Genomic DNA, 144179 nt, shown 5'->3' on the forward strand with positions numbered 1-144179 from the left:
CCTTTGATACGGTTGACCACGAAATTCTATTGGACAGACTGGAAAACTGGGTCGGGCTTGGAAAACCGGCACGGTCCTAGAGTGGTTCAGATCTTATCTGCAAGACAGGAACTACTTTGTCTCCATTGGCAACTACACATCTGAACAAACCAAAATGACATGTGGGGTACCCCAAGGATCAATTTTAGGTCCTGTCCTGTTTAACCTTTATATGCTCTCTCTGGGCCTAATTATGCAAAAAAACAAAATAGCTTATCATAGCTATGCAGATGACACCCAACTCTACATAGCCCTCTCATCGGATGACTATGCCCCCATAGAGACACTGTGTCAGTGCCTTGCGCAAATTAATGATTGGATGTGCCAGAATTTTCTCCAACTTAATAAAGACAAAACAGAGATAATTGTCTTCGGCAAAAAAGAAGATAGGCTCAAAGTTACTGCTCACCTCGAATCCCTATCTTTGAAGCCAAAGGACCAGGTAAAAAATCTTGGCATTATTATTGACTCTGATCTAAAATTTCAACTCCCACATCAAGCTTATAAGAAAATCTGCCTTCTATCATCTAAAAAATATAGCAAGGATTAGAGGCTATATGTCCAAACAAGATCTTGAAAAACTAATTCATGCTTTCATTTCTAGCAGGCTAGACTACTGCAACAGTCTTTTCAATGGTCTTCCCAAAAAAGCTATTAAACAACTACAGCTCATTCAGAATGCGGCTGCTAGAGTTCTAACAAGAACCAAGAAAGCTGAACACATTACACCAGTTCTCAAATCCCTGCATTGGCTGCCAGTAAATCTTAGAATAGACTTTAAAATTCTGCTAATAGTTTACAAATCTCTCAACGGGTCAGGCCCACACTACATCTCTGAAATGCTTCTACACTATGAACCATCCAGATCCCTGAGATCTTCAGGCACTGGTCTACTAATTGTCCCGAGGACCAAATCAAAACATGGTGAAGCCGCGTTCTCCCACTATGCCTCTCATAACTGGAACAAACTCCCTGAACACATTAGATCTGCCCCTACTCTGCCTATTTTTAAATCCAAGCTAAAGACCTTTATGTTTACTCTTGCTTTTAACTGCTACTAAACTACTGCCTCTCTCGGCCTGTAATTTAAAAAAAAAGATTCCTGTACATTTCCAACAAATGGACTGTGCATGTAATAATAATACTGAAGAATGCCTTGTAACTTATTTAAAACAGAAATAATGTTTCATGTTTGTTAATTTGAGTATATATTTTAACTAAAACTGTCGGCTGTGTTTTTTATGTGTTTTTTATATGTGCATTGCTTTGCTGCTTGTTTTTTCGATTATTTTTTTGTAAAGCACCTTGAATTGCCTTTGTGTATGAAAGGTGCTATATAAATAAAATTTGACTTGACTTGACTTGACTCTCTGACATCCGACACCTGTCGTGAACACATGATTAAGGTTAGTTATTCAGTTACAGAAGTCAAAGTTTCACAAGTGCCTTTGGTGTTACCACGGACATAAAGTGATGCGTGTTTGCACGTTATGACTGTTTGTTCCAGATAAAAGCAGCTACATGTACTGGGCAATATAATGTTACAGCGGCAATGACGTTTTGGCAGGACACCGGGTAATGACGTAATCCTGACAATGGAGAAGCTTTTTTTGCTCAATGCAGTTCACTCATGAGTGTAAAAGAAATACACTGCACGGATCGTTAAGGATATTCGTCACCCATACCGCCCCTAGAATTTTTTTTTTTCCCATTTTCCCAAATTTAAATGGGCATTGAGCATTGGAATATGCAGTAAGTGACAATGCCAGTTTTACTTCATTTCGAACTTCCGATTCTCACCCACACCGCTTTCATCACTGTAGCATAGAGAAACACAACCTTTTGAGCTGGGAAAACCTGATCAAACATGCAAACATATGTCTCGTTTACAAAATTATTCATGGCATGGCTCTTCCCCCACTCAGTGTGTTTGTTAGCCAACGACCTAACACTAACCATATCACAAGAGGAGTCACTAAAGGAAACTGCATCATCCCCCTAAGAAAATCCGCCTTCAGTCAGTCAGCCTTCTCAACTATAGCCGCACATGAATGGAATGTTATACCAGCCCATATCAGAGAACTTACCACCTACAGGTCTTTTTCCAGAGCATTAAGGACATGGTTACTAAGTCACCAAATCTGCCCGCATTAATTTAGGAAACCATTCTGTGTGCCCCATTGTGTTATGCTGCACATGTCTGCATGTCCTCATGTGATGCTGCTGTCTCCTGTCGCTTGTCCCTACAGTAACTGGGGTGGGGGTACGGTGGGGGTACGGTGGCTCAGTGGTAGAGCTGTCGCCTCACAGTCAGAAGGTCCTGAGTTCGATTCTCGCCTGGGACACTGTGGGCGCTGTGGTTGTGTTCCCCCCCATATCCTCAGTGCCTACTGCCCAGGTGGGGTATCTCGTCGTAAGGGCCTTTCTCTCTGTGTGGAGTTTGCATGTTCTCCCCGTGCTCCCCCAGGGGGTTCCTCCGTATATTACCCGCCCACCAAAAACATGCAGAAGATCAGATCGTCATCGTCATCCGACCAGTGACGACAACATCCGAAGTTGGTCCCCGGGCGCTGTACGAGAAAGCGACCACTGCTCCTGGCCTGCCCCCCGGAGGAAAGGACATGCCTGGATGGGTTAAATGCAGAGGACACTTTTCACCGGCCACCGTCAGCATGAGTGTGTTGTGGCCGCATGCATGTGTTGTGGTGCTCGTGTGACAATAAAAGACGGGGCTTGTCCCGCTACGAGAGTTTTTAACTATGTCTGCGGTGGTGCTGTAACGTTGTCTTGCTGTTTGTACTGTATCTACCTTACTGCATGTCTATTATTATTATTGTAAACTTGTCTTTTGTTTTTAGGATGCCATCTTTACACCTGGCCAGGGACTACAGATGTAAACTAGCCTCCGGGCTAACTCTGGCATATTTATGGTGTTTGTTAACACACACTGTTTATTAATATGCACTGTCCCTGTGAAATAAATAAATTAATTAAATGAAATGCCAAGCTGCACCTCGCAGCGAACCCACTGCATAAAAATGTAAATTAAAAAAAAAAATTGACCACTATATAACTACCCATTACGCCTGAAGGTGACATGGCTCTGGCTATAACGCGGCCACCCGCTCCGCCCCTGTGACTGGAGTCACGTCTGTGCCAATAGCCAATACGTATCACTCTTCGCCTATCCAGCAACCCCTTTAGTCTGTCCTCCTCTGAGACCACTGCTAGCTTGTTAGCTCTTAGTCAGTAGCTACCCCCGTCTTACTTGTTCCCTCAACGATCACGAGAAGGCGGACGAGACTGCGGGCGACTTTCTTTGACCCGGTTCTCTTCGCCAGGAACGGCCTGACCTGCTGCGAAAGCGAATAGTGTTTTTTCGCATGCTTGTCTGCTAGCCTTTGCAGTTGTGTGCTAGTCAGCCGCACGGCTTAACTAGCTGGGTTGTTACGCTAGCTTAGCTGGCTTGTTTGTGTTCCCCCGGCTGGGGCGTTCACTGCATTTTAGCTAGATTACTAGCTTGGGCGATGTTCACCTTGTGTTAGCCTAGCTTCCCTTGTTAGCAGGGGCTGTGTTACGCTAGCCTTAACGACTGTACGCTAGCTAACGTTAAGCTAGGTTGCTAGCCATTGCCGAACCAACTATAGCCGGCCCGCTTAGTAGCGTGCCACGCTCGCCTCCCTGGCGGGTTAGCGAGCTCTTCCCTGCTGTAAAGGCTGTAATCCTTTTATAGGTGAAATGAGCACCGTACACTCAATTGTCACTAACTTGGGCTATGTATTTATTTAGGTAGGTGTTTCAGACACAGCATGCTCTGTATGTCTGTAAACAGCGAGGCAAGTTGACAAAATGGTGCCCACTTGTGATTTTCCAGGCTGTAGCAATCAAAACCTTAGTGATAACTGTATTCCATCATTTCCCTGTCATGCCCTTAGACAACTCTGGCTTGTTGCAATAGGGTTGAGCTTCGACACAAAGCCAGCGAGGATAAAGCAATTGAGTGTACGGTGCTCATTTCACCTATAAAAGGATTATTTACCTCCACGTCCAGAGCAGAGGAAAACCCATGTACTGAAGAGCACTGCTGTGCCAAAACCCATGGTAAAAGAGACTATGTACCTAAATCTAACAATGTTGTCAGTTAAAAAAATAAAAATAAATACATACACTCTACAACTGGTATGGAGTTCATACAACTTCATGTCCAATAATCCAAACTATCCTGGACTGTCTCGGTATCACTCAACATGTCAATTTCCCAACGCACAACAAAGGTCACATATTAGACTTAATCTGCTGCACTGGTCTCACCCCCTGTAACCTCGCCCATGCAGTTTTCCCCATCTCTGACCATAAAGTTGTATTATTTGACATCCACGCCCCCCTACTAAAAGCAAAAGAACACCGGACCATCTCCTTTAGGAACATAAAACGCATTAACCCCTCTGATTTCACCTCCCTCATCAACTCTTACCCCTGCCCCCCCCCCACTCTCCTCCCCTGCTGACTTGGTGAATCATTACAACGACTGTCTCTCCTCCTCACTTGATGCTCTGGCCCCCCTGAAAACCCGCACAGTCTCCTTCACACACACTGCTCCCTGGTTCACTGCTGACCTCCGCCAGCTCAAAGCCGCCGGCCGCCGACTGGAGCGGCTATGCAAAAAAACCGGACTCTGTTCACATCCAACTATACGGCGATCACCTTCATCATTATAAGAACGCCCTCTCCACTGCCAAATCCTCCTACTACTCCAACCTCATCAACACTGGTAAAGGCAACACCCGGGCCCTTTTCTCAACAGTCAGCCATCTACTTCAGCCCCCCAGGACCCTCCCCCCAAACATCACCTCTGATCACTGCACTGCCTTTCTCCAATTCTTCAACGCTAAAATCAATACCATCCACCAACAGCTGGCCTCATCTAACACTCCCGCCAGTGATCCACCCTGGATGGCTACCTTGGCCAAGCCACTCATCTGTCCCCTCTCCAACTTTACTCCAGTCACAGAACACTCCATCTCTGATCTCATCCGAAAAGCCAAATCCACCACCTGTCAGCTTGACCCCCTCCCCACTACCCTTGTCAAAGCCTGTCTGTCTTCCATTTCCCCCATAATCACAAAAATAATCAACTCCTCCCTCACCTCTGGTACTGTCCCCCCCCCCAGCTCAAAATGGCCGCAATCACACCCACCCTCAAAAAACCCGGTCTCGACCCATCTGACATGAACCACCACCGCCCCATCTCCAACCTTCCCTTCATATCCAAAACACTTGAGAGGGTGGTTGCCGCACAACTACAGTCCCACCTTGACTCAAACCACCTCCATGAACCCTTTCAGTCCGGTTTCCGCGCTAAACATAGCACCGAAACAGCCCTTGTCAAAATCACGAATGACCTCCTCCGTGCAGCTGACTCTGGATTACTCACCATACTCATCCTTCTTGATCTCACCGCCGCCTTCGACACCATCTCCCACCCACTACTCCTGCAACGACTAGCTGACATTGGGATCACCGGCACTGCACTCTTATGGTTTTCTTCATACCTCACAGACAGACATCAGTTTGTACAACTTGGGAATCACAGGTCTGGGTGTTCTGCTGTCTCACTGGGTGTCCCCCAGGGGTCAGTGTTGGGCCCAGTGCTATTCATCACTTACCTCCTTCCCCTGGGCACAATCCTCCGTCACCATGGTGTTCAATTCCACTGTTACGCCGACGATACACAGCTCTACATCTCCACTAAACCCACCTCCACCCTCCCCCCCACCTCCCTCACTGCCTGCCTCCATGACATCAACAGCTGGATGAGCAGGAATTTCTTAAAACTTAATGGCAATAAAACTGAGGCCCTGCTCATCGGCTCCAAAAACACACTCACCAAATCCCAAATCCCCCCCACCCCCCACATCACCATTGACGGTTTCCCTGTTCCCTTTTCTGCACAAGTCAAAAGCCTCGGTGTCATCCTGGACAATACCCTTTCTTTCGCCCCCCACATAAAAAATATCACCCGGACTGCCTTCTTTCACATTCGCAACATCTCTAGACTCCGCCCATCCCTCTCCCAATCCAGCACAGAAGTTTTGGTCCATGCACTTGGAACATCCAGGATTGACTACTGTAACTCTGTTCTCTCCGGCCTCCCCACCAAACTCCTCAACCGACTCCAGCTCATACAGAACTCTGCCGCCCGGATCATTACCCGCACTAAATCCTCTGATCACATCACCCCCATTCTCATCCAACTCCACTGGCTCCCTGTTCCATACAGAATTAATTACAAAATCCTCCTGCTCACTTATAAAGCTCTCAACCACCAAGCACCCATCTACCTCTCTGACCTCCTGCACGACTACACCCCCTCCCGTTCCCTGCGCTCCTCCACTACTGGTCTCCTCACTGTCCCTTCACACCGCCTCACTACCATGGGTGCAAGGGCCTTCAGCTGCACTGCCCCCAAGCTCTGGAATTCCCTACCCCCACACATCCGACAGTCCGACACCATCACAACATTCAAATCCCACCTCAAAACCCACCTGTTCAAACTGGCCTACTCCCTCTAATTAATGTCACTTCTGCTTCTAATGTCACTCCTGCTGTAATTTGCCTTGTTCTTAATATGTATATGTTCTTATTACTTGAAACTATATGTATATGTTCTATGTATATGTTGTATATGTTCTTATTACTTGAAACTGTTTTTATGCACTGTAAGGCGACCTTGGGTGTCATGAAAGGCACCTCGAAATAAAATGTATTATTATTATTATTATTATTATTAATGTGTATGTGGCTGCGATCTCTGCCTGCCACATGGAGATCGAGGGGAAGCCCGTGGCGAGCCTCCTGCTGGTCTCCCGTTTCATGGAGGGCACTTGCAGGTTGCGGCCGCGGGTACGGAACGTCTTTCCTAAGTGGGACTGGGTCACAGTGTTGGAGGGTCTCTCGGGTCCTCCGTCCTTAGAAACTGTGGACTTAAAGTTCCTGTATTTGAAGATTGCGCTGCTGTTAGCCTTGTATTCAGGTAAAAGAGTTGGCCACTTGCCCTGTCGGTCCAACAGCCTTGCATGGTGTTCGCTGATGACGAGTGGGGCCAACTTCGGCCCAACCCTGCGTACCAGCATGAGAATATCAATGCTAGCTTCGGGTCTATGGTTGTAGACCTGGCAGCTTCTGTCCCCCTCCTTTCAGTTCGGAGGAGGAGCGGCGTTTAAACATGCTTTGGCCGGTGTGGGCGATCCTGGCTTATGTGGGCAGGACACGCACGCTACACACCTGTAACCAGTTACTGGTTTGCTTTGGGCCCAAGGAGCGCTTGTCGCACTGGATAGTGGAGGCCATTGCTTGGCCTACTCTGCCGTGGGGAAGGCTCCCCCAGAGGGTATTAAGGCCCACCCTACGCAACGTGTCGCGACATCCTGGACGTTACTGCGTGGTGTGTCAGTGGAGGACATGTGTGTGGCTGCCTCATGGTCTACCCACCACACTTTTGTTAGCCTTGATGTGGCCAGCACGCCCTTTGCGCATGCTGTTTTGTCAGCCGCCAGGCAGTAGTGCCTTAGTCACTTGTTATGCCGTCGGGTTGCCATGGGCGAAAGCCATGTGCCCCGTTGCCAGCCTTAGGTCTCAGGGTCGCATGAGGTGCTTCCTTGCAGCAAGGTTGGTTGTATATCGGTATAGTGTGAGAACCCGAAAAATGAAGTAAAACGTAGGGGTTGTTCTACAACCCAGGTTTTACGAGTGAGAATGAGGACACCCAGCCTTGCTGCCTTCGTTACGGAGCAGCAGAGTTGCTGGATGCTTGTGAGTGATACGTGTTGGCTATTGGCATGGACGTGACTCCAGTCACGGAGGCGGAGCGGGTGGCCGCGTCATAGCCAAAGCCATGACACCTTCAGGCGTAATGGGTGACATTGACATTTTTATCCAGTGGGTTCGCTGCGAGGTGCATCTTGGCATAGTGTGAGAATCCTCATTCTCACTCGTAAAACCTGGGTTGTATAACAACCCCTACATTTTCCCATTTTCCCAGATTTAAGATCTTTATTAGCGTTCGTCCTGCATTTCCTGCATTCCGGATGAGATGAGGTCACCACTGATGACATCACTCACTGATGACATCATTACTGATGACATCGCTCATCATTATTCACGATAAAAGTCCAATACATACACTTCTAATCAGTTCATAATAATAATAATAATGGCTTTAATTTATATAGCACACTTTAAAATGTAAAACAAATCTCAAGGTGCTTTACAGTAGCTAAAATAGTAAAAAAAATAAAAAAAAATAAAAAAAAATAAAAACAAGCTAAAAACAGCTAAAAGCTCCGAGCTAATAAAAAGCAGAGCGGAACAGGTGGGTTTTAAGGCTTGTTTTAAAAACAGCGAGGGATTTAGAGGCCCGAACAGTTCCTGGGAGTTGGTTCCACAGGCGTGGCCCCAGGGTGGAGAAGGCTCGGTCACCCATCGTTGCCAGCTTGGTGCGGGGGACAACAAGTAGGTTGAGGGTGTCGGATCTGAGTGACCGGGAGGGGGGCTTGGGGGGGAGGAGTTCTTGAAGGTAGGTGGGACCAGTGTGGTTTACTGCCTTGTAGACCAGGAGGAGGAGTTTGAAGGTGATGCGTTGATTGATGGGGAGCCAGTGAAGTGAGTGGAGGACAGGGGTGATGTGTTCTGACTTCCGGGTGCACAGTTCTGGACATATTGCAGTCTCTGGGTGGATTTGGTGGGGAGGCCTGCAAGCAGGGAGTTGCAGTAATCGATACGGGAGGAGACGAATGCGTGGACCAGTTTTTATGCGGCGGCTTGGGGTAGGAGGGGTCTGAGCTTTGAGATGTTCCGGAGATGGTAGAATGAGGTTTGGCAGATGGATTTGATGTGGGCGTCAAATGACAGTGTTTGGTCAAGTTTGACACCCAGGCTGGTGACCAGTGAGGAGAGGGGGATGGAGTGTCCATCGATGGTGATGTGGATGATGCCGGCCTGTTTTATTTGGTGAGGTCTACCGATGAGGATGGCTTCAGTTTTACTCCCGTTGAGCTGAAGGGAGCTGTTGCTCATCCAGTGACGGATGTCATTGAGGCATTTGGTGGCCCGGGCTTGAGTCAGATGGATGTCTGGGGAGGTTTGAAAATAGATTTGAGTGTCATCGGCGTAGCAGTGGAAATTGATGTTGTGGCTCTTCAGTATCTTCCCCAGGGGGAGCATGTACACCAGGAAGAGCAGGGGACCCAGGACTGATCCCTGTGCGACACCAGAGGTGACACTCCTGATGCTGGAGATGAAGCTGCGCAGCGCGACATACTCCAGTCTTCCTGAGAGAAAGGAGAGGAAGACGTCGAGGGCAGTGCCTGTGACTCCCACCTCCCTGAGACGCTGAGACAGGATGACATGGTCCACCGTATCAAATGCGGCGCTCAAGTCCAGGAGAATCAGCAGGCTGGGGGAGCCGGAGTCTGCCGCCATGAGCAGGTCATTCACGACTCTCACCAGGGCTGTCTCAGTGCTGTGTGATGGTCTGAAGCCGGACTGGAAGGTCTCATAGAGCTGATGGGATTGGAGGTGGTCATGCAGCTGGACGGCAACAACTTTTTCCAGAACCTTAGCAAGGAAGGGCAGGTTGGAAATTGGTCTATAGTTAGAGAGCACCTCTGGGTCGAGGTTGTGTTTTTTAAGCACCGGTCTGATGGCTGCTAGCTTGAGGGAAGGGGGGACTTCGCCAGTGGCCAGGGACCTGTTTATTATGTAGGTCATGTAGTTCATCCTTGAGTCCAAGTCAATGTTTGAGTCAAATTTGATGAAACTCCGTCAAGGCATTCCTGAGATATCGCGTTAACAAGCTTGAAATTGGCGTTAGAAAGGTCACAGTGACCTTGACCTTTGACCACCAAAATCTAATCAGTTCATGCTTGAGTCCAAGTCGATGTTTGAGGCAAATTTGATTAAATTCCGTTAAGGCATTCCTGAGATATCGCGTTGACAAGCTTGAAAATGGCGTTCGAGAGGTCACAGTGAGCTTGACCTTTGACCACCAAAATCTAATCAGATCATCCTTGAACACTTCACCCAGCCCTTCACAATAAAAGTCCAACACAACACATACTTCACACAGCCCACACATCACACAGCCCCAACGGGTTGGCCAGTCAATCTGAAACTGCACATGGACATTCAGTATTGGTACAGGCAGGGACTGACCAAGCCGATTTGCCATTTGGTCAAATTTAAGCTGTTTATGAGCATTTTTTTTGGTAAGTCTGTGCAGAGTTGTGGCACACGCATCCCCGGGTATACGTAAACTAGTAGACAATGAATGAATGAATTAATGAATGAGTACCTGTCTGCAGTAAATGTGTTCCTAATTGGAAACATTTACAAATATCAAAAGTTCCTATCAAATTCCATAGTGAATACATGAGTTATTTTGACTCATGTGTGTAACATGTATGTTCATGAAGTAAGAAAGAAAAATGAAAAATTATGATTTATGATAATCAAAAACAAGATATTTAATGAATACCTGGGATATTGATAAAAGACATTTATTTTAAAGATATAGCAAAGAAACACTCATACCCCCCCCCCCCCCGTGCTCTCCTCAGGTTCCCAGTTAGTTGGGCTGCATAATTAATTTTAAAATATTAAATTTCAAGGCCCTACATGGCTTGGCCCCTAGATACCTTAGTGATATTCTGAGCCCTTATGAGCCAGAGTGCAGCCTATGAGATCTGTAGATCATTCCTCGGCCCGGCTGGTGACTAAGCCACCTTGGCACCCAAGCTGGAATAACCTGTCAGTTGAGTTTAGGGAAGGACATTCTGTGACGTCTGTTATTGTTGGAACCCGTTTTTGGCTGTGTCACTCAACTGGCATTCATGTATTTGCCATTTGCAGGGACTGACAGCATCACATCGGATAGTTGAACTAATTGTGTGAAACCACACATTTTGTCTGCAGTGTAGAACCTTTTGTTTTACGTCAGGCTTGGTTCACAAAAGTATTTTTGTTGGGATCCAGCAGCACTTGGTGAGCTATTTGTTTGTTACTGAGCTATCTTTCTGTTTTAGTTAAATCTGTGTTTCATTTGAAAGGCTGTGGTACTGTGTAGTGTTCCCAAAGATTATCAAACGTGCATCTCATTGAAATGGCTGTTTTTTTGATATAGGCTATAACATACACATTTAAAAATATTTGTTTCTTTAATAGGGTAGGGATGTGTGAGATTTTAATTCTAGCCTATTTCAATAGTCTATATCAGAATTGTCCACTCGGGTTAAGCTATTGTTGCATGGTGCAATTGCGGGGAAAGAGGTTACTGTATAGCCTCTTGGCCGGCACAACTATCTCAAAACCAATCTACTGTTACCTTACACCTGTATGGTCGGTTATGTAGCCTAATAAAACCATGACAAATGAATTCTCATTTGTAAATCAAGGTGTGTGTTTTCTGCAATGTAGGCTATAGTTGAAAATCAACGTGGCATTCTGAGGAGGGAAGAGTCTGTGCGCGCGCGAGGTGTTGGAGAGAGAGTGACATCCATGCCAAGGTTCAAGGTAGTCTTTATTATCCCCGAGGGGCAATTTGTGAAGCAGCAAGTAGAAGCACAAAAAACCAGTAGAAGCACAAAAAATAACAAGCAACAAATCATCAAACAAACAGACAGCAAACAGACCTCAGCACAACAATTGACAGCAGTTACAGTGGAAATCACATGGGGCTATTTAAGAAGCCGATGGCAGCAGGAACACATTTTTTGTGTTTTTGTGCCTGTTGGTTCTGCACTTTGGCAGACTGAATCTGCGACCGGACGGGAGCAGCTCAAACTCTAGGCTCAGAGGGTAGCTAGGGTCAGCCAAGACTACTGTACTACTGTGTAGTAGTAGCCACAAGGAGGGAGGAGCTGGCTGTGAGCTGTGAGCCACAAGGTGAAGGCTTTTGCCACTGATATGATGTCTGTAATGATTGGTCACTGAGAAGCCAGACTCCTGTATATAATGTTTTCCATTTCCTCCTGTCAGCATATACTTGAAAAAGGTCTTATACCGAAACGTTGTGTATTACATTTTCCAATTTTGAGCAAGTGAAGACAGTGTGCGGGTGTCCATTATTTTTCTAAGAATATAATGAATGAAAAAATGAGCGTCTGCACATCAGGGTAAAACACATTTGATTGATATTTTATTATAAAAAATATGAAAAATGAAAAAAAAAAAAGATAAAAAAAATATTACCGTATATAAAATCTCCAATCTAATAGAGCAGGACCATCCTCCTATGCCTTACTGGAAAAACCTCCTCTCCCGACTCACCCCCAACACCCAGCCTGCCTACCCGGCCCAGCCCCCACCTTCTCCAGGGAGACCCCCCTCCACGACCCGGCACGGGAGCGTACCTATGTTCCCCGGGTTCTATGTTCCCCGGGTTCTATGTTCCCCGCTCATGCTAAAAAGGGTTCTATGTTCCCCGGGTCCTATGTTCCCCGCTCCCGAAAAAGGGTCCTAGTTCCCCGCTCCCGAAAAAGGGTCCTATATATGTTCCCCGCTCGTATGCATAAAGTCGGCGAGTAGCGCACCGCCGGACGCCTCCACAACCATGCTTCACTTCACCCCCAGCACCCAACACCCACTGCCCAGAGACAGCGCACCTTTTTCAGCGTGACTCCATACTACAGTGCACTGCCTCGGGTCGCTGGCGCTCTCTGGCTCATCTTGAAAATATGGGGTTTGGCTTGCAAAAGTTCCAGTTTCAGAGCCGCATTTAAATGAGAAATAAATACACAATTAAACTTTGAAACAACAGTATTTATTGTGTTTATTGCGTATTTTCAGGGGATATGGATGTTTCTGATGCGCTATGGCGCAGTAGGCTATGCCTCATGTTTTCCTGGCACAATGCCATGATAAGAAAGTTTTCCCTAGCAATTTGTAACATTTATACAGAGGCTAGAGAAGCATATGTCGGCCACGTAGTGATATAACACTTATTATTTCGCTTTCTTTTTTCTTCGCCCATTATGCTTGCGCAGTAGCCTGTGGGAAGTAGCCTGTTGCAGAGGAAAGCGAAATTAAACAATTTATTTTAATGGCTTTACAGCACTTGTGCATGTTCGTGGGTTATATAGGCAGAGGCGATTTGTGCTGCGTGAATGGTGCAAATATTGATCTCTCTCTCTCTCTCTCTCTCTCTCTCTCTCTCTCTCTCTCTCTCTCTCTCTCTGAAAAATGTAATATTATGGATAGACAGACTGGCAGAGAAGCTGGGCAGCATGGGTGTGAATCACATCCTCATAAGGTGGATATACAACTTCCTTACTGAGAGGCAACAGTATGTCCACGTCCATGGAGGACAATCATCTCACGGAAGTGACGTTCAGTGACGCGTCAGCGTTTGTGTTTTGCCCGCCAGAAGCTCTGTCCTAATTTGACATTTTATCCAGTTTTAAGCTAGAATTTTACGCTGCACTTTTATTCACTTGTTCTGCTGCATTCGTTCTTCACACCGGACTAAATGTTTTAAGGATCGGCTCCCTGGATTTTATATTATCTTGATCCAATTTCACCGACCCCTGACTCACAGGCTATGCTTAGCCCTGTTCTTAGCATGTAGCCTGTAGCCGGCTAAACAGGCTGCTTTTATCGAGGATTTAAACTGTTTTACAATCGGATTTTACCTGTGTCTACTCCGAGACGTTTTCCCAGAGGAAGCCAATTCAGACAAACTTACCAGCGCTGATCAATCCGCAGCGGGCCCTTTTATGGGCCCTCCGTGGTAAGTTTCTGCTGCACCCCGCTCTGCCTCTCCTCCCTGGGCTGAATTCAACTCTTTCACCGCTGCGGGCTCCTCTTGGAGCCCCTGCGTGTAAGTTTCTCTCCTACTCCTCGCCCGCTTGCTGTGACAGCTAAAAATCCTGTGTGGCTCCCTGGCTCTTCCCCTGTCTGTTGCCTGTGTCTTGTCCATCTGTTGCAGCTGTGATGGTCACATCGGCGGAGATCACCGAGCTGAAAACTGAACTGCAGTCCATTGAGCGGCTCATCGAAGAACTTCTCCAGCGACAGACAGAGCTGAGTTCCCAGCTATGGCACCTCGAGCCAGCGGCCGGTCCGAGTCACGCTCCTGACCGTCCTCCTTCCTGGGCAACGATTGTGAAGGGTCGCAATAAACACAATAATGGGCTCCCACTTCCACTCTACGACCCGTCCAGTATCATCGACGAATCGATCTCACTCTCAAACTTCTTCTCTCCGTTGGCCTCCCAGGACACCGTCTCCTCACCTATCCTTCCTCCTGCCCGCAGATCGATCACTGTCCGACGGACTGTCAATAAGAAGCGTACCGCTGCTAGCCTCTCCTCTCCCACGGGCTCGCTCTCCCCTCCATCAGTCCCCGCCGAGGGCAAACGAGCTCGTCTGTCCCTTCAGCAGCCGGCCAATGTGTATGACCCAGTGTCCACTCCGAAATCGTTCTCTCCTTCATCATCACCGCCTGTTGCTGATATTATCCAGCCCCTGCCCACACCCACGGAGTCGCCAGTCCAGGAGAGCAATCACCCAGCTCACCTGGTCTCAGCTAGCATGTTAGCAACTAGCGTTAGCCAAAACGCTAGCCTTAATGCTAGGCTCGCAGTTTATACATGTAACCCCGAACCTGAGCGACCCGAGATTTTAATTGTTGGAGACTCGATCATCCGATTTGTAAAGCTTCCCGGTGCAATTACATTCTGTCTATCGGGAGGCAAGACTACTGATTTTAATGAGCTAATTCCTGCCCTCCTCGATGTCCACCCCTCTGTCCACACTGTGATAGTGCATACTGGCACTAATGACGCCATGTCCAGGTTATCATTGAAACTTCATGCTGATCTGGAGTCAGTAGTGACCACAGTTCAGAGCCTGGGAAGGAGGTGTGTCCTGTCCGGCCCCATTCCCTCTAGGTCAAAAAGCTCTGAGCATTTTAGTCGTGTTTTTAGTTTACATACATGGATGCAAAATTACAGTTTAGCTACTGGTCTTGATTACATCAGTAACTTTGACTCTTTCTGGACCAAATGGAGCCTGTTAAAAAATGATGGTCTGCATCCTAACAGGAAGGGAATAGGAATGCTGACTTATAACTTTATTAATTTTATTGCTTTTAGCCTTAAGTGACAGTTTTCCCAGCAAGACCCTGCCCAGTATTCTGGCTCTGCATTGTTTAGCCCAGTACCAGAAAATGCGGGTCCTGCTGGCATTAAGCCTCCATCAAGTTGTAATCCCTCCCGTATTTATACTATCATCTCCTCTCGTGGCTCCGTAAGGATCCCTAGAAGAATCTCAGCTGACTCAAATAATCTAGTCTTTATCCCCTGTCAGACAGTTCAGACCTTAGTGCCGTCCTCGGTTAAGCTTGCATTGTTAAATGTAAGATCCCTGTCTAATAAATCATTTGTTTTAAATGATTTTATAATCTCTCAGAATTTAGATTTTTTATTTCTTACAGAGACATGGATCAGGCCCGGTGAAAATTGCACACTTATTGAACTGTGCCCCCCTAGTTATAGCTTTTTTAATTCTCCCAGGCTCACTGGTAGGGGCGGTGGCATTGCGATCGTTTTTAAGAACCACCTAAACTGCAGTCCTGTCACTGTAGAGAAGGAGTTTGAGTTTGAAGTCTCAATGTGCACAATCAACCTTGACAATCCCATATGTTGTATTGTGCTCTATCGCCCTCCTAAATCTAGTTGTAAATTTTTATCTGAATTCTCTGATTTTATATCATCTGTTCTTCTCAAATATGATAGGGTTATTATGGTTGGGGATTTTAATATTCATGTTGATGATCCCTCAAACTCTTTTGCAATATAATTCTTAAACATCTGTGAATCCTTCAATCTTACACAACATGTATCAGCGCCAACACATGACCGAGGCCACACTCTCGATCTTGTTTTCTCCCTCGGTCTGCCTGTAACTGGCCTCTCTATGGTCGACTTTATTTCTGACCATAACATAATTCTTTTTGAGTCTTGTTTTTATGTTGCCCCTTTAAATAGACGCACTATACGCTCTTGCCTTTTTAATAACCAGTCTGCTACAAAATTTTCCTCTATTTTTATTGAACGTTGTAATACCTTTAGTCTTCTCCACCACTCTGATGTAAATGACCTGGTTAGCTGCTTTAATGATGTTTGCGCACAAACCCTTGATGCCATCGCTCCTCTCACCACCAGGTCAGTGCGTGCTGTAAATCCCTCGCCATGGATGAATGACCGTATAAGGCTTTTAAAAAGAAATTGTAGACAGGTGGAGCGACTTTGGAAGAAAACTAAACTTCCGGTACATTATCTCCAAATGAAAGAACTTTTATTCAATCTCAATCGTACTATCAAGGATGCGAGATCAGAATATTTTTCAATGTTAATTGATGCGAATAAGCATAATTCGAGATTCTTATTTAACACTATTAATCACCTTCTTAATCCAGCCCCCCAGGCTGACACAGCTTGCTCCGAAATAAACTGCAATGATTTTCTAGCCTTTTTTGTGGAAAAGATAAATTCCATCCGATTAAATATCACCCCCCCTTCCTCATCTGCAGTTCTAAATGGTACTTGTCCTATTCTCCTGACCCAATTCACCCAGATTTCTCTGCAAGACTTATTTGACGTTGTGGGTCATATGCGTTCATCCTCTTCCCGTTTGGACTGTTTACCTACTAACTTTCTCAAAGAGGTTATTGCCACAATCGCACCATCCTTGCTGAGTATTATAAATACATCACTCTCCTCTGGTTGTGTCCCAGATCACTTTAAGCTTGCTAGTGTCCATCCCCTCCTTAAAAAACCCAACCTAGACCCATCCCAGCTACAGAACTATAGACCCATCTCAAAGTTACCATTTCCATCCAAAATTCTGGAAAAGGTGGTTGCTAATCAACTCCTGCAGGTACTAAATGAAAATGACATTTTTGATAAATTTCAGTCTGGCTTCCGCCAACAGCACAGTACAGAAACTGCCTTGCTCAGAGTAACAAACGACATTCTTATGCATGCGGATGCGGGGGATCACTCAATTCTAGTGCTGCTTGATTTAACACATTAAGTGCCAGAGACGACCTAACTCGTCTTACATAATCCAGCGCTTAAGTGCCAAGGACGAGCTAACTCGTCTTACATAAACATTTTTTTTTTTTGACGGTGGGACATCAATCAACCCCTTTTACATCTTCGAGATAACTATTTGGAGCAAGAGCATGTGTGTAATCTATTTTACCGACCACTAAGTGGCGACAGAGACCGAGAGAAGCCACAGCCACGGGACCCAAAAGCAGCCGCCTCCCGCGGAAATGGCTTGGCGATTTTACAGTCAGAAGCCCGGACACACACACAGAACGGACAGAGATCTCTTCCCCCCAGAGCCGCGGAGCAACGCGCGAACACACACACACACACACACACACACACACACACACACACACACACACACACACACACACCGCGGGAGCAAGCCATTCAAGGAAATGGCTTGGCGATTTTACAGTAATCCATTTCAGACTCGTCCCCGCACGCAGGCAAGCAGGCAGGCAGGCACGCAGACAGACAGGCAGGCAGCACAACGCGCTTCTGACACGCCCGCTGTTAGGAGGAAGGAGGAGAAGACACACGGAGGGAGGAGTTTGAATGAGAGGGGTGTTTCCTGTTGTTATGGAGGAAATTACTGTTCAAAACTATTGTTTAGAATGTCTGACGGTCTTACTGATGCCAAAAATGAATGGTTAAAGTGACTGTTTCACAAAAAGCCATTTATCTCTGAATAAATTTCCAGACGCTGAAACCATGCTGTACTCAACGGCTAATATCTACATAACTACTAACTCTGCAAACTAACTCTTTTAGACAGAGAAAGCACACATTCTATTAGTTATTTTTAGATGATTGGTGTTCATGAATTCTTAACAGAAAAGAATCCTCGGCTGTTCTAAAATGAGCCAGAATCGTCAAAAACACCCCTGGCACAACTTACCTACAGGAATGAAAACATGGCTGGCATTCAATGTGTTAAGTGCAGCTTTTGACACCATCGATCACCCCATCCTGCTGGAGAGGCTAAAGAAATGGGTTGGCATCTCTGGAACTGCATTGGATTGGTTCTCCTCCTACCTCTCTAACAGATCTTTCTCTGTGTGTTTTAATGACTGCATCTCAGCGTATGCTCCTCTGCTGTGCGGGGTCCCTCAGGGATCAATCCGTGGCCCCATCTTATTTGCCTGTTACATGCTCCCCCTTGGCCTGTTAATAAGCAGCTTCCAAAATATGTCATACCACTGTTATGCAGATGATACGCAGCTTTATTTGTCGGTGAAACCAAACGACCAGAGCAACCTATTTATCCTCCAGGATTGCTTGGCTGCCATAAAAAATTGGATGTCGCTAAATTTCCTCCAACTAAATGCTGATAAAACTGAGATTTTGATTTTTGCTCCTGATCACTCTGCCACTGATATAAGTCACTGTATAGGCCCTCTTGGAAACAACATAAAAGATTCATCAAGAAATTTAGGTGTTATTTTTGACCCTCACCTCAATTTTGACTTGCACGTTAAAAAAACTGTTCAATCCTGCTTCTTTCATCTGCGTAATATTGCAAAAATTAAATCAGTTCTCTCTGCAAAAAATATGGAAACACTCATTCACGCCCTAATTTCCTCACGCCTTGATTACTGCAATGCCCTCTTTACATGCCTCAGTGATGCCACCTTGTCCAGGCTTCAACTGGTCCAAAATGCAGCTGCAAGGCTTTTAACCAGGACAAGCCGTAGGTCTCACATCTCCCCCATTCTGGCCTCCTTACACTGGCTGCCAGTGAGACAGAGAATTTATTTTAAAATACTTTTAATCACTTTTAAAGCTTTGCGAGGCCTAGCCCCTCGCTACATCTCTGAACTCCTGAAGCCATATAATTCAGTAAGGCCACTCAGGTCATCGGACCAAGGACTGTTAATTGTCCCCCGAACCAGACTCAGAACAAAAGGTGAGCGGGCTTTCTCGTCCATAGCGCCAACACTGTGGAATCGCCTCCCCCTAGGTATGAGATTGGCAGACTCAGTGTCCACTTTTAAATCACTTCTTAAAACCTATTTATTTAAACAAGCCTTTTATTAATTTTATCCCACTCGCTTCTTTTATTTTTATTTGTGTTGCCTGATTGGTTTTAATTTTTGTTGTTTTATGTGTTGTTCCTTCACATGCTATTGTGTTATGTACCTGTTGCAGTTTGTGCCGGTTGACGTTTTTCTAGCCTGCTTTTTGTGTACTTGTTGGCTAAATTTTGAACGAACGAACCTGCTATAAATCTGTTTTTATTTCCTGTATGTAAAGCACTTTGTGATCCATGGATTTGAAAAGTGCTATATAAATAAAGTATTACTTACTTACTTACTTACTATCTGTCATCCGCACTTACACCGGGGTGCCACAAGGTTGCGTCCTTGCGCCTCTATTGTTCATACTGTACATTAACGACTTAATTAGTCATCAGGACTATTGTACAATGATTAAATTTGCAGATGATGTAGCTCTGATCGGCCTTTTGAATGACGACGAGACCAGTTATAGAGCTGTGATTGACCACTTCTATAACTGGTGCTCAGATAACTCACTGATTTTAAACACAAAAAAGACCAAAGAAATGGTCTTTGATTTTAGACGAAACCCGGTTTCTCTGTCCCCCGTGTCTATAAATAATTTACCAATTGAAATAGTACAGGAGTACAAATACCTGGGCACTATTATTGATAGTAAACTCACATGGAATGCCAACACCAATGCCAGGTCTGCAAAGGCCCAACAACGTCTCTACTTCCTAAGGAAACTTAGAAGTTTTAAAGTGGACAGAACCTTGCAGATACTGTTCTATAAGACCTGCATCCAGAGTGTTCTGACTTTCTGTATTCAGTGATGGGGAGGAGCACTAAGTGTGCAGAACAAGAATAAATTAGACAGGGTCGCTAAACTAGGAGGTAAGATAACTGGTGAACCAATGTGCAATATTACCATCATGTCAGATCAGAACACCAGGAAATTGGCGGAAAAGATCATAGGTGATCCACTGCACCCCCTATGGTCTGAGTATGCACTCTTACCTTCAGGGCGAAGGTACTGTATGCCCAGGATGAAAACTAAACGAGGCATTACATCCTTCGTCCCACGCAGCATTCAGCTGCTTAACAAGCTTTGGCTCATAGCTTGATTTCTTAGCACTTTAAATTTGCACCTTGCACCTTGTGCCTTATTGATCATGCGATTTTATGCTTTTTTATGATGTATGTATTTTATGCTTATATATTTTTATTTTTATATGTTGTGCTTTATGTGTGCCTGTGTTCTTTTTGGGCTCTCCCTGTGCATAACAAATTCCCTGAGGGGCAATAAAGGTTTCATTCATTCATAGCATGTTGCTGCTCCTGCTGCTGAATGTGTGCATACTGTATATCTGAGCCTATAGACTCGAGCTTTCCCTCATGCAGTCTGTCAATGAAGTCTCACAACCTGGAGATATTGTGGTTTGCACTCGCCGACTTTACGCATACGAGCGGGGAACATAGGACCCGGGGAACATAGGACCCTTTTTTGGGAGCGGGGAACATAGGACCCGGGGAACATAGAACCCTTTTTAGCAGGAGCGGGGAACATAGAACCTGGGGAACATAGAACCCGGGGAACATAGGCATGACCCCCCCGGCACACTAGCCGAACCTGCGCACCCCACACTTAAGCACCCCTCCCCAGGCTACACACAGACTCCCGCCCCGCCAGACCCTCATTCCCCCGGTAATCCAATTCAAAACGCAAATCACTTTTTGGCACAGGTGGTCACCTCGGAGAATGTGGGCTCAGGGTGGGTAGAGGCAGCGCTATGCGCGGTCCCACAGAGCGAAATAAGTTTCTGGCAGCAAATAACTTTTTGGCACAAAAGCATGACAAACGAATTCTCATTTTTAAATCAAGGTGTGTTTTTTCTGCAATGTAGGCTAGGCAATGTAGTTGAAATTGTCCACTCGGGTTAAGCTATTGTTCGCAATGTAGTTGAAAATCAACGTGGTATTCTCAGGAGGGAAGAGTGTGTCCGCTCGCGAGGTGTTGGAGAGAGAGTGACATTGTGCCGTGTGTAATGTATCCAAGCAAGTATTTCCTGCACTGCGCGGAGAATAATAATAATAATAATAATAATAATAATAATAATAATAATAATAATAATACATTCAATTTATATAGCGCTTTTCTAAGTACTCAAAGTCGCTTTACACACAGAGTAAAATAATTTAATAAGTACATTTGTAATAGGAAAATAAATAGAAAATAAGTGATGGGGTTAGCAGGTGAAGGTGAGTGTGAGGAGGTGGGTCTTGAGGGCCTGTTTGAAAGATGGTAGGGTGTTTGCTTGACGGATGTGGAGAGTGTTCCAGAGGTAGGGTGCAGCGACTGAGAAGGCCCTGTAGCCCCAGGTCCGGAGCTTGGTCCTGGGGATCTTCAAGCAGTTGGTGTCTCCAGACCTGAGGCTGCGAGTGGGGGCGTGGTGGGGGAGGAGATCGGAGAGGTAGGGGGGGGGGGGGGGGGGGGGGCAGGTTGTTTAGGGCTTTGTAAGTGGTGAGTAGTATTTTGAAGTTGATCCTATATTTGACTGGGAGCCAGTGGAGGTCATGAAGGACAGGGGTGATATGGTCTTGGCGGCGGGTGGAGGTGAGGAGGCGGGCACAATACTGTGTGCGCTTTGGCGTAGTGGAGGTTTTTGAGCTAAGACCTGCTTTTAGGTGGCATTAAAATTGCGTGCACCCAAGGCCATTTTTTATAACACATTGCCCTGGAACGCCTATTTTGGCACGGGCAACGCCCAAACCTGTTTACGCTCGGAACATGGCGATGGTACCTTCGCCAGAGCGCAAAATGACACTTGCGGGAGGCAGATGATAGGCTAAGAGGCGCATGGACACATCTGGGCCACGCCTACACCTGTGTCTGCACTTAGATCCCGGCGCAAAACTGAATGGTGGAGGCAGACGATAGCGTAGGGAGGCAGGGAAGATAGCATAAGAGGCGTACAAATGGCAGCGCAAACGATAGCGCCATATGATGATAGGGCCCCAAGAGCGATGCAAATATACAGCACAAAATTGTGATGCACCAATTGTTGACCCACCTGTCAATCACAGCAACATATGTGTACATGTCGGACGCAAATTTCTGAAAAATCGACCTCCGAAAAAATAAACACAGCAATAACGCTCAGCGAAACTTCGCCATTGGTATGCACGTTGCATTTACTGATATAGGTTCGAAAAATATCCCCCCGTGCAAATTAATCGCACGGGGGGAAAAAACGCTCTTGAGCTGCTGTAGCAAGTGAATGTCCAGGTATGGGATTAATCAAGTTGATTTTATCTGATGATGACGACGGTTGCTCACACCATTACACCTCCTGTATGGACAGTAACTAGAGCATGGTCAGAACACATACTGTAGCTAGGTGGGCATAAAGTTTGACCGGAGTGGCATGATTTCTCAATGTACTGCCCCCCATCCCCCTCTCTCTCTCCACACACACACACATATGCACCATGAAATGCAGGGGAAATAATAATCAATTCCATCAGAATTAGTCTACCTACGGAACAAGGTTTTTGGCCTCATCCGGCTATGGGTGGAACCAGACAATTGTCCAACTCCCTCTGATCCGAGTCCCAAGCGAGTCTCAAGTCAATTGGTCCCGAGTCTCAAGCAAGTCCCAAGTCTTTCCTTTTGTCGGCAAGTCAAGTCAAGTCAAGTCACAATGTTATTTCAAGTCAAGTCTCGAGTCGAGTCACAGGTTATGTCAAGTCGAGTCACAGGTTAGAAAAAATGACAAGGCAGCTTATTTAGGCTGCAGACGTGCGCGTTCACATTAATACGTGCTTGTTGCCAAGCAACACACTTCTCTCAGACGAGCTCGAGACAGCTGACAGACAGCTCCAACTCAGCTCAAACTTATAGAGTTGTATTCAAAGCATAGAAACGTTCTCACAGCTCAATTTAACAGCGCCAACACAAGCAGTTTGATCACAAGTGCAATCAGTACTGAATGCGATGGCAGACTGCGCACTGCGGGCAGTTGACGAAGTCAGGAAGAAATTGAAACATCTTCTTGATGAAAGATCAGCTTTTAAAAACCCGCCGACGATTCCGGCCGCATCACGCGCAGATCAAGATGAGACAGCTGTCAGTGAGTAGCTACGCATTTGGGTGTAACTTTTACGCCTGCTCCATACACAGACGCAGCGCATACAGGGTGCACTAGTCATAAAATTAAGTTAGTCGTAACTTTGAGTTCTACATCGGACGTAGCGTGTAAACCTAGGCGTACGCCCAGCTGGTGCACTCGGCTGATCTTGTCACAAGTCCGAGTCGAGTTTCGAGTCATTTTCTTCCAAGTCCGAGTCTAGTTTCAAGTATTTACCTTCCAAGTCCGAGTCGAGTCGGAAGTCGTCAAATTTGCGACTCGAGTCGACTCGAGTCCGAGTCCCTATGACTCGAGTCCAATTGTCTGGGTGGAACACACCACGACATCCGCCGGGAACCAAAGTGCAGCTGTGCTCCCGCTCAATCCTTGCATTCTGTTCAGAAAACATGGGCGACCCGTCCCGAGTACCTAGCTACCCAAAAAGCTAAAAAAACAAACAAACAACTAAAACTAAATAATGGCATCGCTGCCTGACACACTGGTCAAAACTGTAAAATGGGGGAACAAAAACACTGTGGCACACAAAGCAGGAAGACCACCGGGAAAACAGGGCAGGTCTTCCTGCCTGTAGTAATGGGTACCCTGCTCTCTCTCTCCTTTGAGAGAGCCTGGTGACCCGAGGTTACATCGGAATTACTTAGTAAGGTTCACTGGACATACAGTATAGGCCAAGTGCACGCTCAATACACTGCTATAGTATAGACACCGCTGCTACCTAACACCCATACAGAGCAGGACAAGCAACAGTGGCCTAAAAAATACTTAAAAGATGGATTTGTTTTTCACTCACCAATGAAGGAAAGTGTTAGGCTAACGTTAATTACTCCTTGCAGCAGTGGGCTTCCTGATTTAATTATGACATCCAGGTTCCAGTTCAGTACAGACAGTCTTGCTGGCCACATTGCATCATAGATTAAGCAGGTTGTTTAGGCTACAGTCCGTGCGAGTTTCAGTACCATTGTTAGTTTGATGATCTCAAAACTACCGCTTAACAAACGCCTCCCCTGTCCCCCTACTCTCTGCCACTCAAAGCCACGCTATACAAATGCGCTATACATGACAGAGACAGGCTTCACAGCAAATCAGCTGACAATGACTGACACTCGCAAATCTAAACACTACTAAACAGTGCTACTGTATTGAACCGATTGACATCTCTCAACAGTGACACTAAACATAATGAGTGGACTCCGTCTTTCTTTCTTCTTTTTTTTAAATCCATTTAAACTGGCATTGCCACCAAATGACCCACCCGTCCCAACGGCTCTGAGCATGGTTAGTATTCCTCACTGAAACAAATTAATACCAGTAGCAGTAATGAGGAATGCTAACCATGCCAACACATTTTAGCCTTGATCAGAGATGAAATGCAAAATCTTATCCGTGACATACCTGTAGTAGGCTATATTTGAATAATGATGTTTTTGTTTATTTTGTTATGTCGTTCCAGAAGTTACAGTACGACAGGCTGTCTCTGCCAACAACACTTTCAATTCGGCTGAGAGACAGTTGTGCTGATGGGCTGTCTAGACCCCGCCCCTCTGTCAGCCATGTTGATGAAGAGGAAACTATGTGTTGCCATGGTGATTGCTCTCATCCTCATCGCCAGTCAGACCATCTGGAGGAGACACTTCTTGTCCTTAGCCCCAGCCATCATCCAGGCCACGGCCACCAGAGGAGCAGTCAGTGGGGAGACTAGTGAGGGACAATTATATAATTATTATTAAGGGTCCAAGGAGCGCAGGTGCCAGAGCCCTGTTGTATGTGTAAGGATTATTGTTTATATTAGAAAGTGTATGAAACCCATGACCAAAATAGTCATACATTCTACCATTGTGTTACTTATGGATGGTATTATAGTGGCAATAAATTATTCTCCTTATTTGCTGAGGACCCCCTGGAACTCATTCAGTAACCGCTGGGGCTCCCTGGACCCCACTTTGAGAACCAAGCATTTCGATGCTAACAGCTTTAGGAGAGGTCATATGGTCACAGTCTGTTTCTGTTTCCAGGTGTCGAACCCGTGCCCCAGACCAGTGAGGCGGAGCCTGCCAGGCCCCAGGCCAAGAGCCAGGCTGAACCCAGGTAACACAGTGAAGTTCATGGTGTATATGTAAGCCAAACTCCTCTGTGCTAATCTTAATTTACCTCTGACATCAGACTGAGATCATTATTGCTTCAGACAGCATCATGTCCAAGGTTGCTCAGTGTATTGGGTCCCTTTCCTCATCTGTATGGTCTAACCTTATAAATCTTGGGGCCCTATCTTCACAAAAGCGGTAATTTAGCGCTTGCGCATGCTTAACGCCAGGCGCAGTGCAAATTGGAGGTGTGCCAAAGTGCTTCGCTATTTTCCCAACACTGCAAAATGCCATGTGCACTCCCGCAAAATGCCATGTGCGCTCCCGCAAAAGGATTTAATGGATGTGCTTATAATGAGAATTATGCAGGCCACACTGATAGGTCCAGACTCTGGGGGGCGATCGTCATGCCATTTTCTCTTTTTCTAAAGCAGCTACGAGCAATATTTTCGATTGTTATTAACACATTCACTGCCAGCCGTTTTTTTTTTACTGTAGGTAGCTTCTGCCAGAGGGTTTTTTTGAGGATTCTGGCTAATCTTTCAAGACCCGAGGATTATTTTCTGCTAAGATTTTGTGAACACAAAATATCTCAAAAGAACTAATAGAATGTGTGCTTTCTCTGTCTAAAATAGTTAGTTTGTAGAGTTAGTAGTTATGTAGGCATTAGCACTTGAATACAGCATGGTTTCAGCGTCTGAAAATTTAAGCTAAGATAAATAGCTTTTTGTGAAATTCGATAGAACAGTCACTTTAACCATTCATTTTTGGCATCAGTAAGACGTCAGACATCTAAACAATAGTTTTGAACAGTAATTTCCTCCATAACAGCAGGAAACACCCCTCTCCTTCAAACTCCTCCCTCCGTGTGTGTTCTTCTTGGCTGCAGCGGGCGTGTCACAAGCTCGTTTCTGCTGCTGCTTTGCTGCTGCTCCTGTCTGCTGGCGGCCGCTGGGCAAGTCTGGATGGGCTCGCTCGTTTCTTGAGGTTTCGGTTGAGAGCTTTGATGAAGCTTTTGCGACTCTGGTCTTATTTATGCTGCGTGTTTCAAAGTGTGTTGCACCCATAATCTATTATGCAAATTTGCAATCGCCCACCGCCAGCTCCCAAGCGCGAAAGCGAAAGCGTTTTCGCCAATCCATTTTCATGAGAATGGCTTCCTCACACTGCTTTTTGCTTGCCTTCCTCTAGTCTGGAGAGCACTGTCGCCACTTAGTGGGTCGGTGGAATGGGTTGTACACGTTCGGTGGCTCCAATATTTATATAAGAGATGTAAAAGGGTTAGATGCACATCCCACGGTCAAAAAAAAAAAAATCTTTTTTTTGACGTGTTAACACGTTGAGTGCCAAGGACGAGATATCTCGGCTTACATAATCCAACCGTTGAGTGCCAAGGACGAGATATCTCGGCTTACATAAACATTTTTTTTTTTGACGGTGGGACATCGATCAACCCCTTTTACGTCTCCTATACCAATATTGGAGGAAGAGAATGTGTATAATCTATTTTACCGACCAGCTGGTGGCGACAGTGCTCTCCAGACAGAGAGAAAGCCACAGCCGCGGGTCCGCGGGAGAAAGCCATTCTAATTTTCAAGGAAATAGCTCGGCGAAAACGCTTTCGATTTCACACACACACACATACACACACACACACACACACACACACACACGCGCGCGCACACACACACACTCGAGTACCTTTGAGCATAAATAAGACCAGAATCGCAAAAGCTTCTTCAAAGCTCTCAGCCGACACCTCAAGAAACGAACGAGCCCGTTTTACAGTAATCCAGACTGCCCGAGAGCGGCTGCAGAGCCAGCAGCAGCAGCACAGACGGAGGGAGGAGTTTGGAGACACACACACACACACACACACACACACACACACACAATACAGTATACAGACTTGCCCAAGGGCACCCATAATCACAGGCACGTGAGGTGGTTCTAAAAATCCATTTATCTCAAAACTCTCTGAAAATCTCTGAAACCATGCTGTACTCAACGGCTAATATCTACATAACTACTAACTCTACAAACTAACTCTTTTAGACAGAGAAAGCACACATTCTATTAGTTCTTTTTAGATGATTGGTGTTCACGAAGTCTTAACCCTTTTACATCTCTTATATCAATATTGGAGCCACCGAACATGTACAACCCATTCCACCGACCCACTAAGTGGCGACAGTGCTCTCCCAGACTAGAGGAAGGCAAGCAAAAAGCAGTGTGAGGAAGCCATTCTCGTGAAAATGGATTGGCGAAAACGCTTTCGTTTTCGCGCTGATTGCTGGCGGTGCGGGATTGCAAATTTGCATAATAGATTACGGGTGGAACACACTTTGAAACACGCAGCATAAATAAGACCAGAATCGCAAAAGCTTCATCAAAGCTCTCAACACAAACCACAAGAAACGAGCGAGCCGATCCAGACTTGCACAGCGGCCGCCAGCAGACAGGCAGCAGCAGCAGAAGCAGTGAGCCTGGTGACGCGAGGTTACAGCAGCAACAGAAACGAGCTTGTGACATGCCTGCTGCAGCCAAGAAGAACACACACGGAGGGAGGAGTTTGAAGGAGAGGGGTGTTTCCTGCTGTTATGGAGGAAATTACTGTTCAAAACTATTGTTTAGATGTCTGACGTCTTACTGATGCCAAAAATGAATGGTTAAAGTGACTGTTCTATCGAATTTCACCAAAAGCCGTTTATCTCAGAATAATTTTTCAGACGCTGAAACCATGCTGTATTCAACTGCTAATGCTTACATAACTACTAACTCTACAAACTAACTATTTTAGACAGAGAAAGCACACATTCTATTAGTTCTTTTGAGATATTGTGTGTTCACAAAATCTTAGCAGAAAATAATCCTCGGGTCTTGAAAGATGAGCCAGAATCCTCAAAAAAACCCTCTGGCAGAACCTACCTACAGTAAAAAAAAAACGGCTGGCAGTGAATGTGTTAACACGTCATTGGCAGTCAACCGTTGGATTTTTTTTGACGTGTTAACACGTCATTGGCAGTGAACGTGTTAAACAGTCTAAATTTAATATCGATGCCTCACATCTGACCTCTAATAGTAGATGAGACCAACGCCGAGTGAATCGGCGAGTGTTGTATTGATTATAGTCTGTGTGCAGGCCAGGCAGATCAGGAAGTGATTATGGCCACTTCGGCCATAACCACAAAATTACAAAATTACGTTCAAACAAACTGTTAGAATATAACGAGAGATGTTCACAAGAGTATAAAGCCCTTTGAAGTACAGAGGAAAGCCGTCCTTCTTGTTTTGGGTCTGTTGCTAGGCAGCTGTAAACCGTTGCTAGGCAGAGCGAAGCGGTTTACGGCCGTAGCAACAGACCCAAAATATCTTTCCTCGCTACTTTCTGCTCTCGCGAGAATGTCATTCTCAGAAAAATAGTGGAATATTGAGTGCATGTAAACGCAGTCTGTGATTGGAATATCTCTGAATATCACTTACTGTTTTCCTCTGAAAGCTAAGGGCTGCACGGTTAGTAGGATTGCTCCAGTGTGATTGCAGCCCTTTCAGAAGCATTGTAATCCAGCCTTGAACTACAGTGTCCTTTTGGAGACAATGGGCCCTATCTTCGTACAGGCGATATCCCCTATTAGCGCTTGCGCACCTGTTTGCACGTGCCTTAAAGCAGGGAAGATTGCAGTCCGCTGTCCAGGTGTTATGCCGAGTTTTACTTCGTTTCGAACTCAAGCTCTCACTCTAGTGCCTTATCCGCTGCGCACGCAGCCCTATGGAAGACTGTCATTTTGCTCCGAAAAATTACTTTTCATTGAAACCGACCACCCACCAGTAGGTGGCGTGGTGCCCCCCTGGGGCTGACATGGCCACCCACCTCACCCACGTGACTAGGTCACATCCCGTCAGCCCCGGGTACGCCACTCATAGCTCCTTCCAGCCAGCAGAGGACGTGTTATCTAGTAGCTCCGTGTGTTAGCTCAAAGTTAGCGCTCTCAGTAGCTATAGAAATAAGGCTCGTTCCGTCTCACACCTCGAGAGGTTTGCGTGGACGAGATAAAGCAGGCTTCGGGGACCCGATCCTGTTCTCTTCACCAGCGGCGTCGGATCAAGTCATCTGAAGCTAAGAGTGTCTTTCTTGCAGTTAACATCTGTATTAAACGTTTCCCCGGCTGGGGTAGCGTGTATTGGCTTGAGAGCTGACCGAGGTCCGCGCTCAAAACTGTTTAAAGCTAAAGTTGCATACGTGCGATTAAGCATTGGTACTGTGTAGCACAGAACAATAGGCTAAATTATAGCTGCTGCGCAGCAATGGGTCGTGGCTGGGCAAGTCTCAAGGCTTTGAGCTATTATGACATCAAAATTGCTCCAGTGACATCAGTGATGGCATCACAATTGCTTGAGTGACTGATGACATCACAAATACAACCTAATTGCCCTAGGTAATTAAGGCAATTAGGCTATACATGGGGGCAGAATTCAACGTTTTGATGCACTGTTGGCTCAATTTTTGACCAATCGAAAATCTGTTTGATACTTTTATGTAGGACAGTCTAACAATGTAGATGCTGAAGTTTGGTGTCATTTGAAGAAAAAATGTGGGAGGAGTAGGGTTTAATTAGTTTTACAGTTTTTGCAGTTTTGCTGTCTTTAGACTTCATAATTGGCCATAGGTTGCATTGTACAAAAGTTTCTTCTCATTTGGGCCCACATTTCGGTGAAAGTTGCAAAGCTGTAGCACGTATGCCTGATTTTTTATGAATTTTCAAAGTTTGAAACTTTAGACAGTCGCTGTAGTGCCGCTGTTAGGACTATTGGCGCCAAATTTGCGTCAAAGACGTTTGGCATGGGACTGGACCTTTGTGCAAAGTTTGGTTAGTTTTCATGCATGGGAAGTCGAACTTCCCGGGAGAAGAATAATAATACAGGCAAATACAAGTGGCCCTGCCGCTTCGCTGGCCCGGCCACTATAGCCTGGGTAAACCCATCCCCCACGTGACCTGCTCTCAGACCTGTTCTCAGTCACTATGGTCTGGTCCCCCGCCTGTGCTAAACGATTTCCTGCGGTTGTTGGCCCCCCCCCGATAGACCGCTCCATTACGCAACCTTCATCCAACCAGCTTTGTGCACAGAGCACATGCGCAGTGCAGCAGATGGCGTCATCGCTCTGCGACCTTTGTTGTTAGCAAGCGAGCTAACTACACTTTCATTCACTAGGCTACTGCTAGCGACCACAATAGCAGTGCGATGGCTACCACCAATGTGAACGATTTTTGCAGGTTGTGTAAGAGAAACCTTCGTTCTAAAGGCAAGTTGGGCAGCTGCAAACCACTCGAGAAGGGGGTATTTCTACGCCTGGAGAGGGTTGGTGTGAAACTACACCAACAGGATAGCAAATCATGTCGGATTTGCCAGAGTCTGACTGAGGTATGTACTTGTAACCTTATGTATTAGTGCAGCACGATTCATCTACACTTCCCCCGTGCACTCCCGCAAATAAGTAATGTTATGCGCAGCCAGTTTATCAGATAATTTCGCCGTTAAATGTGTCCAGGTGATGAGAAGCCCCAGCTGTACAAGCTGTCCTTTGTATGGTCGCTGCCGTCCGCTCAGACCCGATTTTGATATAGCGTTTGGTGATCTTTTGATCAACAGACCTCATAACTCTCACTTGAAAATGAGATCTTGATCTCAATGTGATTTTACCTGATTAAATAAAGGTTATATAACGGGGACCTATACTGTTACGTGTGTTTACCAACATCATTAAAATATCATAAATGTATCGCTGTTTTAATCAATGGCTACGTTGCTAGCTAGCTAGCTAGCCGTAGACCAGCTATGAACCCGTTTGGATGTTCACTGCCCGTCCACTAAAACGCGATTTCTGATCAACAGACCCCATAACAGTGATCTATACTGTTACATGTGTCTACTAACATCATTAAAAGATCATAAATGTAACGCTGTTCCTGGTACTTTAGTTTTAATCTAAGGCTACGTTGCTAGCTAGCTAGCCTGCCTGCCTTGGCAAAACAACACACACACACTACATCTCTCTCTGTCTAGTCACTATAGCCTGGATGACGTTAGCTAATGCTACCCAGCCTTACATTGGCATAGCTGCATTTAGCTTGTGGTATTATGTAGGCTACACTAATATTGTATAGCTGGCTAGACAGACGAGTTTATCTGGAATCAGTGTGACAAGATCCCTGCTGCTAGCTTGTCTGCCTTTCTGTGTCAGAGTATCTAGCTACAGCGTCAGAGTATCTAGCTCGATAACGCTAGGTGTTATTTTGATCAACAGACCTCAACCTCAACAGCTGTCTCTCCTTCTCTCTCTGGATAGACTCCTGTCATGATCTGTTTATTTTATCACAACTTGCAATGTAAGTACTGACGTCCTCTCTGTTTATTCTTTCAGGTATTAATTCGATACCCCTCCAAACAGACCAGGGTGCCATGCCCCACATCAGCCGCAGGTATTGTGGAGAAGGGCAACTGGTCAGCTGCTGCCAACCTGATGAGGAAACAGGCGTGCTTGTTATGCTGGACACTGAATGCCAGTCTGCAGACTTCATCCTCCGGCGCTCTTCGCCTCAGGACTTGAAGGCCTAACGTTGTACCATGGACTGTATACATTCTGTGCTAATGCTAGCATGCTAACATCCTTTTCACACACACACACTGAATATACCGAAATGCTAGATTTGATCATGGACTTAACGCTAATGTTAATCAAAAACGGCCGCAGTCATAACGGTAAGGTGTGTTTGACCTAATTGAAATATTAACGTTAATGCCCTCACATTTCAGCATGGTTACAGATAAACCTATTTAACGCTAGCTAGCTACAGTAGATTTTTGGAGGCGTTAATGTGAATGTCATGACCTAGTGAGCGTAGTATTATACTGTATATTATACATAATCCAGATGTAACCTAGCTATAGCTAGACGTTAAGAGGTTAGCGTGAATGCGACTGAGACCTGACATTACTGAAGTGAATACAAGTGACCTATATTTTTCAATCCTGTCTTTGAATAAAAGTTGTACATTGTGTTATACTTGAAAACCATGTCTTTGCTCCCTTATGTGTTCACAATTACAACAAATCTGTATGGTTTATCTGTTGGCATTAAACCGTGGTATTTCCTTGGGTGATATTCCATATTTGTCATTAAACCTAGCTGTTCACATCAGCATTTTATCACAAGTAGCCTACTTTTATTAAAAAACAAAATAAAATGCAAAGAGAGGTTTCCTTCTCTAACTATTGGTGCGTTCACAAAATATTTACACAATGAGATTTTTTTTTTTATAAATAATCATCAATAACGTGGATAATGACATCTGCAGCTGCTGGACGAGAGACAGAAGAAACTACGAACGAAGATTGGAGCAGAGGACATGACTACAGAGAAACTTAACCGACCAGCACTCTGCTTCAATCAATGAATGCTTATAAATAAACCATACACATGAGAATTACCGTTAACGTTACAGCATTTAATAACATAAATATGGTGATATCTGGTGGTCTGAAATTACTCTCTAGCTACAGTAGGGTAACGTTTGAATCAGCGTTTCATAACTATAATAGCCTAATGTTACTGTAGCCTGGATGACGTTAGCTAATGCTACCCAGCCTTCCAGCGTTTATCTTCCATAATGCATTAAATCATAATCACAATGCTATGAAGACATTAGCTGATCACCACAGAGCTGCACAGACAAGTTTATCAGATAATTTCGCCGTAAAATGTGTCCAGGTGATCAGCTCTGAAGCCCCGGCTTGTATGGTCCGCTAAAATCCGATTTCGATATAGGTGTTATTTTGATCAACAGACCTAGCATCACATTATTCAGTTTAAGGATCCTTATGTGGAAACATTTTGAGAACCACTGTTTTGAAGTACTATTACTATAGCTGTTTTCATTCTCACATGACAATACAACAGAATAGAGTATCAAACAAAAACATTTTTATTCAGTTCCACCATGATTCCCACATTAACATTAACAGCTGTTTTCATTTCCTCAATGTAGTTGCATAGCCATATAGCTAGTAGCTAGCTCGGGAGCTATGCTTTAGAGAGGCCAAATGCTAACGGCTACCAGTGCTTGAGCCGCAGCAGCTGTTACACGTCATTGACAAAGACGCACTCTCTGATTGGCCGATCACGGCAGGACTGATGTTGGCAGTCACGCCGTCACTCATTGGCTGCGGGGTGGCTGCGGGTCTGCGCGGGTCTTTCAATCGCCCCAGAAATCGTTGTGAATGGCCCGGAGTCTAGACGCTAGTGACTGGGAACTGAGAGAGCAGGTCACGTGGGGGCTGGGTTTACCTAGGCTACGGCCACTAATGGTGGTCTCGGCCTAGTTTCAAGATGAAGACCAGACACGCTGCCTCGCACCACGCGCAATCCTAGTAACCTCACCTCACCTCATGAAGCCACGTCACTGCGAAGGCCCGATGGAGGACCAGGCACCCGTGGACGTGAAAGGACCCGCGAGGAAAGCATCAGCATTTCAGTATTAAATCGGGCGATTTAACGGCCCAGTAAAATCAGTCGTAATCATCTCTTAAATACATAACATAGTGTCATATATTTTAGCAATCAAATCTTAATTTTAAATCATGTGGCGTGTAATTCAAAAACAATCATCTAACCATCCACAGCGGTCTGCACGTCGCGCGCAAAGGAAACGAGCTGGGCACAAGTAGCGATGCATTTATCATAGTGAATGAATGAACTCTTGACAATCTGCGTGTTCCGGTTGTTATATCCTCGCCTATAGCGAAAGAAAGACGGCAGAGCTACCTTAAAGGTCTCTTCGCATCCAAGATCTGGCACATTTTAAAGTAAAATCCGTTAACCTGGTGCATTCGAGAGCAAAATGAAGAGGCTAAATCTATGAAGAACTACACACATCTCTAATGTGTTGCGACTTTACAAATAATTAGGCCTAAACAATTAATATTAAATGTATTTACACATCGTGCACACATTTGGGGGGGGTTTAGGCAAAGGGGGGGTTTTCTTTAGGCAAAGGGGGGGTTTTCTTTCTTAAAGCAAAAAGGGGGGTTGTCTGGCTTAAATGCCAATTCAGCGCGCCGAATTATGCCGGATTGGTCGGTCACCCAGCGCCCGCTGTATCTCTGCGACCACGCGCGGACGGTGATTTTCATAAGCCGCTGCGGGGTTTCTCAAATCTCAATGCTGAGTCAGCGCGCCGAATTATGCCGGATTGGTCGCTGGATGCGGCCAGGCCCGGTCGGTGGTTTTCGTAAGTCGCTGTGCTGCCGAGCCAACCGGTCAGCGACAAGCGTCGCCTTCCGCCCAGCGCCCTCTGTATCGCTGAGGCAAGGAGACCGGTTGGCAGTTTTATGCAAAGGGCTGAAAGCCGGGGTTGTCTTTCTCAATGCTAGGGGGGGTTTGGCTAAAAGGGGGATTTTCTTTCTTAACACTAAATCAGCGCGCCGAATTATGCCGGATTGGTCGATCACCCAGCGCCCGCTGTAGCGCTGTGGCCACGCCCGGTCGGTGATTTCGTAAGCCGCTGTGAGGTTTTCCTAATGCTGAGTCAGCGCGCCGAACTATACCGGATTGGTCGATCACCCAGCGTCTGCCGTAGCGCTGCGGCCACGCCCGGGCGGTGATTTTCGTAAGCCGCCGTGAACCAAGTAAACCAAGTAAAACCGCGGTTTTCCTAAGTCAGCGCGCCGAAGCTCGCTGGATTGGTCGATCACCCAGTGCCTGCTGCAGCGCTGCGGCCACGCCCGGGGGGCTTCGTAAGTCGCGGCCGCCAAGCCAACCGGTCGGCGACAAGCATTGCATTCTGCCCAGCGCCCGCTGTAGCGCTGAGGCAAGCAGACCGGTTGGCAGTTTGGGTTTTCTTTCTTTTGGGGGATTCCCTATTCTAGTCTGAGCAGATGCCCTCTCTCACCGCAAGAAGAGAGGCATCTTAGCGCGGAGTCATTACGCCAAAGAACTAGTCGCCATGCTGCCATGCCATCAGAATTAGTTGCCATACCGTCCCATGCCATAGATCTTATCGCTCTGCCTATACTTGAATAAAGCTTGCTTGTTAAAACTCTACCCTCTGGTCTCTCATGATTGAAATGGTGGTCTCGACCTAATTTCAAGATGAAGACCAGACACGCTGCCTCGCCACGCGCAATCCTAGTGACCTCACCTCACCTCATGTAATCCTAGCGTGACAAGCACAAGTGTAATCCCAGCGTGACGTCCGCGTGACATCACAAATACAACCTAATTGCCATAGGTAATTAAGGCAATTAGGCTATACACGGGGCCAGAATTCAACGTTTTGATGCACTGTGGGCTAAATTTTTGACCGATCGATTTTTTTTTTTTTTTTTTTAACTTATTTTTATTTATTTTCTCAAGTGCAATCATACATTTATTTGTTCATTTACATCACAGGTATGGGTGTATTGAAATGCAGTCCATATAATCTTGTCTTTTCAATGTCCATAGTCTCCATTCCCATATGACCGGGTTTGTTATTGTCTTTTCTTCATATGTAGAGAAAGACATACAGCATGACAATCAGTTCAAAATTATAGAAGATAATAGACAAATTAAAGCAAAAGAAGAAATAAAATTAATAGCCTACTACAGGTGTTGTTCACTACACTCTAGGCAAAACAAAATACAAAAGAATTGGTGACCACCTCATCAAGAATGCATCTGTCCTTAATTGTAACCTTGCAGTTATTTCCTCCATCTGATAAACATCTTTAACCTTCTCCTTCCATTGTATTATCGTGGGGGGCTGCGGTCTCAGCCAAGAGATTGTGATCATTTTCTTAGCGGTTAACAGAAGGACTCTAAGTATTCGTTTCAAGTTATTGTTTCCCATATCTTCTGGTATTATTCCCAATAAATAGTAAGATGGTTCCAAGGGTAGTCGAATCCCTAGACAGTTCTTAATTTCTGTTTGTATGTTCTGCCAATAATCCCCTAATTTTGGGCAGTCCCAGAATATGTGTGAATGCTCTCCTATCAGGCCGCAACCCCTCCAACATCTGTCTGAGGTACCACCAAACTTTGACGTGATGAGAGGAGTCCTGAAAAACCTCATCTTAACCTTCCATTCAAATTCCTTCCAGATGGGACTACTAGTTGTTTTGTGTCCCCCTGCGCATGCTAATTCCCAATCTTCTTCCGAAATTATAGATTCCATCTCCAGTTCCCATTTTCTTTTAATGTCCAGACTATTATCCATTAAATCTCCTTGCAGTATTTTAGGAGGTGATTTTCTTTTTAACAGTCCCATCAATTGTTAGCATAAAAAAACTTTCTAGATGTGATGGTGTATTACATAATTTGTCCCATTCTTTGTGTTTCTGGAGGTAGTGTCTTATTTGTAAATATTAAAAAAAATCATTGTGTGGAAGGTTATACTGTATCTGCGCTGAAGTTGTTCAAAGGTCATCAGGACCCCTCTTTCAAACATTTGACCCAACATGATTAGACCCTTTCTTTCCCATTCTTTAAACCCTGCCCTTATTTTGGATGGGAGAAAATCAATATTTCGTGCAATCTTCATCGCTATAGATATTGATGAGGGGAGTCTTAGCTTCTGTCTCACGGTTGACCATATTTTCAGAGTGGTTTTTACCCATTGATTATTAATTTTATGTATTTTCCAAGAATCCTTGTTCAAAAATGGGATTACATCTAATGGTGCTTTTGGGCAATGATTTTGTTCCATCCCCACCCGTATTGTGTCTTTGTCTTGAGATAGCCATGCTACCATTGATCTGAGCTGAGCTGCCCAATAATATTTTTCCATGTTGGGTAAGACTAGACCCCCCTTTTCTTTTGAGCATAATAGTCTTTTAAAGGAACACTCTGCCCATTTTCAACCAGCTTTGTATCATTAGAACATCAGTAGTATATCAGAAAACTGTAAACGGTTTTGAAGTCTGTCATTTAATTTGACAGTTATTGAGTGTTAAAGTGTGGACCAGTGACATCACTGGTCCACACTAACTCAAATTAATAACTCATTAACTCAAATCAACTATCAATAACTGTCAAACTAGATGAATGATGAATAGTTTGACAGTTATTGAGAGTTGATTTGAGTTAATGAGTTATTAATTTGAGACACAGACGCGTGCAGTTAGCGTCTGTGTGCTAGGTACTTTAGGCGCCAGCTACCTCTGTGTAGAGCGCGCACGTTTACTCCGGCTGGAGTAAACCTTAAGGCAAGAGTAGGGGCTAGAATAGCCGTGCTCTCCAGTTAGATAGATAGCTAGCTTGCTCAGTGCAGCTAGCATCTAGCGTTGTGTAGCACTACAGCTATCTTCACCGTTGCAGGCTACTGCTAGTTAGCTTACACGGTATAACTCCCGTTAATTCCTGGTACAGTCGGCGGGGCTTGTTGCGAGTTAGCTTCGCTGAACTCGCGCAATGAAGTAGTAGTAGTAGAAAACTTTAATGTCCTCCAAGGAGGCAATTTGTTGTACAGCACAGTACTTGAGGACACAGACACATTAACATACACAAGAACATACACAACTCATAAAAATCATAAAATCATCTGTAGTGGTCAAAAAAATACTACAAAACTACGCAATAATGCTGTGTATTAAAGTGCACGTGTTAGTGAACGGATGCGTTGCTGAAGTCTGACTTCTGCCAGACCTGCAATGGCTTCACCCTGGGCGAGCTGCGGGAAAGAGCGTTGCTCTTTGTCCAGGTGGGCCCGCCGCTCAGCGGTGCACCTCCCAAGGGAGGCGCGTCTGCTGGGTCCGACCACTCGGTCGGGGGGGAGATACCCGCTGAACAGGGCTCCCCGGGCCAGCCTGAGCAGCAGAATTTAAATTGGGGGGATGAGCCCATCGATCCTGTATTGGAGCAGGGTGGACTCTTCCCCTATGACCCCATAGTCGATCCCCCCCAGGACACCCCCCAAGGGGAGATGTCAGGTGGAGAGGACTGGGACGGTGCAACCACGTCACCTCTGCGGTAGAGGCCCGCTCGGAGATGAGCATCAACGAGCCCTACCAGAAGCAGTTTCAGGGGGTGATGTCAAGGGCCGCAGCGAAGCTCGGCATCGCTCGGGCCGAACCACCCCCGCCCCCCGAATCAGTACTGTTGGGGTGCTATTTTCAGGCATGCCAGGTGCCACAGGCGCCCCGCCCGAAGCCCCGCATGCCCGTCTGTATAGACGTGGTTCGCGCGGTGCAGACAGGATGGGAGAAGCCTCAGGAGGCCAAGCTGCTCTGCGCGGGCATGGCTCCGTGGTCGGCCTTAGAAGGGGGGGATAAGCTCGCGTTAGCCGCGATGCCTCGCCTCGAGGAGATGGTGGCCAGACACCTGGCCTCCAACGTCGCGAGGCCCACGTTGCCCTCAAAGGCGTGCCAATTGACGGCTAAGCTGGCCGAGAAGGCGTACTTGGCGGCGGGGCAGTCCGCCGCCATGACCAACAACCTGGCGATCCTGCAAGGTTACCAGGCAGTGCTCCTGCAGGAGATGCAGGGTGACCCCGCCCCCGAGCTGTTTACAGAGCTCAGGATGGCCACGGATTATGCCTTGCATATGATTGACTGCCTGGCGCAGAACAGCAGGAAGGTCATGGCCTTCTCCGTTCTGACTCACCGTCACCTGTGGCTGAACCTCACCCTGCTCCCTGAGCAGGAGCAGAGGAGGCTACTGGGGGTCCAGATCTCTCCGGAGGGCCTATTCGGTCCTTCCGTGGAGGATTTGGCCCAGCGGTTGGAGAAGCGGCAGCGGGACTCTGTAGCAGTCAGTACCCTCATGCCTAGGCGGAAAGGGGAGGACCGCCGGTTTCAGGGGGCAGCGCGCGCGCAGAGTCGCCCTCCGGGGCCTCAAGCGCCGCGATCCACCCCACGCCCGCGGATACGAGTCCCACAGCCTAGGGCGCCTGCAATGGAGGCGGCCCACCCGGCCGCAGTGGGCCCGTCCTGGGTCCCACGGCAGGCCAGGGTACGCGGCCCCCGCCCCCAAAAGGGACGAGGGGGTGCGCAGGGAGCGGGTGACCTGACCCATTCTTAGTCCCCTCCCTTGGGGAAGGGGGGGGCTATGAGCCCACCGCCGTTGGAGCTCAGCGCTCAACTTCGGTCCGGGACTCAGCAGGGACAGCAGGTCCGCGTCTTCCTACATGTATATCTCGACGAAGCTCTTATAGTGGCCGACTCGAGGGTCTGTGCCATGAAACATACCAAGATGGTGACCGATCAACTGCAAACCTTAGGGTTTTTGGTGAACTGGCAGAAGAGTTGCCTCGTCCCAGCGCAGGTGGCGACCTTGCTGGGGCTCGAGCTAGACTCCCGGGCCATGCGGGCCCGCCTTTCGCCGGAGTGACAGGCTCGCACGGTGCGGACAGCGAGGGCAATAGGTCTGTACTCCTCGGTGTTAGTGCATCGGTGCACAGTCATGTTGTGCCTGATGGCCTCAGCACTGCATGTGCTCCCTCTGGGGAGGTTACACATGCGTCCGTTCCAAATCTGGTTCCTCAGGCTTCACCTGGACCCGGCCAGGGACCGTCATCGCAGGGTTCCTCTGACAGGTCAGGCCCGGCAGGCGCTGGCCATATGGGCGGACCCCCGCTACCTCTCGAGAGGCACTCAGCTGGGCCCTGTCCCGCTCAGGTTGGTAATTCGCACCGACGCCTCCCTCTGGGGATGGGGCGCGGTGTGCGGGCATTTTTCGGCAAACGGACGGTGGGAGGCTCAGGAGCTTCGCCACATAAACGTGCTATAGCTGGAGGCAATTCGCCTGGCTCTGCTTCACTTCCAGCGGATCATACATGGACACCATGTGCTGATTCGCTCGGACAATACGGCGGCGATCGCCCACCTGAACAAACAGGGCGGTGTGCGGTCGAAGGCGCTGAACCAGTTAGCGGCGGGGATTCACCTGTGGGCGTATCCCTGTCTCCTTTCAGTTTCGGCGGTTTATCTGCCGGGACGGCTGAATTACGGCGCCGACCTGCTGTCTCGAGGCTATCTCCGTCATACGGAGTGGTGCCTCCACCCTCAGGTGGTGGAACAGATTTGGGCCAGGTTTGGTCGTGCCCGCGTCGATCTCTTCGCATCGCGGCGCGCGACGCACTGCCCACTGTGGTTCTCGATCCAGGAGGACAGCCCCCCGTTGGGACACGACTCACTAGCGAACGCGTGGCCACGGGAGGGGCTCTATGCGTTTCCACCGATCCCCCTGATCCGTCAGGTGTTGGACAGGGTGAAGGAACAGCGCCTCCGGCTCGTTCTAGTGGCCCCGTTCTGGCCCAGGCAGACATGGTTTGCGGACCTGGTCTCCCTGGCGCAAGGTCCGCCCTGGGCGTTGCCGGTACGGTCCGGTCTCCTATCCCAGGTGGAGGGGGAGGTGTTCCACCCCTCCCCAGGCAGGTGGAAGCTAGCAGTCTGGCTCCTGAACGGGACCAGTTGCTAGCCCAGGGCTTGCCCGATAATGTGGTATGCACTATTCAGAGTGCTAGGGCTGCTTTCGACCCGCACTCAGTACACGTACAAGTGGCGGGTCTTTTCGCGTTGGTGCACAAGTAAGGACGTGGATCCAGTGAACTGCGGTGTGCGACCAGTTCTCTGTTTCCTTCAGAGCCTCCTTGACGCGGGTCCGTCCCCGCAGTCGCTTAAGGGAGTACGTAGCCGCGATTTCTGCTTGCCACATGGGAATTGAAGGGAGCCCCGTGGGGGCGTGCCCTTTGGTCTCGCACTTCATGAAGGGGGCACGTAAACTGCGCCCGCCGTCGCGGTGCATTTTTCACCAAATGGGACCTGGTTACGGTGCTGGACGGGCTAACGGGTCATCCGTTTGAGCCCTTGGACTCCGCCGATTTAAAAGTTCTGTCTTTAAAGACCGCGCTGCTGCTGGCCTTGTCGTCAGGAAAGAGAGTTGGTGACCTGATTGCCCTCTCGGTGCAGCAGGCTTGTATGGTTTTTGGGAATGATGGGCGCAGGGTTACGTTGCGACCTAACCCGGCTTACCAACCTAAGAATATTAATGCCAGCTTTAGGTCTATGGTCATAGACTTATCAGCATTCTGTCCCCCGCCGTTCAGTTCGGGTGAGGAGAGACGCTTGCACATGCTGTCCCCCGTAAGGGCGCTCTCGGCCTATGTGGCCAGGACGCGTTCATTACGCACTACAAACCAGTTGTTGGTCTGCTTTGGGCAGACCTTTCCAAGGATCGCTTATCACACTGGATAGTGGAGGTGATCGCTTTGGCATACTCTGCCGTGGGTAAGATACCCCCGGAGGGTATCAAGGCGCATTCTACGCGGGGTGTTGCGACATCCTCTGCGTTGTTGCGTGGTGTTTCGGTGGAGGACATGTGTGCCGCGGCCTCATGGTCCTCTCATCACACGTTTGTTAGGTACTACAGTCTCGACGTGTCCGGTTCGCGGTTCGCGCACGCGGTACTGTCAGTGGCAAGAAAGTAGTATCGTTGCCGCTCTAATATGTCAGACGGTCAGGCATGAACGTTGCCATACAGCCGTGGTTCACCGATGCCTTTCGGGTCACCCTGTGGGGTGCTCCCGGCAGCAAGGGCGGTTGAATTTGGCACTAGAGTGAGAGCTTGAGTTCGAAACGAAGTAAAACGTTTTTACGAGTGAGAACGAGAACTCTCACTCCCCAGCCTTGCTGCGTCGATGCGTCGTTGGTTGCGTCGGATCTCAGCTGGCTGGAAGGATGAGTGGCGTACCCGGGGCTGATGGGACGTGACATAGTCACGTGGGTGAGGTGGGTGGCCACGTCAGCCCCAGGGGGGCACCACGCCACCTACTGGTGGGTGGTCGGTTTCAATGAAAAGTAATTTTTCGGAGCAAAATGACCATAGGGCTGCGTGCGCAGTGGATAAGGCACTAGAGTGAGAGCTCTCGTTCTCACTCGTAAAACCCGGGTTGTAGTACAACCCTAACGTTTTGCACACCCGCCAGACAGCAGCAAAATGCATCCACACCTCACGGGAACATATTATAATGATTTATACAGAAACATAACTGTTTAAAAATTATATAATTGTTTGGGTAGACATGACCTCCCTGTTTTTAAGTTAAAACAATCCCAAAATATGGTGGCGATGCATAGTGGTGCGGGGAAGCATAACTCGTCACAACAACGGGCGCAAACGCAGATTAGAGGCGTGCCAAATCATTTATGCATGCCGCAAACGGGATTTGGGCGGTGTTAACCACCAGAATTATTCACAGGTGTGGCCTGGCAATGCCTGGGCGTTAGATCAATCAAACAAGATTCCCGTCTTGCTGTCCATGTAATACAGTTTGCGTGAGGCATGCTGTAATTCTTCCCATGCGTAATTTGGATAGGTGTAGGCCTATTGACTGTATATATTATCCCTATCTCATAACGACACCATCACATCATACCTGTTAAAAACATCTGAGTTTTGATGCAATTTATTTTGTTGACTGGGGTGGGACAATAGAAGCGTGTTTGCAGCGGGTAAACGGCGGAGACAAAAGAAAAGATTTGAGGATTTACAGTGGACTCAATTAAAACTCGACTCGTGCCGAGGCTTGTGCCAGATCGGCTGTGATGCCAACGACCCTCTGTGTTATAGCAGGGGAAGGTGAATAGCCTATTGCAAGTAGGCTACAATGTACACGTTTTCTCAATTAATTTACCATAACTCCTCCTTAAAAGTTTCTCAGTGAATTATAGTTGATTGCCTCACCGAATAATCTGCTGGTTACCCAATTTTAGCAGCAGAATTTGATGTGCTGGGGTGGCACGTCCGTGCATAATGACGTTTCTGCGCTGCACTGCGTGGAGATTATGGTGCGCTCCAGCGCAGCGAGGTATCTAGCGCATAAGAGGTCCTTTTCAAAGCTCTTAACGCAAAGTAATTGCACGCTGCTGATGATAGGATAATGCCATCTATCCCCACATTTTAGTGCTGAAATGCCTGCTTTGGCATGTGGCACGCCTATGCCCAGTACAATTATAACAGGCATGCGCTTGTGCCAATTGCTATATTACCGCTTTTAGGAAGATAGGGCCCTAAGTGATTTGAAAACATTTATGTGAGATTAAATTTCTGCTTTGTCTTTTATTTTGTCTTTATGGGCATATACATCATTTTTTCAAGGACAACCTGGACTATCATAATGTATGATGCAGTGATGTCACATGAATGTATACATTCATGTGACATCACTGCATCATACATTATGATAGTCCAGGTTGTCCTAAAAAAAAAGATGTATATCACTTGATTGTGCATTACAGGGTTGCGGTTATGAAGAAGTGGCTTATGCACCAGAGGGTTCAGTTTAATACCAACATTTTTGCCCTATTATTATTTATCACCAATCATGCATTGCTCCATTTGCTTATATGACCTCTCCTTCTTGTTCTGCTCCTATCAGTCTGACCTCTCCTTGTTGTTCTACTCCTATCAGTCTGACCTCTCGTTGTTCTGCCCCTATCAGTCTGACCTCTCCTTGTTGTTCTGCTCCTATCAGTCTGACCTCTCCTTGTTGTTCTGCTCCTATCAGACTCACCTCTCCATTTTGTTATGCTCCTATCAGACCTCTCCTTGTTGTTCTGCTCCTATCAGACCTCTCCTTGTTGTTCTGCTCCTAGGCCATGTGGCTGTGCTGACTCCTGTATTTCAGAACTGGGGGGGTCAGACTGGTTCCGCCAACGTTACAAGCCTCAACAACAACTCATCCTTAACAACAACAACAACATGGATGATGGCGCGCTCAAATGGTGGCTGGTAAGGACCGTTTTGTTGCCGTTCCTGGTAATATTCGTATCACTAATATTTTATCTAGCATGACTGTAAAGAGAACATGAAACATTTCATCATATGTGACAGGGACTTTATTTTTACCATGTGCGCCAGCACTGAGGCCCATACCACGAATGTAGGATAAGCAGATCCAGGATTTGTCCCTTGATCTGGTTTGGCTTAACCAGAAGATTGCAATCTAGCGAACTCGTACCACGAGTCTGGTTTGCAACTCGGTAAATTGATCCAGGTTTTTGCAACACAGTCTCACAGACAATTGTAAAATATCAACGTTTTGGACCAACGTTGCTATGTTACAATTTCGGCTCTAAAATTGTAAAATGGTAACGTTCTGAGATTTTAGGGTTAGGGTTAGGGTAGGGGGAGGGGTTAGAAACGGAAAATCTCCGTAAACCACGCCCACCCCTGTAGAAACGTATACGTTACCATTTTACAATTTCGGAGACGACATTGTAACATAGCAACGTTGGTCCACAAACGTTGCTATTTTCTGAGAGCGCATGCACATGAAAATGCTCGTGCACAGGAGCTCGTGGACACAAAAGAGGAGTGGTTTTTTAACAACTAGCCAATCACAATGCAATATGGACTGCTCCAGCTTTTACAGTGCCAGACACGCCTATTTCCTCATTCATTCAAAACACAAATAAGTGAAGCTTTACTGTATGTCAGAATCAAAATCTGCATTGGATATTATTAGTCTGTTCCCGAATGACTGTCTAAAGTTACCGCTTTTATTCACATCAGTCATTTCTTTGAAGAGCGGTTTCTGCCTCCACGTATTATCCTACAGCAGCTCAATTCACCCTATCAATAAACCTTATAAAACCTGCATGTCTTTTTTGCGAGTGGAAGTAATGTGTAATCTATCTCAGTCTGAATTTCCATAATCCATAGGCGTAGTTAGACCATTTAGGCTCAATGAATAATAATGATCTCATCATGCATTTGGTCACACTGATGGAATAATTCCTATAATATAATCAAAAAATAATGATAATAAAATGTAAAAAGGCTGCTGAACTTAATCGACAAGGTACGTGCGGGCATAGATTTCATTTATAAAAAAATGCCTATTTTGTGGTCACATATATTGGCAGCAGAGTCACATATCTCCATATTTCATACAAGGACTATGCTGGAAATAATATGAAGTTCAATTACATCATACAGGCCAAAAGCAACACAGTTGCAGCTGCAAAATGCAGGAGTAACCTAGATATGAATAATCTGTGTGCAGGCGATCCCATATTAAATTGCTTATGTAGTAGGCTATTCTTCTGGCATGTATGACCATGTCCAACCCAACGTCAGCTTCAGCTCCGTTGCGCACACGGCACCGTGCAACGTTTATGTAACCTTTTTGCGGCAGCTTAGTGATATTTCTCCACTCACCGTTCATCGATTGGCGGGGTCAAACGTATCTAGCCTCCTTGGGAGCACAAAAATGAATATATAAAAACATATTCCAAAGTGGTAAATAGGGCTTAATTTAAATGTAGCCTGCAACAAGGCAAGGCTTCAGTCCTCGATTAATTCAACAGGAACCATATGTTTTTTTTCTTTTTTCTTTTTTTTCTCTTTCGAATGCAATATATTTTTGATATGGGGATCCTATGGCGACTCGCTGTTTCCAGAGAGCTGATTGGTAAGAAGGTGGGTTTCATGGGTTTTGATCTTATCCTCTGAACTTAAAGTGTAACTAACCCCCAAAACACTTTTTTTCAGCTTTTAACCAATATATATGACTTTTGGGGTGGGGTGTGAAGAATTCTTGTCAAAATTTCCACATTTGAGACCACACTGTTACCATTGTACCATTTGTATCATTTCCAGCTGCATAAGTGCCCTCTATGGGTTCAAACCTGCTTTTTGTTGCCCTCAAAAATGCACAAGACCAGCTCAGTGGCCTTGTGGTCTGAGTGTCCGCCCTGAGACTGGGAGGTTGTGAGTTCGATCCCCGGCCGAGTCATACTAAAGACTATAAAAATGGGACCCATTTGCCTCCCTGCTTGGCACTCAGCATCAAAGGATTGGAATTGGGGGGTTAAATCACCATGTGATTCCCGAGCGCGGCGCACGCTGCCGCTCACCGCTCCCCCAGGGGATGGGTGAAATGCGGAAAACAAATTTCACACATTGTGTGACAATCAGTGGGACTTTACCTTTACTTCACCTTTACAAAATGTGGTACAACCTGACGATGAACCAAAGACTATGGGATTTCAAGATAGTAACTTCCCTACTCCCCCTGTACCCTTTCCCGGCTCCTCACAACTCCAAGCCTATTCCCAGGATGTCACAAGCATTTTCCTACCAATATGGCGCTACAATACACACAGCTCATTGGCTGTTTGTGTCACTTGACCTGTTAATCACCTGTTAATTGATTACAATCACCTGTTATTTTCCTACCAAGATGGCCATGTGGTGATGTAACAGAATACTATCAATAAAAGCCACTATAATCATAAATATAAATAAAAGGAAGGAAATTACACTGTGTTGCTGTAAATCATTCCCAACCTTTTTCATATTAAGGAGCCCAAATTTAGTTCACATTGGGGCACATTGACCCCCATATGATGAGATTTGATCTCTCAGATGCAAATCTGTTTTTTTTTTTTTTTAATGTAGACTAGATATGATTTTGTCCAGAATTCCATATTGTGGCAGCTGAATACCACAGACCGCAGGTTCTGACACCGTTAAGGCACATACAGTATACCATGAAGCAGTTTTATCTAAAAATATAAGTCTTTACTATAGAGAACATAACACACGGGCCACGGCAGGGACTTACCCCAAATACAGCACATGCTGTCGTCAGCCTGTCACAGCCTCGCAAGCTGCTCAATATGCCACTGGTTGTAACTGCTAAATGCAGCTGAGTCCAGCCACAGTAAATCGGGGCAACGTGTACCCCAGCGTGAAGGATCCCAGCCCTTCATGAAGGCGACCAAGCCCAGTCTAACATCTGCAGATTGCCAACAGGTGCCTCTTATTGCCTAATCACAGCTCAGCACTTCGATACACTTCTGGCCGGATCAGCCACTCCGCTACGGCAAGTCCACCGGGCTACAATATATATTAGGTTGAGAGATAACATAGAATCCTGGAATCCTCTCAAGGACCACTGGTGGTCCCTGGACCCCACATTGAGAACCACTCAACCACTTTGATTGATTGTACAGAGAGCAATGGCAGAGAGAGAGAAGAGAGAGAGGAGGAGAGAGAGGAGGAGGGAGAGTGTTGTGTTTGTACTGCGGCCCAGCTCTGGTCGCGCGCTCGAGAGTAAAAAGCAGAGGGTGATTTTGCAGAGGGTGCAGAGGGCGCACTGCACCTTTGGACAAGAATCACGAAACAAATCCCAAACGAAAATGAAAAACTGACTTCATAGCGTTCTAGAGGACAAGTTGGTGAACAATTTAACGTGTTTACCTCAATGCAGAAATCTCCCATTGTGATTACATTAGAGCATGTTCAGAGCAGGGGGTTTGTCCTGCGTGTATCGTGCTCTGCTGCGGCCGGCTCGCGCCACCAGGCTCTTTTAACGTTAGTTACATGGGAGTCAATGGCAGTTAACTAGTTCGCCACTGAATGACCAAATTGATATAACTTTCAACCATTTTGAACAACGCTGTTTCCAGACAGGCCACCAGCGTTGGCTAGTTATGATATTTATAAAGATTTTGTAGATCTCATATAAGGTTTTTCTTGATGCGGTGAGCGAACTGTCATGGCGGCGTTTTCCGGTAAAACCTTTCCAAAGTTTCCTGTCAGAGCCTAGTCTGAGCCGGTCTGAGCACAGCCAAAGAGTATAGTGAGACAAGAGACAATCTTCGCCTTCATTTCTTCAGTTTTTCCCATAGGTTTTTTCAAATCAAGCAGCATGCCGTTTTGTCACATATCTGGGGGGGTAAGTCCCCCTTTAACCTGCTACAGAGCAGGTTAGCCATAGAGCATAAGTTGCTATGGTGATCTATCTCAGTAAGAAGTTAACTAGCGCCGTGGTATGGCAAACCTAGGGTTAAACCTGAAGTTACCTCGCTAAGCCACTAATCTTGCTTCGTGGTATAGGCCTCTGGTCTAGACACCGTTTATTCAGCGTCAGTCATATGGAACGGAAAGGACGCTTTTCACTCTCGGGGACGCTGGATGAGTTTCACTCTCGTTTCCCGAAGGGGTGGTGTGTTTCATACGCCTAACCCCGCCCGCAGAGATGGGCGAAAATACATCAAAAAGTATTTTGATACAAATTACAAATACTTGCTAAAATGTTTTATCACAATACAAATACAAAATACTGTTCTGAAAAATGTATTTCAAATACAAATATGTATTTTGTATTTTGAAAATACATAAAAATACATTTTATAAATACTGATGAAGAGCTGCAACAATTAGTCAATTCATTGTTTCATTGCCAAAAATTACATTAATTGCCTATTTTGATGATCTATTAATCATTTTGAGCCATTTATTTAAGGAAAAACGTCCTAATTCTCTGATTCCAGCTTCTCAAATGTGACATTTTCTGGTTTCTTTAGATGGTAAATCATCTCTTTAGTCCTCTCTGATGGTATTCTCCTTTGTGTACCCTCTAACTAGTCTAACACACTACAGTTCTTCCATTTCAGTTTTAGCTGTTTTCAGCACAGTTCATTTCTCCCTCACTTCAGCTCACCTTCTGTGAGGGCTTTTGACTTATAGGCAGCATTTCTACATGTTAACATCAAGTTTTGGTACTTTCACCATGTTTAGCCATAGATATCTGACATCATAAGATAGGTGGAGACTCTGGAGATGATGATCCACGGGCTCCCAAAATTGTGACTGACAGACAGACACCGCCCACCCACCTAGGCACCATCGTGCAACTGTGCGCCATCGGCTCATACATCAGAGTTGCTTGAGTGACATCACAACTGCCTGATTGACATCACAACTGCCTGAGTGACATCACAGTTGTGCAGTTGCTCGAGTGACATGAGGACATCACAACAATTGCTCTCATCACTGATGACTTATCTGATGACATCACAATCGTGACCCACACTGCCGCCACACCGTGGCCACACACCACTTAGTCAATTTTAATTAAGATATATTAGTTGTGTCTCTCTAATATAATAATAAATATGAGTAAACCGTTTCATTTGCAGATAGGCCAGTGCATGCAATATCTAATCATCATATTTATATTAGTAATTTATCTCTGGGGGAATTTCCACCAACACAAGGCTTCATTGCTAGTTTAGATGAAGAAGTGATGTGAAGTCTGACTCAAGACCCATCCTACTCTGCCTCTGATTTGTGGTTGAGTTTGTTCTGAGGGTAAGCCAATCAGAGGCAGAGTAGAAGTGACATGTCACAGTGTATTTTTTTATTCCACAGTTTGAACATGTGTCAATGTTAAAAATGTATCATTTTGAGAATGTATCAATTCTAAATCTTTAAAGCATTTTTGCTGGATATATTATTATTATCATACTGTATTATTCATTATTACTCATATTTTTCCAAGTACAATGGCAGTAAAGTATTTCATCCATTTAACCCAGTTTGCCTGGAATCTGCTTACCTACAACTTTACTGAAAATGCCAAGGTCATTTAAGACAGTAGTTCTCAAACTTTTTCACGTAAAGGACCCCTAAACTGACAAAAAGTTGACCATAGACCCCCATTTCATAAGATCTTTGCTTTTAGATGTTTTATTACAGAAATGTATGAAACCCATGACCAAAACAGTCCTACATTCTATCATTATGTTACTTATGGATGGAATTATAGTGGAAATAAGTATCCCCCTTTTTGCTGGGGAACTCCTGGAACCCACCCAAAGGACGAGTGGCGGACCCCGGACCCCACTTTGAGAACCGCTGAGCCGCTGGGTTGTGGAGACTGTCTTCCATCTGTCAGTGGAGTGACAGTAATGACAGCTGGAGTGGATGGGGAGTGGTTCATATAAATGAGCAGCTATTGTTCACTCCCCCATTACCTGGCTGTCCCAGGGCTGAAAAGTGTTCTGACCTTTTCTCTGAAAGTTGATTTGAGGTGTACCAACATTCAGATAAGCATATCTTCTTCAATTTTTTTTTTTTTTCAGATTTTTTATCCCCCATTAGTGCTAATTTAATTTATTTATCCTGGTTGCTACTCCACCCTCTGCCGATCTGGGGAGAGCCGAAACTGGCTCCATGCTTCCTCCGAGACATGGGCAGTTACCCAGCCGCTTCTTTTCACCTGACAGGGGAAGCTTCACCGGTAAGACATAGCACGTGGGAGGATCACGCTATTCCAACCAGTTCCGGGGCGGCTTTAGCTCAGGAGGTAGAGCGGGTCGGCCAATGACGCAAGGGTTGGCGGCTTGATCCCCGCTCCCTCCCAGCTGCTGTCGTTGTGTCCTTGGGCAAGACACTTAACCCTCCTTGCCTCGTATGATTGGTATGAATGTAGACATGAATGATGGTGGTCGGAGGGGCCGTTGAGCGCCGATGTGTGGCTGCCACCCTTTCGAACCACCGGTACGAATGGTGTGAACGAATAATGATTCTGTGAAGCGCTTTGAGCACTTGGAAAGGCGCTATATAAATCCAATCATTATTATTATTATTATTATTATTAGTTCCCCTCCCTCTGAACAGGCGCCCTTAACGACCAGAGGAGGAACCACAGGATATTGCATGTTTTTGGTGAAGGGGGTTCCTATATGAAGGAAACCCCCGGGAGGCACGGGGAGAACATGCAAACTCCACACAGAAATGCCCTTTTGACGACCCCTCGACCCCACTCGAGGACATGCGGACGGGCACGCATTCCTTCAGCGCACCACCATACCCCCCTTCAGCGGCAGTCTCTCTTCCTCTCTGTCAGTATGCGCCGAGCAACGAGCGAACAAACACACACACACACACACACACACACACACACACACTCCCTCTCTTTCCTTCTCTCTCTCTCTCTCTCTCTCTCTCCTTCTCTCTCCGTTTCCCTCCCTCTCTCTCTCGCTCTCTCTCTCTCTCTCTCGGAGGAGGAGGATAAGACCTGCACGCACACACACGGGACACGCCCACACAGTCCGCGGGAGAAAAGACAGTCTAAAATCGAATTGATTCTCATGACTTTTGTCATGACTGTCAAACCTAAATTTATATACTTTGCGACGTTCATCATCGTTCAAATTTGGCTGGTGGCTTATTAACATAGGTTCCTGTGATGTGATGAACTCAAAATGCTAAATAATAAACAAAAAAATCTGGTTTCCAGGGACTTTAAAATGCAATGTATTTAGGGCATCTGGGTAGTGTAGAGGTAAAAGCACTTGCCATCGCAGAGACCCGGGTTCAATTCCCACAGCGGTACTGGTGGCTTGGTCAGACATTCCTACAGACACAATTGGCCATGTCTGCGGGTGGGAAACCGGTGAGGTATGAGTCCTGGTCGCTGCACTACCGCCTCCTCTGGTCAGTTGGGGCGCCTGTTCAGGGGAAATGGGAACCGGGGGGAATAGCGTGATCCTCCCACGTGCTACGTCCTGCCAGTGGAACGCCTCGCTGTCAGGTGAAAAGAAGCGGCTGGTGACTGCATGTATCGGAGGGAGTATGTGCTAGTCTACAACTCTCCCCAGATTGACAGAAGGGGTCGAGCAACGACCGGACAGCATGAGGGAATTGGGCCAAGTACAACTGGGGAGAAAATGGGAGAAAAATCTAGAAAAAAAGAAAGAAAAGAAAAATAAATACATTTTGCTTCAGCTTCATAGACCTATTGTACATTTCCAGGGTCTCCAGTCGAACAATGTTCACCTGACTCTGAAGGAAGTGATGTCGAAGATGTTCCAGGTAATTTCCCCTCCCACGCTGGACTTCAGGCCCCTCCCTTCCCATTGCCGTAGTTGCGCGGTCGTCGGCAACTCGGGCAACCTGCTACATTCCGGATATGGCAACCTGATCAACTCCCACGGCTCTGTGATCCGGTACACACACACACACACACACACACACACACACACACACACACACACACACACACACACACACACACACATACACACACTAGTGGGCTAGCTCAGGGTTTGACAGGGGAAGCCGGACAAGAAATGATACTGAAAGCTGTAGTTCTTCGAATCGCCACTTGACGCTAGCTCCAAAAGGGAGTCATTCCCTGTTCACCCCATGTTAAAATGCCCATCTTTACAACAGGATTAAACATGTTTACCGCCTGGTTCAAATTACGGTTTTGGTGGTTACATGCCGACACTCCGACATGCCGCCACTCCGACATTCCGCCACTCTGAAATCTCGCCACTCCGATTTTCACAAGGTCCGTCACTCCGAACTTGAATTGACTTCCAGTTCACGTTCAGGCAGCTGTCCAGGGTGCTGAACCGAGTGTCAGATAAAGTACTCGGGCGGAGCCGCGGCCTGCAGCTTGCACTCTGTGATTTCTTGTGTCTATATAATATATCTGGTGTCTATTATTAATTAATACACAGGACAAGATGTTACTATCCCTTGTGCCAAAATCCGAGGAAAAACACATTTAGAAGCCCAATCCAGAATAAAACAAGCTAACAGGCTAACAAACTAATAAACAAGACACAAATCACCAGTTACCTACCCTAGCCAACAGCAGTATGAAGCATGTCATTGGGGTTTTCAAGTGGGCACCTTCCTTCACCGACGTTTCGTTAAGTTAGGCCCACGACACCTCAAGAAGGCTTAACGGTGTAATCCAGCGTCCTGGAAACACCCCCCTCCATGCTACCACCGCACAACTGCATATTACCTCACTATCTAAGCCTAGCTATCCAGGTCGGTTCAGTATGACATTCCTGACTACACCACCACTGTCAATGATTCAGCCCTGTTGATGCGGACCGTCAATCATGACCAACAACAAACAATCCCTAACTACACCACCACTGTCAATGATTCAGCCCTGTTGATGCGGACCGTTAATCATGACCAACAACAAACAATCAATCTGACCTTAGCGAGCTCCCGAGCTAGCATGTTTCCTCCTTATCCACAGCCATTCACTTGCTCGTTCTGCTGCCTGAGACATGTTGCTAACCGCAAGTTTCAGGCTCCGTCCCCGAATGCCCAACTCAGTTAGTAAGGCAATAACGGACTTTGCCACAAAACCACGGCAGCCCACCTCTACAGGCCGCACTCGAGCCCTCCAACATCGCTGCTCTGCCTCTGCTGCCATTTCAGCATACCTAGCTTTCTTGCGCTCATAAGCCTCCTCAACTCAATCTAAATATTAACCAAACCTGAACTATGAACCAAACAGTGAAAGCTACATCTTTCCCAAAATCTACTTTGAATTATGGAATTTAATCGTTTTTGTCAATAAACATTTTCGTTTGGACTTTTAAACTTCTGTAGGCTGTGTGCACAATTATCTCTCTCTCTCTCTTTCTCTCTCTCTCTCTCTCTTTCTCTCTCAGATGCTGCTAAATGGGTTGCCTCAAATCCTCGAAATGATTGTGGAGCCCAGCAAAATTAAAATAAATTTAATTTAATTTAATTTAATTTTGTTTAATTTTGTTGGTGGTCCCTCTAACTCCACAATGTGCAAGATAGTAATATGTGTCTCAATAGGTGGGTGCACAACGCACACACCCTGCTTAGAGAGCAGCGCACACACATGCAAACGGTTACAAATTAAAAATATATATATATTACAATGTGTCAATTAACATATTTTAAATAATACGTGTCATAATGGTTAATCATGATATTTATCAGAATGAGATGAAAACAATGATTAAACTAAATCAGATATTGGCTGGAAATAGGGAAGTGTCCCACAGGCTGCACCAGGGATTCCGCTATGATTTTTTCTGGCCAGCCAATTGAGCCAGCGACATTCCAGAATTCCGGCCTTATAGAATATTTACCGGCCCAGTCAAAATGTAGCCTATTGAAAAAAGATAGATGTAGCCTAATCATTTCTTAAATACATAACATATTATTGCATCATTTTTAGCAAACGAAATCTTAATTTTAAATAATTTTTTGATTTCAAAATAATTATCTAACTATTCACTGCGGTCTGCACTTGCGAGTGCAAAGGGAGCAAGCTGCACACCACTCCTAATTTAATTAATTAATTCGGTTGGGGTTTGCAGACCCATTAAGATGAATCAATAAAATGCAACAAAAGCTATTATCCAATCGTCCAACAAATGTATTTTATTATAGTGAATGGACTCGTTACAAACTTTGTGAACTGAGCTTGTCATATATTCCCTTTTAATTAAGCCTAAAGGAAGACACTGGCAGGCCTACATTAAATGTCTCTTTGCATCCAAGAACGTGAAATTAAATAACTTGAAAGATAATCTAAATTATGAAGTTGCCTACCTGCAACAAGCCAGAGATGAGACATGCAGTCAGTCAAACTTTATAGCCTATATTTTCTGAAGCGGGTCTATATTGACAACGATGACGAGGGACTGCAGCTGGTTGACACGCGGGCATCCAACTCGCTTTCAGAACAGACTTCTAGCCTACTTCACAACATGAGAATATTTGCTTTACTTTAAACTGAAGGGCAAAGGTAAGAATATTAGCCTTGTGTTACCCATAGCCTACATCTGAGAACGAAATCCCTTGTTGCATGTTGTGAGATTTGAGATGATGCGCGATAAAGTCGTTCAGACAAATAAATGAAAGCTGCCCATTAAATATTCCTCCTTAAATGGCAAATCAACTGAGGTTCTATAGGTTAGGCATATTTATGCTGAAATGATGTTGACAATTAATGGCTGAATTAACGAACATAATAATAAGCTTTACAACCTGCAGAGCACTTCTCTGTCGCTGCGAGAATTCTCACAATACGGCCGCGGCAGTTTCTTCATGATCAATGCTCCGCTACATGTGCAAAGCAAACTTGCTATTCTTATCAATCCAACTTTTCCTCGCTGTGGCGGCTTTTCATGGCTGTTTGGATCTTGTTCTGGACCATAGTTACATAAAAAGAACTGGCCGAGGGATGTCTGTGTTGACATTTCGGTCTGTTGTGTCAAGCCAAAGCGTTGTCGGCTGCGGGATGCACAGCTGCAGTGTGCAGCTTTTGCATGGCAGTTAAAGAGCGTCTGCTGTATTTTTTCCCTTTTTCAACCAACACTCAACATTAACAGTGGGGCGAAAATATATATTATATTTAAGTCTATATTTAAGTTGTAGCTTATGGCAACATCACTGGTCACACAATATTGGGCTATTTTATATAATGAATTTATTTATTTGTCATTTCCAACCGGCTGCTTAAGCCGGCGACCTTTTAATTTGCCGGCCCACGTCAACAAATACCGGCTAAAAGCTGGCAATTACTGGCTAATGGAATCCCTGGGCTGCACCTGTGAGCGGAGGAGATCATCCTGCTGCTATCAGCTCCTCCACCAAGGTGCTGCACACCCGCATCCAGGTGGTTGTCAAACTATAGGCCCATTTGTGAATTTTATTTTCAAGTCCATATTTCTCCGCGTTTCCTGCATCAAATTCCGACTTCCAGTTCACGTTCAGGCAGCTGTCCAGGGTGCCTGACGGCCCGGGTGTCAGATAAAGGGGAACTGCCCATTCTTCTGTTTTCTACTGATTTCCAGCTGATTTTCTGTTCAGCACCAAGGACAGCGCTACACACTCTCGAGTAGAGCCCTGGGGCCAGATGTATAAAACTCTGTGTATATTTAGGTGTAGAAAGCGTAATTTCACTGATTGTGAACTCAAGAGGAGACCCAGCACTCACTCCGCTGGATGAGCGCGTGCCATTTGGCACAAGTGCACAGCCATTGCGCAACACTTTATATATTGACATTTTAACAACTGGTCACACCTGAGTAGGTTAATCTTACTCCCTATAGAATGATAATCTTGTTTTACATAAGAATCATGTAGCCTACTTGTGTATTTTTATATATAGATATTTATCATTTTAATTATCATAATAGTGACAAACATCAAGGTTTCGGAAAGGCAGACAGTTACCGGTTTTGGTCTCTAGTTAGCTACTTTCACCTTTCATGACAACTGTACGAGGATTCATTTTTATATAACTCACCTGTTAGGAGTAAAATAGATGATAGAAAATACTCTTTTGGGGATGATTGACAGGTCGCCTGTCCAGTGATGGTGCAGACAATAGCAGGCGAAGTTACAGCTCTGGGAAACCCCTGGTCTCGTGCCGTCTCACGCGCGCTGCGTAAGAACCCCAAGCTAGGCGACGGCCACACTAGGCTTCAAAACTATAGATCCAACAACTGATTCTGATTCTCATTACCTATGCATTCCTGAACTCCCCCCTGTGTTCAAAGTCAGAACTCCATGTGTATGGTGACCTAGTGTAATAGGTACAGTATCTACCTTACTATGTTCATGAATGGTCACATAATAGATCATCTGTTTAACATCTACAGACAGATGAATTGTTGAATGTCAACTAAAAAGCTGTTGAAATGTTACAAATACTCTGTAGGTGAACTATCCAAATAAAGTGTTACCAAACATTGCTGTCTCCTCCTCAGGATGAACAAGGCGGTGACTGGAGGTTTTGAGCAGGATGTGGGGAATCGTACGACACATCACTTCCTGTATCCGGAGAGTGCGGTGAATGTTGGGCCGGACGTCAGCCTCGTGCTGCTGCCCTTCAAACTGAGAGACCTGCAGTGGCTGACTGCCAAAATGTAGGCCTAATATAATTATAGACTATCTAATATGTGACATCACCCATCATGTTTAAACTGATATTGGAGAAAGAAAAGTATAAATTAATTATTTACATATATTTATTATGTATTCATTGATTTATTTAGGAAAATACACGTGCACTGTTTCCAAGTATGCTGAACATTTGAAAGTTTGAATGGTTTCAACAGCATGGTTCAAAAATAGTTCCAGTCCAAAATTTGGGCAGAAGCACACGTGCATTTTGTGGAGAAAATGCTTGTCGTTGCATTGAACTCATCGCCTGCTTTTGTTCAAACACAGGACTGATAGACCAACCCGATCTCCCAAAAAATTGTAAAATAGCAACGTTTTTGGACCAACGTTGCTATATTATAATTTCGGCTCAGAAATTGTAAAATGGTAACGTACATTTATACATGGGTGGGCGAGGTTTCCGCAGATTTTCCGCTTCTAACCCTTCCCCCTACCCTAACTATAAACCTAAAATCTCAGAATGTTACCATTTTACAATTTTGGAGCCCATAATTGTAACATAGCAACGTCGGTCCAAAACGTTGCTATTTTACAATTGTCTGTGAGACTGTGTTGTTGGATAGACGGAGCACAAATAGCAGAAACATGTTAAAGCAGCTACGAGCAACTTTTTCGATTGTTATTAAACAGTATAAATTTAATATCAATGCATCACATCTTACCTCTAATAGTCGACGAGACCAAAGCCGCGTGTATCTGAGATTGCTCCCTTAGGTGATTATTAAGTCTATAGTCTGTCTAAACTCGCGCCAACAGGGGGCTCTCTAGAGCGACCGGACCGGGTAACCCGGAAGTGAAACGCGGAAGTGAAACCAGGAAGTGAAACGCAGCTGCCTTTTTACGCCGTTTGCGCTGCCTAGCAACATAACATAAACAATGTGAACGCCACGCATACTCGCGGGAACATCTCTCGTTATATTCTAACAGGTTTTTTGGAAGTTATTTTGTGGTTATGGCCGAAGTGGCTGCTGCAAACCGTTTCATTTCAATTCCTGATCTGCCCTGGCTACAGACACACTAACACTGGCCGATTCACTCGGGGTTCAAGCGAGACTACTCTGCGTTGGTATCGTCGACTATTAGAGGTAAGATGTGATGCATTGATATTAAATTTATACTGTTTAATAACAATCGAAAAAGTTGCTCGTAGCTGCTTTAAAGGAGAATTTCGTTTTTTTTTTAACCTGCCCTCTCCTCACATTAATTCTTATCTGACGACTCACCCAGTGTTCTCCGGTGCGATTTGGAGCGTCCTAGGCGTGATCTAAATAGTGTCCAAGCCAGTCCTTGAATGCACTCCGTCGGGGCCACATGGCAGCGTGCTGTTCCTCCATGTAAATAGACAGTTTTCAGAATCAGAATCAGAATCACTTTATTGGCACAATATGCAATATACAATATGCACAATATGCAAGCACAAAAGACTCAATATTCTGTGTGGAGTTTGCATGTTCTCCCCGTGCCTCCCGGGGGTTTCCTTCATATAGGAACCCCCTTCACCAAAACATGCAATATCCTGGTTGCTAATGTGGTTCCTCCTCTGGTCGTTAAGGGCGCCTGTTCAGAGGGAGGGGAACTGGTTGGAATAGCGTGAACCTCCCACTTGCTATGTCCTACCGGTGAAGCTTCCCCTGTCAGGTGAAAAGAAGCGGCTGGCTAACTGCCCATGTCTCGGAGGAAGCATGGAGCCAGTTTCGGCTCTCCCCAGATCGGCAGAGGGTGGAGTAGCAACCAGGATTAATTAATTAATTAGCACTAATGGGGGATAAAAAATCTTGAAAAAAAAAAACAACAACTCAATATTGCTAGTGCAAAAGATCATATATACCATGCACAATGTGCTTAAGTGTGTGTGTATGTACATTAAAATCAATATACATTAAAGACCCACATGAGTTAATATTCCGAAGCAACCTGTGTCTGCACAAAATCTACACGACATTAGCAGTCAGAGTTAGATCGGCATTAAAAAACGATAAACTGATATTAAGTTAGAAGAAGTTAAAACTAGTTTAAAGCTAGTATTAAAGTCCCTGGAAACCAAAATCCACAAAAACGTTCTAACTATGTTATTTAGGGTCTTATGTTAGTAATTTTGTGCCTCCGAAATTATTATACATTACTTTCAACCCAAAGCCTTAAAATCGCCACTTTTCTACAAGATTCTACAAAGTACTTCCTCATTGAAGACAGCAGTGCGTGAGGTGCTAAAACGCAGGAGCTTATGACGTCATAAGCTCTATATAACCTTTGTACACGCGCGCAATCCGCACCCACCTATGGCAAGTCCGTTCTTTGCCCCCAGTGACAGCGCTCCCTTGCTGTCCGTCTCCCTCTGTGTGCATCTGCCAAGCCTATGCTTGTGAGATTAGCAAGGTGTCGGGTTTCAGCCAGGCCATGTGCTTCTCTCTCTCTCTCTCTCTCTCTCTCTCTCTCTCTCTCTCTCTCTCTCTCTCTCTCTCTCTCTCTCTCTCTCTCTCGACTAGTGAGAGAGAGCGAGAGACACACAGGCTGGTGGCTCTCTCACACACACACACACACACACACACACACACACACACACACACACACACACACACACACACACACACACACACTCGCAAGTGCTGTGTAACTTGATCTCTTTCTCCGTTTCCCTCCCCCCCCTCTCTCTCGCGCTCTCTCTCTCGGAGGAGATAAATGTCCCTGCTGCAGACGGACACGCCCACACATTCCGCGGGAGAAAGTACACTCTAAAAAATAATGAAATCTCATGCGTTTTGCCACACCTGTCAAACCTAAATTTATATACTTTGCAACGTTCATCATCGTTCAAATTTGGCTGGTAGCTTATTAACATAGGGTCCTGTGATGTGATGAACTCAAAATGCTAAATAATAAAGAAATATTTCTGGTTTCCAGGGACTTTAAGTTTAAAACGAAGTTTCATTTCATTTTAATTTAAAATAATTATTTAAAAATCTATAAAAAATAAAAAGTCAATGCAATTTATCATCACGGTCCAAGCCAACCAGGCCCGAGTTACAAGAGTCACAGTCTGCTGTGTGAAGGGAGGGGAGGGGGGGGGATTCAGCTGGGGCAGGGGGGGAGACAGTGAGTCTCTAGTGGGAGGGGCTTTCGGGCCATTTTGGTGAGGCCGATGGCAGATGGAAAGAAGCTGCTCTTGTGGCGGGTGGTTTTGGTCTTTGCAGACCTCAGCCTCTTGCCGAGGGGAAGTGCTTGAAAGAGCTTGTAGCCAGGATGGGAGGGGTCGGCCATGATTTGACAGGCGCGTTTCAGTGTCTTGGCTGCATGTAGATCCTGGAGGGATGGCAGGTTGCATTCGATGAGCTTTTCAGCACATGATGCGCTGCAGTCTGTTTATATCCTTCACTGTGGCAGCGGCATACAGACGGTGATGGAGGAGGTGAGGATGGACTCAACGATGGAGGTGTAGAATTGTACCATCGTGGTCTTTGGCACTTTGAATTTTTTCAGCTGCCTCACAAAGTACATCCTCTGTTGTGCCTTTTTGGTGAGGGCCCTGATGTTCAGCTCCCACTTCAAATCGTGTCTTCCCGTGTTCTACCCATATCGTCGTTATATGATCCCTAAAGAAACATCAGACTGCTAATCACCCCGGGCTATTTCCAGTAGTCTTTACCAGGGATTTCATTTCCTCATGCGTGGTCTGTGTCACCAAATCTCGTCAAGTCCTGCGAGACTTTTCCTGCCGGCTGGCCTGTGTGCGGAAGCTCAGCTCCTGCGCTCATATCTCTCGCGCGTCTGTCCTGTCTCCCTGGTAAGGACTACTGGAAATAGCCCGGGGGTGATTAGCAGTCTGATGTTTCTTTAGGGATCATATAATGACGATATGGGTAGAACAGGGGAAGAAAACTGTCTATTTACATTGAGGAACAGCACGCTGCCATGTGGCCCCGACGGAGCACATTCAAGGACTGGCTTGGACACTATTTAGATCACAACGACGCTCCAAATCGCACCGGAGAACACTGGGTGAGTCGTCAGATAATAATTAATGTGAGGAGAGGGCTCCAGGTTAAAAAAAAAAAAAAATTCTCCTTTAAGGTTTATTTTGAGTAGAACAAACAGATGAAGCAATGTCGCAGCACAGCCTGTTATCCCTCCAACGGCATCCTATATCAGCATTCTGTCACACACCTTGTGTGTCGGATGTTAATGAACACGGTACCCTGCTGCGCAATTAATGTACATGCACCGTTAAAAAGCAGTAAGCGTGTGGGGAAGGGAACGGTAAATGCCCCCCACCATATTCAAACCCTAACCCCAACCAACCAAGTGGCTACCAGCAGGGCCGTAACCAGGGTTCCGAAATAGGGGAGGTCCAACAAGGGGAGGCAGATTCGGTGGCGCAAATTTGAGGGTTTTTTCCCCCCTTTTTTAGCCATATTTAGAGTAATATATCATTTTAAATCAACATTAGGATTATACTGTTGTGATGTCATTATTCAGTATATTCTCTTTCATGTCACCACCTGCTCAGCTCTCCTGTCAACATAATTGTAACTAACAAACAAACTGTTTTAGCCAAATTCATATCAAAATGACACCTACAAACACAGGTACACAACCCAAGCCGTACACAACACACAAAGTCATCATCGATAATAAAAAAAACATACAGAGGGACATTTATTTATTCCTGATAGGAACGATTGAAAAATAAAATAAAATATATTATGTTGTTTTTAACTTTACACCACCTCTTTTTGTTACTTATTGAGTCATGAAACTGAAACCATGCATATAGCCACCTGCATACCTGACTTCGGGAGCTTGGCAATTGGCATCATGCATGATTAGCCAGTAGCATCCCAACGTGTCACACAGGTAACATTACTTAAGAGACAGACTAGACACTTACTTTCTTGGTTGTTGCTAAAAAATCTGTCAGTGTCACTCACTGTCTGTCGTTCACTCGCTCACTGTCTCGCAGCTCGCTCACCTTCAATTATCTCGCCAGGCAGACAGACAGTCATCACTCACCACCATGCTGCTGCTCTCTCGGAATCAAGTTACCGCGGACGCGGCGTCAGATGACTTCCTGCCTGACCTGCCTTTCGTTTCAAAATAAAAGCGATCCCGTGTTTTTCATGCTTTTCCATGCAGATTGTTTTATAAAAAAAAAAAAAAAAAAAATTCTCTCTGAAATATTAGGGGAGGTCCGGACCTCCCCGTCCTCATAGCTAGTTACGGCCATGGCTACCAGTGCCTCATCCTAACCCCCCCCCCCCCCCCCCCCCCAATGCCTAACCTTAAGAGCCCCAAGGAGACAAGCCCACAGTGCTTGTCTAACTGTGCACCCGTGTATGCACAAGGTGCATGACAGAGCGGAGATATAGAAGGTGCGTGACAGTGTGGAGATATAGAAGGTGCGCGACAGAGCGAAGATATAGAAGGGGCCTGACAGAGTGGAGATATAGAAGATGCGTGACAGAGCGAAGATAGAAGGTGCATGACAGAGTGGAGATATATAAGGTGCATGACAGTGTGGAGATATAGAAGGTGTGTGACAGAGTGAATATATAGAAGGTGAATGACAGAGTGGAGATATAGAAGGTGGGTGACAGAGCGGAGATATAGAAGGGGAATGACAGAGTGGAGATATAGAAGGTGGGTGACAGAGCGGAGATATAGAAGGTGTGTGACAGAGTGGAGATATAGAAGGTGAATGACAGAGTGGAGATATAGAAGGTGGGTGACAGAGCGAAGATATAGAAGGGGCATGACAGAGCGGAGATATAGAAGGTGCATGACAGTGTGGAGATATAGAAGGTGTGTGACAGAGTGAATATATAGAAGGTGAATGACAGAGCAGAGATATAGGAGGTGCGTGACAGAGCGGAGATATAGAAGGTGGGTGACAGAGCGGAGATATAGAAGGTGACAGAGCGGAGATATAGAAGGTGGGTGACAGAGTGGAGATATAGAAGGTACATGACAGAGCAGAGATATAGGAGGTGTGTGACTCGCGCGCTACGCATGCTCGATGCCTAGGCTCGGCCGCTGTGCTGCCTCACCTGCCCTATTGGCACCAGTGGGCAAGGCCACCCCCTTCCCTCTGATGATGCGGAAGTGAATTGAAAAGTTGTAGTTCCTCTAATGGCCACTAGGCGTCAGGGGCATTCCCGACTCCATGCCAGACTTTGTAACAGGATTAAACATATTTCCAGTGAGGGGCAAAACACAGTTTTGGTCTATATAGCTAGTTTAACTTAACTGTAGGGGGGTCATTTTTATATAACTGTTTGGAGTAAAATAGATGATAGAAAAGGGGGTGCCTTTCCCCACCGAGCTCCCTGCTGCGGGGGCGCTTTTTCCAGCCCGCCATGGCCAGCCTCAACTTCACATGCTCCTGTGCCCAGACGTACGGGACTCCGTGCGGGCATCCTGGGAGAGCCCCTACGAGGCCAGAACCCCTTCTCAGGGGTTCGCGCGTGGTCAGTGTTGTACGCAAGCCCGACCTGGGCTACGCTGCCATGCCACTGGTGGACACGGTGATGGCCCACCTGTCCCCCTCTTCCACCAGGCCTAAGCTCCTCTCCAGGGCATGCCAGACGAAGGCCAAGCTGACTGAGAAGTCGTATCTGGCATCCGGCCAGGTGGCAGTGATGGCCAACAACTTGGCCATCCTCCAGGGCTACCAGGCAGCCCTCCTTGCAGACCTGCAGGGTGTCGCCCCTCGGGAGACCTATACGGAGCTACGTATGGTCATGGACTATGCCCTGCATATGGTGGAATGCGTGGCGTTGAACGCCGGGAAGGTTATGGCCTTCTTGGTCCTCAGAATCAGAATCAGAATCAGCTTTATTGGCCAAGTATGCAAACACATACAAGGAATTGGGCTCCGGTTAGCTTTGCTCTCAAGTACACACATATAGAGAAAAAAAAAGAAAAGGAGAAAGAAGGTTACACATAGTCAAGGTGATCAAGGCAAGAATACTTTGTTGGACATAAGCAATGTACAGTGACTGTACAATGTGGTGACTGTGCTATATACAATGTAGTAAAGTGGCTATTTTTAAATATGAATATATTAGGGAGTGTACAGTCAAAGTGTACGGTAAGTGTGCAACAACGCTACATAGGTTTGTGAACAAGACTTATACAGATATTGCATTTTTAAATATGAATATATAAGATGATGTACAGTAGTGCAACAACACTACATACAGTAGGTTTGTAAACAAGGCTTATACAGGGATTGCATTTTAAATATGAGTATATAAGGGAATGTACAATAAATGTGTACAGTAAAATGTGCAACAACGCCACATAGTTTAGTAAACAAGGATTATGCAGATATTACACGGTACACAGTACAGTTGTATGCCGTTCAATGTGAACGAGGCTTGAGTTGATAGTGAACACAGTGAACATAAATTAAGTGAGTGGCTGGTTTAAGTGGTTTAGGTGTTCAACAGAGTAATGGCCTGTGGGTAGAAACTGTTTTTGCGTCTATTGGTTTTGGCGTGCAGAGCTCTGAAGCGTCTGCCCGAGGGGAGGAGTTCAAACAGGTCGTGGCCAGGGGAGATGGGTCCGTGATGATCTTTCCTGCCCTTTTTTGACTCTGGATGAATACAAGTCTTGGATGGAGGGCAGGTTGCGGTCCTGACTATCCGTTGAAGTCTGCGCTTGTCCTGTTTGGTGGCCGACCCAAACCAGACAGAGATGGAGATGACCCACCGCCACCTCTGGCTAAACCTCACGCAGCTCACTGAGCCTGAGAAGAGGAGGCTGCTGAACGCGCCTGTCTCCCCGTCTGGCCTCTTCAGGCCCTCAGTTGAGAACATTGGCCAGCAGCTGGAGAGACAGCGGCAAGACTCGACGGGCGTGAGGTCCATCATGCCACGTGGGCAGCGGTCAGCAAGCTGTCCGCCATTCGGACCGGAACGGGCTTGGGCCGCCCTCCAGGGCCCGTCCGCCCCCTCTCTCCGGTGCTGCGCTCTCGGAGAAGGGCCCCCAGCCAAGGCGTGAGCCGCCCCCAGGCGGAAAGCCAGGCCGCCACAGCGGAGCCCTCCTATACCTTGTCAGCGGCACACTTGCCGGGCCGGCTGAACTTCGGAGCGGACTTGTTCCGGGGCAATCCCCAGCAGATAGAGTGGTGGTTACACCCCCAAGTGGTGGAGCAGATTTGGGCCAGATTCGGCCGCGCCTGCGTCGATCTCTTTGCATTGCTGGTCACAACGCATTGCCCCCTGTGGTTCTCCCCCATTCCCCTGATCCAGACTGTCCTGGACAGGGTGAGGGAGCAGGGCCTGCGGCTTACCCTGGTCGAAGCAGATCTGGTTCGCGGACCTCATCCTGCTGTCACAAGGGCCGCTGTGGCCGCTTCCGCGCCGGGAGGACCTCCTGTCGCTGGCGAAGGGCGAAATACTCCATCCCACCGCTTCCAGATGGAAGCTGGCAGCCTGGTCCCTGAACGGGAGCGCCTGTTAGCTCAGGGCCTACCTATGTGGGTGGTACACGCTATACAGAGTGCTAGGGCTACCGCCACACGCTCTCAGTATGCTTACAAGTGGCAAGCCTTCTTGCACTGGTGCGCGGAGCGGGGCGTGGACCCAGTGTGTTGTAGTGTTCAGCCCATCCTCAGGTTCCTCCAGAGCCTGTATGATGCGGGCCAGTCCCCTCAGTCCCTCAAGGTGTATGTGGCCACAATATATGCCTGTCACATGGAGATAGAGGGCAAACCGGTAGGGAGTCTCCTGCTGGTCTCCTGGTTCATGAAGGGAGTGCGTAGACTATGACCGTGGGTGCGGAACGTTTGTGGGACTTGGTCACGGTTTTGGAGGGTCTCTCGGGTCCCCTGTTGGAGCCCTTGGAAACTGTGGACCTGAAGTTCCTGTTCTTGAAGACTGCGCTGCTGTTAGCCTTGTCTTCAGGCAAAAGGGTTGGCGACTTGATTGCCCTGTCGGTCCAGCAGTCTTGCTTGGTATTTGCTGATGACGAGCGGAGGGTTACGCTTCGGCCCAACCCCACCTACCAGCCTAAGAATATCAATGCCAGCTTCCGGTCTATGGTTGTAGACCTGGCAGCTTCCTGTCTCCCTCCTTTCAGTTTGGAGGAGGAGCAGTGGCTAAACACACTATGCCCAGTGCGGGCTGTCCTGGCCTACGTAGGCAGGACATGCATGCTTGCGCGCCTGTAACCAGTTGTTGGTGTGCTTTTGGCCGAGAGCCCTGGGCAAGGCACTGTCCAAGGAGCGCTTGTCGCACTGGATAGTGGAGGCCATTGCTTTGGCCTCCTCTGCCGCGGGGAAGGTTCCCCCGGAGGGTATTAAGGCCCACTCTTCGCGAGGTGTCGCAACATCCTGGACGTTATTGAGTGGTGTGTCAGTGGAAGACGTGTGCGGCTGCCTCATCGTCTACCCACCACACTTTTGTCAGGTTCTATAGCCTTGATGTGGCCAGTGCGCCCTTTGCGCACACTGTTTTGCCGGCCGCCAGGCAGTAGTGCCCGAGTCACTCGTTGCCTTCAGGTTGCCATGGGCTACGGCCATGTGCCCTGTTGCGAGCCTTAGGTCTCAGGGTCAGACGAGGTGCTTCCTGGCAGCAAGGTTGGTTGGATATAGTGTGAGAATCTGAAGTTTCAAACGAAGTAAAACGTTGGGGTTGTCCTACAACTGAGGTTTTACGAGTGAGAACAAGGATTCACATCTAGCCTTGCTGTTTTCGTTATGGAACAGCAGGTCGCTGGATGCTTGAGTGAGGTCTCTGGCTGCTGGCACAGACGTGACGTGGTGGTCACGGGGGCGGAATCTCTACGAGTTACGGTTGCGGAGATACGTCTGCCCTGCATGCAGGGCTACAGGAGACAGATAGGGTACAGGGGGGTTGGGAGTTCCAAGTTACTGACCAAATACTCTATTTCAGTGATTGCTGTCAGAATATAAAGCCATTTAACTTATTTTAACACAAAAACAACGCTGAATGCAGCTATAATGTCGCCCGTGCGTCCCCCGCGCGTGAGAAGTCGGTTGTGTTGTGAAAACTTTAAACAAACAAGAAACTTCATGTTTTTTTTCTGTTTTCAACCCAAAGTGAGTACAAGTCTTCAACTGTGAATTTAACTTGCCTGTTTCTAAAGTGAAAGTTGAAATCGCTCCATTACATACAGCAGCTGCTGCTGCTGTGTTTCTGTCTCTCCTCAACTCTCTCTCTCATTAGGTTCAAAAGCCCACGCGGATCTAACATTATATCCACCAGTAATTCTGTCAGTTTTATGCCAGCTAGTTAAATCCAACACACACATGTTGTTGGTCAGGATCATAATGTGAACGTTTGTTTTGCGGCATTCAATATTGCTGGTATAGTGTCAGCCACTGCGCCAGCCGCCTGGCTCTGTGCTGTTAGTAGCTTGCTTGCTGGTCTCATGTAGAGCTCAGCTGTCCTGTTGTTAATATGAATGGCCGCATTGCAGCAGCAGAGCCAAACGGCATTACGGCACCATATCGACTTCATAAATCATTAATTAACCTAGCACCCCCCCACCCCCATCAACGACGATGTCATCATCCATCACGATGTTTCACTGTGGAACCATCACAATGGCTATTTGGTTGACATCGCACAACCCTATACTATATTAGGAGTTTGTAACTGAAAAGTTATCTATGAGTTAGGGTTAGGGTTAGAAATGCTTTTTTAAAACAAGTTATGATTTACTACCACTGGTGCCTCATCCCTCCCTCGGGCCTGTGATGCTCGTGGCCCTGAGGAGCGGGGGGCGTCCCTTAGTTTTCTGCATGAAAGGTGGCAACCCTAGCGGCTGGTAAGCTAGCAGCAGGCGTTATCATCTGTTTCTCCTCACAAAAAGCGCTCCAGGCAGCGCTTTCTCCACTCCAATAAGACGCAGGTGCTATGTGGACACGCAACCTAAAGCCCAGTTTATACCAAAGATAGACAATGAGACTGGCTGCAACTTGCAACTACTTGCAACTACTTGCCACCAGCCTCTGCGACTTGACAAGCTGAATTGCTGGCAATGCCATCAGCTGGCTGGAGTCGAGATGGGCAGCTTACACCGATGCAACTTTTCCTGCAACGGTTTCGTCTCTTTGGTGTAAACTGGGCTGTAGAGTGTAGCTCAGGGACGTAGGAAGGGGGGGGGGGGGGGGGGGGGGGGGGGATGGGGACACGTCCCCCCTACTTTTTAAGAAGGCAACATTGGACCCCTGCACTTTTTGAAGTCCCAAAACTAAAGTTATGTTAAAAAACTGAGAACGGCAGGCCGCCCCATCTTCCAGCGACCGGCCCAGTATAGTATACTGAGTGACAATGGGCCGGCCCAATTACATCTCTTACTGGGCCCAGCTCTCCCCCTCTGTGTCTGGGCTGCCCCAATCACATCCCTGTATGTAATTTTTTAAATGCAGCCCTTACTTGAAATGAGAAAATGTGATATTACTCTGAATCTGGCTTTAAACGGCCAAAATTGTCGATTTTTTTCTTTTTTTTTTGTGGCGACCCTAGGTCGCCGCCTTGGGCCTGAGAATGTGGACCTGTACAAAATGTGTCCGCTCCACCTTCGAAATCAAAGCTACATCCATGGTGTAGCGTAACTGCTAATGTAGCCACACTGGCATCAGCTCCTCCAGCCCGTTCTCGGTGTCCATTTGATACTTCATTTATAGACGCACAACACTTGGACAACACTCAACAAAGTCCATCAGGGAATTGGAAAAATACACAATCCATTTGTCCACATCATGGCTCAGCAGATCGCCATTATCCACACATGTCTCGGGCATCTGAGACTGATGGTGCTTAACCACGTCTGCGTATTTTCATGCTAGTCAAGTCAAGTCAAGTCAAGTTTATTTGTATAGCACATTTCATACACAGAGGCAATTCAAAGTGCTTCACATAAAATGGTTGACAGGAAAATAAAAGAAAAGAAGAGAGTAAAACGGACATTTAAAAGCATCACAACAAAACTTAAAAAAAAAGAGTATAAAAAGTGCATTAAGCAACTTCATTAAGCACACAGGAAAATAAACGAAAAGAAGAAATAAAATGGAAATTTAAAAGCATCACAACAAAACTTAAAAAAAAGAGTATAAAAAGTGCAATAAGCAACAGGCGCGGCAGTTGCAGAAAGAGCTAAAACTTATAGAGGACTCATTGGGTTTGCATAGTAGCTGTCAGCAGTTAAAAGCGACGGTAAACATAAAAGTCTTTAGTCTATTTTTAAAAGTAAGTAAGGTTGGGGCAGATCTGAGGTCTTCAGGCAATTTGTTCCAGCTAGCAGAAGCATAGTGGGTAAATGCAGCCTTCCCGTGATTTGATTTGCCCCATTCAGTAACTTTCCAACTGCGCCCTCTGCGTGCATTAGTATCGATAACGATATCGCCGTTCAAAGTCAACAAAACACAGCGCCAGAAAGCTCTATGTACATGTTGTGACATCGGGTACTCACCACGTGATGAAATAATAATCCATAGTTCCGTGAAACATCATTTTCGTAGCAAATCCGAATCGAGTTACTTCCTTGTTTTCCTGAAGACAGCGCTTCCGCTGTACAGCGCATGCGCGCATGCTTTTTTTTGTCTTTTTTCTTGCTACGGGACGTGGCAGACAAACTGCTTAGTCCCAGTGCTGGCCAATGGAGGGCGGTGTGGGATAAATAAAGACGAGGGTCTCCCTGTTACAAGTCAATCTACCATGTCCTGTGACTAAAAAGCGGTTATATTACACTAAAAAATGTCAAAAATCTTACTGATTGGGGCTTTAATAAGCTGGACCCTGTTGACCTAAGAGTTCTAGACGGTTCGTAGCGTGGGAGCAATTCAGCTATGTATTTTGGGCCTAGGCCATTAAGTGATTTATAGACAAATAACAGTATTTTAAAATCTATTCTCTGACACACTGGCAACCAGTGTAAGGACTTAAGAACTGGAGTGATATGATCAGCTTTCTTAGTCTTCGTTAGAACTCTAGCAGCAGCATTCTGAATGAGTTGAAGTTGCCTAAGTTCTTTTTTGGAGAGACCAGAAAAAAGGCTATTGCAGTAGTCTAATCTACTATAAATGAAGGCGTGAATTAGTTTTTCTAGATCCTGTCTGGACATGTATCCGCTAATTCTTGCTATATTTTTAAGATGATAAAAAGCAGATTTTCTAATTGACTTAATGTGGGAGTTAAAGTTGAGATCGGAATCAATAATAACTCCAAGATTTTTGACTTGATCCTTAGGCTTCAGGGATCGAGACTCAAGGCGTGCAGTGATTTTAAGCCTTTGTTCTTTGGGGCCAAACACGATCACCTCAGTTTTGTCTTTGTTTAGCTGTAGGAAATTCTGGCACATCCAGTTATTTATTTGATCAATGCACTGGCACAATGATTCTATGGGGGCATAGTCAGCTGAGGAAAGAGTTATATACAACTGAGTGTCGTCTGCATAGTCATGATAGGCTACTTTGTTTTTTTGCATAATTAGGCCTAGAGGGAGCATATGAAGGTTGAAGAGAACGGGCCCCATAATGGATCCTTGAGGCACCCAACAGGTCATCCTAGTTAGGTCAGATGTGTAATTGCCAATGGAGACGAAGTACTTCCTGTCTTGAAGATAGGACTTGAACCACTGGAGGACCGTACCCGATAGCCCAACCCAGTTTTCCAGTCTGTCCAATAAAATTGAGTGGTCAACAGTGTCAAATGCAGCGCTAAGATCCAGTAGCACTAGAATCGAATTTTTGCCTGAGTCTGTATTCATTCTGATGTCATTTATGACTTTAGTAAGCACGGTTTCAGTGCTGTGATGGGGGCGAAAGCCTGATTGGAGTTTATCTAGGAGATCATTTGAGGTTAGGAATCTATTGAGTTGTAGGTAAACAACCTTTTCAATTATTTTGGCTATAAAGGGGAGATTAGATATTGGTCTGTAGTTACTGATTACCGATGCATCAAGGCTACGCTTTTTTAGTAGGGGTTTAATAACTGCAGTTTTCAGGGACTCAGGAAAAGTGCCGGTCACAAGGGATCTATTAACTATTTGCAATAGGTCCGACGACAGACAGTTATAAACGCTTTTAAAAAAGCTTGTTGGAAGGGTATCGAGACAGCACGAAGATGATTTAAGGCCTTGCACAGTTTCCTCTAAGATGTCGTGGTCGATAACGCTGAACTGGGACAAATTTATCGAACTAGGGATCTGCGGGTAGGATGATGTCACAGCATTTCTTGGTGTGGAGCCACTAATAGCCTGCCTGATATTAATAATTTTATCCGTAAAAAAGGCAGCAAACTCATTACATTTGACAGTAGAGAGGAATTCAGGTGCTACACAGAGAGGCGGATTAGTCAGTCTATCAACTGTGGCAAATAGAGTGCGTTCGAGGTTGTAGGAGTGAAGGCTTTCTTTGTAAATATCATAGTGAATGTGAAGATTAGTTTTCCGCCATTTACGCTCAGCTTTCCTGCAATCTCTCTTTTTGCATCTAACGGATGCAGAATTTCGCCAGGGTGCTTTAATTTTGCCAGACAGCAATTTTAATCTAACAGGCGCCACACTATCAATAGTATTCAGAATTGTTGAATTGAAGTTATCAAGAATCTCATTGACAGAAGCTGATGTGGGAGGAGATAAAGAAAATGTCTCCATAAACAGCGCGCTGGTGCCTGCATTAATGTCTCGTCTTTTAACGGTTTGTGACCTATTAATGATCTCAGGGGAGATTTCCATTTCAAAAAAGACGCAAAGATGGTCAGACAATGCAACATCAATAGTCGACACAGAAGAGGACTTGAAGCCCCTAGTAATAACTAAATCCAGGGTATGGCCTCGGTTGTGAGTAGGCCCTGAAACATGTTGAGACAGATCAAAAGTATCAAGTAAGATATTCAGTTCTTTGGCAAAATTATCCGTCTGGTTATCAATATGAATATTGAAATCCCCAGCAATAGATATACAGTCATGTTCAATGAAAATTAAGGACAGAAGATCAGCAAATTCAACGAGAAAGCTGGCTGAGTATTTTGGTGGTCTATAGATATTCAGCAGTAACACAGTGGTTGAGCATTTCAGAATAGCAGCAAGGTATTCAAACGATGGAAAGTCTCCAAATGTTACCTGCTTACATTGAAACATATCAGAAAAGACAATCGCTACTCCCCCCCCCACCCTCTTATCAGCTCTGGGAGTGTCAATGAAGCTATAATTGGGCAGAACAGCCACTCTGTTGTTCATATCGAGCCAGGTTTCGGTGAGGAAAATTAAATCCAGATTATGACTGGTAATCAGATCACTGATGAGGAGAGATTTATTTGACAGCGACCTAACATTAAGGAGTGCGGCTTTAATATTTTTAGAGCCTGGCACTTGTATCGTTTGCTTCACAAGGGGAATGGCGATTAAGTCTGATTTAGAAACAGATCGTGTTGGGGAAAGTATTACGTCTGTATGAAATCAAGACTGGTATCGAAGCATTGTATCGATAGACCAATAGTGGTTTATCGCAGCCAGTTCCACTTCTAGTGTGTGCTGGCGCAGTTCCTTTATAAGGCTGTGGGACCTTGTTTCTATGGGGACAGGCCGGGATGGAGGGGTCTGGCGTCGGGCTGGTCGATGGCAGTATGGGAGAGGGCTGGAGGGCATGTGAGGGAGGGGACGGTCGAGGGGCCAGGTTCAGGGTCGGGAGGGTAGAACGAGGGGGCTTAGATGGACAGGGGGACTGGGGGATCATAGACAGTCCAAAGCTTATCAGTTCGTTCATCCTGCTGGAGAATGGAATGGGGGAGGGGGGTGGGGAGAGGTGGAGGAGCAAAGAGGTAGAGGAAAGGGCAGCGTCCTCCGCTTCATCCTGGAAGGAAGATGTAACTGGGAGTTCGCGGAGGGGTGTAGAGGCCCGGAAGGGGGGGGGGGGGGAGAGAAGAGGTGAGGGGGAGGGGGGGGGCAGTGCCCTCCTCTTCATCCTGGAAGCAGAGAGGAGGAGAGGAGGGGGAGGAGGCAGCTTCCTCCGCTTCCTGTAAGGAAGACGTAACTGGGGGGTCGCGGAGGGGTGTAGGGGCCGCGAAGGGGGGGGGGGGGAATGGGATAAGATAGAGCAGAGGGCAGGAGAGGAGGAGGGGGGGGCAGCGTCCTCCACTTCATCCCGGAAGGACGTCATGGTTGGTTGTTGATGAGCTGGGAGTTGGCGGGGGGGACTAGAGGCCCCGAAGGGGGGGGGGGGGGGGGGGGGGGGTGGGCTGATATCACCTGCATGGCAGAGGATATTTCGTCTAGTCGGCTGGCCTCGAGTTGTGGCAACAGGGATTGTTGTTGATGAGACGTGTCGACTGGCAATGTGACCTCGCGGCGAGGGTTGGAGATAGTGGAGAGGATGGGGGGCTCATTCCTGGCCGTGGAGTAATCAGATGTTGGGTGATTGATGTTGAAGATAAGATTGGCAGTGAACAGCCTTGTGCCATCTCTGTTGAGTCGACCATTACGATTGTAGAGATGGCTTCGATCCCAGAAGAGATTGAAGTTGTCAATATAATTCACATTATACTGAGGGCAGACATTTGAAAGCCACGTGCTTAGGCTTAGGGACCTGGTGAACTTATTGACTTTGTATCCATTGGGGGGCAGGGGACCACTGATAAATGCCTCAATATTGAGTGAGGCTAGGAGCTTCAGTAGGTCCAGGAAGTCACGTTTTAGTGTTTCTGATTGCTGTTTCAGAATGTCGTTGGCTCCGATATGCAGGGTAATCTTGTTTAGGGAGCTGTGAGTAGACAGGATTTCAGGAATTTTCTCTGTTATGTCACAGATCATCTCATCAGGGAAACAGAGTGTAGCGGTATTGTTTTTAATCCCAATGTGTTTAATATCCGAGTCTCCGATGAGCAAGGATGTTATAGGGGGCTGCGGCCTGCTAGCTCTTGATAGCCTTTGAGGCTGTGGCCTGCTTGCTCTTGATAGCCTCCTAGCTTTGGGGCTACCTAGGTTGTCGGATAGCCGATGGGCCAGTCCAATATCCATATCGGCAGTCGATACAGGGCTACCCAATAGCGGTTGAAATCTGTTTACCAGCTGTAGGGACATCAGTGGTGGAGGAGCAAAACTCTTCTTTCCACTTCTCACAACAATCCATGGTTGATCAGTGCTAGTGCTAACAGGGGCTATAGTAGCTAATGCAGGCCAGCCCGTGGCTGAGCTAATTTCCGGGTGATAAGAGGCAGTCTCTGAGGGACCAGGGATCACTAATCTTTTCGGCTTCGCTCCCTGGACATTCCAGAGGACAGTATCAGTTTGTTTCCCCGAGATAGCACAGGCTTGGGAGGCAATGTTTTCGGGAACATGAGTGGGCAGTTTACCCAAGGATGTGGGAGCTAGCAGACTGTTAGCATTCGTGGTATCTGTGATGGAAGATACATTACCCGATGAGGGAGTAGCTAACGCTAAGTTAGCATTCGGCATCGTAGCTTCTGTGAATCCATTGGAAACGGAGCTCTGAGGCTGTGTAGAGGTAATCCCAGTGTCTTTCAAACAATATATGGTAGTTTCCAGTATTGCAATTTTTTGAGGGTGGCCAGTACATCCTTTACAGGGCGACATGCCCTTAGCGGGGACAGGGTCCCAAATCCACACCAGGCAGGCTGGTAGATAGAGGCCGCAGGAGATAGCAAAAGCAGGCAAGCGATAGATAGCAGCGGAGCACAGCTTGTGGTAGAGGGCGCCCTTCCTCCCCAGAATTGCACGCTTGTAGGAGGCCTTCGATATGTGTACCTTGCTGCACCTGATTGGACCAACAACAGTGTTCCTATACAGTATATGCAGAAGTGGATAAGTAGCTTGAGACGAGAGGTCACCCCAACCCGGAAAGGCTTCCTTTAAGCCTTCCCCACTGGTGTAAGCTCCAGCCGACAGTACTTCACCATGGCAACCCATTAAAAAACGATATGGCGGACCTTATGGCAACAGTAAGAAAGTGAACAAAGGAAAGAAGTTATTGGGGGAATAGCGTGATCGTTTCTTACATCCGAAACTCCTCACTTTCAGGTGAAAAGAAGCGGCTGGCGGCTGCACATGTATCGGAGGAAGCATAATGCTACAGTAGTCTAAAGGTCCTTACACATCAAGAGCGATGCGAATATACGGCATGAAATTGCGATGCGAGTTTTGACCCACCTGTCAATCACAGCCACATATGTGTACACGTCGGAAGCGAATTTCTGAAAAATCGACCGTGGTTCGAAAAAATAAACACCGCAATAACGTTCGGCGAAACTTCGCCGTTGGTATGCATGGTTGCATTAACTGATATAGGTTCGGAAAATATTATTGACGTGCGAATCAATCGCACGAAAAAAAACGCTCCCGATGTGTAAGGACCTTAAAACTCTCCCCAGGTCAGCAGACGGGGGAATTGGCCAAGTACAATAGAGTGTATTTTGTTGTTGTTGTTATTGTCAAATGTTCTGATTTGTCTCATAGCTGAATCGCTTCGTCAAAGTAAAACTCTTTTCATAAGTATTTTACAAAATGTCAATGGAAAAAAATGGATGGGGAAATATATAATCCTATAGATCCCATGCAGAACCCGGAAGAGGGTGGGATTTAAGCACTATTGTACTTTGCCAATTCCCCCTGAAAGAAAAATGAAAGTACCGAAATGTAACGTTGAGTAAGTAGCTAATAAGTGACATGTTAAGTTACCAAAGTAATCCGATTACTCTGTGTTATGCAACGTGTTACCCCCAACCGTGACAAGGTGTGAGTGTGTGAAAATAAGTAAATCAGCTGGTGTATCAGTGTGACTTGCCGAAACAAACACATTAATGAGTTGTGCGTGTGTGTGTGTGTGTGTGTGTGTGTGTGTGTGTGTGTGCGAGTGTGTGTGTGTGTGTGTGCGTGTGTGTGTGTGTGTGTGTGTGTGTGTGTGTGTGTGTGTGTGTGTGTGTGTGTGTGTGTGTGTGTGCGCGCACGTGTGCGTGGATGTGTGTGTCTGTGTGCTTAGGACTCTGAAGAAAGTTAAAGACGGAGGTGTGGCTGCTAAAGACAAGGTAGGCTTCAGTTTTCCTGCAGAATATTCCGTGGGTTTTTATAGTTTGGGATTTTACATGTTTTTATTTTTATATTAAAAAGATTATCCATTTTTTTATACAAATGTTACAAATCTGTTTTAAACTCGATTGGATGAACGGTTCTCGAGATTAGAGCCCGAGGAATATGGATTTTTTTATCCGATACTGATTTGCCAAATGAGGGCGCCATCGGTCCCGATATATCGGTATGCTGATACATCGGTCGGCCTCTACTTGAGATAACCACTTTTTGTGTTGCCAGTAGGTGGCGCTATGCCAAATTGCACGAAATTCGGCACTACACTCTGTCGAGTTCCCAGCAGCACACTCCCCAAGTTTGAAGTCGATCGGACGAATGTTCCGTGATAAACCACTTTTTGTGTTGGAAGTAGGTGGCGCTATACCAAATTGCCCAAAATTCGGCATTGAACTCTGGCAGGTCCTCTAAGCACATTCCCCGAGTTTGAAGTCGATTCAACCAATGGTTCTCGAGGTAAACCACTTTTTGTGTTTGCCAGTAGGTGGCGCTATGCCGAATAGCACAAAATTCGGCACTGAACTCCGTCAGTTCCCCCTAAACGCAATCCCCCTGTTTGAATTCGATGAGACAAATGGTTCTCGAGATAAACCACTTTTTGTCTTTGCCAGTAGGTGGTGCTATTCGTGCTATTCGACATTGCACTCTGATGCCATCACTGATGACATCGGGGTCATCCCTATGTTCCCCGGGTCCTATGTTCCCTGGGTCCTATGTTCCCCGTTTTTCCCAAATGGTGTCCACCCGCTATGCCGACCACCCGCAATGCCGACCTTAGGTTTAGGCGTGGAGGTGGGAGAGGTTAGGTTTTGGGTTAGGGTCTGGGGGAGGTTAGGTTTAGGCATGGGGGGAGGTTAGGTTTGGCGTGGGGGCTGGGAGAGGTTAGTGAAAAACGGGGAATATTGAACCCGGGGAACATAGACATGATCCCATGACATCAACACTGATGACACCACCCATGTAGCCAATTTTAACTAAGAAGATAGGATGTACTGATGAACAGGATAGTATGTACTGATGGCTGTTCTTTGTTGGATTGTTTTGTCTGTCTGAAATAAGTACATGAATGTATTGTGTCTATCCCACTGACGTCTATCCTTGATATTTTTATGCCTCCGTCGGCGATAGCTAGGCCAGAGGCATTATGGATCCGGGTTGTCCATACGTCCGTACGTCCGTCCGTCCGTCCGTCCGTCCGTCCGTACGTACGTACGTACGTACGTATGTACGTCCGTCCGTCCGATGTTCGTTAATGCAATATCTGAAGAACGCCTTGACGGAATTACATCAAATTTGCCTCAAACATCGACTTAAACTTAAGGATGATCTGATTAGATTTTGGTGATCAAAGGTCAAAGGTCAAGGTCACTGTGACCTTTCGAACGCCATTTTCAAGCTTGTTAATGCGATATCTCAGGAATGCCTTCACAGAATTTCATCAAATTTGCCTCAAACATCGACTTGGACTCAAGGATGAACTGATTTGATTTTTGTCAAAGGTCAAGGTCACTGTGACCTCACGAATGCCCTTCCCAAGTTCATTAAAGCGATATCTCAAGAACGGCTTGATGGAATTTCTTCCAATTTGGCTCAAACGTCGACTTGGGCACAAGGATGAGCGGATTACATTCTGGTGATCAAAGGCCAATGTCACTGTGACCTCTCTTAACGCCATTTTCAAGCTTGTTAACGCCATATCTCAGGAATGCCTTGACGGAATTTCATCAAATTTGTCTCAAACATTAACTTGGCCTCAAGGATGAACTGATTACATTTTGGTGGTCAAAGTTCAAGGTCACTGTGACCTCACAAACACCATTCCCAAGTTAACGCGATATCTCAAGAACGGCTTGATGGAATTTCTTCTGATTTGGCTCAAACATTGACTTGGACGCAATGATGAACAGATTCCATTTTGGTTATCAAAGGTCAAAGGTCAAGGTCACTGTGACCTCTCAAATGCCATTTTCAAGCTGGTTAACGCAATATCTCAGGAATGTCTTCATGAAATTTCTTCCAATTTGCCTCAAATTGTGATTTGGACTCAAGAATGAACTAATGGCGGAGGCATAAATATGCGGTGCGGTCGTTCTAGTTTGTATTGAGATGTGCATGTCTTTTATTTCATGTGTTTTTAACCTAACATCAAATCAACCAACAAATCAATCAATCAATGGAGATATTGAGTAGTGAGCGGAGCCATGGGGTGTGTGTGTGCAGAGCCAGATTAACACCCCCAGGGGCCCCTAGGCACTGAAGCTCCCAGGGGCCCCCCACCCATTGTCCGGATGTTTGGATGTTTTTTCGCCATATTTAGAGGAATATCTCATTTTAAATTAACATTAGTATTATACTGTTATGTCATTATTCAGTTTCTGAGATTCAGTTTCTCACTCACTCATAGGCGATTCTAGGCTTTGCAAACCGGTAGCACCAGCAGGATAAAAATATTAGTCTGACTGGGGGGTTTCAAAGAAATTTTGTACATTTTAAAGTAAAATGCATGAATCTGATGCACTCTGAGAGAAAAAGGAAGAGGCTAATCTTCACATTAATATCCTCTTCACTGTGCTGTGGCTTTACAATGATGAAAAAATAATTTACATTACATTTCCAATACAAAACAGCAGAGGGTGCCGCAGCACCACAAGCACCCCCACTTCCCGCGCCCCTGGTCACCACTTGCCCACAGGCATCCACTGAGACTAAATCATCAGACTTAATCTTCTTGGAAACACATTTTATTTTGTCCTGATTGGTCTTAGATTTGTGTCATAGTTCTGTTGAGCCCAACATGAGCCGGACCAATTTTTTTTTTTTTTTTTTTTGGAGGGCCCCTTCACCCCGAGGGCCCCGGGGCACCTGCCCCAGTTGCTCTATGGTTAATCCGGCCTTGTGTGTGTGTGTGTGTGTGTGTGTGTGTGTGTTTGTGCATGTGTGTGTGTGTGTGTGTGTGTGTGTGTGTGTGTGTGTGTGTGTGTGTGTGTGTGTGTGTGTAGATTCTCGTGGTGAACCCGGTGTTCCATAACTATGTTCACGAGCGCTGGACCGAGCGTCATGGACGCTACCCTTCCACCGGCATGCTGACCTTGGTGTTCGCCCTGCACATGTGTGACCAGGTGTGTGTGTATGTGTGTGTGTGTGTGCGTGTGTGTGTGTGTGTGGTCCTATGTTCTGATGACTAATCTCAAGAAGTTTTATCCTTCACTAAAGAGTCAACCTGTTAATCACAAAAAGGCGCCCAACTTAAGTTCCAAACGGATTCACGTAACACCACGCCGTGGCAGAGGCACTCTGCCGAGTGCCCTCTAGTTTTGTTGTTGCTTTCTTATTATATTGTTGTTTGTTTATGGACCCTCTTGAAAACAACATGATTAATCTCAGGGGGTTTTAAGTGTCAACCTGTGTGCAGGTGTCGGTGTTTGGCTTCGGGCCCAACCAGCAGGGAAACTGGCATCACTACTTTGAGAAGAACGGCGGCGGTGGAGCTGTCAGGAAGCCTGACCCTCACAGCCCGGGCTTTGAGATCCAGATCATCCACCGCCTGGCCACGGAGAAGAAGATCAGCCTGCACCTCTGACAGGACAAGATCATTACCATCCCGTCAGCTTCTCATGCAAGAGAAACGTTGTTTGCTGTTCCAGTAAATAGGGTGAACCTTGGACACGAGTATGGTGCAGGAAATCTAGTCCGCTCAGCTCATAGAAGCTGAGGTAACAAGTTGAATAATAGTTAGCTGTGCTGTTTTATTCAACAGCTGTGCAGGTTGCGGAGCGGGTGAATTTGCAACATGTGCGTTTCACCGTTTGACCCTTCATTATGTAAGGGATAATCAACGACTAGATGTGCGTTATACGATTTTAATGCATGACTGGCAACAGAGGCAAAGTGCATTAAAATCATATAATGCACACATACGAGTTGATTATCCCGTCTATACCATGGTCATTTGCCAACACTAGCGTTTGTTAGTTTAGAAATCAAAATCTTAAGTTTTTCACAAGCCAACAGCAACTATAGCAGCAGTTGGGAAACTGTGGGCGGCTGTGGCTCAGGAGGTCGTCCACTAATCAGAAGGTCGGTGGTTCGATCCCCCGCTCCTCCAGTCCGCATGTCGAAGTGTCCTTGGGCAAGACACTGAACCCCTAATTGCTCCGGATGACTGTGCCAGGACCCTGCGTGGCAGCTTGCCGCCTTCGGTGTGTGAATGGGTGAATGTAGGCACATTGTAAAGCGATTTGGATAAAAGCGCTATATAAATGCAGTCCATTTACCATTTACCAAACCGACTAATACCTGGAACAAGCAAGTTTGCTGTTCCAGTAAATAGGACAAACCTTGGATCCAAGCCAGTATGGTGCAGGGAAGCTAGTCCGCTCAGCTCATAGAAGCTGAGATAGTGAGTTGAATAATGTTAGCTGTGCTGTTTTATTCAACAGCTGTGCAGGTTAGGGAGCGGATGAATTTACAACATGTGTTTAGACTTGAGCCGGACTACGTGGGCACTCCTCATCCTCCTCTGATCTGTGCTTGTTGATGTTTATATCTCAAGAAGTCATGTGACTTCATGCCTTGGCATGTGACTTTTCTTGTTTGGATTTATTTGCCAGTTACTTCCTGCTGCATTTACAACTGATGATGGTGTTTGGATGAACACCTAAATGTCTCGTTTTCTACCGTTTTTTAGTCCAGTGCTTTTAAAAATAAATTATTTTTAAAATGTTGATAATGGGTTTATTTTTTATATTGTCTGTCGAAACCAAGGACCCCACTGGAAACAAGTCTTTGAGTTTTTGTGATATCCTTAATGTTTTTTTAAAGATGCATGTCTTGTGTAGCGTGTATTTTTAAATGAGTGTCAAATAAAGTAAACTAAATCTCTGCGATAGATTTGTGGTCTTCTTTCAGCACAAGATCAACGAAATCTTTGAGATGATCACTTCAACTAAAGGCTTATACATGAATTATGACAGAAACATTATTATAAAGTGTTACCCAAGTGGGCAAGCATGCTGTTAATACAATAAGTAATAATTATAGACCTGTCTTCTTTTTTTTTTTTATGCGATCTAAACGCAGTTATGGATCTGTCCACCAGAGAGAGCTTTTCAGAGGTCCAAAAGCTGAAGACACGATCCCAAACCCAAGATCCAACATCTTGTGTTGACCGTGACATTAGGCTACGTTCACACACAGCACCCAAGCCTTGCCTACGCCTTGCCTTTACCCACGCTTTTAAATAGGCGTCCTTTTTAGTCAATGAGGCTGTGTACACAGGGCGCCTCAACGTGAAAATTGCGTGTACCCACGCCTTGCCTGAGCTGCGCCAATTTGATCGTTTAGGCGTGAGTTCTATTTTCAAGCCGACTAGGCGCGTGAAGGCAGACTTTTTCTGTCAAGCCATGAAGTAAAAACGCGACAATATCCGTGGGAAATGGCAAAGTCAACTGAATTTCAAAATAAAATGGTGTTACTACAACAGTGTTGAGCAGAGAGAGAGAGAGTGATTGACGGGTGGCTATCACGTGGGGCTTTCTCCCCATCGGTAAACACATCTTCAGGAGAGAATAGTGACTGAAGTGACATGCACGCAGAGGCAGGGCCTAGCGGCACTGGAAGGGGTCACAGGAGCGGAGCTGGCCGTGGTGCTGAAAGGGCTGGAGGACGAGCGACCCGGGCACGCGGAAGTTGTCCCGTCCCTGTCCGAGGTGCTGATCTGCCTTCCCGCCTCAGGAACGATGGCGGGAGACAGAGCAGCGCCAGAGCCAATAGGAAGGCAAAGACAATAATTCAATAACCCCACTGATTCTGTGATTTTCTGCACCTGGTCAACTGTCTATTTAAACACGTGTCATTTCAGACCCAGTCGCTGATTATTATCTTGTGCTGCTGTGGTCCTGACCTGTTCTGAGATTCTCCTGTGCCTGTTGGATTATTCGACTCCTTGTGACTTTTCCTGTTGGACTATCCTGACCTATTCTTTGGACAATTCTTCCTGTGTTAGTTTAGTTTATTTGGCTCCGCAGCCCCGTTTAAGTCAGTTTTAGTCTGCAGCAATTACTTGCAAAACCTTTGTTGTTATTTTACGTTTGGTCAAGTCAAGTAAAGACATTGAACCTGCTTTTGTCTCCGTGTCTCTGCATTTGGGTCCACACACACGCACAGCCTTACATGAAGAAGCAAGATGGACATTAAATACATCAGATTTATTTTACCTACCCATGATAATTCGGGACCACACGTGACAAAAAAAAACACTCGGGAGAGAGGAGAGGCGCTTGTGACTCGGCTCAGGTTCAGCGTGGAATAGGCATCCAGTGTGATCGCAAAAGCGTGTGATAGGTTCAAACCCAGCTCAAGGTATGTAGGCGTAGGCGTGGGTTGAGGCAAGGTAAGGCGTATTGTGTGAACGTAGCATTAGGCTGTATGTCCGCTGCAGGTGTAGCCACCAGAACGAAGCAGGTCTACGACCAGTCCACTTACGTTACGTACATCGCTCGTCTGCTCTACAGAAAAGGGGTGCACACAGACGTAGTCCGAGTTTGACTGACTATTTACCTTTTTTCCCGCAAACAAGACACACAAACTTTATTCAAAATATTCAACTAAACAACAAAATTGCATGTTCAGTCAGGCAGATTAAGTCAAAGGTGGGCCCATTTGTAACTGGAGTGAACTGGAGGACTGAGATTTATGGGATTGGTGAAGGCAGAAATGATCTGTAAAGAAGCTCTATTGGATATTTAAAGGATGGCTTTACCGGTAATCAACCACTTTGCATCATATATAATCTCGGTAATATAAGCACATGGGCAGTGTTTTATCTTCTCTCTCTGTTTACCTCACAGAAAAAAATTCTCCTTGGAATGTCCAAGGCAGGAGCTGAGATGTCTGAAACTATGACATTGTGTTGTAGAAATAGAAAAAAAAATCTTGAGTGCAGGTCATAGTGAACTTTACTGGGATGGCTTGTGCCCATGAAATGAGAAAATCTGCAAATACAGTATTGCATTTTCCACTGAGAATAAAGGGAATGTCCATTTGTTGTTGTTGTTTCTTTTTCCCATATAGGTGACGTGATCACGGTAACATGTCGCTGGTCCGACCTCCCCTTAGTCCGACCTCCCCTCAGTTCGACTACTCAATGTTCCGACCTATTATGGTTTAAAAGTAAACAAGACAACTTACACAAATAATCACATCCCACACATTGGCGTTGCCCCGGATATTAAAATATTATGCACATGCTTTGCCGCAACACGGTCTCCAAAGTTCCCAGTCATCCTTATAACTCGTTCTACTTTCGGGATCTATATATACCCCCTTCGAAAAATGTGCTTTAGACTTAGGGTGTTAATTCATATAGTAATTTTTTATTTTTTATTTTGGCCAACATTGAAATATTCCAGAATTGCATGGTGTGCTAAAAATAAAAAATCATTACTATTTACCACTTATTTACCTTGATTTGGTTGCTTCCTTGTCAAGTTATGAATGCCACAATGCATGTTGGGACATATAATATGCAAATGTATGTGTGTCTGTGTAACCGGCGCCAGACCTAGAGGTTATCTGGCTCCGGCCCATGAGATACACAGGCTAAGAAAGAGCACCGTGGATCCTTGGACCACTGGCTGATGACTGTGAATGAATTAGTAGAGAGAGACGAAGAGTGAACGTTTTCACCAAGCCAGCGCCATTTATTTCTGACATCAACATATTTATGTTAATTCACTTATTCACTTTCTTTATGTTCACTTTACTTTCAAAAATAATAGAAAAACACATCTTTCCATATTGGTCTATAGACTTCATTATATTCACCGACAGTGGCGCTGGAAGTACTTTTGGGTAGAGGGTGCTGTAAGTAAGGACTCTCGGTAGTGCCCGCAAGGGCAGCGGCGAAGAAAACAAAGACGTTTTTTGGACTTTCATCCATATTTAGAAGAATATTTAATTTTAAATTAACATTAGGATTATACTGTTGTGATGTCATTATTCAGTATCTTCTCCTTTTCTCACTCACTTTCATGTAAGCACCTGCTCTCCCTTTAGTCGTTTTACACTACAACAGACAGCAACACAGGCATAAACACTGAACTTATTATTATTATTATGGAAAACCAGATTATGATGAAAATCAAACACTTTTGAAGAGAGAGCGTATGAAACAAGATTAGAGCTGGGAAGCACAAACTGTTTTTTAATGCATTTTGTTGGTGGTATAAACACAAGACAGCCAAATCCAACAATTTCAAAAATCCCATCTCTTGCCACCAGGGGCTGCTGCAGCACCCTCAGCACCCACCTTCCAGCTTCCTTGTCCGATGCATACTGTATTAATAAAATAAAAATAGATTATGTACCAAATAAAATATAAACCATTTGAAAATAATAATTGCATTGGTCCCATTACTGAAACATATGCTTATTGATATCAAAATCCCAAATTCTCAAACCAAAACAATAATTCGGCCATTACTGTATCAAAACTGTTTTAATATTATGTTGTATCTATTCACTAGTACTCTGTTGATAAGGTGCATAATATGGCTGTGGCAACTCAACAAGCATAAAGTTACTCTAGAAATAATACATCTAATTTGTAAACACTGATAAAGTACTAACACATTTTAACATGACACATACACAACATAAACCCACATCTCTAAATGATCAAACATTACTGCGGGATGCACGGCATTAGACTACATTTGGTTACATGCCGCCATTCCGACGTGCTGTCACTCCGACGTTCCGCCACTCAGTAATATCGGCACTCAGAAATATTGCCACTCAGAAATCCCGCCACTCCGATTTTCATAAGGTCCGCCACTCTGAACTTGATTTGACTTCCAGTTCACGTTCAGGGCAGCTGTCCAGGGTGCTGAACCGGCCGGGTGTCAGATAAAGTAGGCTACTCGGGCATTGCCGCGGCCTGCAACTTGCATTCTGTGATTTCTTATGTCTATATTGTAACGAATCAGGTATTCGTCCAAGGAACCGGAGACTTGAAGTTGGTACAGGGCTTTTATTCTTGGCTTCACACACAGCTCCTAGCGGTAGCTTCGCTGCTAGCTATACACACACCCAGCTAGCTCGCTCACATATCCAGACTGACTCCTGCCATGAGACAGGATGGCAACCTACACCCCCTTCCCCCCAGGAACACACCCACACACATCAGTTCCTAGCTAAACACGGAAACACCACATTACATGTAAAACCCCGGATCGCTACATATTCCCCGCCCAACAATAAGTCAATGCCCACGTTGACACCCACAACCCACACATATCCCCCTGTACCAAAACACACCAACACTTTTTACCCCCACCATCTTTTTTCCCGTTACCGCATCAAATTCTAATTCTCAACAACAGTCTTTTCTTTTTTTTCCACACACCACTTAATTTCCGTTCCACCACCACCAACATTTAGCTACTTCACATCACCCACATTTCAATCCAACACAAGCCCCAACATTTACATTATTCCCTTTCCCTTATTTATTTTCCCCTTTTACCTTCATTCAACCACCACCATTTCCCTCCCCCCTTTCAAAGCTTCGGTCCCACCTGAAGCACCTTAGTCCCTCTCAGCCCCCAGTGGGGTTAGTCCCCCGCAGGGTGACTCTTCTCGGTCCCTTTTCTGCGCTCCACAGCCACCGCATGCACTGCAGTAGCTCCGCACATCCTCCTTGTGTTTGCCCCAGTAGAATCCCAGACGAACCCGGCGCAGCGTCTCCTCAACCCCCCGATGATCGGGTCCGAGGCCCCTGTGTGCCCACCGTAGCGCCAACTCCCGTAGGCAGCCGGGTACCACCCACCATCTTTTATTGCGCTCCTTTCTCTCCAAACGGCCATTTTTACACAGCTGCAGGTCCGAAAACATGTTCCACAGTCCCTTCGTGGCACTGGAGCATGTGTGAATCTCCTCCACAGGGGGCCGGCGTCCGGCCGCTACCCATGCGTACACCGGACCGATATCCGCATCCTCCGCCTGCCTGCGTCTCCACTCACCCACATCGACATCCCAGATGGCCATGTCGTCATCTGTCAGGTCCACTTCTACACAGTCCTCCTCGTCTTCCTCCACCTCTTGCACTCGGTCGTCCTCCCGTCCCCCTCCCCCAGGGGGCGGCGTGCTCAGGGCAGCAGGGCGAACACCACCGGCATCCATCTCCACCTCGGCTTTCTGCACAGCAACCGTGGGGGGTGTGTAGCGGCTAGATTGGGCCGGCTCCTCCGGCAGTAACCCCTCTCGCTCACCCGGAGACACGAGCCTCGCTCTCCCGACTGTAACAGCGCTGCAGATGATGTCTCTCACTTCCCTCTGGCTGTGAGCACGATCCCCGCTCTCCTGATTGTCTCGTCACTGATGATGATTTCCCCCTCTACCGGCTGGTATGCAGAGCAGCTAGCCTGGGCCGGCTCAAGTGTCACTCTCCTGCCCTGAATAACCGGCTCTGCACTGCTCCGCTGCTCCGCTGCCTGTTGCTCCGGCTGCATGTCTCCTCCATTCCCCAAAGTCTCAGTGCACTCTCTGGCTAAGTGCTCCGGCGAACGGCACGTCCAACAGAGCCTCACCTGCCCGCCGCCTGCACGTCTCTCTTCTCCCGCTGTCCTCCGGTCTCCGACAGCCTCTTGACACTCCCTGGCCAGGTGTCCAATCGCTCCACATAACCAGTAGGCTCCCGGCCTTTCCCAGTACCGTTGCGCTGCGTACCTGGTCTTTCCCCCGGGACCGCTGCGACACCACCTTGCTAGATGGCCCGGTTCCCCGCATGTCCAACACAGTCTCTTTTGCGGCTCCTCCGGCCATTCTCCCCGCTGCATTACCTCTGTGCTCATCAAGTCCACACGCTGCATGACTTCCCGCAGCGCCCGCATCAGCTCCACTGCCCAGGCAGGAGTCGCTTCCACCAGCCGTCTGACTTCTTTCAACAAACGGGCTTCCATGCCCGCCAGCACCGAGCTGATCCCCGCCGTCAGCTCCTCTTTCCTCCCGTTCACCGACGGCCATTCTCCGCCGCGCACCATCGCACGTGGTGCTCGTAACAGCTAGTAGTTAGCACCCCTGGTAGCTAACCTACTACCGCTAGGTCGCTCGAGCCCAAAAGCCGTCCCACACACAGTCTCTTTTGCCGTTCCTTCTCACCCTCTCCCCTCTCGGCCGACGCAGAGGCGATACCGCTTTACTTCTTGACACCAATGTAACAAATCAGGTATTCGTCCAAGGAACCGGAGACTTGAAGTTGGTACAGGGCTTTTATTCTTGGCTTCACACACAGCTCCTAGCGGTAGCTTCGCTGCTAGCTATACACACACCCAGCTAGCTCGCTCACATATCCAGACTGACTCCTGCCACGAGACAGGATGGCAACCTACACCCCCTTCCCCCCAGGAACACACCCACACACATCAGTTCCTAGCTAAACACGGAAACACCACATTACATGTAAATTCGCTACAATATTAATTAATACACAGGACAAGATGTTACTATCCCTTGTGCCAAAATCCGAGGAAAAACACATTTAGAAGCCCAATCCAGAATAAAACAAGCTAACAGGCTAACAAACTAATAAACAAGACACAAATCACCAGTTACCTACCCTAGCCAACAGCAGTATGAAGCATGTCATTGGGGTTTTCAAGTGGGCACCTTCCTTCACCGATGTTTCGTTAAGTTAGGCCCACGACACCTCAAGAAGGCTTAACGGTGTAATCCAGCGTCCTGGAAACACCCCCCTCCATGCTACCACCGCACAACTGCATATTACCTCACTATCTAAGCCTAGCTATCCAGGTCGGTTCAGTATGACATTCCTGACTACACCACCACTGTCAATGATTCAGCCCTGTTGATGCGGACCGTCAATCATGACCAACAACAAACCATCCCTAACTACACCACCACTGTCAATGATTCAGCCCTGTTGATGCGGACCGTTAATCATGACCAACAACAAACAATCAATCTGACCTTAGCGAGCTCCCCAGCTAGCATGTTTCCTCCCTATCCACAGCCATTCACTTGCTCGTTCTGCTGCCTGAGACATGTTGCTAACCGCAAGTTTCAGGCTCCGTCCCCGAATGCCCAACTCAGTTAGTGATTGATTGATTGATTGATTGATTGATTTTGGTGAAAAAGTCAACACAGAAACAGGGAAACAGACAGTTCACCGAGGATAAAAACACAATAAAGCCTTGCGGCTTATTTCCATTGCGGTCCTCAACGTACAACATTTAGAGACATAAACACACACGAATGGGAATCACCATTCAATACTCGAATTAAGACTATTTACATTATTTCTAGATTGAAAGGAATAATGGCACGCTTGAATATTATACAATACATATACATTTGTTGTTACATGTAAGGAATTAACATCCGTTGCAAACAAACTAGGGGGGGGGGGAGGGAGTAGGGGTTGCAGGGAATGGGGGTATAGCAGAGGGAGGGGGGTGGAGAAGCTCGCTCACGCATGATTGAAGGCTATGCATATCTGGCATAACATCATCCACTAGGGCTCCAATGTGTGTGACCGAGAGAAAGGGGGCGGGGGGGGTGTGGCGTCCAGGAAGAGTTTTGCAAGAGCGACAGGCCGGACTGGGCGGCATGGGGGGGGGGGGGGATGGGGGGAGGATATGTGTGTGAGTCAGTTTGCTTGTTGGCAGGAATGTCCGTAGATTGTCCATGTGAGCTATAAGCCTAAACAACCAGATAATGGAGGCCTCCTCGGTTGTTGAACGGCCTCGACCAATGTCTTTATCTTGCAGCTGTCTAGGTGAGGGGTGACCTGTGAGGGGGGGGTTGGCTCCTCGTCTCCACAGCCCTTCAAACGGGGATAATTTATCATGCACCATCCGGCAGTCTGGGGGTCCAAATGAAAAACAATGATGGATAATTTGGTTATCCGAGTGAAAGTATAATCCAAATCTTTCTCTCGGAGCTTGTCTCTTCAGCTTCAGACACTTCAGTCCCGTTATTGCATCATCACCAAGATCTCGTCCAGTTTCTTGACCACTTCTGCAAGCATAGCATCCACCTTTGAAATGCGTTCAGTGATCGCATTAGTCTGAAAGTTCATGCGTTCTATGATCGCATTAGACTGAGAGTTCACAACACGGGCCAACTCGTTTATCATGTTGACAAGAGTGGCTATCTGTGGGCTTTCCTTCTTCCCCATCAACATGCAAATTTTCCGATAGACGACTCCAATGCCAACACCAATTAGCAAATGTCCAGCTATCATGAATCCGAATTGGTAGACATCTTCTACATCTTCTACTGTCAAAATGGCAAGGCAAAGGGTCTGCCATTTCATCCAACCATCCATCACGTACCCCGCTGAAAACGTTCCGTCCGGGCATTTTGGCTCACCCGACCCAGCATTCTTTGTTGAGATAATTTTATCAATCGTGTTGAGAGACCAGCTTATTAATTCCATAATTCCTCAGGTTTTGGTTTATGAATAGACAGCGGAGAGGAGAAGGTTTTTTGCAGGGAGCAGGCTGGGTAAGTCAGGAAAGCTGGAGAGGAGGAGGAGGCGTCCGCTCAGTCCAAGGGCGAGAACAGAAGAGGCAATAACGGACTTTGCCACAAAACCACGGCAGCCCACCTCTACAAGCCGCACTCGAGCCCTCCAATATATAATATATCTGGTGTCTAAATATTAACCAAACCTGAACTATGAACCAAACCGTGAAAGCTACATCTTTCCCAAAATCTACTTTGTCAATAAACATTTTCGATTGGACTTTTAAACTTCTGTAGGCTGTGTGCGCAATTATCTCTCTCTCTCTCTCTCTCTCTCTCTCGCTCTCTTCTCTCTCTCTCTCTCTCTCTCTCTCTCTCTCTCGCTTTCTCTCTCTCTCTCTCTCTCTTCCTCTCTGAGATGCTGCTAAATGGGTTGCCTCGAATCCTCGAAATGATTGTGGAGCCCAGCAAAATTAAAATAAAGACGTGTTGTTCAAAGATGTTGTTGGTGCTCCCTCTAACTCCACAATGTGCAAGATAGTAATAGGCTATGTGTCTCTATAGGCGGGTGCACAACGCACACACCCTGCTTAGAGAGCAGCGCACACACATGCTGACACGCCCGCAGGAACATATAGGCTAATTCTGTTGTCCCTCCTGGCTGCGTGGAGAAACCTGTCCAGCCGCTCAGAGAGCACGGAGGCTGCCCCGTTGCTGTCCATGGTGCTGAAAAGCTTTCCCGCAAGTGAACCAGGGATTAAATAGTGCATCTTCTCACTCAAAATCGTTTTAATTAGCTTGAATGTCACTGAGAAACGTATGAATGAATGTCAGTGGGCCATGTGCCATGTGTGCTGCATGTAATTCTTATACATTTATGATTATTTCAGGCTTCCATCACAGATGGAATGCAGCGATGGACAGGCGCCACCCCTCGCTGTGGGTTTTCATCCGCCGCCTTAAAGATGAACAGCAGAAGGTGGAGAGGGTTTGTGTGACCGCCGAACGGGGGGATCCTCCACCCCCCCAACATCGAAAGTGGCGAAGGGTGGAGGAAAGGCTGCAGAGGCTGCGGCGGCAGTACCAGCGAGGAGTACCACCCTTGAACAATATTGGAACGCTGTCCAGTACTGTATTGTCCACTTCTGAGGAAGTAGGAAGGAAGGGAGGAAGGGAGGAACGAGGAAATAAAGGAGGGAGGGAGGGAGGAAGGAAGGAAGAAAGGAGGGAGGAAAGAAAGAAAGAAAGAAAGAAAGGAGGATGAAGGAGAGAAGGAGGGGGGAGGAGGAAGGAAGGAAGGAAGGAAGGAGGAAAGAAAGGAGGGAAGGGAGGGAGGGAGGAGGAAAGAGGGATGGAGGGGAAGAAGGAGGATGAAGGAAGGAGGATGGAGGATGGAAATAAGGAGAGAGGAAGGGAGGAAGGAACAGTCAAAAGAGATTGGGTCAATTTAATTTAATATGGCTGAGAGAATATTGCTTTGTTTTACACCTTTTCTTATTTTGACAGGTTTAATGACTCCAATATCTGTTTTGATTACAACTTTTGTTGTAACTTTTGCTTCCTCGATTGGTTATTTGTCGTCAAATAAACATGTTGAATGACTTGAATGTATTTCCTGCACAATAATTCCTTTTCAAAAAGTCATTTTTCAGATGTTTTGTGAACAATACCACCTCAAAAAAAAATTCAATTCCATATTTCTCCGCCTTTCCTGCATGAAATTCCGACTTCCAGTTCACATTCAGGCAGCTGCAGCAGTGACATCATTACAGCTCAGTGCCATCATTAACCCTTTATTATCAAGCCCAGTCCAGCAGGAGAGAGCAGACTCCCCTGTGCCCAGCTGTGTGTCCATGAAGAGTGATGCTTTGAGGATTTCTTTTTTGATTTTAAAATAGAGCATTTATCTGACAAAAGGTAAGTTGTTATTTGCATTAAACATGAATATTTTTTCTTAAAGAAAATTTAAATACAGATGTCGGTGGCCCGTATGCATGGCGCTAAAGTAGAAAATTTCACGTCATGGAATTCTTCATGTCTCCATGATAGCTAGGGGGTGACTGTCTTTTCTTTTTCTTTCCTTTTTGTAATATTGTATGTATAATCTATCTATAACATACACAACTATGTATAATCTATCTATAACATACACAACGACAGCTGATAGGCTAGTGTGCTGACACACACACACACACACACACACACACACATGTTCTAGCTCTGAGCCCATGTCCTCCTGACTACAGTGTGCATGCAGCGCTTCCCCAGGTGATCTCAAAAACACTGCAACGGACATACTGTAGCGTTACATCTAGCCTATCCATTTTATAATTCTGTCCATTTTCTGACAGAACAGTGTGGCCGGCCACAGCCTAACACTAGCAACCAGCAGGCTAGCTAGATCAAGCTAGCTATCAAAGAGTATTGAAGGCAAGAGTCAACAACTGTATGCTTTAATTTAGACAATAGCGCTACCACCATTTTGGCGCAAAAACGTCTCCTTGGCCAACAAGACAACAACGACGGGCCAAAAAAGCAGATTCTCTGCCCTTACATTAACTGTCACTTCTTATTTGTGACCTGTTCCATCATTTTGAGTCACATTGACCCCAAAACACATTTAGAGTGTAATACACTGTTGGAAAGAGGAGACCATAAACTTTATGGGGATATAAATATTATCTTTGTACTTATAATAATAAGTAATATTGAGTGAGATACACCCGTTTATGTTTTGACTGTTTCCAAACTATGTTTTTGAGAAAAACTGCCTCAACGTTTGACATAAATTGTGAAACATTTATTAGATAAATCATTCAAACATACAAAAAAAAGTCTGAGTTGTCACTACCACCACTACTACTCCTACTATTACTACTACTGCTACTACTACTATTGCTGGTGATTGGTGATGTCACCAGTGATTTCACTCAAGCACTCAATGATGATGTCATCAGTGATGTCACTCAAGCAATTGTGATGTCATCGGTGAGTGATGTAATCAGTTCTCCTGCTACTACTACTACGCCCACACCTCAGGTAGGATTGGGCTGAAAATTTGTATGACCGTGTGTTATGATCCGGGGAAGGTCATGGGAGAAGGTCCAGTTGGTTTCCAGGACTTTCCAGGTAGTTACTGGAAAGTCCTGGAACCCACCTGGAAAGTCCTGGAAACCACCTCCCAAGGTTGGATTGGGTTGATTTTTTTTATAGCGGTGTATGATCCAGGGAATGTCATGGGACGATCCAGTTGGTTTCCAGGACATTCCAGGTGGTTTCCTGGAAGATCCTGGAACCCACCTTGAAAGTCTTTGAAACCACCTCCCCAGGTCGGATTGGGCTAAAAATCTGTATGGCGGTGTTATGAGGGGGAGGGTCAGGTTCATATGGGAGCTGATCTTCTCAACTGGGTAAGTCCCGCTAGCATCGATGCAAAGTTAGCAAAGTACAGGGAGAGTGCATCTGAAGCACATGGCTAATTAATATGGATGTTAACATACATATTAATTAGCCATGTGCTTGCGTGATGACATGTCAAAGGGTGGCGATTGACGATCTGACTGAGGTCAAGATCGCGCAACTCTAGTAGTAGGCTATCATCTCTTTGTTGCATTTTTAAACTGGCAGATGGGGGACAAAGAAACAATTCAACTTTTACTTGTGTACTCACCTAATTTGGCTCTCTTCCAAATAATCCAGCCACATAACTAGCTAGTCCATTCATGAAAATAATGATCACTGCAACATTAATGGTTTGTAAAGTGCCACCACCCGCCCGCCCACTCAGACATAACAGCTACATGATCCGGATCATGAGCTGCCAGTGTTAAACAACAGCCGCTTTTCCTATAATGCGGATCCTATACTAGGGTCATGATCCGCACTCGCGGGAGTGCGCATAAGCTGGCTAATTGTTTCTAAACATGCAGGCCAACCGGCTAGGAGCTGGTTATAATCCGGATTCCACTGCATGTTTAGAAGGGGCTCATGTTTACTTTTACTTTATTGGCATTTAGCAGATGCTTTTATCCAAAGCGACGTACAGAGATTATGTACAGCACAGCAATAAAAACAGATAGAAAAACAGTACAAACCAGCAGCAGACAATTTGAATAGACAGCAATAATAATTAATTCAATGATTCATACTACAATCAGGTGAAACCAAATATCAAGTCTATAGTTCAGTGTTTTAAAAACAGTGTATAGGTGGTGCATGAGGAAATCAGTCAGGGGGGAATCAGATGGGATCTAAAAAGATGTGTCTTTAGTTTTTTGCGGAAAGAGGGTAATGTTTCTCTGGTTCTGATTGCGGCGGGGAGTTCGTTCCACCATTTTGGTGCAAGGTGTGGGAACAGTCGTGAGGTGCAGCGATATGATCCATGAAGTGGCGGAGGGGCGAGACGGCCTGCACTGGTGGAGGGGCGGAGGGAACGGTGGGAGGTTTGGAATTTGATCATGGATTGTAGGTATGGAGGAGCTGTGGAGTGAACTGCCTTGAAGGTCAGTACTAAAGTCTTGAATTTGATGCGTGCTGAGATGGGTAGCCAATGAAGGTCACGGAAAAGGGGAGTGACATGGGAGAATTTTGGTTGAGTAAAGATCAGGCGGGCTGCAGCGTTCTGGATGAGCTGAAGGGGATGAGTAGTGGAGGCAGGGAGGCCGGCGAGGTGCTTGGACGAGAAGTTGAGTTGTGGCTATGGTTAAAAATGGGCGAATTTTGCGAATATTATAGAGGGAGAACCTACAGGAACGTGCCGTTGCTGCAATAAAATAGGAGAAGGAAAGATGGTTGTGAATGATAACTCCAAGGTTCTTGGCAGACGGGGAGGGGACTACAGTGGTGTTGTTGATGGAGATGGAAAGGTCGGTCAGAGGGCAGTCTTTACTGGGGATGAGGAGTTCAGTTTTAGAGAGGTTGAGTTTTAGATGGTGAGCAGACATCCACTCACATATGTCTCTGAGGCAGGAGGAGATGCGTGATTTGATATGTGTGTCAGAGGGGGGGAATGAAATGTAAAGCTGGGTGTCGTCGGCGTAGGAGTGATAGGTGAAACCGTGGGATGATATTATATGGCCAAGGGAGGGAGTGCATGTAAAGAAGGAAGAGAAATGGACCTAAGACTGAACCTTGGGGGACACCGGTGGTGAGAGTGCAGGGCTGTGAAAGAGTTTCTCGCCAGAGGACTTGGAATGTGCGGTCAGACAGGTAGGAGGAAAACCAGGATAGTGCGGTGCCAGTGATTCCCAGGTCAGAGAGGGTGGAGAGAAGGATTTGATGGTTGACAGTATCGAAGGCTGCGGAGACATCGAGAAGTATAAGTACTGAAGAAAGTGATGAAGATTTGGCAGAGTGGAGGGCTTCGGTGACAGAGAGGAGAGCGGTTTCAGTGGAGTCTGCAGGTTTGAAGCCAGATTGAAGGGGGTCAGAGAGATTATTTCGGGAGAGGTGGGAAGAGAGTTGACCAGATACTGCTCTTTCGAGAGTTTTTGAAATGAAAGACAGGAGGGAGACGGGACGGTAGTTATTAATGACGGTGGGATTGAGGGATGGTTTCTTGAGGAGTGGTTTTACCCTAGCCGTTTTTAGGGCAGCCGGAAAAACACCAGAGGACAGGGAGGAGTTGATAAGGGAAGTGAGGAACAGAGAAATGTCAGGGGAGATGGACTGGAGGAGAGGGGAAGGGATGGGATCTAGGGGGCAGGAGGTGGCACGATTTGATATTATAATTTTAAGGACTTCTTCCGATGAGAGAGAAGAGAAGGAAGAAATGACGGAAGTAGGAGGCAGTGGGTTTGGGTCAGAGCAAGGAGTGGTATGAATGACTGGAGGGGGGAAGGAAGAACTGGTCAGCAATTTTTTATTTTTTTTTACTCATGTGGTACCCTACAAACTTTCATTACGCTATTATTTTGTTTAGCTAAGAAATAATTTCTCGAAAGCTTAGCTTGGTGCTAGAGTAAAAGCAGCTAACGAATATAATCAATAAGCGCCAGCCTGCCTGCCTGCAGTTACTCTAACGGCCACCGGTGTCAGTAATAGTTAGATTCTGCACGGTTTCTGAAACCTTATGGATACGGATGGAAGGGAGGAGTACCACACACAGACTCACACATTTGACTCTCTACTGCCCACTAGTGTATGTATTGCGTAAAGCCCCAATCAGTAACTTTTTTACCTTAATATAACAGCTTTTTAGTCATTGAGGATGGTAGAGTGACTTGTAACAGGGAGAATGTCACCTCTATTGGTCACACACTGCCCTCCAAAGGCCTCTCCTGAAACTAAGCAATTTGGTGCCTGCGTCCCAGAGGCAAGATGCGCGCATGCGCTCTACAGCGGGAGCGTTGTGTTCCTGGAAACAAGGAAGTAAGTCGATGCGGATTTGCTACGAAAATGACGTTTCACGTAACTATTGATTATTATTTCATCACGTGGTGAGTACCCGATGTCACAACATGTACATAGAGCTTTCTGGCGCTGTGTTTTGAGGACATTGAACGGCGATATCGATATCGATACTGTTGCACGCAGAGGGCGCAGTTTCTCCAATAGCAAAACTTGGAAAAGTTGTTGAATGGGGCTTTAACATATTTTTTTTCCATTATTTTATTTATATATATTTAAATTTTTCAACTTTTAGAACATGAAAAACAAAACAATAAACAAAAAACATAAAGAAGCAAAACAAACTCAAACACAAAGAGAGAGAGAGAAAAAAACATACCAACATTGCGACATGGTGCTACCAGCTACCTAACATGCCTATGTGCCCATATATAAAATCTCATGCGGAGTCCATGTGAAATCAACTGGGCAAGTCATTTCTAACCTCGTCCAAGTAGGCCAGAAACGGGTCCCATATAGTTGAGAACTTCCCGAGTGAGTTGGTCCTCAAGAACCTGAGTCTTTCCATACGTAAACCATGTCTGCCAGCCACAATTGAAAAGTAGGCGGGGAGGGGGACTTCCAATGTTTCAGAATGAGTTTTTTGGCGACAGTCATACCCTGCGTGTCAGAGACTGCTGCACAGCCGTGGGGAGCAGCAGAGAGGATTCCGAGCAGCCGAAGATGGCGAGTTCTGCCTCCAGCTGGAGGGTTATTTTATAGGCCTTAGAGTACCAGTCAAATATCTTGGCCCAGAATCCGGATAGTGAAGGGCAAAACCAAAAAGCATGTGAGAGTGTACCCTCTTAACAGCTGACATCTATCACATAATGGAGAGGCAGAAGGGTAGATCTTGTGCAACCTTGACTTGGAATAGTGAAGACGGTGAGTGACTTTAAATGGGATCAGCTGGTGTCTACTGTTAATCGAGCAGACTTGGACCACAGACAAACTCCTGTCCCATATAATTTCAGACAAATCAACACCACGTTCCTCCTGCCATGCCTCTCTAATCCTCTCAGTAGAGGCCCTGACACAGCCATCAAACAGATATAGAGATAAGGTGCCTGGAGTGGGGTGGGGGGGGGGGGGGGGGGGCTCAAGAAGACATCAAAAAAGCATGTTCATCTGGGAGAATTATTTCAAAGTCACGAATCTTGGACCGAACATAATCTCTGACTTGTAGGTATCTGAACCAATGTGTGTTGGCCAACTCAAATTTCCTCCTCAGAAGATCAAAGGATGCGAAATGACCATCTATGTATCTGATGGAAAACAGCCCTTTCTCACTCCAGGCACGATAGGTTCTGTCTGACCATGCGGGCAGAAAGGAGTGATTAAAACAAATTGGTGTATGAACAGAAAGATCTGGTATACTCAGAACTCTCCTGATCTGGTTCAGGATTCACAACAAAACTTAAATCCTTTAGAGCCCCTGGCATCTCTAGCCTAGAGAATAACATGGCCGACAGGGAGGAGTTTACAATAGGGCTGACCTCCATTTTTAGCCATAAGGGGGCCCCGAGAACCAAATTGTCATGAGTCCAACATTAAAGCTCTAACATTAGCAGCCCAATAGTAGTGTCTAAACACCGGTAAGGCCAACCCTTCCTCAGACTTGGGTTTTTGCAGGTGAATTTTCAAAATTCTATGGTTCTTATAATTCCAGATGTAATTCCAGATGTAAGACACATTTGAGTTTCTGCTCTAAGCTGTCTAGTGTGCTGTACTGATCTGTTTTACTCTACTCTACTCTGCTGGTATAATTGGTAAGTTTAGTTTGAGTTTTAGTAGCTTTACTGTATTTTAAAAGAAAAGTGTCTTGTGGGCTCTGATAATCAGCTGACTGGTATCAGGTGACCTCTTTCAACGACCCTCTGATTGCTGTGAGGGGAGGAGTCACTGTAGTTTAAAAGTGCTCCACCTGGCTTGCTTATCAGAACACATTTGAGTTTCTGCTCTAAGCTGTCTAGTGTGCTGTACTGATCTGTTTTACTCTACTCTACTCTGCTGGTATAATTGGTAAGTTTAGTTTGAGTTTTAGTAGCTTTACTGTATTTTAAAAGAAAAGTGTCTTGTGGGCTCTGATAATCAGCTGACTGGTATCAGGTGACCTCTTTCAACGACCCTCTGATTGCTGTGAGGGGAGGAGTCACTGTAGTTTAAAAGTGCTCCACCTGGCTTGCTTATCAGAACACATTTTTTCAACGACCCTCTGATTGCTCTGATTGCTACACCTGGCGTGCTGTATCGATTGATAGCGTAGGCGGAGCTCTGAGCCCCTGCTGAACGAGTATTTCTTAGCATAGTCAGTCTAAAGCGGCAGCTGTAAAGCGGCACGAAGATAATAGGGTTTTTACTACCTCTCTTATTCTAACTACTCATCTACCTAACTATGTGTTTTCTCCCCATCCCTGTTGTAACATCAGCCCACAGATGCCGTTGACATGGCAGCTTCAGGTGTAGTAACCCCGGTAATCTTTCCTACCCTAAGCGCGCAAATAGTCCTTTTACTATTGCCGGAGGTCTCTGGAACTGTCAGTCGGCTGTTAAAAAAACTGAGACCATCTCGGCTCATGCTCTATCTCAAACCCTCCACTTCTCCTGGTCTCCTTATCTCTCCCAAATGGACCTACACTGGCACCTCTCTCTCTCATCTGTCTATCTCATCTTTTGAGTCCCATGCAGTTGCCGTATCCCTACCCATCAAGCTCAACATTGTGGTAATCTACCGCCCGCCTGGTCTGCTTGGTGACTTTCTGGACGAGCTGGACACCCTTCTCTCCATCTTTCCTGAGGATGGTATTCCACTCATCCTTCTGGGAGACTTCAACATCCAGCCAGTAACCTTACAATCTCTGCCTTTCCTTAACTTCTTCTCATCCTTCGACCTCTACCTCTCTCAATCTCCTCCCACTCACAAAGCAGGGAATGTGCTTGACCTGGTCTTCACCAGATCCTGCTCCACCTCTAACCTCACTGTGACTCCTCTTCCTGTATCCGACCACCACTTTATCACCTTCTCTCTTCCCATCCCCCTCCCCTCCTCCCACCCATCTCCCCCTCACTCTACCACCACCCGACGCAACCTTAAAACTCTCTCACCCAACTCCCTCTCTTCTACCGTCCTCTCCTTGCTTCCCCCAGCCGAGCAATTTGCTCTCCTGTCCACTGACGAGGCTTCCACCGCTCTTCTATCCTCTCTCTCCTCTGCTCTTGATTCTCTTTGCCCACTCACCACTAAGCCTGCCTGATCTTCACCGCCTTCTCCTTGGCTGACTGAATCTCTGCGAACTTATCGAACTGAGCTTCGGGCAGCTGAGAGAAAATGGAGAAAATCACATCACCCTGAAGATCTCTCTTCCTACCACCTTATCCACTCCAACTTCACCTCTGCTGTCTCCAAAGCAAAAACCTCCTTCTTCATCTCTGAAATCCAGTCCTCTGCATCCAACCCCAGTAAACTGTTCTCCACCTTCTCCATGCTCCTCAACCCTCCCTCCCCTCCCCCTCCCTCCTCCCTCTCTGCTGATGATTGTGTAACTTTCTTTACTAAAAAGGTGGATGACATCAGCTCCTCCTTCCATCCTCCAGGCACCCTCACTAACACTCCCGACTCCAATCCTGCTTCCCGGCCCCCTGTTCCTGGATTTCCTTCCTTCTCTCCCCTCTCTCCCGATGAAGTGCTTAAACTCATCAGCTCGAACCGAGCCACCTACTGCCCCCTCGATCCTATCCCTTCCTCTCTCCTCCAAACCATCTCACCTAACATATCTCCCTTCCTCACTACCTTCATTAACTCCTCTCTGTCCTCTGGTCTTGTTCCGCCTGCTCTAAAGACTGCAAGAGTCAAGCCTCTGCTTAAGAAACCCTCCCTTGACCCTACTGCTATTCAGAACTACAGACCTGTCTCTCTTCTCTCATTCCTTTCCAAAACCCTCGAACGAGCAGCGTCCGAACAACTTTCTCTCTATCTCTCCCAAAATGACCTCCTGGACCCTCTGCAGTCCGGTTTCAAGGCTTCTCACTCCACTGAGACAGCGCTTCTTGCTGTCACAGAGGCCCTTCACAGTGCTAAGGCCTCATCCCTCTCCTCTGTTCTTGTCCTCATTGACCTGTCTGCTGCCTTCGATACAGTCAACCACCAAATCCTTCTTTCCACTCTGTCTGACCTCGGCATTTCAGGTTCTGCACTCTCCTGGTTTGCTTCCTACCTCTCGAACCGCTCATACCAGGTCTCATGGAGAGGGTCCCTCTCCAGATCCTGTCCTCTTACCACCGGTGTCCCCCAGGGCTCAATCCTGGGCCCCTTACTTTTCCTTCTCTATATCAGATCTCTTGCCTATGTGATCTCTTCTCATGGCTTTTCTTATCACTGCTACGCTGATGACACCCAGCTTTTCCTTTCCTTCCCCCCCTCCGACACTCAAATCGAGGCTCGCATCTCTGCATGCCTCAAAGACATTGGCGACTGGATGTCTGCCCACCACCTCAAGCTCAACCTTGGTAAGACAGAGCTACTCTTCCTCCCAGGGAAAGACTGCCCTCTCGCAGATCTCTCCATCTCCATTGACAACACCACTGTACTTCCCTCCCAAACAGCTAAGAACCTTGGGGTGATCCTTGACAACCAGCTGTCTAGCTCAGCCAACATCGCTGCAACAGCACGCTCCTGTAGGTTCTCTCTCTACAACATCCGCAAAATCCGTCCCTTTCTCACAAGAGAAGCGACTCAACTCCTGGTCCAGTCTCTTGTCATCTCCCGCCTGGACTACTGCAACGTGCTCCTGGCCGGCCTACCTGCCACTGACATCCGACCGCTTCAGCTCATTCAGAACGCTGCAGCCCGTCTGGTATTCAACCAACCCAAATTCTCTCACGTCACTCCCCTCTTCCAGGACCTCCACTGGCTTCCCATCTCGGCCCGCATCAAATTCAAGACACTGGTACTGGCCTACAGGGCTGTACACCAGTCAGCTCCCCTGTACCTGCAATCTATGGTCAGGTTCCAAACCTCTCAGCGCTCCCTTCGCTCCTCCACCACTGCAGGTCGCCTCACCCCTCCTTCGCTACGGGGGCTCAAAAGTCGCTCATCCCGATCTCGACTCTTCTCGTCCCTGGCACCTCAATGGTGGAACGAGCTTCCACCTTCGGTCAGGACAGCTGAATCACTGCCGATCTTTCGGAAAAGACTAAAGACACACCTGTTCAGGCTCCATCTGGGCCCTTCTTGATCTAACTTCGTTCTCTCTCTTTCTAAAAAAAAAAAAAAAAAAAAAAAAAACTAACCCAAACTTGTACCACTAACCTAAACTTGTACCACTGTTCCTTCAGAAGTTGTAGTTATCATAGACTGTGCTCCATAGTAGATTGCTCTATTGCTGACAAAAATGTGTTATTGTAAGTCGCTTTGGATAAAAGCGTCTGCCAAATGACGTAATGTAATGTAATGTAATGTAAAGACAGGATTATAGAGTCCAGCTCCTTGAAAAAAGCAGATGTAAGAAAAATGGGAAGGTTTTGACACAAATATAGGAACCTGGGAAGTGAAACCATCTTAACTGAATTTATGCGGCAATCATAGACAAAGGGATAATTTTCCAGTTTACTATACATTGTTTAAGTCTTGAACCAGTTCAACTTAAATATTAATTTTGGATCTTTGGGTATGGTCAGGCCAAAATAGGTGAGGTGGTCCTTTGCCAATTTGAATGGGAGATTTCCCAAGAAACCGGGAGTGAAAACATCGGATAGAGGCATACAGTCACTCTTTGTCCAGTTAATTGTGTATCCGGACAGCTTGCCGAAGGAGGTGATTAGTTCTAGGAGAGGGGGAATCGATTTCTCTGAGTCATGTAGATATAATATTACGTTGTCAGCGTACAAACTAATACGCATCTCAATACCTCCGATCTTCAGGCCCGCATAACTTGGGTGACCACGTATTTTTAAGGCAAGGGGCTCGAGCACAACGGCGAAGAGGGCCAGCGAGAGAGGGCAGCCCTGCTGGACCGAACGAAGTAGTGGAAACCTGGTCAACTTATCACCATTGGTTATAACTGAAACAGCGCTGGTAGTGGAGGGCGACTTCAACAGGGTTAACATGAAAAGGAGAATGCCCACCCTTCATCAGCACATCCACTTCAACACACGAGGCAAAAACATACTGGATCAATGCTATACAAACATCCCCCATTCTTACAAGGCGACACCCCAACCCCCCTTCTGCAAATTGGACCACGCTCTTCCTCGTTCCCAGGCCCAAACAAAAACTCAAGCGACACCCCCCGGCCCTCCGAACCGCCCACTGCTGGTGAGACCAATCAGACGACATCCTGAGAGACTGCTTTGGCCAAGTGGCATGGGAGGAGTTCAACACAGGAGGCTTGGAAGAATATGCAGAAACGGTGGCATGCTTCATAAAAAAAATGCACCGAGGACATAGTCCCAACAAAAATAGTAAAAATAATGCCAAATCAGAAACCCTGGATCAACAGCGATGTTCGGGCTGCCCTTCACGCCAGGACCACTGCCTTCAAGTCCGGAACGCCTAAAGAATACAAGCAGACACGATACGCCCTCCGAGTCTCAATCAAAAAAGCACGGAGAGAATACGGAAAGCAGCTGGAGTCCAAACTGGACACTAACAACCCCAGACATCTGTGGAGTGGACTCCATGCTGCTACAGACTTCAAAGGGGAAAAACAACAAAATGCAAACATATCACCCACCTTGCCGGACAAACTCAACGCGTTCTACGCAAGGTTTGACCCCTCTGCCAGAGCGCCCCCCCCTCCTCTCCTACCCCTCTCCGCCACCTCTCCCCCCCACCACCCCTCCTCCTCTCCTCTCCTCTCCTCCCCCTCACCCCTCACCTCTCCCCAACCCACCCCCCCCCCCCCCCCTCTCCGCCACCTCTCCTTCCTCTCCCCGCCACCTCTGCCCCCACCCCTCATCCCACCTAAAAGTTTGCAGATGACACAGCGGTCGTGGGGCTGATCTCCGGAGCGACGAGATGGCCTACAGAAAGGAGGTGGAGGCCCTGGAACAATGGTGCCAGGACAACCACCTCTCTCTAAACGTCTCCAAGAGCAAGGAGATCATTGTAGACTACAGGAGGGGGGGGGAGGGGGGGGGGGGGGGGGGGGGGGGCGCACCCCCCCCAATCACCATCAATGGCACAGTGGTGGAAAAGGTGGACAGCTTCAAGTACCTGGGAGTCAACATCCACCATGACCTGACATGGGCCAGCCACACCGCCACTGTTGTCTAAAAGGCCCAACAGCGACTACACAGACTCAGACGCCTGAAGAAATTTGGGCTAAGGCCACAAATCCTCAGGGACTTCTACAGAGGCGCCATTGAAAGCCTGGTGACTGGCTGCTTCACCACCTGGTACGGGAACTGTACCACCATGGACCGCAGGGCGCTAAGAAGAGTGAGGCGCGCGGCCCAGCACGTAACAGGATGTGAGCTACCAGAACTGCAGGAACTGTACAATCAGCGGTGCCTCAGGAGGTACCTGAAGATCATCAAGGACACATACCAGCCCCACAACAGCCTGTTCTCCCTGTTACCCTCAGGGAGGAGATACAGGGTCCCAAAAGCACGAACAAATCACCTGAGGGACAGTTTCTTCCCGCAGGCCACGAGACTCCTTAACACATACAAATAAACAATCATGTAGCAGCTGCTACCATATGATAATTATGCCTATGTTATTTGCACCTGTGCAAACAGAATGTTTAATCATGTTTTAACGTGTCTACACTAGAAAAGAAAAGGAAACATTTACTGTTATTGCTTGTTGTTCTCTTGTTTTACTGCATATGCCCTGTTTTTGCACTGTTATACTGTTATTTGCACTATGTTGTAACGGGGCCTACAGCACAAGAATTCCACACGTGATACTTGTACTACGGAGTGACAATAAAAAATCTTGAATCTTGAATCTTGAACTGAACATGTTGGACTATAGCATATATGAGCTTTATCCAAGATAAAATCTGAACCTGTGCACTGACTCCAACATATAAGGCCACTCAACCTGATCGAACGCCTTCTGTGCGTCAAGTGACAAAATCGCTTCACCACGGGTCTTAATGTGGTCTGCGTATATGGTGTTAAGAAGGCGCCTGACATTAAAGAAAGAGAACCTATTCGGAATAAACCCTGTCTGGTCAGTGTGAATGATGGATGACAAATGCGTATTCAAACGGGTAGCCACCATTTTAGTGATTACCTTTCTGTCAAAGTTCTGGAGCGCTATGGGTCTATAGCTGGCCGGGTCATCTTCCTCCTTCCCCTTTTTTAAGATGAGTGAGATGTTGGCTTCATACAGTGTCTTAGGCAAAATTTTGTCCCAGGATGTCACAGAATTTCTTGTAAAATTCAGCACCGAATCCATCCGGCCCAGCTGCTTTGCCAGATGGGAATTTTTTAACGGCAGAAGTTATTTCTTCCAATGTAAAATCAGAGTCTAAGTCCTCTCTGGCGGCGTCACTAAGCTTGGGTGTCTCAAGAGGGTCAAAAAAGTAGCTCAAGTCAGACCGAGTGCAACCACATTTAGACGAGTAGAGTTCACTGTAAAGCTCCCTAAAATGATAATTTATCTCTTTGGGGTTGGTCAGCAGGGTGCCCCCCCTCGATTTGATGGAAAGGATTGATCTGGAAGCCTGGGCGCCCTTGAGCTGCCGTGCCAGGAGCGCCTCAGGCTTATCTCCCAATTCAAATTGCTTTTGTCTCGTTTTTGTTTTAAAAGAAGAGTTTATTTGACCACCCAGGATGTAATTATATTCATATTTCAGCTTCAATATCTTATTATAATCTTCCAAGGATTTTGAGATCTGATATGCCGCTTCAAGGGAAGGAAGATCATTTTCAATCTCCAATAACCGCCTCTCTCTCTTTCCTGGCCGTGGACTCGTATGAAATTATATCCCCACGAATAACAACTTTTAATGTTTCCCATAATGTGAGTCTGATACTTCACCGTTATCATTAAACTCCATAAAGTGTTTTAATTTGGTGGTTGTATTGCTTAACATAATACCAACGTGAAAGACGCATGGAAGTATGTGGGCAGTGACGGTTACACCGTTTGAAACAGACATTTATTTTCATAATAAAAATGGAGCATAAATGGGCGCTTAGTTTCTTCTCTCAAAACATCACATCAAATAATCACAGCAAGTGTGTGTGTGTGTGTGTGTGTGTGTGTGTGTGTGTGTGTGTGTGTGTGTGTGTGTGTGTGTGCGTGCGTGCGTGCGTGCGTGCGTGTGTGAGTGACATTATATGACCCACTGTAATACGTCATGTTTTCTCCAGAGTCCATCAGGAGAGGCAGAGGTTTCCAGTGGTCAGTCTGTCCAGGAGCTTCAACCTGACCTGGACTCCATATTTATGGTGTGTAAATGTACAACACCACATTTTACTTTTTACTACAAATAAAGACAAAACAACCAGTCTGGTCACAGTCTTCAAGCTGCAGTCTTTAGACCTTTCAGTCTATATGCCAGATGGATCTGATGTTGTTATTTTTGTAAGAAAGTTTAATTCAAATATTATTCTTTTGCAGCTGCTTGAGGAGAACATTGTCACTTTTGTGAAGAAGGAGCTGAAGAGATTCCAGAGGGTTCTGAGTCCAGATTACCCAGAATGCTTAGAGAGCCCAAGGGAGAATGAGGTGCACGGTGAGGAGGAAGAGCAGAGGAGGAGAAGCACAGAGGGTCTTCTAAACATCACACTGCTCTTCCTAAGGAGAATGAAGCAGGAGGAGCTGGCTGACTCTACATAGCAGTAAGAGCTTTAACAGCTTTAACATGATGGAGAGGGGAAGTGGTGGGAAAATGGGAGAGATATGATGTAGGTAAATATAGACATTTCTCAAGAAACATTGATTAAATCCTAGATTGGAAAGTAAGTATTAATGAAGGTGTATAATGCTGAACACAGTATTGTCTATTTAAAGCCACCTATTTCTGAAGAAAATGGTGAAAACGACATACCCAAACTAAAATGCTTACTGTGGCTGAACCGCTAGGGTTACAGACAAGTGCCTGACCTTTTCTGAAAGGTAAGACTTTGAAGTTTCTGTTCCAAGTGTCAGAATGACTCTATGTGTTACTCACCCCGAGTAACACCAGCTCAAACACAGTGGTTGATTCTCGCCTAGAATAAAAAAACACTTTTAGAGTGTAAACAGTTACCTGTGGTTGTTGTATTTATGGCTAGAAACCCAATGGAGACATAGCCAGAGGCCTTACCACATCCCAACTCAAAGAAGATGAAAAAATACCAAAACATGAGTATTTGGTAGTGGTTTTTGTAGGGAGATACCTAGGCGGATTTCCAAAAAGCCATTATAAAAAGCCATTTGAAAAAGCCAAAATGTTGTCTTTGTCTTTGTACAAAGACAGCTATAACTTCTGCTGTGTTGATCTGATCTGAAAAAGGAAGACATGGTTCGATGCGCAAGATTCAGCCGGTTAATTTGGTATGTAGCATGAATAGCATTGTTCAGAATTAACTACCTAATTAATCACATAAATGACAGATGAACAGCAAAAAATCTGAAACGTAACGCCGGGGTTACGGTGCCATGCAAGAGGTTAAAAACAAAGAAATGCCACCACGATTGCCTTTCACAATGGGCAGCACACAAAGTCAGGACTAGTTTGTCCACCAGTGATGAGCAGAATAAATGCCATGGGATTAGGAAAAGAATGCATTAACTGAGAATTATTTACACTTCTCATATTTACAGTACCACCCACTGACTGATGTAATGTGTTCTTTCAGAAACTCTTGCTGCAGTGTGCCAACGTAATCACAAATCCACTCTGAAGGAGAAGTTTCAGTGTCTGTTTGAGGGGATTGCTAAATCAGGAAACCCAACACTTCTGAATCAGATCTACACAGAGCATTACCTCACAGAGGGAGCAAGTGGAGAGGTCAATGATGAACATGAGGTCAGACTGATTGAAGCAGCATCCCGGAAACCAGTGAGACCAGAAACAACAATCAAATGTGAAGACATCTTTAAACCTTTACCTGGAAGAGATGAACCAACCAGAACAATGATGACAACGGGAGTGGCTGGCATTGGGAAAACAGTCTTAACACAGAAGAACACTCTGGACTGGGCTGAAGACAAAGCCAACCAAGATATACAGTTCATATTTCCATTCGCTTTCCGAGAGAGGTTGTGTAAATCTTTGACGGTCTGGATGAGTGTCGACTGCCTCTGGACTTCCAGAACAACGACATTGTGACTGATGTTACAGAGTCGACCTCAGTGGACGTGCTGCTGACAAACATCATCAAGCGGAAACTGCTTCCCACAGCTCGCCTCTGGATGACTACACGACCTGCAGCAGCCAAGATCCCTCCTGAGTGCATTGACGTGGTGACAGAGGTGAGAGGCTTCACTGATTCACAGAAGGAGTACTTCAGAAAGAGATGAGGAGATGAGGAGCAGGCCAGCAGAATCATCTCCCACATCAAAGCCTCCACATCATGTGCCACATCCCAGTCTTCTGCTGGATCTCTGCTACAGTTCTGGAGAATGAATTGAAAACCAGAGAGGGAGGAGAGCTGCCCAAGACCCTGACTGAGATGTACATCCACTTCCTGGTAGTTCAGTCCAAACAGGGGAGCCTCAAGTATCATCGGAGAGCTGAAACAGATCCAGTCTGGGATACAGAGACCAGGGAGATGATTCTTTCTCTGGGAAAACTGGCTTTTGAGGAGCTGGAGAAAGGCAACCTGATTTTCTATGAAGCCGACCTGACAGAGTGTGGGATTGATATCAGAGCAGCCTCCTTGTATACGGGAGTATTCACACAGCTATTTAAAGAGGAGCATGGGCTGAACCAGGACAAAGTGTTCTGCTTTGTCCATCTGAGCATTCAAGAGTTTCTGGCTGCAGTGTATGTCTTTCTTTCTGGCTGCAGTTTATGTCTTTCTATCCTTCATCAACACTGGTGTCAATCTACTGTCAGAAACATCCTGGTGGTCAGCAGTATCAAGAGTCAAATCTAAACTGACGCCCTTCTACCGGACTGCTGTGAACAAGGCCTTACAGAGTCCAAATGGACACCTGGGGCCCTATTCTCCCACAGGCCTTCGGCGCTAAAACGGGCCTTAAACGCAAAAAAACGTGCCTTGCGCCTGTTTCGGAAAGATATCAATATGGCTTTACGCTGCCAAATGCGCTTTAGGCCGAATGGGCGTGGCGCAGTCGCAGAATGGGCCTGAATGGGCGTGTCGGCCTTAAATCTCGGCGTACTGATATCTTCCCACCTGGCATAAATTTAGCGCTTTGCGCTTTTGAAAAGCAGGCCTATTCAGTGCGCCGGGGACAGGATAGTGAATGGAGAATAGAATATATAGAAAAAAATAGTTTAGAATACAATAGAATATAAGATTGGAAGATTACAGCATGCAGTGGCAACCCTTCTCAGGCTTTGGGTGAAGCTGTAATGCACAGTTTAATTTATTTAGTTTAGTAGTAATCATCGTTTAGTAGTAATCATAGTTTAGTAGTAATCATCGCCTTTTTTCATATCATAATCATCCCCATTTATGTGCAGCATCCAGACAGCAGCAGAGTTATATCTGTCTGATCTATTTCAAATGGGATAGCTGTCTAACTACACATATTTGATGTATAAAAAAATCGTTTTGGAACATTTTGATTAGCAATATTAACTTGTATTAATATAGCTCAACGTTTTATTACCCCCCCCCCCCCCCGAAATTAGCTAGGCTTCTAATATTACTAATATTCCTAATTAATATGTATTATTATTTCATTCAGATAATTGACATTATAGGCATGTATATCGTTTAATGTGAGAGAAAGAAAGAGAGAAAGAAACTGGAGAAACTTTTGTGTAGTGCTTCTTCAAACCCCACTCTTCATTACAGCTATTCATTACAGAATTGTCTGTTGTATTTATATTTTCTGTGTGCAAAGCAGAGTAGTTAGAATTATTTCCAAATGTTCCCCCCGTCTGTGGCAGCGGAGCTGTCCGAGGTGCCGTGTAGCCTACATTAAGTGCAAGAAAGACTGGACACAAAACGATCTCAAGGGAGGGGGATATTTAATTAGGCTACAATTCTAAATAAAATATGAAAAACAATGACAAAGCAAAAGGGACAAAGCAAAATATTAAATTAATAGGGGCGTCCTCAACGTTCTCCTCTCCCTGCACGGGGCCGTCCTCTCCTCCTCACAGGACGCCGGGCATCACGCAGGAGATGCGGGGAGCGGAGCCGCGCTGGTGCGCTATGAGGCGCTGGTGGTCGTGCAGGCGGGTCGTGCAACAGTGGAGCTGACTGACAAACAGATTGAGTGCTCATACAATTATTTTATTTACAGCAGTGGAAACCACTGAGTCGGAGGGCGAGGGCGACTGCTCTCCTCCCATCCACTCCCCCTCCCCTCCACCGGGACCTGGGATGTGCGGCGCCCGCTCCCGCAACTGGCCTGGGTCGCCGACAGGTCGCTCGAGGCCTGGCCGCTCCCCTCCCAGGCACCCCCTGGCTTTTAAAGCCAGTCTGATTGATTACTGAAGATTTTATTGAGAATTAACATATTTGTCAGAGCCTGTGGGCAGGGGGTGGGGGGAAGCATAGGCCAAATAAAATACAAATACTCAATAATAAAATCCAGTAAATAAAATAGAATAAAGTAATCAGATCCAGTAAAAGTGATAGGTGTCATTCAGAGGATGTTGCATCGTGCAGTGGGGGAGAAGAGAGAAAACGATATCATTCTGGCCAAACTTTCATCTAATCTCATGACATCCAGCCGGCTATATTTTTTTCTATCCGATGCGTTTAGAACATTATTTTCACTTTGATCTTGCTATAGTGTAGCGTATTTACATGCTTGCAGTATTTAAACTGCAGTTAGATTGGTTTGAGAAGCATCATAATATGGAATAATAGCCGATATATGGAGACGGACAGACGGGATGAAGGGAGGGGGGGGGGAAGCAGAGGCTTGGGTTTGTCTGGTTTTACTGGACCACTGGAATTGGAGCTTAAAAGGCAAGCTTGTGGTTCATTTATTGCACTTATCCAATGAACTGACGGTGCATAATTTTACGCTTAAAAGGCGTGGTTGTAATGCGTTAGGCTGAGTGGAGCGCCAGCACCAATATATCAAGTGCGCTGGTCCACGCCTACTGATCAGCGCTGCGCCAGGCGCTCGGCCTAGAAACTACGCCGATGCAACGATAGGGGCCCTGGACTTGTTCCTCCGCTTCCTCCTGGGCCTTTCACTGCAGACCAATCAGAGTCTCCTACGAGGCCTGCTGACACAGATAGGAAGTAGCTGGAAGACCAATCAGAAAACAGTTCAGTACATCCAGGAAAAGATCAGGGAGAATCCCTCTCCGGAGAGAAGCATCAATCTCTTCCACTGTCTGAATGAGCTGAATGACCATTCTCTAGTCGATGAGATCCAACAGTATCTGAGAGCAGGGAGTCTCTCCACAGATGAGCTCTCCCCTGCTCAGTGGTCAGCTCTGGTCTTCATCTTACTGTCATCAGAAGAAGAGCTTGATGTGTTTGACCTGAAGAAATACTCAGAAATACTTCAGAGGATGCTCTTCTGAGGCTGCTGCCAGTGGTCAAAGCCTCCAATAAATCTCTGTAGGTGCATGCATAACTTGATGTATTAAGTATGAAATGTATACAGAAAAAATATTTTCAAACATCTTGTTCATGGCTAATTCTTCCTCAGGCTGAGTGGCTGTAACGGCCGATTCACACACACGCTTTGCGCGACGCCTTGCGCATACGCTTTAAGCTACGCCTACGCATATAGGCATTGCTTCATGCACGCCTGGCGCCTATTTTCGTTCACACAGGACGCCACGCTCTGCGCTACGCTGAACACATGAGCAGCGGGTTTTTTTACACTTTTCCGATCTGATTTATAGCATGGGTGAGTAATAAAAACCTATTTTTTATTGTAATGTGCAAGTGACGATGTCTGTCTATTTCCTGGTCGGCTGTAATTGTTCTTTTCCCTCGGGTAATCATGTGAATGAATTTGCGCTGACTATAGCACAATGGAGTGTGCACAAACAAAGTGTTGTAATTTTAACCAGCCTATTTTATTTCGGTCAGTAGCTTAATGATATCCGAGACATAGCCCCACCATGCATGCCCGCCACTTACATTTGCGGATCTGTGTTTAATAAGGTAGCCTATAACATTGTTTTCTTTTCACATTTGTCAGCGCCAATCTTTGTAGATCGTAGGAGAGCCCTCGCTCTTTATCTTTTGCTGCGAAGGAGGCGTCTGCAGAGGAGAAGACTGTGGATACATCCCATAAACCAAAAAAGAAAACAACTTGGAGCGTTCAATCATCTTGTGGCCGAATTGCGGCTGGACAGAGACCGCCATGTGAAATATTTCAGAATGGAAGCTACACAGATGGATCATCTGCTGACTATGATTGGCCCAGATCTGACCAGACAGACAACCGTCAAGCCATCGAACCTAAACAACGGCTTGCTGTGACATTGAGGTAATTTACACACACCAAAACAACACAACTCAGTAAATAAATGTTTTATATGTGGCATAAAATATTTCAATCAGCAAACAATGAAGTAGAATAAAAAATAAAGTGTCAAACCACACAAACAGTCAATACAAAAACAGTTTAAAAAACAACCCCCCCCCCCCCCCCCCCCCCCTTAGTTGGTTATTGCTTTCTGGTTTATGATAACCTATTACTGTACTTATAATTGTTATTGCTGTTTCTATTAATTGTTATTGTGGTGGAGCAGTGAGTGACTGGATGTGCTGAGTTATTGGATTATTTCTTTGAACAGTAAACAATCTGGATAAGTAGGGCACAAACTATTTATATATTTTTAAGTTGTAATAAAAAAACAAAAATAACTATCTAAAAATAACTACCTAAAAAAAAAGAAGTCCCCTTGTCCCCCAAAAGTTGTATTCCTGTCCCCATACACAACAGCTAAACAACTTGGCTTTATTCGACCCACCCCCTCTCTTCCTCCAAAGCTCCAAAAGCCCTTCCAATGGCCCCGGACACACCACCTTCTGGATGGGCTGGGGGTTGCAGGGTGTGAAATTGCCCTCCCTGATGTGAAGAGGATGGGTGGAGGACAGGACCACCTTGTCCATGTGGAGCACCGTGCCTTTGTTGTTGCGGGGGAGGGGGGTAAACCTGAAAGGCTGTTGAATGTTCAGCCGGATGCTGCCACAATGGGCTTGGTGTAGAGCGTGGAGTGGGTGTTGTAGAGCGTGGAGTGGGTGTTGGACCTGCTTGTTTCTGTTCCATTTGCTGGAGGTACTGCAAGATGTGTATTTTAGCTTCTCCCTGTGCATTACGGTTTAGTCTATTGAGGATTGGGACAAGGCCGAGGACGAAAAAGTACATTTCCTCCTTGTCAGTGGGGACATGGGGCGGAGCATTGACTCTCTCAGCAGTCAGGAGCTCAAACAGCTGTTCTTCACATTCTGCAGCTGGAGTTGTCGACTTGCGCTTCCTCTTTCGACCGGGTGTCTGTGAGGTGGATGGCGACACCTGCTCTCCGGGGGGGGGTGAGGGAACAGACGATGGAGGAGGTCTCTGAGTGAGGGATGGTGAGGGAACAGCTGATGGAGGAGGTCTCTGAGTGAGCTGCTGCACTCTGGGGTGCATGGGGGGTGTGCCAGACCTCTGGATTGGAGATTGCTGTTGATGTATAGGGGTGAACGAGCTGGAAGTGGGAGGCTGGTCTTGTTGGTGCTGTGGAGAGGCGGATGGGGACCTGGTCGGTGTGCCAATACTGCCCGGTTCATCTGGTGGGTTGTCGTCTCCCCCCGACTCCTCTGATGATTCCTTTCTCTGAAGAGTGCTTTTTGAGCTGAAAAAATATCAATAAATACATAAATATACAGCTCCTTTCTCAGGATACTGCTTTTAAGGCTGAAAATATATAAATAAATACATCTATAAACAACATTGTTGTGAATCGAAGCAGTGAGGACAAATTAGATTTCTATGGAATTGTTATTTGTAGTTTAATCACCATGTTCCAATAAAACAGACAATAAGGTTATTTAAACTACTTACGCTCTGTTGGCAAGGTGAGGAATAAGGAATGATATGTGATCCTCTAGTTTCCATTTTTTTGTTGTGTCGCCGGCTGACCCACTTGGTGTGTACTTTTTCCGGTGGTTTACAAACTGGTCCCGGAGCTGTTTCCACCTGTCTTTGACTTTGGTCACTATGAGATAAAAACAAACAGATGCATTTTAGCAACACACAATGTTATTACACATTTATTCATTTTTTATAGCAATCTGAAGATTAATGAAACCTCACAATTCTAAAAATGAAATTCCATATTTTTTGCATTTGTGTTCCCAGATTCCTAGCCACTGGAGAGAGCTTTGCTAGCCTGGCATTCCAGTATCGACTGGGGAAAAGCACAGTTTCCCAGTCGGTACACATGACCTGCCGGGCTATAGAGAGGCGGATGATGGCCACACAGTTCCCCAGCCCTACAGAGCAGATGTGGAAAGACATCGCGTCCACATTCTGGAGAAAGTGGAACTTCCCAAACTGCCTAGGGGCCATCGATGGGAAACATGTCACGATCAGAGCACCACACCTATCAGGCAGCTTGTACTTCAACTACAAGAAGACCTTTTCTGTGGTTTTGCTCGCACTGGTAGATGCAGACTACCGGTTCATAAATGTCCAGGTGGGAGACTACGGTAGATCCAGTGATGGAGGCACATTCTCCGCTTCCGATTTGGGAAAGGGTCTGGAAAGGAAAACTCTGCATGTCCCCGCAGACAGGCCTCTGCCTGGGTCTGGCCAACAAGGGGATCTTCCCTACACCATGGTGGGAGATGCTGCCTTCCCACTCAAAACCTACCTGATGAGGCCATTCCCTGGACAACGGCCTCCGAGATGGCAGAGGGTCTTCAACTACAGACTGTCCAGGGCCAGAATGGTAGTTGAGTGCGCTTTTGGCATTCTGGCGGCAAGATGGAGGGTGTTCTACACACAGATCAACTCGAAACCAGAGAACACCGACTCAATTGTGATGGCTGCGTGCATTCTGCACAACTACCTGCTGAACCCAACACACAACAGGAGGTGGTTGGAAGAGGCAGAAGAACGAGGGGAGCACCTCCAGGATGCAAGGAACATTCAAGATTCAAGATTCAAGATTTTTATTGTCACTCCATGGTACAAGTATCACGTGTGAAATTCTTGTGCTGTGGATTCCGTTTACGACATAGTACAAATAGGCAACAAGCAATGAGCAATAGGCAATAAGAAATAGGCATCAATAAGCAATACTAAGCAGCAATAGGCAATGCGGCAGAATAGCGATAAGACAAGTCAGTGGCATATTCATTGCACATAGGTGCACGTCATGTGCATACGTTAGACGTGTTCGGACATTTTAATTCGACGTATTTGACATACATTACAGTGCAAGTAGCATGTACCTTATTAAACATACAATTAAACATTAGGCATTGTGCATACGTTAGACGTGTTCAGACATTTTAAATTCGACGTAATTGACATACAGGTGCAAATAGCATGTACCTTGTTAGACATACAATTAAACATTAGGCATACATAATGGTAGCAGCTGCAGTACGGTACGGTACGACTACTACACTATTTGTGTATGTTAAGGAGTCTCGTGGCCTGCGGGAAGAAACTGTTCCTCAAGCGATTTGTGCGTGCTTTTGGAACCCTGTATCTCCTCCCTGAGGGTAGCAGGGAGAACAGGCTGTTGTGGGGATGGTTTGTGTCTTTGATGATCTTCAGGGACCTCCTGAGGCACCGCTGGTTATACAGTTCGTGCAGTTCTGGCAACTCGTCTCCTGTTACGTGCTGGGCCGCGCGCCTCACCCTCCGTAGCGCCCTGCGGTCCATGGTGGTACAGTTCCCGTACCAGGCGGTGAAGCAGCCAGTCAGCAGGCTTTCAATGGTGCCTCTGTAGAAGTCCCTGAGGATTTCTTTCCTTAGCCCAAACTTCTTCAGGCGCCTGAGTCCGTGTATTCGCTGTTGGGCCTTTTTGACAACAGTGGCGGTGTGGCCGGCCCAGGTCAGGTCCTGGTGGATGTTGACTCCCAGGTACTTGAAGCTGTCCACCCTTTCCACCACTGTGCCGTTGATGGTGATTGGGGGGGGTGTGCCCCCCCCTCTCCTGTAGTCCACAATGATCTCCTTGGTCTTGGAGACGTTCAGAGAGAGGTGGTTGTCCTGGCACCATTGTTCCAGGACCCTCACCTCCTCTCTGTAGGCCGTCTCGTCGCCCCCCGAGATCAGCCCCACGACTGCTGTGTCGTCTGCAAACTTCACGATGGTGTTTGAAGTTTGAGTCGCCACGCAGTCGTGGGTGTAGAGGTCGTACCAGAAGGGGCTGGAGACGCACCCCTGGGGTGCTCCTATGCTGATGGTCAGCGGGGAGGAGGTGAGGTTGCCCACCCTCACCACCTGGCGGCGGTCTGTCAGGAAGTCCAGGATCCAGTCGCACATCGCTGTGTTTAGTCCCAGGTCCCTGAGTTTGCTTACCAGCCTGGAGGGTACTATGGTGTTGAATGCTGAGCTGTAGTCCACGAACAGCATTCTCACATAGGTGTCCTTCCCCTCCAGGTGGGACAGGGCGGTGTGGAGCATGTGTGCCACTGCATCCGCTGTGCTCCTGTTGGGGCGGTATGCAAACTGCAGCGGGTCGTGGTCCGGGGGGAGTGTGGGACGGATCTTTGATATGACCAGCTTTTCAAGGCACTTGCTGGCTATTGGTGTGAGGGCTATAGGGCGCCAGTCATTGAGGCTGGTCACTTTTTGCTGTTTGGGAATGGGGATGATTGTTGCTGCCTTGAAGCAGGAGGGAACTCGTCGGAGGGAGAGGGACTGGTTGAAGATGTCTGTGTACACGGCTGCCAGCTGGTGGGCGCAGGCCTTGAGGACCCGCCCAGGGATGCCGTCCGGGCCGGCCGCCTTGCGTGGGTTGATACGCAGGAACGACCGGCACACTTCATCCTCAGTGATGGTGAGGGGGCGGTCTGTGGGGGGTGGAGGGTGGGTGGGGTTGGTGGTTAGGTGGGAATGGGGGGGGGTGCGGGTGCTGAGGGGTGGGGGGGAGGAAGGGGGGTGGGGGGGAGGAAGGGGGGAGGGGAGGTGATTGGGGGGGGGAGAGGAGGAGGGGTGGTGGGGGGGCGGCGAGGGGGAGGGGTGATGGGGGGGGAGAGGTGGCAGGGGGGGGAGGAGGGGAGGAGAGGGGTGATGGGGGGGGAGAGGTGGGGGGGGAGGAGAGGAGGGGGGGTGGGGAGGGGAGGAGGAGGGGTGGTGGGGGGGAGGAGGGAGGGGGGGGTGATGGGGGGGAGGAGAGGGGGAGAGGGGTGGGAGAGGGGGGGGGGAGGAGGGGAGGCGCTCTGGCAGAGGGGTCGAACCTAGCGTAGAACGCGTTGAGTTCGTCCGGTAGGGTGGGTGACGTGCTGGGGTTCTGTCGTTTCACCTCTTTGAAGTCTGTGGCAGCATGGAGCCCTCTCCACAGGTGTCTGGGGTTGTTAGTGTCCAGTTTTGACTCCAGCTGCCTTCCATAATCTCTACGTGCTATTTTTATAGCGGTCCGGAGGGCATATTGTGCCTGCTTGTATTGGTCAGTTGTGCCAGAGCTGAAGGCGGTGGTCCTGGCGTGAAGTGCAGCCCTGACGTCGCTGTTGACCCAAGGCTTTTGGTTCGGCATTATTTTGACTTTTTTTGTGGGGACTATGTCGTCGGTGCACTTCTTTATGAAGCATGACACCGTATCTGCATACTCGCCCAGGTCTCCTGCAGCTTTGAACTCCTCCCACACCACTTGGTCAAAGCAGTCCCTCAGGATGTCGTCTGATTGGTCTGACCAGCAGTGGGCGGTTCGGAATGCTGGGGGTTGTCTTTTTAGTTTTTGTTTGTACCTGGGTACAAGTAGGATGGAGGCGTGGTCCGATTTGCCGAAAGGGGGGCGAGGGACGGCTTTGTAGCCATGTCGGATGTTTGAGTAACATTTGTCCAGTGTGTTACTGCCTCGCGTGGGGAAGTGAATGTGCTGGTACAATGTGTGCATTCTGCCTCTCAGGTTTGCCCTGTTAAAATCCCCAGTCACCACCAGGGCCATTTCGGGTTGTTTTGTCTCCTGTGCACTGATGGCGCGTTGCAGCTCTTTCAGTGCGACAGTCACGTTCGCTTGTGGAGGAACGTATACACCCATGATGGTGACTGTCGTGAATTCCCTCGGACTCCAGAACGGCACGCATTGTACCATTCCACATGGGTGGAAACAGAGGACGCAGAGAGGCCTATGAGGTTCGCCAGAAACTGTGCACTTTCTTCCTCTCCCCTGAGGGAAGTGTGCCCTGGCAGGACCGCAGGACCCAGTGAAATGTCCAGAAACTGATATGTAAATGGTGTTGTTAAATTAACCTGTGTGTTTGTAATAAACTTGAGTGACCATCGATGAGTTGTTCTTGAATTAGCAGCAATATAACTATGTAATAACTACAACAACATACTTTATTATTAGTAGTAGTATTATAATTATTATAATATAGTCTCTTCTAACTATTTTTATTCAAAAATAAGGTATTTATTATTACTGATTATTAATATGTTGTTAATTCATAATATTTATAGAATTGCAGAATAGAAATAACTACATCCCTTTAATACTCTCTCAACTTTACATATGGAAATGACCACATTCCCATGCAATATTTTTATTGGATTATCATAAACCTATATGTTTTTATATTGTAATTTTTTCTAGGCTACTGTAACTGGTACATACACACACACCCCCACACAATTTGTGCTTGAAGACAGTGATAGCCTACACACCACTAAATCCATGGGGAAAAAATCTGCCTTTACTCCAGCGGGCAACACACGATTTGCGACATTTTGAAGACAACAATTAATGTCAAATAATTGCAAAAGATTGTCTTTAAGTCATTGGTTTCTCTTACCATTCCGTGGATAGAAGGGAGGGGAGAGGGGGGGGGGGGGGTAGAGAAAGAATGAGCATGTAGCCAGCCTGGTAAACACAGGCACGTGAGATTCATTTAAAAACAAGTTCTCTCTACAATAGTAAAGACATGTTACCTGTAGTCCCCAGAGCCTTTGCAATGAATTCCCAAGCCGAGCATCTTCTGTCGGTGTCCTTGTATTCTACAGAACTTTGGTCGTAAATTAATCTGTGTTGTTGGACGAGGTGGATTAACTTCTCGTCATCCATGGCTGCTGCTGCAGGTATCTCTTCTTCGACTGACTGGAAAAGTCCCCGAGTTTGTTTGTTTGTGGGGGGATGGGGGGATAGGGTCGCAGAAAGACCCACATGACTGCCACCCGTAAATCAATCGGTCTCTCTCTTCCTCTCATGCTCTAGTGTTTTTTTGACTTGCCTATGCAAGTCCATGAAGTACTACTACAGCAACCCCAAATAGCAATATGAATAGCTATAATAACAATAGCTATAGTAACATCTAACTGCCAAAATATTGACAACAATAAAAAATATAATACTAATAATAATAATAATAATTACAATGATGAGAATAGCTAGCATATTAACTATAATAACAACTACAACAACTGCAACAACTTAAATAATAATAATAACACTAATAATAATAATAATAATGACATTAGGAATCCGATCACAATCTTTGACATTTTTTTTATTATTGCTATTTGCATTCGCCCCAAGGGCAGCTGTTCTGCCACCCAGATTTCCCAATGGTGGGTGTGGCTTTCAACATGTGACAGTGTACTGGAGAAAAAAAACATATTCCCATGATGCATTGTTGGTACAAGTCTTGTTACAAATATCCTATTGAAATTGGCTTAATGCAAGTTAATTAAACATTGAGTGGAAAAAATCTTTAGCCTATTTGACTTCGACATGCAGAATTACAATATTTATATCAAAAAAATACCCTACAAAAGTGACTATGAGTCAACACCATGACTGAAACATGCATTGAGACAGGGGGGGTATATATACATCTTGACTGAAAAGACGTTAATAGAGGAACACATGAAGGACAGCTCTCGTACTATGCACTCGTTAAGTCGTGCTCCACCCTCCCTTTTGGTCAAACTAGGTAGAAAATATGGCCCAAGTCCGCCAGAAACAAGAGCCAACAATGTGATTAATAATATTTTAATTTGAAATTGGTTCAATTGTGAAAATAAACAGGACGCTCTTTGCCATTCTTGTTGCTCACTTCCTGCATAGCTTGACAGTTCAGCGCGCCTAGATGCTGAAAAATAGAACAGACGCCTAAACGATAAATGCAGCGCAGCGTAGGCGCAGCGTCGAGCGTGGCTTCAGCGCAGCGTGGCAGCGGGATGTGTGAACGCTCTCGTCTGTTAACAAGGACGCCTAAATTTTAGGCGTAGCTCTAGGCGTCGCTCTAGGCGTGTGTGTGAACCGGCCGTAACCTGTCAGAGCGAAGCTGTGAAGCTCTGGCCTCAGTTCTCAGGTCCCAGTCCTCTAGTCTGAGAGAGCCGGACCTGAGCAACAACAACCTGCATGATTCTGGACTGAAGCTGCTCTCTGCTGGACTGAGAGTCCACATTGTAGACTGGAGACTCTCAGGTCAGTATCCCCAGGCTGTTCAACAGTCGACCATTTCACACCTGTGGGTGATTTTCTCTGCATATGTCAATTTTACGAGGATCTCGACAGAGCTCATGAACAATGTAAATCTCAAGATATAAAAATAGTTATGGGAGATTTTAACGCCAAAGTTGGACAAGAAAGGGTCAATAAGATCTTAGGACCACTTGGACTAGGCGAGAAAAATGAAAACGTTTACAGCAGGGGTGGCCAAACTGTTTTGGTTGTGGGCCGCATACAGAAAAATATAAGGAGTCGCGGGCCAAACAATATTAAGCGCGGCAGTTTTTGCGGCAAAAAAAAATTGGACCAGCAAAACCTTGTACCATCAAAAATTTAATTTCTACCTAAATAAATATGACACATAGTTTATTGATGTGCTCACCTATTACAATGGATATTTCTGTATGTTTTCAAATGTTCTTTTCCTGTGCCAACAGGTTAAGACAGAGATAATTTAACATAACATGAGTATTAAACATTCATTCAGTATTAAAAATGTTTAAAAATAAATAGACCAGGTCAGGGTACTCAAGTATAACCCATTTTCAATAAATAGTTTTAAATTGAAAAAACGAAATGGGGGAATCTGTTTTTTCGTTTTGGTTTCCGTTTTAACGTTAAAACAGAAAAACTGAAAAGTTTCTAGCACAAACTTTTTTTAAATTATTATTATTATTATTATTATTATTTTTGCTACATTAATGGCGGCCACGTAAAAACGGGCAGCGGGCCGTAGTTTGGCCACCCCTGGTTTACAGAATGGTGTGTCATAAATAAGCAAGTGGTCACCAATACTTGGTATAAAAACCACCCACGCAGACTGTGTACCTGGATTAGCCCAGGAGATAGAGCAAGGAATCAAATAGATTTCATAACCATCAATGAACGCTTCAGAAATAATATCACAAACTCCAAAGCCTACCCAGGAGCGGATGGCGGTTCGGACCACCATCCAGTAACAGCCGCCGTCAAAATAAAATTAATGAAACTGAAAAGTGGGAAAAAAAGGAAAAAGTACAGACTGGATGAGCTAAAAAACAACAGCTCACTTAAGCAACAATTTAAAAAGTCGGTAGAAGAATACTTCAAAGAAGACGAAACTGTACCAATCTGGGACAGGCTTAAGTATGCGATAAGACAATCAGCAGAGCAGATAATCTCAAAACAAGAAAGACAACACACCAACAAGGGGTCGATAACCCAAGAAATCTTAGATATGATGGAACAAAGAAGGTTAGCGAAGAATAATGGAATTCAATACAGAGAACTAGACAAACGAATAAGACAAATGTGCAACAATGCAAAGGAAGAATGGCTGAATAAAAAATGCAAAGAAGTGGAAGGCCATAATAACAATAGTAAAGAAATGCACAAAAAAAACAGGGAAATTACTGGAAATGCGAAGACGTTCTCTACAGGATGCATAAGATCAGCAGATGGAGATATAATAACGGAACCAGATAAAATCTTAATTTGAGTATTGAAGGTGATACCCATTCGTGTGTCGTGTTTGTCCCTTTTATGTTGTATGTTCATGAGGACCGCAATGGAAACAAGCCTATGGCTTTATTGTGTTTTTATCCTCTGTGATTTGTCTGTCTCTGTATTTGTGTCCCTGTTCTTTGTTGACATTCACGAAATAAAGTCAATCAATCAAGTATGTGAAAGGTGGATTCAGTATATAGATCAGCTGTTTGAGGACAGTAGAGGTGAACCCCTTAACATTAAGCACCCCAACACTGGCCCACCTATTACTAAAGAAGAAATCATTAAAGCAATGAAAAACATGAAACATGGTAAAGCCACTGGACCTGACGAGATCTCAGTGGAAATGATACAATCCCTAGAGGATCTGGGCATTTATATCCTTGCAGAGCTGTTCAACAGCATGAGTCTGGTATATTGCCTGATGATCTATTGAAATCAGTATTTATAGCTCTGCCAAAAATTCCAGGAACTATCGATTGTGAAAATTATAGAACAATCTGTCTTATGAGCCACATAATCAAAATTTTGTTGAGAATAATTTTGAACCGAATTAAGAACAAGCTAAGGCCATAAACCTCAAAACTCCAATATGGGTTTATTGAGGACAGAGGAACTCAAAACGCAATTTTCATATTACGAATGCTTTTGGAGAGAGCAATTGAACACCAGAATGACGTCTTTTTATGTTTCATTGACTTCACCAAAGCTCGGAACTAAAAAGATCAACAACTGCTTCAGAATCTATACTGGAACCAAATGGCGGCAGTACAAATTGCAGATAATACGAGGAAAAATTCAAAGAGGCACAAGGATGCGTTGCCTCCCCGGAGCTGTTCAATACGTATATAGTGAAATGATTCTCAGAGAAATAGAAGACTTAGAAGGGATAAACATTGGGGGTGTTAACATCAATAACATAAGATATGCAGATGATACCACCCAGCAAGTTCGGCAGAAGACCTACAAATCCTCCTCGACAAAGTAGCACAAGCAAGTGCCGATTTTGGTTTAACCATTAACTGTAAGAAAACCAAATGTATGGTAGTATCAAAACAGCAATCTACTCCCAACTGCCAACTGTACATTGGTAACCAAGTGATTGAGCAAAAGACCAGCTTTAATTACCTTGGCAGCTTTATATCACAGCAAAAGCAAAAGCAAAAGCAAAACTGGAATAAAAAGAAGAATTGCCATTGCCAAAACAACATTTCAAAAAATGAAAACCTTTCTCACCAACAGACACATCTCTATGAAAACAAGGCTTAGGTTCCTAAAATGCTACATCTGGTCAATCTTGTTGTATGCTTCAGAAACATGGACTATAACACCAGAACTACATAGAAACTTAGAAGCAGCAGAAATGTGGTTTCTTCAACGAATGTTGAAGATATCATACAAAGATAGAGTAACCAATGAGAGAGTACTCCAACGCGCCCACACAGAAAGATATTTCATGAAAACATTAAATGAGAGAAAACTTAAATTCCTGGGCCATGTCATCAGGAAGTGAGAGATAGAATGCCTCACAATACAAGGCCGTTTGCCTGGGAAACGTGGAAGAGGAAGACAAAGAAGAAAGTATATGGACGATGTGAAAGAACTAACAGCCTTAAACATACGAGACATCACTGACGCTGCGAGGGATCGTTCGATGTGGGAAGCCATGACCGCCCAAGCGTGCAACATGCAAGGCACCTGAAGAAGATGTAATTTTAAAACCAGTTGTGATACCAACATTTTGCACTTCCTAGCCTCTGTGAATTACTTTACATGAGGACATTAAGTTTCATTCTTTCCTCTCTGTGCTGCCACAGTTGTTGAAACATAAAAGAAAAGAAAGGACTTCTAATATTCTATCACAAAGTGAGTGGAGAACTTTCAAACTAGAACACATGAACCCACAAAGCTGACCAGCCAACTGTATGAGGCAGTTACAGTTTTACTAGAACTTGACGGCATTATCACAACTAATTTCACAGTAGGTTACTAATAACATCTGACGTAGCTCACTCCAAAAGGAGTGAGCTACTGCTCTAAAGCAGTGGTTCTCAAATGGGGGTCCGGGGACCCCCAGGGTTCTGTGGCACTTTGCCAGGGTGTCCGCGAAAAGTTTTCAGGAAAATAAAAATGAAAACTTATTTTGTTTTGCAAAAGCTTCACAGTTCAATGAAAATATTCTATGCTTTAAATCTAGAATGGTTCATGGATTACATTCTAATCTAACAAACCTATCAATTTAAAAGTCAAGCACGTTACCGTGGAAACAATTAAGCTTAGCCCAAAATCACAAATCAGAATGAGGGGGTCCCCGGTATATTTTCTATCTTGTAATGGGTCCTTGGCTGAAAAACATTTGAGAACCTCTGCTCTAAAGCATTCAGCTCACTACTCGCTCTCTCTGTCTCTGCTGATTAGCCACAGTGTTTTCCAGTGTATTTTGTTGACAAATAAACATACTTTTGGCTCAAAGCCCCAAAAATAACACAGAAGCTGCTTCTGTTTTCAAGGAGATATGACCAGAAACAGTATGGCCGTTCACTTCCATTAACTTGTATCGCAGACAGAGTTTTCTGGAGACAAGATGCAACACTGTTCTGCTTCTTTTACAACAGCGCCTCCAGTCATTATGTTGCAGTGGAACAAACTATTAGGCTTCGGTTCTTATCAATATAAGCTTTTTGGCACAAATGGTGAGATGCATTGATACGGGAGCGTACCAATGTTCCCAGGGCCCAATGTTCCCCGGACGTTGTAACAGTCCTGGGAACACCTGGGAAGTCTGGGGCAATCCTGCAAACAACCTTCCCAGGTATGAATCTTAAAAATAAATAAAATCTGTATTTGGGACAGCCCTACGGTAAATAAAGTTCTAAAGCAAACAACATTTCCTCTTCTTCGGTAGGGAGTGACTTAATATAAGACCATCGTCCACGTAAAAGTTGCATTCTATGAACATGCGAGTGTCAGTTTGTATGTCACTATGACATCACTGATCAGTCTTGTCACAATGCCTCCTTGTGTGTGTGTGACATCACTGACTAGACTTGTCACAATACCTCCTTGTGTGTGTGTGTGTGTGTGTGTGTGTGACTTATGACATCACTTTTGACATCATCACTGATGACATCACATCATTAGCTAATTAGCCTAATTAAAAAAGTCTGGCTCTGTCAGGTCACCCGCACTGGTGCCCTTTAAACCCCCTGAAAGTTTCAGCCTGTTCGCACTTGAACCGGCGTGGGTGTGGCCGGACACAGAATTGAAACATACAAACAAACATATAAATATCACCCATATACTAAATTCTATATATATAGAGGATATATAACATAGTAGATTATCAGGACACTACGCGGCCTTCAAATCTAGTTTGCTGGTAGTGTGTTATGTGCAAGGTATCGGTAGGTGGCGCCTCCATCAGGTCCCCATAAGCCGAATAGCATGAAACTCAGCACTGAAATCCATCAGGTCACCCAAAGCGCACTCTCCGTGTTTGAAGTCGATCCGACAAATGGTTCTCGAGATAAACCACTTTTTGTGTTTGCCAGTAGGTGGTACGATGACGAATTGCACGGAATTCGGCACTGCACTCCACCAGGTCCCCCTAAGCGCATTCCCCAAGTTTGAAAGGTTCTCGAGATAAACCACTTTTTGTGTTTGCCAGTAGGTGGCGCTATGCCGAATTGCATGACATTAGGCACTGTACTCCATCAGCCACACCCCACATTGTGTCTTGTTCTCTCCATCAGATAGATGCCTGTGAACTCTCACTGGACCCAAACACAGCACACCAAGAGCTCCTCCTGTCTGAAGATAACAGAAAGGTGACGAGGGTGAGAGAGAAGCAGCCATATCCTGACCACCCAGAGAGATTTGACTACAAGCATCAGTTGCTGTGTAGAAATGGTCTGACTGGTCGCTGTTACTGGGAGGTCGAGAGGAAAGGACATGTTGCTATAGGAGTGACTTACAGAGGAATCAGTAGGAGAGGAGATGGTGCTGACTGCGAGCTTGGAAGGAATGAAATGTCTGATGTGGTCTCTTGGTGGTTGTTACTCTGCCTGGCACAATAACACATCAGTATCCACAGGAATCTCCTACTCTGACTCTGACAGAGTAGCAATGTATCTGGACTGGCCTGCTGGCTCTCTGTCCTTCTACAGAGTTTCCTGTGACACACTGATCCACATCCACACCTTCCACTCCACGTTCACTGAACCACTCTACCCTGGGTTCTGGTTCAGGTCTGTTCTTGGTGCCTCAGTGTCTCTTGTCAGATAGAGGAGGGAGCGAGAAACACTCACTGATGACCAAAGACAGCTGCTGACATGATATTCACTCTGATCTGACACATTTGAAATATGTATTTATGTCCACATAAATACAAGTATGCAAAGGACATAAACAGTAATAGTGCAGTCAAATGCTGGGAGTCAGTCAGTTACATGAGTGCCCAGACGGCAACCACAATAATGCATACACATAAGAAACACACAGGATGATAACATGGCAGGTTGATATACAGTTATACTGTAATGCAAGAAAGCAGTCAGTATCCACTTCATGGGTCCAAAAAGCAGCGCCTCCTCCATATTGAGCGGCTGCCGATAAAAGTAGATATTGAACAATATATTGCTAACTGCTTGGCCCTTCTCTTTGGGAGACCAGCCAACTGAAGGCCTCTCACAACCAGCTTATGGACATGACCTAGGCTACCAAATATGAAAACTAGAAGTTTACACCTGTAGCCCAGCTGTGAAATGGTCTGTTCTAGCTGTTGGTATTTCATCATCTTGGTTTCTTTTTAGGAATAAATCTTGTTTCTCTTTTAATGCAAGGAGACGATTGGTTGCTGCCACTCCTCCCTCTTTTGGACTATGGTGATGTTCTGTACATGAATGCGTCTGAAAAATTGTCTCCATCATTTTACCCTCAGGGAAGCGTTACAGACTACCGATGGCAAAGAGAAACATCTATAAGAAGTCCTTTGTCCCAGATGCTGTCATGGCAATAAATAAAACTAGGATGCTTAGGGTGGTATTTTAATTTGTTGCTTCGCTGAGTTTTTTTTTACAGCAAGTATTTTCCTGAATGTTTTTTAAATTGTTTTTGAATTGGACAGGTCGTAGACCTATGATTTGTAATTTTGACCTGCATTGTGAGGTGTAGCCTACATTTGTGCATCGGTGTGGATGAATGTGTGTTGACTGTTTTGTGGATGTGTGGTCATTTTGTGGATGTCTAGCCAGGTTTTTTTGTCATAATTGCATTGTTTCATGTGTTTCATGTGTTTTGTTATGTTTTATGCTTTTAAGTTTTTGTAATCGTAATCTGCTGGATGCTGTTTATCATTGAGATTTATGGGCGGCTGTAGCTCAGGAGGTAGAGCGAGTCGTCCACTAATCGCTTTGGATAAAAGAGGTCGGTGGTTCGATTTCTGGCTCCTCCAGTCTGCATGTCGAAGTGTCCTTGGGCAAGACACTGAACCCCAAATTGCTCCTGTTGGTGTGCCAGCACCCTGCGTGGTAGCCTGCCGCCATCGGTGTGTGAATGGGTGAATGTACCTACTGACTGTAAAGCGCTTTGGATAAAAGCGCTATATAAATGCAGGCCATTTACCATTTATAACTGGCTGCAAACCCCTTACACATCACTGTTGTCTGTATTCCTTAGTCAACTGGTCATCTCTCTCCATGCGTAGAACTTTGCACTGGTACATTTTCATTTGTAAATCCATCCTAGGTCTGCTGCCCACATACCGGTACTTATCTGTCTATCTACTCCAGCTATAGCCTACGCACCCAGGACTTCATCGCTTACTCCATCCCCTCAGTCCGTACTGAGCGTGTTAAAAATACGTTCTCTTACTCTGCACCCTCCACGTGGAACACGCTACAGCAGAGTCTGAAGCTGTCCATCTTGATCCCTCTTGCGAATTTTAAATGATCGTTGAGTAAACTGCAGAGTGCCTCCTTGGTTTGCTCTTGCTCACTAGGTTGAATCTCTCCACCTCTGGCACTTTTATGTTTTATGTTCATGTCTTTTGTTACTGTATTCTATTGATTGTTTTGACTGATGATTGTATTTTTGTAAACTGTTGTATGCTGCTGTCTGAACAGGTCACACTTGTGAATGAGACCTCGGTCTCAATGTGATTTTACCTGTTTAAATAAAGGCTAAATAAATAAATAAATAAATAAATAAATGTGACTTTTCTTGTTTGGATTTATTTGCCAGAGTTACTTCCTGCTGCATGTACAACTGCTGATGGTGTTTGGATGAACACCGATATGTCTCGTTTTCTACCGTTTTTTAGTCCAGTGTTTTTAAAAATAAATTATTTTTAAAATGTTTATACTGTGTTTATTTTTGATATTATATATATATATATATTGTCTGTCGAAACCAAGGACCCCACTGGAAACAATTCTTTGAGTTTTTGTGATATCCTTGATGTTTTTTTAAAGATGCATGTCTTGTGTAGCGTGTATTTTTAAATTAGTGCCAAATAAACTAAACTAAATCTCTGCGATAGATTTGTTGTCTTCTTTCAGCACAAGATCGACACAATCTATGAGCATAGATTGTGAGTGGAAATCTTTGAGATGATCACTTCAACTGACTTATAAAGTGTTACCCAAGTGGGCAAGCCTGCTGTTAATACAATAACTAATAATTAGTGGTCACCAAAAGCTGAAGACACAATCCCAAACCCAAGATCCAACATCTTGTGTTGACCCTGACGTTAGGCTGCATGTTCACTGCAGGTGTAGCCACCAGAACGAAGCAGGTCCACGACCAGTCCACTTACATCGCTCATCTGCTCTACAGAAAAGGGGTGCACACAGACGTGGTCCGAGTTTGACTGACTGTTTACCTTTTTTCCCCACAAACAAGACACACAAACTTTATTCAAAATATTCAACTAAACAAGAAAAATGGATGTTCAGTCAGACAGATTGGGCCAAAGGTGGGCCCATTTGTAACTGGAGAGACTGAGATTTATGGGATTGGTGAAGGCAGAAATGATCTCTAAAGAAGCTCTATTGGATATTTAAAGGATGGCTTTACCGGCAATCAACCCACTTTGCATCATATATAATCTCGATAATATAAGCACATGGGCAGTGTTTTATCTTCTCTCTCTGTTTACCACACGGAAAAAAAATATCCTTGGAATGTCCGACCGCACCGCGGATATATGCCTCCACCAACAAGTCTGTCCAGACTTTGACGTTTGACCCAAATGTGAAGAAATTTGGTCAAGGTGTTACTGAGATATGGTGTTACCGAGCTTGAAAATGGCGTTCATGATGTCACAGTAACCTTGATATTTGACCACCAAAACCTAATCAGTTCATCCTTAAGTTCAAGTAGACACCCCCAAGAGACAGCATCATCTCCCAACAACCCACAGAGCCTCCAAAGTCAGCAAGCTCCAGCCATAACAACTGGCTGTGCTCCTTCAGCCAGTGGCCCCAATCCTCGAAGAGAGCCGAGTGGCAGCAGTTCGATGAGGATGTAAATCAGGTCCTGGAAGTGATAGCCAAGGGGGATGTGGACCATCGGTTGAAAATGATGACCACCCTCATAGTGAACATCGCGGCTGAGCGATTTGGAACAGAGGCACCCAAGCCCGCACCATCGGCCTATGCTCCAAGCCACAGAGCGAGGAAAATCCAGGGCATCAGGGAAGAACTCAAGCTGGTAAAGAGGCAGTACAAGACAGCAGGGGAAGTTGAGAGGGCTGGCCTAGCAGACCTCAGCAATCCTAAGGAAACAACTCTTGACCCTGCGGAGGGCAGAGTTCCACGGGAGGAGGCGGAAAGACAGTGACCCCATCAGAGAACAACCACTGGGTCCATGCGATGCACTGACAATACCACCAGAGCCTACATCAACTTCAACCTGAAGGAGCCCAGCCTAAGTGAAGTGGAGGAAGTGGTGAGGAGAGCAAGATCAAGCTCAGCACCAGGCCCAAGTGGAGTGCCCTATAAGGTGTATAAGAACTGCCCGAAGCTACTAAATCGGCTTTGGAGGGCCCTAAAAGTGATCTGGAGGAGAGGGAAGATTCCCCAGCCATGGAGGTATGCTGAGGGGAGTGCACATACCGAAAGACGAGAAGTCTGAGAACATCGACCAGTTTCGCGTCATCTCCTTGCTTAGTGTGGAGAGCAAAATCTTTTTCAGCATGGTGGCCAAGAGACTCTCCAACTTCCTGTTGAGCAATAAGTACATCGACACGTCAGTGCAGAAGGGAGGAATATCGGGAGTCCCTGGCTGCCTGGAACACACAGGCGTGGTAACCCAGCTCATCAGGCAGGCAAGAGAAGGCAGAGGGGACCTGGCTGTGCTATGGCTGGATCTCACCAACGCCTACGGCTCGATACCCCACAAGCTGGTGGAGGTCGCACTGGAGAAACACCATGTACCCCAGAAGGTGAAAGAACTCACCCTGGACTATTACAACAAGTTCAGCTTGAGTCTCCTCTGGCCAGTTGACATCTGACACCAGCTGGAAGTGGGCATAATCACTGGTTGTACCATCTCAGTGACCCTCTTCGCACTAGCAATGAACATACTTGTCAAGGCAGCTGAAACAGAATGCCGAGGTCCCCTCAGCAAGTCTGGAGTAAGGCAACCTCCCATCAGAGCCTTCATGGATGACCTCACAGTGACAACAACAGCGGTACCAGGAGCCAGGTGGATCCTCCAGGGGTTGGAGAGGCTCATGTCGTGGGCAGTGGGGCGGTTCTAGGCCTTTTTTGGGTGGGCTTTAGCCCACCCAAAAATAGTCTCAGCCCACCCAAAAAAATAGAGGCAAAAAACCCTTTATTTATTTTTTATTTTTTTCTCCAAATCCATGGTGGTCATTAGTAGCAGTTTCTGACTACACTCAATGCGCTGTGTGCGTGTCCCCCCCCCCCCCTATGTTCTTAGGGTGGGCTGAGACAATTTTTTATATATATATATATAATAGAGAATATATATAGTATATATAGGGAAACAAGTATTTTGTCATCGCTGTAAAACCACAGAACGGTAAAGAAGATATTGATGTGTGTAGTTCTTCATGATCTAGTCTCTTCATTTTGATTTCAAAGTGCGCCAGTTTGATCAATTTTTACTTGAAACTGTACAAAATTTTTGTCCGGGGGGGCATGCCCCCGGACCCCCCTAGGGGTTCAGTGGTCCATGACCTTTGGGTGGGCTGAGCCCACCCAAAGGTCTGATGCTAAAACCACCCCTGGTGGGCACGCATGAGTTTCAAACCTGCAAAGTCCAGGTCCTTGGTTCTAAAGAAGGGGAAGGTAACAGACAGATTCCGGTTCAGGCTGGGAGAACACCAGATCCCGTCAGTCACTGAGAAGCCAGTGAAGAGCCTTGGGAAGGTCTTCAACTGCAGCCTGAATGACAGAGATTCCATCAAGGCAACCAGTGCTGACCTGGAGGGCTGGTTGAGAACAGTGGACAAGTCTGGGCTCCCTGGAAGATTCAAGGCCTGGGTCTACCAGCATGGAATCCTCCCAATAATCCTCTGGCCTCTGCTCATCTATGAGGTCACCATGACTGTGGTGGAAGGCTTTGAGCAAAGGGTGAGCAGCTATCTGGCTGGGACTGCCAGGCAGCCTAAGTGGCATCGTGCTGTATGGGAACACCAATAAGCTCAGGCTCCCTTTCAGCTCAGTCAGGGAGGAGTTCATCGTGGCACGGGCACGGGAACACCTGCAGTACTCTGGATCTAGAGATGCCAAAGTGTCCGGGGCAGGGATTGTTGTGAGGACTGGGAGGAAGTTGAGGGCAGCCGAAGCAGTCCAGCAAGCAGAAACTCGACTGAAGCACAAGGCCATCCTCGGAACAGTGGCGCAAGGCAGAGCCGGACTCGGGAGCCTAACAGCGACCCGATACGACTCTGCCAGCGGGAAGGAGAGACAGAGGCTGGTGCAGGATGAGGTGCGAGCTTCAGTCGAGGAAGAGCGAACCAGCAGAGCAGTGGCCATGCAGCAGCAGGGTGCCTGGATGAAGTGGGAGCAGGCGATGGAGCGGCGTGTCACCTGGAAGGATATCTGGAAGTAGAACCCCCAGAGGATCAAGTTCTTGATTCAGGGGGTCTATGATGTCCTCCCAAGCCCATCCAACCTGTGCATATGGGGCAAAATGGAAACACCTGCATGCCCCCTGTGTTCCAAAATAGGGACACCGGAACACATTCTGAGCAGCTGTTCCATGGTGCTGGGCGAGGGCCGGTATCGATGGAGGCACGACCAGGTCCTCAAATCCATCGCTGAGGCAATCAGCAAGGGGATCAAGGACAGCCGATACACCCGAGCCACAGCCAAGGCCATTCACTTTGTCAAGAAAGGACAAAGGCCAGAGAAAACACAGAATAACTCCTCTGCTGGTTTGCTCTCCATGGCCCGAGACTGGGTGATGACAGCTGACCTGGAGAGGCAGCTGAAAATTCCACCACACATCACCCAGTGCAGATTGAGACCTGACATCATCTTGGTCTCAGAGGCCACAAAACAACTAATCTTGTTGGAGCTAACGGTTCCCTGGGAGGAGAGGATGGAGGAGGCTCAAGAAAGAAAGAGGGAGAAGTACCAAGAGCTGGTGGAGGATTGTCGAAGGAACGGGTGGAGGACCAGGTGCATGCCAGTGGAGATGGGCTGTCGGGGATTCGCCAGTCACTCCCTGAGCAAGGCCTATGGCACACTGGGCATAACAGGTGCCAACCGAAGAAGAGCCATAGGCAACACTGTGGAGGCAGCAGAGAAAGCCTCCAGATGGCTCTGGTTGAAAAGGGGAGTGCAGTGGGGTCAGCAGAATGCCTCTTGGACACAGGCCGGGGCCTGATCAGCCTCGGTCGGGTCGCCTGGAGGAGGGTGTCTGTTGAAAGACCCGAAACACCCAGTGATTCCAGGAAACAACACTGATGATGTGCATCAGTAGATGTTTCTATTAACCGTGAAGGCGTTCTTAAGATATCGCTTTAACAAGCTTGAAAATGGTGTTTGTGAGGTCACAGTGACCTTAACCTTTGTCCTTTGACCACCAAAATCTAATTAGTTGATGCTTGAGTCCAAGTCGACGTTTGAGGCAAATTTGATGAAATTCCGTCAAGGTATTCCTCAGATATCGCGTTAACGAACATCAGACGGACGGACGGAGGGACGGACGGACGGACAACACAAATCCATAATGCCTCCGGCCTGGCTATCGCCGGCGGAGGCATAAAAATCTTGAGTGCAGGTCATAGTGAACTTTACTGGGATGGCTTGTGCCCATGAAATGAGAAAATCTGCAAATATAGTATTGCATTTTCCACTGGGAATAAAGGGAATGTCCATTTGTTGTTGTTGTGTGTTTTTTCCCATATCGTCGCTGTTGTGCCAGGACCTCGAATGTGGCTTTTTTAACTTTTTAACTTTTTGTCATAAATCAGTGCCATTGGTCACCCTTCACGTCTCTGTGTGGTTTTTAACAAATGCAACCAATGGAAAAGCATTAAAACGAGCTTGTGAGTAAATCTCGTAACGCCATTCGCCCTCAATCTGTCAGTCAAACCTCGAAATTTGTCCCCTACCTCCGTGTGTACCCCCCCACGCAGGACAATAAACCCGGAAAAGTCACACGGCAGATGTGCTGTGTATTTCTCATATCGTTTTGACTAATCCTGGCTTCCTCTGACGTTAATATATCAATCAAATGTTTTCCAGTTATTCCTAGGCTGCAAACTTGTTTTAACATGCAAATCGGAGTGTTTTCTGACGAGAATAAAGTAACGTTAACGCTACGTTATGTCAGACTATTTCTCACCCCATGCGAAAGCCCCCGCCTCGGACATGAGAGGCGAGGGGCAATGCTGTTGCTCCTGCGCGAGCCCCTGGAGCTTGGGGGCTCGTGCATGAGCATGCGACTCTCTCCCGCTTGACTGGCCGGGAGAAAGTGCTTCCAAGTCGGACTGATAATATAAACAACATCATTTGAGCTTATCCAGGTAAGAGATTAATAAAGTAATGACACATTCAGCGGGAAACTAACTATAATTAAGACATGTGCCAACTTTGACGACGTTTGGTTCAGTATTTTAACACATTCACTGCCAACAACGTGTAAACACGTTTTCAGAATCCAGCTGTTGACTGCCAACAACGTGTTTACACGTTTTTGGCATCGATTTTTTTTTTTTGACGGTGGGTTGTGCATCTAACCCTTTTACATCTCTTATATAATTATTGGAGCCACCGAACGTTTACAACCCATTCCACCGACCCACTAAGTGGCAACAGTGCTCTCCTGGCTAGAGGAAGGAAAGCATTTTTTTTAACTTGTCACGCCATTCTCACCCCAGCCATTCTCATGAAAATTGATGGGGGAAAACGCTTTCTTTTTCGCGCTGATTGCTGGCGATGCGGGATTGCAAATTTACATAATAGATTACAGTTGGAACACACTTTGAAACACGCAGCATAAATATGACCAGAATCGCAAAAGCTTCTCTCAACCAAAACTCCAAGAAGCGAGCAAGTCCATGCCGACTTCCTCAAACAGCGGCCGTGCAGACAGGCACAGGCAGCAGCAAAGCACTTAGACTGTGACGGCCGCTGCAGCCAAGAAGAGGGAGGAGTTGAAGCAACTCTCCATCTCGCTCTCTCCCTCTCTCTCTCTCTCTCTCTCTCTCGCTCTCTCTCTCTCCCTCCCTCCCTCTCTCTCTCTCTCTCCCTCTCCCCCTCTCACTAGGATTAAACCTAGTGCGTCTCCCTCCCGAGAGGGAGGGAGAGAGAGAGAGAGGGAGGGAGAGCGAGAGGGAGGGAGAGAGAGAGACTTTTGATGTTCCTTTAATGAACAGTCAACTTATCTTTAAAAAAAACAGAGCGACCTAACAAAGCCAAAACCTAAACAAACTCAAAAACATGCCTCGCCACCCACAAACACACACACACACGCACGCACACACACACACACACACACACACACACACACACACACACACACACACACACACACACACACACACACACAGAGCAGGGATTAAAAAACCATGCCAACAAAACCCCACATATGCACAGAAAAGCCAGGTTAACAAAACCACACCGGCTACTCACACTCAAATACAAATGACTAGCCCCTCCTCCCCCACAGTGCAGACTGCCCCCCTCAGCCCCCAAACACTGATGAAAGCCTCCACATCATTATTCATTTCATAGTACATGTACTCAATCCTGAGGCGAGCTGTGATCATCCCCCTGACCATAGCCACAGGATCAGTGGGCCCAGCACCTCTCACCTTGTTCCTACGTGTTAGCCAAATGGCTAGCTTAGCCTGCCCAAACAGGAAGTTCATCAAAGTGCACACCTGTTTCCTTCTGAGTGAATACACAGGCCCCAAAATGAAAACTTCGACACTGAAAACCTCACCCAGCTTCACACACAAACCATTCAAAACAGTAAAAACATGTACCAAACGGCGGCATTCATGAAAAACATGTACTACAGTCTCATTGTCATTACAGAAAGGACATTCACTGCCGACCCCTGGAGTAAACCGGGCTAGAAACCTATTGGTCGCCAGGGCGCCATGAAGCACCCTCCACTGTAAATCGCCAGACCTTTTAGGGAGAGGAAGCTTGTAGAGCACTCTCCACCTAAACTTTACAGGGCTCTGGTCCTCTATCACCTCCTCCCACTGATGCTCCCTGACATCCTGTAAGGCCCCCAGGTTCTTCACCTTAACACAGGCTGCATACAGAGCCTTGCTGCCTGCCTGTCTGAACCTCCCCAGGCTCGGAGTGGAGAAGCACAGCAGCCTCCCAGCCGCATCCTGCCAACCCCCATCCTCAGCAGCTATTTCCAGTTCCGGAAACGCTGGAGTCCCGTCCCCCTGTGGCACATTGAGGCAGTCCCGCACATTGTCCGGCAAGTTCCTCAGGACCTCCCTCAAGACGCCCTCTACCAGTCTCAGGGAGGTCACCCCTGCCTGCTGTGCCAGCTCATGGGGGGATTTCCACCCCCCTCCCCCCGGAGACCACAGGTGGCCCAGCTTGGTGATTCCCCCGGCCGTAAAGCGGTGTCTCAGCGTGGCAGAACATGTAGACCCCAGTGGCAGCAACGGGTTGTGGAAGATGGGCTCCTCCCACAGCCATGGCCCCGGCACTACACCTCCCCCTCGTGTAGGCCTCAGCAGTCTCCAGGCTCTCAGAACAGAAGTGTAGAATCCTGAGAGCCCCGCTGTGTCCAGACCGTCATGCTCCATCAGGAATAACTGGCGGTCCAGACCTAGACCACCAGCCTTCCGCAGCAGCGCACGCGCCGGTTCTCCCCAACAGACACCAGCATGGTACAGCAGTCTTTGTGCCGCCTGGAGCCGAAAGGCTGCCACTCTGCTCTCCAGATGTATCAGCCCTTGTCCCCCCTCCTGGACAGGCAGGTAGAGAACAGCGGCCCTCAACCAGTGATGGCCCGACCAGAAAAAATCCACAAGCTTCCTCTGGATTTCGGCCAGTAGGCCTCCAGGGGGATTGAGCACAGCCAGCTTATGCCACAGGGAGGACGCTACCAAGTTATTAATAACCAGCACCCTACCCCTGTAGGACATAAAAGGCAATAGCCACTTCCACTTAGAAAGTCTGGCATCGATAGCCTGTAGCCTCCCCTCCCAGTTCTGTGCTACATACCCCTCCGAGCCCAGGTACACCCCCAACAGTTTCACACCTGTGTGACTCCACTGCAGGCCCCCAGTTAGTGGTGGAGGCACCCCCCCCTCCCACCGCCCACACTGCAGAGCCTCACTCTTACCCCAGTTAACCCTGGCAGAAGAAGCCCTCTGATAAATACTGAGACAGTCCTCCACTGCGCTGGTGTCCCGCCCATCCCTGACCAGCACGGTCAGGTCATCAGCATAGGCTGAGAGACAGACCGGTAGGCTTAACCCTAGCTGAGGTGCACAGACTCCCTGCAGCCTTCTCCTTAACAGACAGAGCAGAGGCTCTATGGCCAAAGTATAGAGCTGGCCTGAAAGTGGGCAGCCCTGGCGAATACCCCTACCTACCTGCACCGGCCTGCTGAGGCCCCCACCCACCTTGACAAGACATGAAACATTATTATACAACATTTTTACCATTGCACAAAAATGTGGCCCAAAACCAAAACTCTGCAGCACTTTAAACAGATACCCATGGTCAACTCTGTCAAAGGCTTTCTCCTGGTCTAGGGAGATGAGCCCAAAGTCCAGGTTGCAATGATGAGATAGATCCAGCATGTCCCTTATTAAGCACAGGTTGTCCGACATCGAGCGCCCAGGGACACCGTACGATTGGTCCTGGTGTACCACAGACGCAATGCACAAGTTCAGTCTGTTCGCGAGGCATTTGGCAACCACCTTATAGTCCGCAGTGAGCAGTGCCACGGGCCTCCAGTTTTTTAGCGTGCACAAGTCCCCCTTCTTGGGCAGGAGAGCCAGAACTGCACGTCGGCAGCTCAGCGGCAGCTCCCCAGCCCGAACGCATTCACACACCGCGCTGTAAAAGTCCTGGCCGATAATGTCCCAGAAGGCCTTATAGAAATCCACAGGCAAGCCATCAGCACCCGGGGCGCGGCCCGGAGCCATTTGGGCAACTGCCTTAGTCAGTTCAGAAAAGCTGAGCGGAGCATCTAAATCAGTCCTTTCTGAAGGTGAGAATTGAGGGAGGTCCTCCAACAACACATCAGTACATACAGAGTCACATATATCAGCACCATACAACTCAGAATAGAAACGCACAGCCTCATCTCGCATTTCCCCAACCACACATGTCACATGACCATTAGGCAGGCGCAGACAGCGCATTTGCTTCTCCTCGCTTATCTTTTTCTCCAGCCCAAAGAAAAAGGAGCTAGGGGCGTCCATCTCCCGCAACATGGTGACCCTAGCTCTCACGAGCGCACCTTTGGCCCTGTCAAGGAGGAAGACACCCAAATCTCTGCGCAGCTCCGACAAATTCTCCTGTAGCTCGCCAGCATTACTGCCCACTAACTCAACCTCCACCTCTCTGATACTGTGCTCTAGTCTTACGAGCGCCCTCCTGGACTCTGCCGAGGACATAGCAGTATACTGCTGGCAAAAGTTCCTTACGTGAGCCTTACCAGCATCCCACCACTGACTCAGAGACTCAAACCCCCCTTTCTCCTGCCTCCACCTGCTCCAAAACTCCTGGAAGCTAGAACAAAAAGCTGTATCTTTCAATAGCTTTACATTAAACTTCCAATAGGCAGACCTGCGCGACCCGGCCGAAATAGCCAGATGCGCAGTAATTAGATGGTGATCTGAAAAACTAACGGGGCAGATCTCTGCTTTACATAGCCCATTACTTTGGTGGCGTAAAATATAAAGTCGGTCAAGTCGAGCTGCACTAACTCTGTCTCTCCCAGCTTTAACCCATGTGAACTGCTTCCTCCCAGGATGCTTGATCCTCCAGGTGTCAACCAAATCACTGGATTGCACTATCTCTCTCAGCTTGTTAGCAGAAGGGAAATGGGGCTCCACCCCACTCCTATCTATGGTGAAATCCAGTGTGCAATTCCAATCCCCTCCTAAAACTAGCACTGCCTCAGGATTAAGGCCTGCGAGCTCCTGCCCTAGCTGAGAGAAAATGGCTATTCTCTCCCTGTCCAAGTTGGGAGCATACATGTTGATAAAAACAAACTCCTTGTTATTAATACTCGCCCTCACCAGCAGTAGCCTACCATTATGGACCTCCTTCTTGGAAAGAATATTAACCCCCAAGCCTGGAGCAAAAAGCACAGCCACTCCAGCACTAAAATTTGTCCCATGGCTCAACACCAAACCCCCTCGCCACCAAAGCTCCCAATCCCTTTCATTATTCACATCGCTGTGTGTCTCCTGTAAGAAGATGACATCTAAATGTTTGTGTTTAATGTAATCAACAAGCAGGCCCCTCTTAACCCCGCCTCTGGCACCGTTGATGTTAAGTGAGCCAACCCGCAGCACCTCCATAAAGGAAAAGAGAAAGAGACAACAGAGAAGAAACCAGCCAGGAAAGAACCCAAAAGGTGTGCTGTAAACTCTGTCCATTTAAATCTGTAAAAGATCGGAACCATTATTCACTGCAGTAACCCATTTGTTAAGCCTGGCCCTCTTCTTAGGTGTCAGGACTGCCAAAGTACATGTCTTGGTCACGTGACCAGCTGACTTCAGAAACTTTCCAGCGTCTGGGAAAAATTTTGACAATTTAACATTTTTTTTGTACTTTGTACGGCTCAGGAAATTCTCAATTTCCCCAACTGTATACAAACTCCTATCCCCCCCCCCAACCTCCTCCTCACCCCCAGTGTCAGATGATTCCTGTTCACTCACCTCCCCCTCCTCCTCCCCACCCTTCTCCATCTCCATATGCTCTTCCCCCTCCTGTCCACCCACACTCACCACACTCACCTGGCTCGCACCCTTCTGAGTTTCTGGCTGCTTATCTCCTTTCTGGTTCTTTTTACCACCCCCAGAGCTGCTCCTTACATTTAGCCCTGGGCCGCCCTCCTTACCACCAGCCACCTCCTTCCCCCCTCCAATTATCCCATTAACCTCCATCACGGCCCCAGAGGGCCCGGGGACTGGGCCCCGGCCTTCCCCCCCTAACTCCGGCCCTGCCACCACAGCAGTCCCCTCATCCCTCTCTCTAGGACCCACAAACCCCACCAAATCTGTGCCCTCCTTCTCTATAGGAGCATCCACCTGGCTCTCCTGGCCCCCCTCTCCCCCATCCCCCCCCCACACCCGACCCGCTGGGTAGCTCCTCTCCAGCCCCACTCTGTAACGTTACCAAAACAGCACTCCCCTCGCTAGCCTCCGCTACAGGCTGCTCTCTTGGCCTAGTGGCCTCCCTCTCTGCCTGTTTATGTGGGCATGCAAACCTCTTATGCCCAATGTCCCCGCACTCAAAACAACGCAAAGTATCCGTACTCGCATAAACACTATACGAGCCCTCCCCGTGCTTAACGCTGAAATTCACATTCAAAGCCTGGTCGGTGCTTTTCAAGTACATAAACACCTGTCTGCGAAAGGACAGGACATGTTTCAAACCTGGCTCCTTACACCCGAGTGAAATCATCCTGAACCCACTAGCAAACTTCCCAAAACGAGACAGCTCTTTCACTAACACATCATTTTTGATAAACGGAGGCACGTTTGACACTACTACACGTGTAGCTGGCGCAGACAGCGGAGCTACCGGTACCAGCACACCCTTCACCCAAATGCCACTAATCATCACTTTGTTTACCAAACTTTCTTTCTTCAAAAACACCACCACTGCCTTGTTCATTCGGGAAGCGTATCCGAGCTGTTCGCTCCCTACCTGTTGACTGACGGCTTGCAAAACGTCCTCCACCGTGATCCCGCTGTCAGGCACACACCGTATCCCGTGACGCAGCGAGACCTCTTCCTCCGCCCCACCCGACTGAGAGGCCATGCTGCCCGGCGGGCAAAGCGCCACACACCGGGTCCCCCAGACCAGGGTTGAGAAAACCCCCGAACGAGACCGTTTAGACCACTTAAAACACTAAAGACCCCAGCACCGAAAAGAAAAAAGGGGGAAACAAATGAGAAAGGGAAAAGTGAGGAAAAAGGCCAGAAGCCGAGAAAGAAACTCCGCACACTCACACGCACCCACCAAGAGAGAGAGAGAGAGAGAGAGGGAGGGAGAGCGAGGGGAAGGGAGAGAGAGAGAGAGAGAGAGAGAGCGAGAGGGGGAGGGAGAGAGAGAGAGAGAGCCAAAAATGAATGGTTAAAGTGACAGTTCTATCGAATTTCACAAAAAGCCGTTTATCTCTGAATATTTTTTCTGATGCTAAAACCATGCTGTATTCAACTGCTAATGCTTACATAACTACTAACTCTACAAACTAACTCTTTTAGACAGAGAAAGTACACATTCTATTAGTACTTTTGAGATATTGTATGTTCACAAACTCCAAGCAGAAAATAATCCTCGGCTCTTGTAAAATGAGCCACAATCCTCAAAAAACGGCTTGGCAGAAGCTACCTACAGCAAGAAAAAAACGGCTGGCAGTCAATGTGTTAAGAGCAAACATGTTTTTTTAACTTCCTGAAAAGTTTCTGTTTTGGAAATTTGAGGTCCTGGAACGACAGCGACGATATATGTGACGTGATCACAGCCTCCTGGCTCATGGTTATGCGGGTTTATATGAATTCCATTGCATCACTTTTCATAGGTGTAAGTAACAGTGAATGAGCCTGAACATACCCTGAACTAATATGAGGAGAACACGGCCTGACCAGCCCTATAAAATTGCCATTAGTCAGAGATGTAGTGACAATCTGTAAACGACAGAAGAATATATTAATGGTACATAATCTATATGTCTCAATATGGAAGACGCCTTGTGACATGCTTGTGCAAATCTTTCTATTCTAAAATGTGTGTGTGTATGTGTGTGTGTGTGTGTGTGTGTGTGTGTGTGGGGGGGGGGGGGGGGGGGTGGGGGGGGGGTGGATGTTTAAAGTACAAAATGTCTTGATGAGATCATCCTTTTCATAAATGTAATGAGGCAATAATTAGAGTGAGAAGGACCATTTTGAAGTGTTTTAGCTCATCTCATGGTGATCCCATTATTTTAGGTGCAGTGCAGCGAGGCTGCAGGAAAGACAGGCATGATCCAACACTGACATCTTGTGGACAATTGCTGAGGTTGCAACTGATGGTTTTAAACAGCGCTTTTCAAAGTGTGGCAGAGTGAGCCCACCCCCCTGAGAAAACATGTAGACCAGCGATACTCAATGTCCAGACTCCGGTCCGCATCCGGACCCAGACGCCGTCCTATCCGGACTGAGCCCTGTAACCTACAAATCATTGAGAATTGTTACATTTTCACTGAGCTTTTCTATTTTAACCGGCACATGCTTTTCTAGCCTTTACGGTACTGTTTTATCTGCCAGGAAGCTCACAGACCAATGCATGCGCTGTAAATCATCACACGTGATGCTACTCAGCCAATCAAATATCCTAATCGATTCTACCTGTTGCTTCCCAGTGCTGCAGGCGAGACTGAGACACGGGCGGAGGAGAGGCGAGAGATTCTGAGAAATGCGAGAGATAGAAGTAATTTCCCATGGCATGCTCAAAAGAAATTAGTAGACCGCAAATACAAAGATTTAGTTTTAATCCAGAGTAGGCAGTCTCTGTTCATTCATTGTTCTCAGTTCAAAACGAGGCAGTATGTCTCATGTGAAGTGCAATGCGATTCTGACCTGTCTATGAAAGCGCCACACCAGCAAACACACTCAAATCCAAACTGAGGGCACACACACATCACTGCCCAACAGCATGTGAAGTTTGCATTGCGAACGATCGATAGACAGACAGACAGACAGACAGACAGACTGATAGATAGATACATGTAGATAGATAGATAGATAGATACAGACAGACAGACAGACAGACAGACAGACAGACAGACAGATAGATAGATAGATAGATAGATAGGGAGCTCACTTCTCTCAAGAGAAAAGGTGGAGGGACTGTTAAAATGTGAAATGAAGTTAACAAAAGGAAGAAAAGGGGAAACTTATTTTTCTAAAATTAAAGCACTTTTAAATTGCACAATTTTCAAAAGCACTCTGTTGTATGTTATTTTTAAATGCAGCCATTATTTTACTTGAAATTAGAAAATAACATGTATGTATTATTAGTGTAGGCTAGTTATTTATAATTAATCCAGTTAAAGCAGCTACGAGCAAGATTTTCGATTGTTATTAAACAGTCTAAATTTAATATCGATGCATCACATCTTACCTCTAATAGTAGATGAGACCAACGCAGAGTAGTCTCGCTTGAACCCCGAGTGAATCGGCGAGTGTGGTCTCTGTCTGCGGCCAGGGCAGATCAGGAAGTGAAATGAAACGGTTTGCAGCAGCCACTTCCGCCATAACCACAAAATAACAAAATGACTTTAAAAAAAACTGTTAGAATATAACAAGAGATGTTCGCAAGAGTAGCAAGCCCCTGCATGGCGTTCTCCTTGTTTATGGTCTGTTGCTAGGCAGAGCGAAACGGCGGAAGGCAGGCAGCTGCCGTAAACTGTTTCGTTTCACTTCCGGGTTTATCCGGCCTGCCGGTAGACAGATAGAGAGAGAGAGCCCCCTGGTGACGCGAGGTTAGTAGACAGACACAGACTCTATAATCATCGAGAGCAATCTCCGACTCACACGGCTTTGGTCTTGCTCGTAGCCGCTTTAAATATGAAAACTGTAAAAAAACATTGTTGATGTTTATTTTGATTTAACAGTGAGTCGTTTACTACATACAGACATTGTACCATTAGGCTACTGCAATCATTGAAGTAGCCTAAGTTCAATGGCACTGAATCATAACGCAAGCTACGTTACAATGTTCCGGACCTTTGCTTGAGGACATTTTCTCTAACTGGACCTCTATGAATTTGTATTGAGTATCCCTGATGTAGACAGTCACGCCTGGTTTTAAACTTTAAAACCATGCATCCTGTTTTGTGTCAGCTTAAATGCTAAAACTAACACAGTGCTGTTTACTTTGACTTTGTTTAGAGAAATGTTAGAGAGAACATACTAGTTTATGGGATGGTATATGGCAGGGGTCCCCAATTCCTTTTCACCAAGGGCCACAGTTTGGCAAGGGCTAAAACTTGGGGCACTTGAAGCCAGATTTAGAGGAATAACTAATTTTAAATTAACAGTTGTGATGTCATTATTCAGTCTTAACCACCAATATTTGATCCTTTTCTCACTGGGTGGCTTAATTTAAGCACAAGTATTTAAGCATAAGTATCAGTAAGTGGCCCGGGATTCTCAAAGAAACAAAACTGCGCTCTTGAAGCTAAATATATCCAAAAACAACAAGTTAATTACTTATATGTTTTACTTCAATCTTCCTCAATGTAGAACAGTCATTCCTTACACATGCAATTACTTTTAGCCTTTTAATCATAAAGATTATTGAAAGATATTCTATATTCCAGACTGAAATGTTACAACAGAAGTGGAGTATTGGCCAGAATGACATGAACATTTGGACACTTATTCAGCGGGTATCTTGCATGTTGCGTTCACGTACAGTGTATTTTCTTTTCTTTTTGCAATTCCAGCACAGGCCACCACATTTTTTGAAAGACAACAAGCCTATTAAAATTGATGTTTTAAAAGTAATGCAGTTGGCTGATGTGCTGAATGCATATTGCCAACACAAGCACAGTCCTGGTTTAATGCACGGGCTTACCGGGGCAAAAAACTTACCGCTGCATAAGGGCGCTTTCACACCTACCTCGTTTGGTAGGTCCGGACTTTCGGACTTTCCAGTTTGATCCGAACCAAATGACAGGTGTGAAACCTGTCCGCATGGTGCGGACCAAAGACTGAGTATTTGATCCGACCAAAAGAGGTGGTCTCGGTCCGGACCAAGGTTCGCTTATGTGCAGTGTGAAAGCATTTTATTGGAAGGTTCGCACTATTGGACAAATTACAGGAAGCTACAGCTGACTCGTCACTCGTCACGTTGCCAGAACAGGAAAACAGTGGGAAAAACGATGGCTCGCAGTCTTCGCCTCCTTGCCTGTCTGCGTTGGTACAATTTGCGCACAACAAGGGTGTTCATTTGGCTAATTCAAACTAATCTCGAGTATTGCGAGTAGGCTTGTGCGATATACCCGAAATACCCATCGTGATTGTTTCACAGTCAAACATTGTGATTAACGCCATCCGGGTGCGCTCGTTTAATGCCGCCGGCGCATCCCCCACGCATCACGTTAAGTGGACTTGGTATTTTTATGCCTCCGCCGGCAAAGCCAGGCCAAAGGCATTATGGATCCGGGTTGTCCGTCCGTACGTACGGCCGTCCGTACGGATGTCCGTCCGTACGGATGTTTGTTAACGCCATATCTGAGGAACGCCTTGACGGAATTTCATCAGATTCGCCTTAAACATTCACTTAGGCTCAAGGATGATCTGATTAGATTTTGGTGGTCAAAGGTCAAAGGTCAAGGTCACTATGACCTCTCGAACGCCATTTTCAAGCTTGTTAACGCGATATCTGAGGAACGCCTGTACGGAATTTCATCAGATTCGCCTTAAACATTCACTTAGGCTCAAGGATGATCTGATTAGATTTT

General features: G+C 46.4%; 1 protein-coding gene across 4 annotated transcripts; it reads left to right on the forward strand.

Moving 5' to 3' along the window:
* The first annotated feature begins 10943 nt into the window (after positions 1–10943).
* Positions 10944–80865, forward strand: LOC310770635 (CMP-N-acetylneuraminate-beta-galactosamide-alpha-2,3-sialyltransferase 2-like). Of its 4 annotated transcripts, XM_083663378.1 has the most exons (10): positions 10947–11079; positions 11512–11607; positions 24752–24884; positions 25314–25386; positions 44010–44145; positions 51967–52160; positions 56724–56882; positions 75881–75926; positions 78984–79103; positions 79397–80865. In XM_083663378.1, the coding sequence occupies exons 2-10, from the start codon at positions 11593–11595 to the stop codon at positions 79562–79564; spliced, it is 1044 nt and encodes a 347-aa protein (XP_083519504.1). In that variant the 5' UTR covers positions 10947–11079; positions 11512–11592; the 3' UTR covers positions 79565–80865. The 4 variants fall into 4 exon arrangements, with proteins under 4 accessions (XP_083519502.1, XP_083519505.1, XP_083519504.1 ...); XM_083663376.1 differs by lacking the exon at positions 11512–11607 and having other exon boundaries at positions 10944–11079; positions 24752–24999; XM_083663377.1 differs by lacking the exon at positions 10947–11079 and having other exon boundaries at positions 11539–11607; positions 24752–24999.
* The last annotated feature ends 63314 nt before the right edge of the window (positions 80866–144179 follow it).

Source organism: Poromitra crassiceps, assembly GCF_964638095.1.
Source record: "Poromitra crassiceps genome assembly, contig: HAP1_SCAFFOLD_139, whole genome shotgun sequence".
In the NCBI taxonomy this organism is placed as follows: Eukaryota; Metazoa; Chordata; class Actinopteri; order Beryciformes; family Melamphaidae; genus Poromitra; species Poromitra crassiceps.

Excerpts from the sequence above, each read along its gene's own strand:
- LOC310770635 (XM_083663376.1), top strand. The coding sequence starts at position 24,819 with ATGGGCTGTCTAGACCCCGCCCCTCTGTCAGCCATGTTGATGAAGAGG. Across the intron at positions 25,387-44,009 it reads AAGAGCCAGGCTGAACCCAG|GCCATGTGGCTGTGCTGACT; the intron begins GTAACACAGTGA and ends TTCTGCTCCTAG. Across the intron at positions 44,146-51,966 it reads GCGCGCTCAAATGGTGGCTG|GGTCTCCAGTCGAACAATGT; the intron begins GTAAGGACCGTT and ends GTACATTTCCAG.